This window comes from Engraulis encrasicolus, chromosome 22 (genome assembly GCF_034702125.1).
Source record: "Engraulis encrasicolus isolate BLACKSEA-1 chromosome 22, IST_EnEncr_1.0, whole genome shotgun sequence".
In the NCBI taxonomy this organism is placed as follows: domain Eukaryota; kingdom Metazoa; phylum Chordata; class Actinopteri; order Clupeiformes; family Engraulidae; genus Engraulis; species Engraulis encrasicolus.
The window spans coordinates 21800735-21926447 of record NC_085878.1 but is presented as its reverse complement, the minus strand read 5'-3'; the positions used below and the strand labels follow the sequence as shown (position 1 = coordinate 21926447).

General features: G+C 42.8%; 6 protein-coding genes across 8 annotated transcripts; 5 read left to right on the top strand and 1 right to left on the bottom strand.

The window, feature by feature from the left end:
* The first annotated feature begins 7457 nt into the window (after positions 1-7457).
* muc5.1 (mucin 5.1, oligomeric mucus/gel-forming) lies at positions 7458-41372 on the top strand. Its single transcript, XM_063188945.1, has 48 exons — positions 7458-7560; positions 7837-7890; positions 8238-8499; positions 9093-9207; positions 10639-10729; positions 10838-10950; positions 11301-11517; positions 11939-12064; positions 12921-13038; positions 13989-14127; positions 15543-15650; positions 16068-16137; positions 16352-16489; positions 16800-16964; positions 17623-17717; positions 18118-18244; positions 18656-18911; positions 19234-19286; positions 19427-19527; positions 20856-21007; positions 21469-21607; positions 22105-22215; positions 22938-23114; positions 23439-23678; positions 24351-24507; positions 24718-24846; positions 25333-25483; positions 25619-25662; positions 25766-26848; positions 27182-33937; positions 34333-34538; positions 34640-34826; positions 34992-35239; positions 35351-35540; positions 36466-36643; positions 36768-36937; positions 37484-37553; positions 37671-37801; positions 37946-37977; positions 38220-38400; positions 38601-38699; positions 38905-38945; positions 39085-39207; positions 39571-39669; positions 39814-39942; positions 40399-40441; positions 40575-40686; positions 41029-41372. The coding sequence occupies exons 1-48, from the start codon at positions 7482-7484 to the stop codon at positions 41231-41233; spliced, it is 14010 nt and encodes a 4669-aa protein (XP_063045015.1). The 5' UTR covers positions 7458-7481; the 3' UTR covers positions 41234-41372.
* A 4256-nt stretch (positions 41373-45628) lies between these two features.
* muc5.2 (mucin 5.2) lies at positions 45629-80278 on the top strand. The gene is made up of 47 exons (XM_063188239.1): positions 45629-45734; positions 46549-46602; positions 46756-47014; positions 47800-47914; positions 48099-48189; positions 49031-49137; positions 50619-50829; positions 51128-51253; positions 51374-51491; positions 51878-52016; positions 52259-52369; positions 52599-52668; positions 52793-52930; positions 53221-53385; positions 53601-53695; positions 53899-54025; positions 54524-54779; positions 55068-55114; positions 55397-55506; positions 55853-56004; positions 56170-56308; positions 56438-56548; positions 56877-57056; positions 57163-57402; positions 57596-57752; positions 58192-58320; positions 59473-59620; positions 59960-60003; positions 60114-60332; positions 60438-72935; positions 73040-73353; positions 73514-73685; positions 74280-74533; positions 74663-74846; positions 75143-75350; positions 75691-75863; positions 76202-76271; positions 76441-76559; positions 76711-76742; positions 76863-77031; positions 77202-77242; positions 77500-77625; positions 78321-78416; positions 78536-78664; positions 79062-79101; positions 79339-79459; positions 79870-80278. Exons 1-47 carry the CDS (start codon positions 45653-45655, stop codon positions 80069-80071), a joined length of 18888 nt encoding a protein of 6295 aa, XP_063044309.1. The 5' UTR covers positions 45629-45652; the 3' UTR covers positions 80072-80278.
* Positions 80279-81152: 874 nt separating this feature from the next.
* Positions 81153-84900, top strand: LOC134438359 (PHD and RING finger domain-containing protein 1-like). Of its 2 annotated transcripts, none has more exons than XM_063187912.1 (6): positions 81153-81574; positions 81690-81773; positions 82791-82912; positions 83673-83976; positions 84067-84162; positions 84288-84900. In XM_063187912.1, the coding sequence occupies exons 1-6, from the start codon at positions 81452-81454 to the stop codon at positions 84309-84311; spliced, it is 753 nt and encodes a 250-aa protein (XP_063043982.1). In that variant the 5' UTR covers positions 81153-81451; the 3' UTR covers positions 84312-84900. The 2 variants fall into 2 exon arrangements, with proteins under 2 accessions (XP_063043982.1, XP_063043981.1); XM_063187911.1 differs by having other exon boundaries at positions 84067-84180.
* Positions 84901-84979: 79 nt separating this feature from the next.
* si:ch211-210p4.6 (malignant fibrous histiocytoma-amplified sequence 1 homolog) lies at positions 84980-90963 on the top strand. 2 transcript variants are annotated; one of them, XM_063187909.1, is made up of 10 exons: positions 85059-85186; positions 85524-86382; positions 86721-87015; positions 87279-87465; positions 87570-87751; positions 87943-88442; positions 88885-89033; positions 89329-89509; positions 90085-90152; positions 90696-90963. In XM_063187909.1, the coding sequence occupies exons 1-10, from the start codon at positions 85108-85110 to the stop codon at positions 90719-90721; spliced, it is 2526 nt and encodes an 841-aa protein (XP_063043979.1). In that variant the 5' UTR covers positions 85059-85107; the 3' UTR covers positions 90722-90963. The 2 variants fall into 2 exon arrangements, with proteins under 2 accessions (XP_063043980.1, XP_063043979.1); XM_063187910.1 differs by lacking the exons at positions 90085-90152; positions 90696-90963 and having other exon boundaries at positions 84980-85186; positions 88917-89033; positions 89329-89424.
* An 867-nt stretch (positions 90964-91830) lies between these two features.
* LOC134438702 (achaete-scute homolog 1b-like) lies at positions 91831-93159 on the top strand. Its single transcript, XM_063188321.1, has 2 exons — positions 91831-92593; positions 92707-93159. The coding sequence occupies exon 1, from the start codon at positions 91964-91966 to the stop codon at positions 92591-92593; it is 630 nt and encodes a 209-aa protein (XP_063044391.1). The 5' UTR covers positions 91831-91963; the 3' UTR covers positions 92707-93159.
* A 28602-nt stretch (positions 93160-121761) lies between these two features.
* Positions 121762-123424, bottom strand: LOC134438626 (actin-3-like). Its single transcript, XM_063188238.1, has 2 exons — positions 122554-123424; positions 121762-122058 (listed from the first exon to the last, which is right to left on the bottom strand). The coding sequence occupies exons 1-2, from the start codon at positions 123376-123378 to the stop codon at positions 121762-121764; spliced, it is 1122 nt and encodes a 373-aa protein (XP_063044308.1). The 5' UTR covers positions 123379-123424.
* Positions 123425-125713: the final 2289 nt, after the last annotated feature.

The following is a 125713-nucleotide window of genomic DNA, read 5'->3' as shown; positions in this document are numbered from 1 at the left end:
GTCGCTGTTCGCCCGAGGGGTCCGGGTACGCTTTGAAGTGTTCAGCAAAAATGCTGAGTCACTACTTTGAGTTGGCTTAAGCCGGGCATACACTGTGCGATATTTTCACTCGTGGGTCTTAAGCTTCTGCTCACACTGCACGATGGAATTTCACTGTTTAAAAGTTCACAACTCACGACTCACGTCCTCACACTACACGAGCCGACAGTCGGATGCGAGCAAAATGCTTCCACCAAAAATACTGAATCAGACCAAGATATCGCAAAACACGCCCACTCAATGCAAAAGCGTGTGCTCAAGTTGGGTCTCCTAAGCGGGCGTTGTCCCCTACTTCTTCTCTTTTTGAGGTGTTTGCACAAGATGTGCGCTACCGCCATCTACAGCGCTAAGGGGACTTCATTGATTCTGAACCTCAGCACTCCGAAGGTCTCCTAACCGAAGGTCACGTAAAGGGGCGTTCACCCGACATAAAGCGGATACCGGAAAAGAAATAAAATAACGCTTCTTGTTAGATCCACTTTCTTTGCTTCCACCGTACGACGCGACAGGCATGTTTCCCCGGTCTGCAGAGGAGGGAACATGCGCACCTGAGGTGGAGATGAGGTCGCGCTCAACAGCGAATCGCACGGCCCTATTAATTTGTGCATGTCAAGTGTCAAATCGGGTCACAGCACTGCTTTAACTGTGCGATTTACGCACGAGCCACGACCAGAATTTCAAACCGTTTTGATTTTCTTGCGACCCTGCGATTGCACGATCGTGAGGCAAAATCGCTTGTCGTTACCCCATGTACACTGCACGATTGACCTGCGATTGAGCAATAAATCGGCCCGACTCTCAAAAAGTCGTGCGAGTGCCAAATCGGGGCAAAAGTTGCGCAGTGTAAGCCCAGCTTTAGGCAGCTGAAAGGGACCAGGTGTGAAAACACTTATTGAGTCTGGTTCACTGAAAGTGGGCTGGTTGTGAAAATACCATGACTGAGGTCATTACAATTTTGGTGGCAGCAAGGTTGTAACAGGCCAACATGATCTGCGCAAAGGGGTTAAAATGGTGAGGACTGTCGATATGACAGTTTAAGTTAAGCAGATATCAAGATGTCAGGATGGCACTACCTTGTGCCTACACTGAATTTCATTTCACTCCATTATTTTCTGAGAAGTGAAATGAAACCGGCTGATGCATCAGTATCACCAAATCCACCTGTTGAATTTAATGTTAGAATGAATATTTACATTTTCATTCCATAATTTTCTCATGTCCATGTACAAAATGTTTAGGCCTATGTGTGGTACAATACGTATAGTATATGTAAATAATAATCCGTAGCATCGACAGGAATATAAGCTGGTGTTTGGTGGGGGTTCTGAAACGATTTGCTTCTATTCTTTCAGAGGCATGACTTTCTCCATCCAGATTGTGACATAAGACGCGGACTTGTTTGAGTTGTTGATCAGATTCAATTACAATAGACGATAGGCTTTGTTGGCTGTGTTTTGCTTTTGTTTAACGTGGTGGTTACAAGTGTGCCTTTCAAATATTTGCATTACAAAGGGTTGGACAAACAGTCAATTGCTTACACCCAAAGGCGTTGGTATTTGCTCAGAAAGCATCATGGAAACGTACAAGGCAATAATCGGTCATTTCCGGTGCTCTCCTGGGCTATCTGTCTTTAGATACCCTATGATGGCTCTTGGGCTGGTCATACTACAAACCAAATACATTAAATCAGAGATGTCTAACTCAGGCCCGGGGGCTAAATTTGGCCCATGGAGTCATATTTATTTTTTCTTGTGAGATCATTTCAAATATGTATTACAGTTGGCCAACATACACCATAAATACGTATATAGCATAAGACTTGAACATGAAATTTGGTGTGTCTCAGGGATATGAGTGGGCCCAGGCCAGTGAAACAGCTTAAACTCATATACAGCAGAAAGTGTAAATATCAATATTACGTAAGTGTGTGTATGCACAATTTTAGTCCGCTTTTTAAAATGAATATTGAATTTGACCCGCGACTTCGTTCCAGATGTTGATTTTGGCCCTCGGTCAATTTGAGTTTGTGACCCCTGCATGAAATGATTTCATCCATGACATCAAATAATAAGATGGATCACTCAAAAGCCGTCTTTGCCATACTGACTTAAGGGTTAAATTATGAGCCGTGCCCGTGACACCATAAGTATGGATCGCTCCATACTAGTTACAGCGAGTAAGAAAGGGGGAAAGTCACTTTCGCTCGTCTTACCATGTGCACATTTCCCTAATATGTCAATTGTAGTACATTGAACTTCAGTACCTTTGAAAAGTAGCTGATTTTAAAAAATCTTAGACTGGATGGAATGCAATGAATGTTGCTGTTTTGGGAAATGCAAATCAGAAGTAGGCTACTCTTATAATCACATTATAAATTTCAAGTAGGGGCCTATGTCTGTAAATACTGTTAATCCTCCAGGTCGTGTTGTCCTAGCTTCCCAGAAACATCACATGAAGCACTTTAGGTTTTTAAAAAAATATTATTTTATTTCACCTTTTTTTTAACCAGGTGCGGAAAGTGAGCCCTGACCAAGGCAGCAGCACAGTTGAGGACCAACACATATCTCAGTCTCCAAATAGATGCCCGCAGATGCTTACAATTCTTTGGATTCTCTTTGGAAAAGCATTGTGACTAAAACAGTGTTTCAGTTGTTGCTGATGTTTGCACGATGCAATTCACTCATCCAAAATGATAGACTAAATGTGCAATTTTGGATAGGATTATTGGAAACAATTCGATATGTGGACCCCAAAGCCGCACTCATCAGCTCTCAACTATTTCATCAGTTTCTACTGACTTGCCCCCATATTGTCCTGGATCTCAGAAAGAGGTCAACATAAAGATGCCACGTTGTCGGCTACTGAAAAGGGAAGGCCAGCATGAGCAATTCTACTGTACTTGTTGAAATTGGCAGGAATTTTCCTTTAGACGAGGCTCTTGTTATAAATTTGTTGTTACCAGAATGGCAATGACCAAGTTTTAACGTAGAGACTCTGTGTAAGGTCTTACAGTAGCAGTGTAGTGTAGTACAGTCTTTTCGATGGGTGGTACAGCATTCCACCAGGGGAACGGTATAGTGCATCATCCGGTTACATTGTTCATGGCTCTCATGGTCTGTCTGAGCAGCACACAAAACCTGACAGTTCACTTGTTTTCTGAGGGCCATTGTTTTCATATCATGAATGATTCTCCTCTTCATCAAGTATGTTCTCCTGGTACCATTCAAAAGATAAATATTGTGATAATAGCTGGTGGGCCAGTGACGTTTCAGCAGTATCACACATCCAGTGCCACTATTGTATGGATTTGTTAGTGAACTATCTATGTAAGAAGCGTATTCATTGCAGCATACCAACCACCAATATTGATTAATTTATGGGCATTAGATGTCGTTGCGCCACCTGATGTCACCTGATGCCCCCCAAAAAGTATTTGACCCAGGTATACATACCGTAGTTCATTAGTCTTTCCACTTTATTGTGTCCCCACAGCATGGGTGGAGATGCCCAAACAATATAGAAGTACACCTATGTAGAAGGGTATAGAAATGTCAAAGTGATGTATTATGTTTCATTGATTGATCTGAATCAGATCAGACCTCTCAAAAATCAATTTTCTGCTGCTGATTACTTTGTCTGTGTCCTTAAGTGACACGTTGTATTGTTAGATGTCATTTATCTTCATATACAGTACATTTGTCAGTGTTAATTTAACACTTCAACAGCCGGACCAATGCTGTAAGTGTTAAATTTGACTCTCAGCATGTTGAATTAACACCTGTGTTATTGTATATACCTTCATTGTGCGCAGTTGAGACTTTTTACAATACCGTTTATCCTCCATCCACTTATGCGGTCTGCAGGGTTATACACTGAAGGCTTTGTATTGATGATATGACTGTACAGCAGGCCTACTTGTATCAGGGAGGGCGTCGGAGAGGGGACTACAGAAATAGCAGAGGGGAGTAGTAACAGTAGTGTAGTACCTGCATCATAGACATTTCCTCCCACCCATAACACCAAACAATACATGAAAGGGGAGCTATAGAAATGCCTTTAGGAAAGCTTGAATATAATCTTATATAGATAAGCTAACACGTTTTACATGACCAATGCTATCTATCAGTCGTGTTTTCAACAATATGAGAATGCTGTTATCTTTCAGGCTACAGAACCTACGTATAGGCAAGGCAATACCATTTTTTGTGTGGCGTAACAAAAAGGAGTTCAGCATCAAATGAAGAAACTGAAGAAGATGTAAATCTTCACTTGAGAGACAACACCGGAGCAGCACAGATGAAATTCTCATGTTGTGCACTTGAATAATAAAGACAAAAAGATTTTCATCAGTGCTGCTCCGGTGTGGTCTCTCAAGTGAAGATTTCCTGCCTCTCTTCCGTCGATGCACCAGATGATGAAGCAGAAGCGCGAGGAATTACTCCTTTGTTTGAAAAAGATGGAACTTGGGCTTGCATGGCCATCCAGAGATGAGACCCAAGTTTGAATCTGGCCCGGGTCGTTTTCCAAACCTACCTCATCTCTCTTTGCTCCCTATGCTCCCACATTCTTTATTGCATCTACCATATAAAAAGGTAAACATATATAAATAGATATAAATAAAATAAAATAAGAATATTGATCTGACCTGATTTGCACTCTGTTGAATGTTACATTCATTTTAAAGTACTTAATAAGAACATTTGATGATGTTTTGTTTGCCACCATAGACTTGCATTGCTGCGCTTAATTTGGCTATACTGTTAAACGAGGCAATGGAAACACATAGACGAAAATGATATGCACATTCATGAATAATGCTGGGAAATACTGCAAATATGTGAAAATCAAAAAAGAGTGGACTGTTCCTTTAAAGGATAGGCCTACACAGTAGGCCATATAGTGGTTAATACAATAGAGATACAGTACATACACTATAATACACTATTGCAATTAATTACCGCTACACCATTCTCCCTTGATTATTCATTTGTCACTGAGGTTACATGTGACCAAAAATAACAAGTTCAATAAAAAATCTCTTAGTGATTTGTCATTTATTATTTCCATTGAGAAAAATATGCATGCAGTAAGCTTATAAAACGAAGTACATTAAATCATACATGTATAAAGAGGTACATTCTCTGTGTGCCATTTGGCTTGCTTTCCGTTACTGTGGAATCTAAATCATTATGATTCAGGATACTGAATCTTGGTGGAGATCTTATTGTGCTATCACCCTGTCTAACTTTCTGATGGATTGAATATTGATTCCTACATCAACACACCTACATTAATAGGAGATAAAACAAAGCAACAGGATAAACAAATATGAAAAGCTTGTGCTAAATATAGGATGTTGTAACTGTATTTATCCTCATATAAATCAAACTGATGGCACGTTCATCAAAGGCAAAGCCATACATTGTAGTATGCAATAGGCAATTTAACCAAATAAACCAAATATAAATCATATTAATTAATTCTGAAACACTTATATGTCATTGACAATGGAATTTTAAAAAGTATGTCCATGTTTAAAAAACTTTCAACAAAGCTGATGAAATGTACAGTCACTTTTCATAATTACCGTATGTCAAAACCTCTCTTTAATAAGCAATAATTGCCTTTGCGATGGCCATTACTAGGGTTATGGGTGTGTTTTACTGTCAGTGGCTCTTTGGTTTAGTGGTCAGAGCACCCTAGTTTGGTACCCCACGACAGGAGGCCAGGGGTTGAAAGCCAGGTAGGTCATCTCTAGGCCTGCATGTGGTGTCAGTAGTGGGATAGCTTGCTGTGAGGCCATTGGAGGTGCTGCATGAGCCGTACGTGGGGGAACCCCAGGATACATGGAGGAACCATAGTGATACATCAATGGGTGGGGCATCCTGGATGGGAGAAGTAATGGATATTACTTGAGGGTCACCCTGAGTGTGAAGTGTAAGGGTTTTTTTTCTTCCTGAGGGTGAGGGCAGTGTGATGGCATGACCATCAGTTGTACAGATGTGTGTTTCTGATTGTTACCCCAACAAGCCTGACTGTTTGGTGTAACGTTCACCAGAGCCCCAGTTTGGTACCCTAGCAGGCCCAGGTTTGCATTCAGGTGGGGAATCTCTGCTCCGCTTGGGTAAAGCCGTATTATAACATGTAGGATTTTACCCTGGCTCTTTGACTTAGCGGTTGAAAAAGTGCATGATGGGTCCCTCACAGACCTGGGTTGAACAAAATGGTGTCAGCAGTGAGATGCTGTAAGATCCTCTCAGGTACAAGCACTGTGAGCCATATTAATGAGCTGTGGAACCACAGAGGGCTTTTGATGTTCCCGCCAGGTTATTCTTTTGCAATACTGTATGTCTTTCTGCAGTGTCCAATTAGCGGGATTATATATAAAATGTATTACAGGCTCCAGGCCCAATATTAGATATACTGTACAGCATAGACAAAAGAAAAGAAAGAGAAGTAAAAGAAAACAATGCATTTTCAGAAATATGTGTAAATGGCTTTTTAGAGGTTCCAGTCTTTTTTTAGAAAGTGTGCTCAACTCCCAACAGTTTCTTACAAGGACTTAGGGTGCGAGCAAACAGCAAAGATCATGTTTAGTAAAAAAGCCGCACTCTCGGGTGTAATTCTTGCAGTTTTAATCTACTGGGTTAGCATGACAGACAGACGTTTCGGCCTAAACCTAAAAGACGTTGAAGAAGGCTGAGGCCGAAACGTCTGTCTGTCATGCTAACCCAGTAGATTAAAACTGCAAGAATTACACCCTAGAGTGCAGCTTTTTTACTAAACATTTTTAGAGGTTCCCCCACAGCGGAAACCTCCAAAGATTCCCGGAGGTACCACGCCGTGCACCACCCAGTTAGAATGATGTAGGTACTGAAACAATGAGCAGGTCTTCTTTCACAATACGCCAACGCAGTGAGGTATTCATCCCTCATGAGTCAAAGATTTGGCCTATTATAAGGCAGTAATTATTGAGATAAGAAAACAATACAGCACGGCACATTAGTGCCTGGCAAATGAAGTTAATAAGTGATTAATCAAATGGAAAAAGTAACACCCCAATGCAGCTGTGTGAGCGCAAGGCATGAGTCAAAACAAGACAAACAAAATGACACAGTATCACATTCCATAACGGGAAACGGAATATTATGCATAAATATCTATTTTATAAAACGTCTATAGTCTAAATTCACCCATTAAATAATGTTAAGGTCTTAATTCCAAATATCAAAACAGCAAAACACAGACGAACCAAGCCAGCTGCTTGAGTGCCCTTGACTGGGTTTCAATGGCTGCCACACTAGTTTGGGATGGTTCAGCCCTATCTGCCACACCTTCCCCAGCAGTAACTCCACAAAGGCTGCTAGTATAAAGTCCAGAGCCCGACCGTGTGCTCCTTCACAAAGACAACTGTGGTGTAGCGCTCTAGCCACAGGACCACAATGGGGACCTCTAAGGTGACACCCGTATGGGTGCTGGTATGGATGGCGGTAATCATTGGACAAACTACCTCAGAAACAGGTACAGTGGCTGTGACGGTGATCCTTGCGTGACTGGCTTGACAAGGAAAAGGGGTGGGTGGGTTGGTTGTACAGAGTATTTCTTCCTGTAGCAGTTACCATGGGGAGTTAAGGATGCCTTTTTTCTCCTGGCCTGCTCTGCCCTCTTTTATTGTGCTCACGCGGCGGTGTTTGAGAATATGATTAATGCTATGGTAATCTTTCATGTACGGCCATGGGATTTTCTCTCAAAAGAATCATGATTGCACAACTCATGAAGTCTATTTGACTCTTGCAGGTCCAACAAAGGTTAATGTGATTCCAACAATGGCAAAGATACAAATGCTTGCAGGTACAGTCAATATGTCTTACGTCAGAGAGGATGTTAAAACTTTGAGCATACCTGGTTGACACATGACATGTGCATCCTAAAATCTATTAGCCAAAGCTGTCATCCAGGTTTGTTTATAAATGTATGTGTAATCTGTCTGTCTGTGCGTGTGGCAAAGCAAAATAGAATATTTTACCAAAATAATGCACATGTTTAATGATTAATGTCTGGCATTGCTTTGTGAATAGGTGAAACATTCTGCCATTGCACTGTGAATACCTAAAATATGAATAACAATGGTTTCTAACAAAGTTTGCAGTACTTCATAGACTTGCTTTCCACACTCACAATATATCCTCTCCCATTAGGAGCGAGTCCTGTGCACAACGATCAGGTCTGCAGCACATGGGGCAACTACCACTTCAAGACCTTTGACGGAGACATCTTCCAGCTGCCGTCCGACTGCAACTACATCCTGACGTCTCAGTGTAAGAGCAGCTACGAAGACTTCAACATCCAGCTGAGGCGCGAGGATGTGGACGGAGAGCCCACCATCAGCACAATCACCATGAAGCTCGAGGGCAATGCGGTGGTGCTGGCCAAGGGATCCGTCTCCGTCAATGGGAAGATGTACGTGATACAGTGTCTCAGTGCTTCAGTTCTTCTTCAATCAATCTGACCATATGAATCTTTTACATGATCTGTTAAATCATTTCTGATTTCTGTAATATTAAAGCAAAGAAAGCTCCCGCACACTGTTCACATTTGCATGGTTTCCTGCGACCATGCAAATGTGAACAGTGTGCGGGAGCTTCCTTTGCTTTAAAGTTGTAGAGTGACCCAAGGGTTCCACTCCTACACACCTGACCAAGGAGGTGTGCAAGAATCCTTCACTTACTGATTACTGTAATATGTCAGACAGTATATGTAATGGGTAACATTGAATGCATTTAGCAAAGCTAGTTAGTAATTGAGTTTCCATTCTATCCGTTGGTGTTAATGGAGAGGTTTGTGTATTCCCAGAACAGTGATTAATGTAGTATTAAATTGTACACTGTATATACTGTAATATGGTTGGGTGTAAGTTCATAGGATTAGGAACTCAGGAGTTCCAAACTAAAATGTACAATGAGAAGTCTGGTGGACAGGAGATTTCTATGAATGGATGAAATCATCACACAGCGTTCGTTGATCCTTTTCGTGCATTTCTTTTTTTTTTGCAGTGTGACACTGCCATTCGGTGAAGGTGGGGTTTTCATTGAGAAGACAGCATCCTACATTGCCATCAAGGCAAAGCTGGGGCTCTTGGCCGCCTGGGATGAGAATGACGCCTTCATGGTATGGGACCACAGTCACCACCTCATATAAAACCTCCACTAGGATGTCTGTCATACAACATACTGTAGTATAAGCAAATAACCTTCACCAGGCTTATAATACTTCTTAACTTTTCACCATCATTGACTGTTATTATATCCCCGAAACGCGGAGCGTCGGGGATGTAATGGTTTTGCGTGCGCCGCCGCCGCGTCCGCGTCCGCCGCGTCCGCCGCCGCGTCCGCCGCGTAAGGTCTTTCGTGTTAACGCGATAACTTTTGAACGGATGTTTGGATTTGTCCCAGATTTTTTGGGTGAATGCTCCAGGACAGGTTCATGAACTGATTCGAGTTTGGAGGTCAACACTTTCAAAATGGCTGAATTCAAGATGGCCGAATTTTTGTTTGGTCCATAACTTCTGACCGGGTGGATGGATTTGTCCCAGATTTGGTGTGTGAATGCTCTAGGGTAGGTTCATGAACTGAGTCGAGTTGGGAGGTCAACACTTTCAAGATGGCTGAATTCAAGATGGCCGAATTTTTGTTTGGTCCATAACTTCTGACCTGGTGGATGGATTTGTCCCAGATTTGGTGTGTGAATGCTCTAGGGTAGGTTCATGAACTGATTCGAGTTTGGAGGTCAACACTTTCAAGATGGCTGAATTCAAGATGGCCGAATTATTGTTTGGCCCATAACTACTGACCGGTTGGATGGATTTGTCCCAGATTTTGTGTGTGAATGCTCTAGGGTAGGTTCATGAACTGATTCGAGTTTGGAAGACAACACTTTCAAAATGGCGGAATTTTCATTTGGCACATAACTTCTGACTGGGTGGATTGATTTGCCCGGTAACACATTATTTTAATGGTTCACCATTTCAGTGAATCTACCATATTAGGTACAGTGTAATAACCAATGTAACAATATTTAATACCATTTAATACTAGTGTAATACCAGTGTAACAATATGCAATATCAGGTACAGTGTAGTAACGAGTGTAACAGTATGCAATACCATGTAATATAGTGTAATACCAGTGTAACAATATGCAATACCATGTAATACCACTTACGCACAAACATATGATGTAAGTAAAAAAATTACATTGTATTAAATATTGTTACACTGGTTATTACACTGTACCTAATGTGGTATATCCACTGAACCATTAAAACAGTATTACCATTTGCCCCATTTTTTGCTTCATTTTCACAATAGTCGTTTGGTTTTAAGCCTATGCGCGTCATGTCACGTCTGTATATACGTTTACGAAATGGTGGACGGGAGTGGTAGGAATGATGGGGGACTGGAAGCGTCGCGTTTCGGGGATATACCTTAAGCAGTCGAAGGCGACTGCACAGGCAGTCTAGTTATTTTCAGTTTATACAGTAACATTATTTTTCATGTACAACCCAACTTACTGAACTCACTTGGATGCATGGTCTTTGCAGGTGGAGCTGGACAAAAAGTATGCAAACCAAACTTGTGGCTTGTGTGGAGACTTCAATGGTGTCAAGACATACAACGAATTTGTCACAAGTGGTAAGAATTGTTTATTATTATGATTATTAAAAGAATAGTAATTGAAATTAGGACATGATGCAGTTTGTAGTGTGCATTGCGTAATTTTATATATTTACCCCCATGCAGCTGGTGCAAAAATTTCAAATGTTGACTATGGAGACATCTGGAAGATGGATGGCCCAACTGAAAGCTGTAATGAAAAACCTCAACCAGAACCTGCGCAGAAATGCTCTGATTTTGTAAGGCAATCACTACTAGCGATGTATTATTTAATAATACAGGCCAATATTGATGAATTAATTAAATCATTAATGCATAAAATAATAAACAGTAACATGTCAACAACTGTCTTTATGCCCAATAATGGATACAAAAAAACAGTGACTAATAACATTATATACAGTACACAGGCGAAAATCTGTTAAATATGTTGCATAAAACAGACACGGTATATGACCTTTTAGGCATACATATCGAAGTTAAATATGTCGTATAAAACGAACATAGGTGTATTATGTTTTTTTTGTTCCGCCTGCTCTGTTTGTAATTGTTTCGTTGTGTTGTTTTGTATTTCCTGTTCGGCCATTAGACGGTGGCATGTGAACAGCTGCTTTCCAGCCCGGCCTTGAAGGCCTGTGGTGATGTGGTGGACATTGAGCCATACGTCCAGGCCTGTGTGGAGGACATGTGCCAGTGCCAGAACGCCTCAGACTTCTTCTGCCTGTGCAGCACCCTGGCTGAGTTCTCACGCCAGTGCATCCACGCTGGGGGAAAGCCCGGGGAGTGGAGATCTCCGCAGTTCTGCCGTAAGTGTCCCCCACTTATAGACTCTCTCTCTCTCTCTCTCTCTCTCTCTCTCTCTCTCTCTCTCTCTCTCACTAACTTACTCATACACAGTGTCTCTCTCACACAAACATACGGACGCACATTCTCTCTCTCTCTCTCTCTCTCTCTCTCTCTCTCTCTCTCTCTCTCTCTCTCTCACACACACACACACACACACACACACTCAGCACTCTCTCTCTCTCTCTCTCTCTCTCTCTCTCTCTCTCTCTCTCTCTCTCTCTCTCTCTCTCTCTCTCTCTCTCTCTCTCTCTCTCTCTCTGTCTCTTAAAAGATACCACAAAATACAACACATCAACAAGATTTACAGGAGACAAAATAAAATGCATACGCATACGCAAACGCAGACGCATAAAAATGCATCCCCATGTTTTCTCTCTCCAGCTAAGACCTGCCCCGACAACATGGTTTACCAGGAGTGTGGAAGTCCATGCATGGACACCTGTTCAAACCCTGACAGGGGACAGGTGTGTGAGGAGCACTGTCTGGATGGATGCTTCTGCCCACAAGGTAAACACACACACATATACAAAAATACATATACATGGATACATGTATACACACACACACACACACACACACACACACACACACACACACACACACACACACACACACACACACACACACACACACACACACACACACACACACACACACACAATTTACAGACAGTCAGGTTGTGAATATCTGATATGTTTCTGATGCACAGAAACATGTGATTTATGTACATGTGCTGAAGCTCTGCATCTATGTGGTCCTATTGATTGATGCATACTGTACATAGAGTTGCTCAATAACTTAAAGGGACACTGTGCAGGAACTGGTCGAGAAAGGTACTGCAACTATGCTGCTCATTGAAACTGGGTTGGCTATCACCAAATTTGATATTTACATGAAAGTTTACTAAGTAATAAACAAATATGTTTTAGTATGGTCCAAGTAGAGTCATTTTTGCAGCTAAAAATGGCTATTTTTGGAAATTCAAAATGGCGGACCATGGAGAAGACCCCCCTTTTCATGTAGGAAAAGTGCAATTCTTTTGCAATTATTTTTAGCTGCAAAAATGACTGTACTTGGACCATACTAGAAAATGTTTGTTTATTACTTAGTAAACTTTCATGTAAAGATCAAATTTGGCAATAGGAAGCCTAGTTTCAATGAGCAGCGTAGTTACATGTACCTTTTTTGACCATTTCCTGCACAGTGTCCCTTTAAGTAAATTAAGTATGTGGTGTGGTTTGTATAGAACTTTGTCATGTATTTATTTTAATACAAGAACTGAGAATGTAAAAAAAATGTTTCATTCATTCATTCATTCATTCATTCATTCATTCATTCATTCATTCATTCACTCACTCACCAGGTACCGTGATTGATGATGTCACTGGGAAGGGATGCATCAGTTTGGCTGAGTGCTCTTGCGTCATGAATGGAAAGATCTATCAACCAGGAGAGTCTTATTCCAGCAGCTGTGAAAACTGGTGAGACAAGACCACATGTTTTACTCACTGTTTGTGTGTTTTTCTTCTGTTTTGTTTTGTTTCCATAAAACAAAAGGAGGGTTATGCATATAACCACGGTTCTATAAAATTTTGGAGGATCGCTGTGGAGAAATGAAATAGAATAATTTCTTGAGCTTAGAGTGAGAACCCCAGCTGTAAAACCAACTTTAAAATAATGATAATTGGAAAATTTTCTTCACATAGCGTGCCACTGTGTCTCTGCATATTGCACTATTGACTGATCAACAATAATTTGGCCTGTGTTGTGCTGTATCTGGGGCAGCCGTGGCATAATGGTTAAGGAGATGGACTTAAGTCTGAGTGCTCTGTTCAACAAACAGGCAGTCCAAAAGGCTAAAAGTATCGCTAGTCAACCTGACCATGTTTTAAGTGGTGAATTTTCATTAATGCCCTCTGGGAGGCGCTATTATTCTGTCAGGACAAAAACAAAGCGTTACTCTGGATCTTTCATCCCTACAACCATTAGATTATTAAACAAGGTTGTAGGGGTAGAGTTCATTACTGACCATTTAATTTACTGAGGGCTGCTCATCACTGACAGGACAGGGTGTTTGAATGTATGTGTTAAAATGTGTATGTTTTTTGTGTCCTATTTATTATTTATTGTTTTTTGTTTCCTTTAGGTTTTGTATTTCATTTTCTACTCTTTTTATTTATACTATCTATTCATTGACTGATGGAGACTGGGACCGCAAACTGAATTGCCCTTCATGGGACTAATAAAGTAATATGAACCTGAATCTGAATCTGAATTAAGATCAGAGTGTTGCAAGTTCGAATCCCACCCTTCCACTCCCTACCTCAGGGAGGCACCTAACCTAAAATCCTGTAAATGACTGTAAGTCACTTTGTCTAAAAAGCGTCAGCTCAGTGTAATGTAATGTAATGTAATGTAATCTCTCCACCAGCACGTGTGGTTCAGGAGTGTGGACTTGCAAAGCAGGGGACTGCCCAGCAACCTGCTCGGTGGAGGGGGGCTCTCACATCATCACCTATGATGGCATGGACTACACCTTCCATGGTGACTGCTCATACCTGCTCACTAAGGTCAGATTCCTGTCACATCTCACCACAGTCCTTTTTCTTTTATACTCGTTCATATATGTTTCAGCAATGCCAATTGAAACATACAAGAAGAATGAGGCTATATTTTGTTGTTTTACTGTGTGTATGCAGTAATGTAAGTTACCCCACAGCACTTAGCTGCTCAGTATCAGTCAAGATACAGTAAGTATCCATATTTGTTGCTTTCCCAGCATTTTATTCAGGTCTTTCAAAATGAAAATAGAAGTGAATTCTGTTCACATTTCTGTACACACTAGACAATACTAGGCAAACACACTTACACGTACATCCTTTACTTGCTTACGTACGTACTTAGTTATTTACTTACTTGCTTATTACTTACTGATGTCGTAAGTACTCCCTTACTTATTCTTATGTTAATTTAGTTCATTACTTGAACATCATTCTACATATAGCCTGTGTTCACAGGTTTCATCTTTCTTGCATCTTTCTTGAGTGACAGCGGGCAATCTCTAATCTTTCCCTGTCATAAGTTACAGTTATTTTCGCCTGACTTCCTCTCTTCATAATCTTCTTACATTTGCATATCCATGTGAGGTTCACTTCCCTCTTCTGCCCTTCATCTTCTTCATAAATAACCACCTTGGCCAGTCCTTGTGGTGATTCTGTGACCTCATTTGTCATACACGTATGTTGTCATTTCCATGCCTTATACAGCATCCACTTTCCTCCATGCTTTGATTATCACAAAACATCTGTTCAGCTTTCGTCAGTCTTGTTCATTAGAAGTCCATAGAGGACTTCATCTTTTTTTGTCATCACAGTGTTGTTCTTAAACCAACCTCCTCCCACACATGCACACCACGCACACACGCACACGCGCACACGCGCACACGCACACACACACACACACACACACACACACACACACACACACACACACACACACACACACACACACACACACACACACACACACACAGCTGTCTGTCAGTGTACCTCTTTGCATGAAGGAACTTCTCCCTTCTTCCATCTTATTTTTCATTTTCCTTCCATTACATAAAAAGACGCTTGTTCCCAACTTTCATCCATAACAACTTTTCAACCTTTATTATTCATCCGATGCTGTTGTTTCAGTTGTTCATTTAGGTTAAATTGTACAGCAGCTTATGGTACTTGGAGGTCAAATTTCTTCACGTCCTGTTCTTGGTTGACTTCTACATTTGTTCCGGAATGTGTTTAAAATGTTTCCGCTCTATCTTTTATTTCCTTTTTTTAACTTCTTTTACAGTTCCTTCTGAAATTATTTGTGTGTGTTTCAGATTTACCTTGTTGTTGTCTGAGTACTATTTGAAAGAACCGGGGTCATTTGATGTAGGCTAACATGTATAGAGGAGCTCTAATATTTTGTTATTTTTTAATACTTGTATTTACAGCCATGTGGTGGGACAGACTTCACAGTTCTTGGAGATATCGTTAAATGTGGCTTGACTGAAACAGAAACCTGTTTAAAGGCTGTGACACTGGCTGTGTCTGACAACACGGTGAGTTTGACCTACTCAGACATCTAACCTTTTGATGTATTAAGCACTTCTTTACTATTTCAATACAAGATTTAAGTGCTATTTTAGAGTAATGCTTCTGACCTTGTGGAACCCCCTCATCACCCAGTTTCAACTGATGACATTTTATTTTATTTCTCGGCTAATGTTATATATTACATATTAGACTAATATTGTATTATTGTATTGTATTTGTATTGTATTCGATATTAGACTTTTCAACTTTTTTATTTGAATTTTTTATTCACAAACCACTCAATACACTACTTAAAACGACATCTACAAATGGCTTGTTTTTTCCACAAGTCACAGTAATTATTTCCTGAATTATTAGAACCCTTAGATGTTCTTTGTTTATTAAAATGTATTAATTTAGATTTATTTGACTTTGTTATGCAGGTGATAAACATCCAGGCCAATGGGAAGGTGTTTGTTAACAGGATCTACTCCCAGTTGCCCCTCTCCACAGGTAACGTGGATGTTGCCATGCACTGCAATACCATGGCTTCAACAACTGAAACTTTTCATGATTTGTGTTATTATCATATGTTAAACTGTGATTGTTAACCTTTACTGAATATCGAATGATTTTATTATAGTTAATATTATTATTTGCTGGTGTTATTGCTCATGTTCTTTGGCAATGCATCCATAATCTGGTATTTCTTTGATCATCCTTACAGCCGGTGTTGAGATCGTCGAGGCCTCAACCTTTTTCATCGTGGTTCAGACCGTGTCCGGCATTCAGTTGGAGATCCAGCTCTCCCCCATCATGCAGGTGTTCATCACCGCAGGGCCCCAGTACAAGCAGAAGCTGTGCGGTATGTGCCCATGTTACACTATATACACATGAACGTTCAACTGTGACTTTTGAAAAAGAATACGTAGCTAAAGCTAATCCTGCACAGGTTACTCTCCTGACCTTGTATACTTTTGCACAGTTATTCCAAGAACCTGGCTCAGTTCTCAGGTTTAACACTCAACCATGTTCTTGGAATAGCCAAGCCCCCAAAAGTGACGGCAAGTAACTTTGTCTGCTTCTACTGTGTGTGTGTGTGTGTGTGTGTGTGTGTGTGTGTGTGTGTGTGTGTGTGTGTGTGTGTGTGCTTGTGTCCTGTGCTGCTCTTGCAGGTCTGTGTGGAAACTTCAATGATGTCCAGGCGGATGACTTCCTGACGATGAGTGGCATCATTTCGGGCACGGCCGCCCCCTTCGCCAACACCTGGAAGGCCCGCTCTAACTGCCCCGACGTCACCAGCAGCCTGAGCAACCCCTGCAGCCTCAGTGTCGACAACGGTAGAGAGACATATTACATCACAATGCATTACATTACTTTACATTACACTGCATTACATTATGTTACATTACATTTAGCTGAAGCGTTTATGCACACCAGCCCCTACAGCCTCAGTGTCGGTGGGGAAGTTGTGTACAAGCATTGTTATCACAATACATTATCTTACACTTTGGGAGATTCTTTTACTCAAACTTCCAACTGCTTTTTAGGTTCAGGGTACAGTACCTTGGAGCGGTGTGGGTTTAGACGCTACTCTCAGGGCACTGCAGCCATGGGAGGGTGCATAAGACCACCAATATCCTTCCTGTTTCTACCTCTGGTGACAAATCAGTGCACAAAACAGTGCATGTTCAATATGAACAGGGCTGGACTGGCCATCTGGCATATCGGGCATTTCCTGCTGGGCCCTGCACTCTCGTGGGCCCCTATTTTCAGAAATATATATTTTTTTACATTTCTGAAAATAGGGGCCCAGGAGGGTGCAGGGCCCACCGGTGAGTCAGTTCTGCGCTGCTACTGTATTTATGGAGGGGGGGCCTTTAAGCCAAAAGTGCCCCGGCCCTATTTCTCCCCCAGTGCAGCACTGACTATGGAGGCCAAGAGCGATGGCAAGAAGTCTACTGATGTTCTTGTTGTCTTTTTCTTTTTTCATTTCAGAGAAGTATGCCCAGAAGTGGTGTGGCCTGCTCACTGATCCCAATGAGGTTTTTGCCCCATGCCACAGCATAATCAACCCAGACGTCTACAAAGAGGTCAGTACACTGTGCCCCAATCCTCTTACACCCAGGGCTTGAGTTGTGGGGGGATGAGGGGGGATGCCATCCCCCCTACAATGAAAATGGTCAACTATCATCCCCCCTCAATGGAAATGGTCAAAAATAATCCCCCTCTAAAACCATTTATCTATATTCATTTGTAGGCTATACATTCACATATTGCATTAAAATTGTACTTTTAACAACTGTATTTTCAATTTGTTCTCAAGTGTACTTTATTGTCAAATACTTCTCTATAACCTGACATTGCATGGAGGATATGAAATTGTGTTACACTAGGCTCCAGAAGTTGCTAACTAGCTAGCATCTGTGGTCTTGGGAAATGCATTTGATAAATGTATGCATTTTCATTTCAATATGTTGCCCATTTCTGTAGAACTGCATGTATGACAGCTGTAACTGTGAGAAGAGTGAGGACTGCATGTGTGCTGCCCTCTCCTCCTACGTGCATGCGTGTGCAGCCAAAGGCGTCCAGCTGAACGGATGGAGAGACACCGCCTGCAGTGAGTGGCAACACAACCTGTAAACCGTAGATGAAACACACACACACACACACACACACACACACACACACACACACACACACACACACACACACACACACACACACACACACATACACACACAGAGGCCGGCACTAGGGGCAGGCCGACTGCAATTGAGGAGGTGTTGCTTGGGGCACCCATCATTGTAGGATCTCAGCTGTACACACACACACACACACACACACACACACACACACACACACACACACACACACACACACACACACACACACACACACACACACACACAATGGATGCCTCCAGTGAGAGCAAATGCAACTCCCTTCAATCTTTTCAGGATACACAAATCTGCCGGTATATCACAAGTTATAATCATACCAAAATAACAAAAATCGGTCTTCTCTATAGGGAAATATGCCGATAGCTGCCCCAGCAACATGGTCTACGCCTACAACATTCAAAGCAACGACCGCACTTGCCGCTGCTACAGCGAGCCCGACTTCACCTGCTCCATGGCCTACGCCCCCGTGGACGGCTGCATCTGCCCCAAGGGAACCTACCTGGACGAGGGAGGCAAGTGCGTCACGCCAGCCAGCTGCCCCTGCTACTACCAGGGCCAAGTCATCCCTCCGGGAGAGGTCATCAGCAAGGACGACACCACCTGGTAGGACACTGTTACTGTTACTGTTGGACTACTTACTGTTGTTGTCATTGGCCGCTGTCTCCGTGATAGTGGTGGTGCCACACACCCTGTTTTTTTTCTGGGATAGACCCCTTTTTTCAACATTAATGCATTCATTCATTAATGCATTCATTCATTCATTCATTCATTCATTCATTCATTCATTCATTCATTCATTTATGTATACGCTCTAAATATAACATTGTGGAAAGTGAAGCATAGACCCAAGCAAAATCTGCCTCTTACTAAGATTGACTTTTCAAATGCTATACAGTAACGATATTGCATTTTCTCTCTTTTTAAGCACATGCAAAGCTGGCAAACTCAGTTGCATGGGAGAACATACCCACCTTACAAGTAAGTCGTGGCCGTGCAAATGGGATCAAAACATGTGAATGCATTAAATAATAATGCAAAAACATATGTATACATGTAACCAAGGTCTAAGATAAGAGCTGTAAGATATTAGGATGATCACACTTCTTTATTGTCACCAGCTTGCAAGGCCCCCATGGTCTACTTCAACTGCTCCAGCGTTGATAGTGCATCCAAAGGCGCAGAGTGCCAGAGGAGTTGCCAGACCCTTCACATGCCCTGTGTGAGTGCTAGAAACATCTTTTTTTCCTTTCGTTATTCATGAGCTTTTCTTACATTGAAGTACTGTGACTTATATTGAAAAGTGGGACAGGAAAAGAGTGGGATGTGTGCACAATGAGAGGTAGGGTAGGGTTCGGAAATTACCCAAGCTGGACTCGAACCTGGGTCCCCGTACGGAACTGCCCATGTAGATACAGTACGTATGATATGGATGGCCTTCTCAGTGTGTAACCCCTCACATTATTTCACTTGGAACAGTTTGTCGTCCACTCTTAACACCAGACACACCACGTGTTGAACGATGCACTTTCTTGATCCTTGCTGTTTGCTTATACACACATGTTCCAGCAGCAGAATAGAAATCCATTAACAGTTCAATAGTGTTATCATTTCTTCCCAGCATCATGTTTTATCAGTCATGGGAAAGTGGTTCAGTCATGGGTAAGCGGCAGAGGTGGAACGTAACTAAGTATTTGTACTTCGTTACTGTACTTAAGTATTTTTTTCTGGAATTTGTACTTACTTGAGTAAAAATAAAAATGCAGACTTTTACTTTTACTCAATACATTTTTTTGACAATTACTTGTACTTTCTACTCCTTACATTTCTAGAAGAAGACTTTGTTACTAGTTACATTTAGGTTTTCCTGTTGTGTTTCATGGATATTTGAGTACCCTCAGCTGCAGGCAGGGAGGTGGGACCAAGCCCCTCTTTCTAACTGACACCCAGACAGAAAAGATACTTTAAAAAACATTAACAGGACTCCATAGTCATGTTCAAATAGAACCGAAAACCGTTGCAGAAACTTTTTCCTATTGGATCAAGTAGGCAGACATACTTGTACTTTTGTACTCAGAAAGTACATTTAAAAGTTAGCACTTATGACTTTTACTTAAGTACATTTTTGGTGTACAACTTTTACTTTCAATTGAGTATTTTTTTCGCAGGGTACTTCTACTTTTACTTAAGTACACAACCTCTGTACTTCTTCCACCTCTGGTAAGCGGTTAGAGCGTCAGCACAAAGGCTGGTGGTTCGACATATGTATCTGCCAGGTCGGTAGAGTAATTAACCAGTGCTTTCCCCCACTCTCCTCCATGACTGAGGTACTCTGAGCATGGTGCTGTCCCGCTGTGTACTGTGTCCTGCCATCTTGTGGTGCTGATAGGGGCTGCCCAATTGCACGGGTGACGGATAAATGCAATTTCGTTGTGTGTAGTGAGAACTGTGTGCTGTGGAGTGCTGTGTCACAATGACAACGGGAGTTTCCCAGGTGGACTTTCACTTCACACTTGTGATTTCCGTAATGTGTTTGATGCCCTATAACAGATCAGCTCTGAGTGCACCTCTGGCTGCGTGTGTCCTGCTGGTCTGGTCTCCGATGGAAAAGGGGGATGTATCAAGGAGGACGAGTGCCCCTGTTACCACAATGGGGATCAGTACAAACCTGGAGCAAGCATCAAGATGGACTGTAATAAATGGTATTATAATATGTTTCTTTTGCAGTTCATTACCCATGTGTGTTGTTAACACATATTATCTACATGTACACATTGCATATCTATTGCTACAAATCTTGTGCAAATTTCAGTTTGGTTCTGATACCGTACATTTTGATTACCTTTGAGTATCTGTTTTAACCCATTTCAGCCTAAGCCCTTTTTGGGAAAAGGTGTCCTCACCCTATTAAAACCTAAATATCTCAGCATCTGAAGCACATAAAACATGACATAACTTGCATTTAAAAGCTAGAACCTTCAATTGTTCACTTTAAAGTGTTCATTCAGCTCTAACATACCCATATTTTAAGAAAACAGCTCAAATCTCAAGAACCTGAATGCTGCGTATATGTCACTCAAGGACACAATGGGTTAAAATGTGCTTTATGGAAATTAAAATGACTCACTACAGTACTAAAGTACTTCTCCTATTTTTGAAACAGCACCTGCAAGGACAGGAGATGGGAGTGCACAACAGACCTGTGCCACGGCACCTGTGCCATCTATGGGGATGGCCACTACATCACCTTTGATGGGAAGAGATTCAACTTTGATGGTAGCTGTGAATACATCCTGACTGAGGTGTGTAGCTGAAGGGAGGCCGCAGCCAAAACATTTGGTCGTGCATGACACACCCAGGTCTAAAACTAAAATAGCTTATTTACATTTGAGTTCATTAATGGTAAATGTAATTTAAACCATACTGTGTGTGTGTGTGTGTATGTGTGTGTGTGCGTGCGTGTGCGTGTGTGTGTGTGCGTGTGTGTCATGCTTAGCCTGGGACTTTCTATTGTGTAACTCGCTACAATCATCATGTGCATTTTGGACAGAACAGTAGCACAGACAATTAGAGGGCTGTGGAAGTCAATTCTCTAAAATTACCAAAATATAATATAGGTGATTGAAATTGAAGACCTGATTTAGCTTATCAGTAGTTAATAGCCAATAACCCTAGAGACAGAGTCTTCCCACGTAGCGCTCTATTGACTTGACTTGACTTGACTTGACTTGATTTGCGTTGTTTTTGTTGTTTTTTACTCAGCAAATCAGATGATTAAGTCTATTTTCTTTTTCTGCAGAACTACTGTGCACATGGAAGTACCAATGGGACCTTTAGAGTGATCACTGAGAATGTACCTTGTGGGAACACCGGGACCACCTGTTCCAAAGCCATCAAAATGTTTTTGGGGGTGAGTATGGTAGAACAAAGTAGAGTTACTTTATTGATCCCCTAAGGGGAAATTAAGGTGCCAAGTAGGCTACCTTACATATAATACACATGATAATGGACATTGGCAAAACACATTGCATACATAACATTAAGACAAACAGTAAGGCAAATTCTGAGAAAAGAAGACAGAGAAAAAAGTCCAAATACTATGGTGAAGACACATCCTGACAGGTGGACAAGATTTAAGTATGCAATGTAATATTACAAGTGAGAAGAAAAAAAGACTTTAAAAGTAGTCTGAAAAGTACACATGGTGCAAAACAATATCTTGATAAGAGACCCACCCATAACCTGACTCTCGCCAGCTGGTATGTTTCACCTTCGTCTTCACGATACCATGTAATGTGGATATCCCCCATAACAACACGTTTTCAAATGATGCTCCTTATAAAAAAATCTTGCTTGTAATTGGATAAACAATCTGTCCGTCGTCTTTACTTACGTGCCACTTCAGCCACTAACATTGAACTCGACCCATGAGGCACCTGAGAATGGCAGGTAAAAGAAGAGCCATAATGCCGCCCATCTGTAGAAAATCACACAATGAGATTCTGATTGGCTGATTCATTCAGAAATGGTTCTTTCACAAGCCGCAAATGGTTGCGTGAGAGAACCCAGAACGCCCTCCCGTGTAGTTTGGTGAAACACACATTAAAAAAAACATTGCAACATTGTTTTCAGGGCACAGAGTTGATACTGACCGATGGAGGTTACCAAGTGGTCAAGAGACAAGGCCCAGAGGTTCCCTACCAGATCCGCACCATGGGCATCTACCTTGTGGTCGAAGCAAACAATGGGCTGATCCTCATGTGGGACAGGAGAACCAGTCTGTTCATCAAGCTCAGTCCATCATATAAGGTAAGGATCTTAACAAAACATATGGAGTCTCTCTCTCTCTCTCTCTCTCTCTCTCTCTCTCTCTCTCTCTCTCTCTCTCTCTCTCTCTCTCTCTCTCTCTCTCTCTCTCTCTCTCTCTCACACACACACACACACACACACACACACACACACACACACACACACACACACACACACACACACACACACACACACACACACACAGACACACACACACACACACGTATGTATGTATGTACAGTATAGTTGATACTTATTGGAGCTTTTGGGTTTTTTTTCCTCCTACTTCCTTCATTCTTCATCTTCCATCCCTCATTCTAACAGGGTCATGTTTGTGGCTTGTGTGGAAACTATGATGGAAATGCCAACAACGATTTTGGCACAAGAAACCTTGGACAGGCTATAAAGGCCCTGGACTTTGGGAACAGCTGGAAGGTCTCCCCCAGTTGCCCCGACGTGAAAAAGATCCCAACGCCCTGCACAGCCAACCCTTACAGGAAGTCCTGGGCTCAGAAAAAGTGCAGCCTTATCATAAGTCAAGTTTTTGCTAAATGCCACGCACAGGTAAGCTGAATGCAGCCATCACTCTACCCTATAAACAAAAAATTACATAAACTACTTGATAGGAAACTGGCCAGTCCAACATGTTATAATGGGGGTGATGCTTTTATGTACTTCCATAGTAGCAAGAAAAAATACTTAAAGGTTAAAAGAGCTGTTAGAAAAGACTTACTAACTTGTGGTCATGTGGGGCAGCACTTGAGGTCAATTCTCCAGAGGCGGTTTAAAGGAACTCATTCGGTTTTGTTGCATTGGTGAAGCCTTGAACGCTTCATCCTGGCTACTACATTATCTTTGTTTTTACCTATCACCCGAAAGTCATTAGCTCTTTGCTGCTGTTTTCCATAACATCAGAACAGTGCTGAAAAGTCTAAGCCTTTTGGATAAGTGGAAACATTGGCATGCTCCAAAAGAGGTCCAGTTGCTTACAAAGTGCTGACGCCTTTTGGTGCAGATAGGATGATCGCCCATGATCTGACTCTTATTTTCAAAATACCTCAGTTGCATGTACATCATGACAACATTGCTATGACATGAGTCTTAAGTAATAGATTAAAACATGGTCATTATCATGTGGGTGACAACCTTACAATGGAGGCTCTGTATGAAAGGGTGAACTCCATGACGAGTACCTGTTCAAATGTATTTTCTGTTTTAATGTATTATCTCAACTAGGTGGACCCATCTCCATTTTACGATGCTTGCGTGAGTGACTCGTGCGCCTGTGATAGCGGTGGAGACTGTGAGTGCTTCTGCACAGCAGTGGCAGCTTACGCGGCTGCCTGCAATGAAGCTGGAGTCTGTGTTGCTTGGAGAAGTCCGGACATTTGTCGTAAGTCCCGGTTCCCTTGCGAAATCTTCTTAGATATGAATTTTGGGAAATTGGAACAAGAATTGATTTAGAGAACTTTTGTAATTGTATTTTTTTGAAAAACATTCCGATTTTGGGGGATTTCGGACAGGATGATGTTCAGAGATGAAGCAGGTCATATCTCAGCAAAAACCGAAAGGTGATGTCTCATGCAATGTGCTCTCATTGTAGCTCTCTTCTGTGACTACTACAACCCACCGGGCGAGTGTGAGTGGCACTACAAACCCTGTGGAGCTCCATGCCAGAAGACCTGCAGGAACCCCACCGGCCAATGCTCCCAGCAGATACCGGCCCTGGAAGGTACATTTTTATATCGTTTTCTTTTCATATTTTTGGTTTATTTATTTGTTTAGGAAGTAAGCAAATAAAAGAGATGATAAATTATATCTGGGGATTTCAAACAGTGGCGCTCTGACTTGCATTGCAGTTCAACTGCTAAAAATAGGAGACTATGCAATTCACTTATTTTTTTAGAAGTGGTGTTCATGTTTTCACGTCCTATTGGGTGATTTTATTTGAATGGTGAGAAGAAATATAGTATTGCAGATGTACTGTAGTTTTTTCATTTCACGTCATGGACCCTGTTTAGAAAATTCATTGACTCTTCACTGTTTAATCACATCAATCTAGTGGCATTTCACAATCTTGTATTCCCTTAAATTTCTACAAAGTTAGTGCAATCCTAACCCTACAGCGTATATTTTATAGAATACAATATGTGAAGTGTTATATAACTTTATGTATGGCATTTAAACATATCAAATACATATTTTTCAATACCCTTAGGCTGCTACCCACAGTGCCCTGCTGATGAGCCGTTCTTTGACGAAAACACCATGAAGTGTGTACGAAAGGACACATGTCCATGTTATGATGATGAGGGCAGAATCTACATCTCCGGACAGAAGGTCCCTACCACTGCCAACTGTACTACATGGTATGATCCATTCCATTCCTATAAAATGATGAAAATGAATGAAAAACAAACAAACAAGCAAAAGGGCATACGATTACAGTTACGATTACAATTACAGTAATAGATACTAAAATGCTACTATTTTACTTTCTGTAGTGAATGCACTCCAAATGGCATCAACTGCGTTCGCGATTCAAAGGGTGAGAATTCTCATTGAAAACACATTTATTAATTAATACTGAATCTTAATTCTGCCAACATTAAAATAAACCCATGTAAAATATCATTTTGTTGTACCTACAGCTTGCACCTGTACATACGACCATAAGGAGTACTACTACGGTCAGACCATTTATAACACAACGGATGGACTGGGAAGCTGCATTACAGCCATTTGTGGAGAAAATGGGGTTGTTATTAGGTCAATCTATCCATGTCCAACTCCTTCCCCATCCACCACAACTTTTACCTTCACCAGCTCCTTAACGCCGACACCATCTACAACAACACCAACTCCAACAACTAAGCCACACAATTGTGGATGTGCATGGTCAGAATGGATAAATGTTGATTATCCACAATTTGGTCCGGACGGAGGTGACAATGAATCTATCAGTAACATCATTAAGAAAGGCTACAAAATCTGTAAAAAACCAACAAACATCAGTTGCCAAGCAGTCCGCTATCCAGGAGTTCCTCTGTCAAAATTGGATCAAAAGGTGACCTGCAACACAGAAGTAGGGCTAATTTGTGAAAACAAAAATCAGTGGCCAGTCCCAGTCTGTTTCGACTATGAGATTAAAGTAGAGTGTTGTGATGAGCCATGTCCAATAACACCGACAACTACACCAACGACTACTCCTACAACAACTACAACGACTACACCTACAACCACTACAACCACTACACCTACAACTACAACCACTACCACAGGAACTCCCTCAACAACGCCAACAACTACACCAGGTACAAGTACTACTACTCCCGGCTGTGTTTGTGAGTGGTCTGACTGGATAAATGCTGGACAACCAACACCTGGCCCTGATGGTGGAGACTCTGAATCCATTTCCCAGCTCATCAGCTCAGGACGTATTTCATGCAGTCATCCAGTGAAGGTAGAGTGCAGGTCCAAGATGTATCCAAATTTACCAATCTCTGAATTGGGCCAAGACGTCACTTGCAACCCGTTTGTTGGACTTGTTTGCTTGAACAAAAACCAAGGCCTGAAAAAGTTGTGCTTTGATTATGAAATCAGAGTACAGTGTTGTCACGGACAAATGTGCCCTACACCTTCACCACTTCCTATAACAACGACTACACCTACAACCACTACGCCTACTACAACTACATCAACTACTACTCCAACAACTACGCCAACAACTACACCAGGTACAAGTACTACTACTCCCGGCTGTGTTTGTGAGTGGTCTGACTGGATAAATGCTGGACAACCAACACCTGGCCCTGATGGTGGAGACTCTGAATCCATTTCCCAGCTCATCAGCTCAGGACGTATTTCATGCAGTCATCCAGTGAAGGTAGAGTGCAGGTCCAAGATGTATCCAAATTTACCAATCTCTGAATTGGGCCAAGACGTCACTTGCAACCCGTTTGTTGGACTTGTTTGCTTGAACAAAAACCAAGGCCTGAAAAAGTTGTGCTTTGATTATGAAATCAGAGTACAGTGTTGTCACGGACAAATGTGCCCTACACCACTTACACCTACAACAACAACTACACCTACAACCACTACAACTACTACAACTACAACCACTACCCCAGAAACTCCCACAACGCCAACAACTACACCAAGTACAACAAGTCCCACTACTCCCAGCTGTGTTTGTGAGTGGTCTGACTGGATAAATGCTGGACAACCAACACCTGGCCCTGATGGTGGAGACTCTGAATCCATTTCCCAGCTCATCAGCTCAGGACGTATTTCATGCAGTCATCCAGTGAAGGTAGAGTGCAGGTCCAAGATGTATCCAAATTTACCAATCTCTGAATTGGGCCAAGACGTCACTTGTAACCCATTTGTTGGACTTGTTTGCTTGAACAAAAACCAAGGCCTGAAAAAGTTGTGCTTTGATTATGAAATCAGAGTACAGTGTTGTCATGGACAAACGTGCCCTACACCACTTACACCTACAACAACAACGACTACACCCACAACCACTACAACTACTACAACTACAACCACTACCCCAGAAACTCCCACAACGCCAACAACTACACCAAGTACAACAAGTACTACTACTCCCAGCTGTGTTTGTGAGTGGTCTGACTGGATAAATGCTGGACAACCAACACCTGGCCCTGATGGTGGAGACTCTGAATCCATTTCCCAGCTCATCAGCTCAGGACGTATTTCATGCAGTCATCCAGTGAAGGTAGAGTGCAGGTCCAAGATGTATCCAAATTTACCAATCTCTGAATTGGGCCAAGACGTCACTTGCAACCCGTTTGTTGGACTTGTTTGCTTGAACAAAAACCAAGGCCTGAAAAAGTTGTGCTTTGATTATGAAATCAGAGTACAGTGTTGTCACGGACAAATGTGCCCTACACCACTTCCACCTACAACAACAACGACTACACCTACAACCACTACGCCTACTACAACTACAATCCCTACCCCAGAAACTCCCACAACAACGCCAACAACTACACCAAGTACAACAAGTGCTACTACTCCCGGCTGTGTTTGTGAGTGGTCTGACTGGATAAATGCTGGACAACCAACACCTGGCCCTGATGGTGGAGACTCTGAATCCATTTCCCAGCTCATCAGCTCAGGACGTATTTCATGCAGTCATCCAGTGAAGGTAGAGTGCAGGTCCAAGATGTATCCAAATTTACCAATCTCTGAATTGGGCCAAGACGTCACTTGCAACCCGTTTGTTGGACTTGTTTGCTTGAACAAAAACCAAGGCCTGAAAAAGTTGTGCTTTGATTATGAAATCAGAGTACAGTGTTGTCACGGACAAATGTGCCCTACACCACTTCCACCAACAACAACAACGACTACACCCACAACCACTACAACTACTACAACTACAACCACTACCCCAGAAACTCCCACAACAACGCCAACAACTACACCAAGTACAACAAGTCCCACTACTCCCAGCTGTGTTTGTGAGTGGTCTGACTGGATAAATGCTGGACAACCAACACCTGGCCCTGATGGTGGAGACTCTGAATCCATTTCCCAGCTCATCAGCTCAGGACGTATTTCATGCAGTCATCCAGTGAAGGTAGAGTGCAGGTCCAAGATGTATCCAAATTTACCAATCTCTGAATTGGGCCAAGACGTCACTTGCAACCCGTTTGTTGGACTTGTTTGCTTGAACAAAAACCAAGGCCTGAAAAAGTTGTGCTTTGATTATGAAATCAGAGTACAGTGTTGTCACGGACAAATGTGCCCTACACCACTTCCACCTACAACAACAACGACTACACCCACAACCACTACAACTACTACAACTACAACCACTACCCCAGAAACTCCCACAACAACGCCAACAACTACACCAAGTACAACAAGTCCCACTACTCCCAGCTGTGTTTGTGAGTGGTCTGACTGGATAAATGCTGGACAACCAACACCTGGCCCTGATGGTGGAGACTCTGAATCCATTTCCCAGCTCATCAGCTCAGGACGTATTTCATGCAGTCATCCAGTGAAGGTAGAGTGCAGGTCCAAGATGTATCCAAATTTACCAATCTCTGAATTGGGCCAAGACGTCACTTGCAACCCGTTTGTTGGACTTGTTTGCTTGAACAAAAACCAAGGCCTGAAAAAGTTGTGCTTTGATTATGAAATCAGAGTACAGTGTTGTCACGGACAAATGTGCCCTACACCACTTCCACCTACAACAACAACGACTACACCCACAACCACTACAACTACTACAACTACAACCACTACCCCAGAAACTCCCACAACAACGCCAACAACTACACCAGGTACAACAAGTCCCACTACTCCCAGCTGTGTTTGTGAGTGGTCTGACTGGATAAATGCTGGACAACCAACACCTGGCCCTGATGGTGGAGACTCTGAATCCATTTCCCAGCTCATCAGCTCAGGACGTATTTCATGCAGTCATCCAGTGAAGGTAGAGTGCAGGTCCAAGATGTATCCAAATTTACCAATCTCTGAATTGGGCCAAGACGTCACTTGCAACCCGTTTGTTGGACTTGTTTGCTTGAACAAAAACCAAGGCCTGAAAAAGTTGTGCTTTGATTATGAAATCAGAGTACAGTGTTGTCATGGACAAACGTGCCCTACACCACTTACACCTACAACAACAACGACTACACCCACAACCACTACAACTACTACAACTACAACCACTACCCCAGAAACTCCCACAACAACGCCAACAACTACACCAAGTACAACAAGTACTACTACTCCCAGCTGTGTTTGTGAGTGGTCTGACTGGATAAATGCTGGACAACCAACACCTGGCCCTGATGGTGGAGACTCTGAATCCATTTCCCAGCTCATCAGCTCAGGACGTATTTCATGCAGTCATCCAGTGAAGGTAGAGTGCAGGTCCAAGATGTATCCAAATTTACCAATCTCTGAATTGGGCCAAGACGTCACTTGCAACCCGTTTGTTGGACTTGTTTGCTTGAACAAAAACCAAGGCCTGAAAAAGTTGTGCTTTGATTATGAAATCAGAGTACAGTGTTGTCATGGACAAATGTGCCCTACACCATCACCACTTCCACCTACAACAACAACGACTACACCTACAACCACTACGCCTACTCCAACTACATCAACTACTACTCCAACAACTACGCCAACAACTACACCAGGTACAAGTACTACTACTCCCGGCTGTGTTTGTGAGTGGTCTGACTGGATAAATGCTGGACAACCAACACCTGGCCCTGATGGTGGAGACTCTGAATCCATTTCCCAGCTCATCAGCTCAGGACGTATTTCATGCAGTCATCCAGTGAAGGTAGAGTGCAGGTCCAAGATGTATCCAAATTTACCAATCTCTGAATTGGGCCAAGACGTCACTTGTAACCCATTTGTTGGACTTGTTTGCTTGAACAAAAACCAAGGCCTGAAAAAGTTGTGCTTTGATTATGAAATCAGAGTACAGTGTTGTCATGGACAAACGTGCCCTACACCTTCACCACTTCCACCTACAACAACAACGACTACACCTACAACCACTACAACTACTACAACTACAACCACTACCCCAGAAACTCCCACAACGCCAACAACTACACCAAGTACAACAAGTACTACTACTCCCGGCTGTGTTTGTGAGTGGTCTGACTGGATAAATGCTGGACAACCAACACCTGGCCCTGATGGTGGAGACTCTGAATCCATTTCCCAGCTTATCAGCTCAGGAAGTATTTCATGCAGTCATCCAGTGAAGGTAGAGTGCAGGTCCAAGATGTATCCAAATTTACCAATCTCTGAATTGGGCCAAGACGTCACTTGCAACCCGTTTGTTGGACTTGTTTGCTTGAACAAAAACCAAGGCCTGAAAAAGTTGTGCTTTGATTATGAAATCAGAGTACAGTGTTGTCATGGAAAAACGTGCCCTACACCTTCACCACTTCCACCTACAACAACAACGACTACACCCACAACCACTACAACTACTACAACTACAACCACTACCCCAGAAACTCCCACAACAACGCCAACAACTACACCAAGTACAACAAGTACTACTACTCCCAGCTGTGTTTGTGAGTGGTCTGACTGGATAAATGCTGGACAACCAACACCTGGCCCTGATGGTGGAGACTCTGAATCCATTTCCCAGCTCATCAGCTCAGGACGTATTTCATGCAGTCATCCAGTGAAGGTAGAGTGCAGGTCCAAGATGTATCCAAATTTACCAATCTCTGAATTGGGCCAAGACGTCACTTGCAACCCGTTTGTTGGACTTGTTTGCTTGAACAAAAACCAAGGCCTGAAAAAGTTGTGCTTTGATTATGAAATCAGAGTACAGTGTTGTCATGGACAAACGTGCCCTACACCACTTCCACCTACAACAACAACGACTACACCCACAACCACTACAACTACTACAACTACAACCACTACCCCAGAAACTCCCACAACAACGCCAACAACTACACCAAGTACAACAAGTACTACTACTCCCAGCTGTGTTTGTGAGTGGTCTGACTGGATAAATGCTGGACAACCAACACCTGGCCCTGATGGTGGAGACTCTGAATCCATTTCCCAGCTCATCAGCTCAGGACGTATTTCATGCAGTCATCCAGTGAAGGTAGAGTGCAGGTCCAAGATGTATCCAAATTTACCAATCTCTGAATTGGGCCAAGACGTCACTTGCAACCCGTTTGTTGGACTTGTTTGCTTGAACAAAAACCAAGGCCTGAAAAAGTTGTGTTTTGATTATGAAATCAGAGTACAGTGTTGTCATGGACAAATGTGCCCTACACCATCACCACATCCACCTATAACAACAACCACTACACCTACAACCACTATGCCTACTCCAACTACATCAACTACCCCAGAAACTCCCACAACAACGCCAACAACTACACCAAGTACAACAAGTACTACTACTCCCAGCTGTGTTTGTGAGTGGTCTGACTGGATAAATGCTGGACAACCAACACCTGGCCCTGATGGTGGAGACTCTGAATCCATTTCCCAGCTCATCAGCTCAGGACGTATTTCATGCAGTCATCCAGTGAAGGTAGAGTGCAGGTCCAAGATGTATCCAAATTTACCAATCTCTGAATTGGGCCAAGACGTCACTTGCAACCCGTTTGTTGGACTTGTTTGCTTGAACAAAAACCAAGGCCTGAAAAAGTTGTGCTTTGATTATGAAATCAGAGTACAGTGTTGTCATGGACAAACGTGCCCTACACCATCACCACTTCCACCTACAACAACAACGACTACACCTACAACCACTACGCCTACTCCAACTACATCAACTACTCCAACAACTACGCCAACAACTACACCAGGTACAAGTACTACTACTCCCAGCTGTGTTTGTGAGTGGTCTGACTGGATAAATGCTGGACAACCAACACCTGGCCCTGATGGTGGAGACTCTGAATCCATTTCCCAGCTCATCAGCTCAGGAAGTATTTCATGCAGTCATCCAGTGAAGGTAGAGTGCAGGTCCAAGATGTATCCAAATTTACCAATCTCTGAATTGGGCCAAGACGTCACTTGCAACCCGTTTGTTGGACTTGTTTGCTTGAACAAAAACCAAGGCCTGAAAAAGTTGTGCTTTGATTATGAAATCAGAGTACAGTGTTGTCATGGACAAATGTGCCCTACACCACTTCCACCTACAACAACAACGACTACACCCACAACCACTACAACTACTACAACTACAACCACTACCCCAGAAACTCCCACAACAACGCCAACAACTACACCAAGTACAACAAGTACTACTACTCCCAGCTGTGTTTGTGAGTGGTCTGACTGGATAAATGCTGGACAACCAACACCTGGCCCTGATGGTGGAGACTCTGAATCCATTTCCCAGCTCATCAGCTCAGGACGTATTTCATGCAGTCATCCAGTGAAGGTAGAGTGCAGGTCCAAGATGTATCCAAATTTACCAATCTCTGAATTGGGCCAAGACGTCACTTGCAACCCGTTTGTTGGACTTGTTTGCTTGAACAAAAACCAAGGCCTGCAAAAGTTGTGCTTTGATTATGAAATCAGAGTACAGTGTTGTCATGGACAAATGTGCCCTACACCTTCACCACTTCCACTTACAACAACAACGACTACACCTACAACCACTACAACTACTACAACTACAACCACTACCCCAGAAACTCCCACAACGCCAACAACTACACCAAGTACAACAAGTACTACTACTCCCAGCTGTGTTTGTGAGTGGTCTGACTGGATAAATGCTGGACAACCAACACCTGGCCCTGATGGTGGAGACTCTGAATCCATTTCCCAGCTCATCAGCTCAGGACGTATTTCATGCAGTCATCCAGTGAAGGTAGAGTGCAGGTCCAAGATGTATCCAAATTTACCAATCTCTGAATTGGGCCAAGACGTCACTTGCAACCCGTTTGTTGGACTTGTTTGCTTGAACAAAAACCAAGGCCTGAAAAAGTTGTGCTTTGATTACGAAATCAGAGTACAGTGTTGTCATGGACTAATGTGCCCTACACCATCACCACTTCCACCTACAACAACAACAACTACACCTACAACCACTACAACTACTACACCTACAACTACTACTACAACTACAACCACTACCACAGAATCTCCTTCTACAACAGCATCATCCACATCACACAGTACAGTTACTGTGACTCCTACCTCCAGCACAACTGTCACATCAACCACACCCTTCATTCCTATTACGGGAACAACAACAACAACAACTCCACCAATTACATCACACCAGATAATTGGTTGTCTCTATGATGGCAAATTTTATTCCGCAAGTAAGTTCATTTTTTCATTCTGTATATCTGATGTACCAACATCTACTATAACACTTAACATTGCAATAACTTCAATCAAATAAGTCTTAATTAAAATTCACATTTGTGTCTAAATGCAATAGAATTGACAGATTTCACTTGACTGTTTTGTCACAGCCTATTCTCAAACTGATGTCTAAAGTCTGCTCTATAAGGCTTGCGACAGTCACTGAAAAGTGAACACAGCCCTGAAAATAGAATACATAAAAACACCAAGAGATTTCTGTGTGATTTGTGTTGTCAGCAGTACCGTATACAGGAGGTATGGGTTTAGACAGAGAGAGGGATTGTGTTTGAAAATTGAATTTTTTTAAAACTTGTTGTGTGTGTATGTGTGTGTGTTTTTCCCCCCACAGATTCTGTCATTTATAATAAAACGGATGCGCATGGATGTTCTTATTTCGCCATTTGCCTGAAAAACCAGACAATAATTAAGGGCATTACATGTCCACCCACACCTGCTCCTACAACTCCTTCAACTCCTCCACCCACAACACTTACAACAACTTCTATGTCTACAACCAAATCACCCTTCATATTTTGTGAACCATACCATGTACCGGTAAGAAAATTATATAAATAAGAAAATTATTCGGCCAATTTATTTGCATATCCTTGGTTTGGAAGAATAATGAATTTGTGCTTCTTTCTTTTGTTGTCCAGAATGGAACAATATGGATTGATGCTAAGAATGACTGCAAAAATCTTACATGCGTCAATGGTAACGTCCACCAGTTTGATAGGTTCATCTGTACGCATGAACAAGATCCTATATGTCAAAATGGATTTAAACCAGTAACAGTGTACGATGAGACAACAAAAAATTGCTGCTTCAAAAAGGAGTGCCAATGTGAGTGTTGATACGATCATACGATACAATTTCAACTACGACACAAATACTGTTTGTTTATCCTACTTTTTTACAAACAGTTTCGGAAAATTGTTCATTTGTGTCATGGAAAATGAACCAAACGACATTAAGACACTAACAGCGATTTCTAATATATCTTCCTAGGTCACTGTTATGGCTGGGGCGATCCACATTATGTGACATTTGATGGAACATACTATGACTTTCAAGGAAACTGCTCTTACGTCTTGGTTAAAGAGATCATTCCAAGATACAACTTCAGCATCATCATTGATAACGTTTACTGTGGTTCAGTAGATGGCGTCTCATGTCCTAAATCGTTGACTATTTACTACAAGTCTTATGAAATCTACTTGGGTCAAGACCGTTCTTATGAAAATGTTACAAACCTGGTAAAGGAAACTTTTCTGTAATCCTTTTTGACACACACTGACTGACCACTGCAAAATTCTACACTAGGCAACACTAAGGTCTTGGTAACAACTGTCTTCTTCCACTGGCAGATATATGTCAATCACAAACGCATCCATCCAGCCTACAAATCGCCTGACGGCAGTTTTGAGATCACAGACAATGGTATTGAAGCATTGCTGGTCATTCCTGCCATTGGGGCCCAGGTGATGTTCTCGGGTCTGCAGTTCAGTGTTGACCTGCCATGGAGTAAATTCTTCAACAACACAGAGGGACAATGTGGTAAGTAATAATAACAATAATGGCTGTTGATATTGCTTGGAAAACTAGCAAAGGTATTTGGCTATCACTGGAAGAATAAAGACTTTTTTTCAGTATTTCTTTTAACATTTCATGACAAATAACTGATTTAGATATTTGTTAAATAAGCTTGGGTCTGCCAATTTTGTGAAATTCAAATACCCCTCGGAGATTAAGCTAATTACATTCAAGCATTTCCAGTGGCTTGATGGGGCGAGTTCTATCACTGGTAGCTCGTTCAAGAATGAGTTCAGCCAATTTCAACATGCAGTTGTAATGCTCACACTACCCTGGACTTGTCAGAACCTGAGGGTTTTTTTTCAGCCTTTTCAGAGATCCTGGTCATTCTTATGGGGGCAGGTGTTTGCTTACATTTCAAAAACATCTTAATTTATTCCCAAAGACATTCATAAGGTTATGCAACATCATCAGACAACTAGCAAACAGCGATACCTTTTGGGAAAATATTTGGGAGTAGGCCTATGTTAAGAAAGGTTTTAATGTAAACAAAATCTGCCCCCATTAAAATAGCTCAGATCTCGGAAAGGGCTTAGCTGAAAAATGCAGCGTCACCGGTACTGACAAGTCAAGGGTAGCGTGAGCAATACAACAGCATATTGAAATTGGCAGAACTGCTCCTTTAAGTTATGGGACAGAGCGATCTGGCTGATTGTAGCATCGGCAAGTAGCATACAGAGGAAATGTAACCATTGAGAACTCTGCAAATAGCAAGTCAAGAAGCTCAGATGAACTCTGTAGTTGTGAGCACCATGCTAATGGTGATTTACAGTTCATGAGAAATTCGATTTTTAAATACTGTAGCAATTTTGTAATAATAGTTGATTTAAAAAAATATATATATGCATTATTATTGACTCATCCAAATCTTGTTTCTTACATGTTACAGGAACATGTGACAACAATCGCACAGATGACTGCCGTTTACCAAATGGAACGATTGACTCCTCTTGCCAGGACATGGCCCACTATTGGAGAACTGACAACTGTACAGCCCCGAAGCCTCATCCCACACCTACACCTTGTTCACCCGAAGTCAAAGCTATCTGTAAAGTCATCGCTAGCAAGTACGGAATTTTTTATGTAGTACCAACTGAACGGATGCTTCTGAATCATTATGTCACTCTTCTTAACAATGTGATGCTTCTCCACAAAAATGATGTGCCTTTCTTTTTTCTTTTCCCCATCAAGGATATTTGAGTCCTGTCATAACCTTATCGCCTACGAGCGATTTTTGCTGGGTTGTGAGTTTGATGTATGCCATGGCCTACCTGCTTGTGCCAGCATTCAGACCTATGCCCAGCAATGTGCATTAGCTGGTATATGTGTTGACTGGAGACCAGCGACAGGAAAAGTGTGCGGTGAGTATCCATTAGCACACTGAGCTACAAATTACAGGGGCATATAAAAGTAAAGTATCCTCCGTGCTCCATTGCGTCACAGAGCAACAAGTTCAGATTAAGAACAGGAGTCATTGGCGTAGCTCAGATGTGAGAAATCAATTCCTTTATTTTTGAAGAGTGCCAGTTTAGAACAGTGCCCGTGGACTAACAGTTTGACATCAGTATGTCTTCACCAGAGTCAAAATGACAAGCCTAGGTAAATTGGTGGTGCCTAAATAAACTTCACAAGGACAGGTGCACAGGGGGCGATAACCTTAAGACAATTAGGATGCCATTGACATAGGCCATACTCCTTCTGACCCTACACCTTCATCCATGGCTAGTGCCATTGTACAAGGCATCTAACCCCACATTGCTCCAGGCACTGTAACCAAAGCCCGGAGTCACTTTGGGATAGAAGTTTCAACCAAGTGTAATGCAATGTAGTATAAATTACAGAGGACAGAGGAGCTTTTACTCTGGCAGTGTCATAATGTCATCTGTTTTGTTTTTGTGTCTGTGCAGAGTTCAAGTGTACACCACCCCTTGAGTATGGAGCCTGTGGTAAACAAATCCCACCCACATGCGATCTCAGGTATTCCGAATTTATGTCACTATTCTACTGAGATTGAGATTATTTTCAGATACAAAGTCATTTAATACATTTTGCTTGAACATAGTAACATGTTTTCGGTTGTTTATGTCTCAACAGCTATAATTATAACTTCATTTACCTGAAGAATGATTTCATGGCTTACACACAAATGGAATGGGAGGGATGCTACTGCCCTAATGGAACAATTCTCCTTCATCCAGAGTCTAATATATGTGTCCCTCACTGTGGTACGAAAGCATATTTTCATACTCAATAAAAGCAGTTGCAATGTGATCATTTAAACTACTGCATATATTTTACAGATCAAATTAACATATTTTTAACAAAAAATTGCATGAATATGTTTCTAATATTTCCATTTTATTCATCAGATATCTGCCTGAGGGGTGACGAAATCGTAAAGGTAAAGGCATTCTCATTACAGTACATCAGACTATTTAATAATAGTTTGTAGTTGACTGCACTTATCTTTTGATGTTATGTTTACTGATTCACAATGCTTATACATCAAACACAAACAACATCAAAAATGAAATAGCTATGCAGTGCTACATCGATGGTCATAAATCATCACCAGTAATGTGCTTGATTTCAGTCATGGTGTGTGTGTCCTGACATATTGTATGCTTTTTTATATAAATTCAGGTTAATGACAGTTGGACTGATGGTTGCAAGCAGTGCCAATGTGTGAAGCCAAATGATTATACCTCGCCTCTAGTCATATGTCAGCCTCGGCCTTGTCCCACTAAACCCCCAGTCATATGTACTGAGCTGGGCCAGGTTACTGTGATAGAAGAGGTGAACTGCTGCCAAGAGCACAAATGTGGTACGTACTACTGACTAATCAGTGGGATGTGATTGCACTCTGTGTTTGCGGACGTGTACTCTGAATTTGGTTTGCCGAAAACACGTCTCTGCTAAACTAGTGACATGTTGTTTTTGGAATGAATAACATTTAACTAATGGTGACAATACCAGAGGAAACGGGCACAATTAAATCATTCATTTGCCTTTTTTTCTCTTCAGTGTGCAATGTCAGCACTTGTCCCAGCCGGCCGGACCAGTGTCCAGTAGGCTACAAGCTGGAGGTCAACATGGGAGTGTGTTGTCCCAGTTACAAGTGTGGTAAGTATTTGGCTGCACCGGATGAGGATCTAGACCAGGCGTTCCCAAAAGGAACCATCACGAGGCCCCCCATTTACCCATACTTGACAAATTCCCCCCTTACATGGGTGGTGCCACACTATTTTGTCGTAGTTTCACGCCATTAGAACGCCATGTTATCAGACACATGACTTAACCGAATTGATGTTTCTGGTGTTCTTTGCAGTGCCTAAACCTGTTTGTGTATTCAACAACACCGAGTACCCGGTAAGAATGAACACACAATCTCATGCTTAACATATTTGGAGAGTTGCGCTTGTGTTTGTGTCATCATGTCACTCTGCCAATCAAATAATGTGTGGTTTATACAAATATTTATGTATTTAATTTCGCATACTTTTTGTAGGTTGGCAGCAGTGTGCCGAAGAGAGATTGTGAAAAGTGTGTGTGCAGTGATAAAATGGAGGAGGATGGCAAACTGCACGAGATTACATGTGAGCCTATCAAATGCAACACTGTCTGCCCAGTGGTAAGCATGCTTCCAAAAAAATGGCAAAAAAAAATCTGTTGCCGTTCAAAAGTAGAAAGGCAAAAAGTAATGCAAGGTATACACTTATGATTAGGGTTGACACCTCTGTCTGACAACAAAACCTGGACATTTCAATGATAATCAATCATTTTTCTTGCTAAGCAATGTCTACCTTCGTTCAGTGTTCAGGGAAACTGTGTGTTTTTGAATCTGGACAGACCATTAAAAAAACAAGACTATCAGGCAAAACTTAGACAGGTGGCAACTGTACTTATAAGACTTGGTCATCTGTTTTAGGTATCCATGTTTTCTTTGTTTACATGTTAACGGCATTCTATATGTTTTTTTTTTATTTTTCTGCAGGGTTTCGAGCTTCAGAGTAAACCTGGAGAATGTTGTAAGTCATGTGTCCAGGTCGAATGCGTGGTCCAGTATTCAGGAAACCTCACCCATACTATTCCAGTGAGTTTATAAGCCACACCACTTTTATTATGACCACTATATCCTGATGAATAAAATATGCTTGTTACACAGTATGCTGTCGAGAACATCAAACATAGGTTCTTGGCTAATACTACTGTCATAAACTATGACTGCTATTAACAGGTTGGCGGTATCTGGATTCCATCTGACAACAAGTGTGAAAAGTATGAGTGTGTGGAGCTTGTTGGCCACTTCGTTGTAATCAAGGCTGAGATCGAGTGTCCTCTCTTCAACCCTCACAACTGCATTTCTGTAAGTATGGCAATAATACTAGCTGATGTAAATGCTATCATCACTTGGCCACTGTATCAGATCTTACATCACAGTGTATTACACACATTAAACACACAGCTTGCTTTTATCCAAACCAACTTACATGAGGAGGGAGAATAAACAAGCTAACAGAAGTGCAGCATAGTCTAGCCTTGGATAGGCTGTAAGATGGACAAATGTGAACACTAATAGCTGATGAAGATGTAGAGGAAGCACATACTGTACTGCATGTCTAGCAGTAGCCTGGTTTTGCCATCCCTTGCACTAACTTCATTGGTACAGAGGGTCTGTCACCAGAGTTCTGGGTTTGGTCTTGTTACCTGATAACTGGTAAAAAAATCAGCAAAGGGGGGGGGGGGGTGTAATTCTTCACACACGTGTTGATAGGACATTTCCTCGGATTGTGTGTTAATCATGCTTTTCTACTCTGAACAGGGAACTGAAGTGCTGGCACCTGATGGTTGTTGCCGTACCTGCAGTAAGTTTTTTTTTCATACTTAGAATTTCCCTTGACGGCCTGATATCGTTTTATCTCAATCGCAAATGTTGAGAACCATCCATAACCATCTTCACTCCCGTGTAATGCCTATTTTTCTTGTGCTCCCCTGCAGTTCGTAAGTGTAACGTGACAACAGAGTCCACCTACCTGCAGCACAATGGTTGCACGTCATCCACGAAGGTCGCTATCAACAGCTGCCAAGGTCTTTGTCAGTCAATGTACCGGTAAGTAACAACTTGTTCAAACAAAAGCAGTATTTCTCTGAACACCCTTTCTTCTTTTCGGACTATTGCGAAGGGGGCCATTCAAGAAAGATTTAGATAGAATTATCAATGGACTTTTCAGTCATTGAATTTAAGGATGTGTTGCCATACTAACGAAGTTGTTATTACTGGCATTTGAATACAAGTATATAAACATTATCAGGGCCCCTCCGCTCAGATGGGGGTCTTAGGCAACTGCCTAGTTTGCTTGTCAGGTAGTGACAGTGCTGACCATGTCAAATAGCCATAGGCAGTCTGTGGTCACCTGAACTTGTATCTTACTTTCCCTTTCTCAACTTTCAGGTATTCTTATACGTCTGGCATGGCTGAGCACTCCTGCTCTTGTTGCCAGGCGATATCCTCCACCAAGAAAGAAGCTGAAATGCTATGCCCCGACGGGACAAAGTCCAGCTACTCATATGATTACATTGAACTATGCGGCTGTCTGCAGTCCAACTGTGTCACCATGAAGAACGCGATCCCCAAAACCCTTAAGGGGAAAGTTTAAAAGGCTTTAAGACATCCGTGCTGGATGCAATTTTATAACAAATTACTTCATCTATTTATGTCACCCATTGACTGTAGTTTTTAGGACCTGCTTTTGTATCCTTTCTAATCCAATATGAATAAAATAGCTTGGATGCATACTCCTGTCTTGTCATTCTTAATCCTCAATCAATAGCCTACAGATGTGCAGAGGTTTGAGAAGTTTGTATAATGAATATCAGTGCTTAATTGAAACACTCCTCTTCATCTGAACTATGTTTGTTTCCATTTATCTATAATGTTATCATTGATTCACCATAAGTATGCACTATACAACAACTTGTGCTTCCCCATTACAAAATGAATCAAAAATGGAATGGGAAGGCCTTCTGCAAAAAAAGGTGAAAACAAAATAGTCTTCCATGTTTCAAAATAAGTTTCAAAAATGTAACGGCATGCTGAATATATCATAAATACACAGTCATTTCTTGATGATGTATGCATAAAATACATACTGTTTTAATAAATGCATCACAAATGCACTGAAAGGTTTTGCAATCAGTATAGTCATTAGGGTGTACTGTAGGCCTAACTGGACTCCTTTGTGAAATAAGAGCACTGGTAGAAGAAACAAGGTAGGAAGTTAGGATGGGTAGGATGGGGAAAGGTAGTGGGAATTTTGGGCGACTCTAAGGCTCGGTTTGCAAACACATGCATTTGGGCCTTGTGTTTACATGCAAACAGAGGTTGAGCTCCCTAACACAATGGTGATTTTTTTCTTCATCCACATGCTGTGAAAACAGGATCAAACAAAAATTTAAAAAAGATTGAAAAAAAAAGAAAAAAAAAAACGTATCAAAATATGTAATGGGCTCAGAAAAAAAATCCTCTGATGTAATTAAGGCCTAAGCAGAGGCGTTTCTTGCCACTAGGCTTGGCGGGCAGCTGCTTGCACCCCCCCCCCAAGCTCCTACGGTAGATGGTGGATAACAGCTCACATTTTACTATAGTAGTGACCATTTCGTTTGAAATGTTCATTCCTTTGAATTTTTGCTTGGAGCCCCAGCTGACCCTAGAGTCGCCTCTGCGCCTAAGGGCCGTCTGCCACTGATTGAAGGCCCTTTGAGAGCTAATAGTTTTAGTAAGGTTTCTGGATCCAAGGTTTCTGGATGCGTCCCTGAGAATGATTACATGACAGGGCATCTAAATAAATTAATTGATAAATACATACATAGTGTTCCACAGACTTAGTACAGTAAATAGCAGAACATGCTATTTGCTCTAAAAATGTCTTTTAGGGAACAATCACGAGCATACATATCATTCAGCCATGTGCCTATTGTCAGTCTTCAAACAACATCCAAAATAATTAGGCAGGTATCTGTATGGTATCTGCATAATAAGTAGGCAGGTATCTGCATGTTATCTGCATCTGTAATGCATTCGAAGCACAAAAAAAAAAGCCCACTGAGTTGCTGGATGTTTACCTGTAGGATACTGGATATTTTACCCAAGCATCAATGATAAGTGTCCAGAGCCTTTGTATTTCACACACACAGACACATGCATATGCAGCACGGGTGGGTGCACGTGACGCACACACACACACACACACACACACACACACACACACACTAGTGATAGTCTTCCCAGGTGGACCTAGTAGGCCGACTGAAAGAGAGATGTCGGGAATGATATCAAGGGAAGACAAAAAAGGCAGGATGAGCAACAAATGACCAGCTAACATGGCATATTTTCTTTATCAGCATTTTTTTGAACAACAACAAAACAAAATAAAAAAGACAAGGTAGGCCATAGTTTAACCACATGCATCATAATCGGGAAATGGTAGAGAGAAAAAAATTCATCCAATGTAAACATTATGAAGCTGGCCTTTAAATCCCCTGCTTTGAGTGAGGTCCACTTCAACTAATACATCACACCAGCCATCACAGCTTGTTTGATTAGCTACACTAAGCCCTGTTGATTGCCCTGCTGGATCCTGGATCCTGTATTATGTGCCATGGAAACACCTTGAGCTTCTTGACTTATTTACTGAGAACCTTTTGATATAATGGACGCACACATGAAACGGGCCAGCCCCACATAACAAGGCTGACGGATGAGAACACAGCCCTGGCTGTATGGCGCATTGATGAACTCAGTGGTCAAAGCAAGGTGTGTACAGTGCACACAGCCTCTGATCAACCCTGTGTGCATTGTGGGGGGTTAGGAGGAAGCCCTGCTACAACTAGAGACATGTTCATTTCTCACAAGAAACAGCAAAACCAAAGATGCTATTATTAAAAATACAGTGCATACCACTAATTAAGTTGATTAAAAGAAGAAAGTAGTAAGTTTTTTTGTCAGTGCATTCACAATGTGCTTTACAATTTAATTAGATAATGGGGAAGAGAAAAAAATTATAAGACAAGGAAAATAAAAATAGAGTACAATAAAATAAAATGGGCCCTGCCATGGCCAACCGGTAGGGCACTCACCTGCCATGCCTGCCATAAAATAATAAAAAAAAGGTAGGTAAAGAAAAAGGACATATAATAACCACTGTAAAAAAAAAGAAAAAGAAAGAAACTGTATGAGCTACTCATATTGTGAGCTACTGCCCACAGTATTGTCTTTCTCTATCCACTATTCCAGCCACCAATGTAGCCTACTGAATCAACAGACTTTTCATGTAGGCCTAACAGTATTTTCTGAATTGCGTAACAGACATGGAGACCATCATTCCCACCATTCTACACACCCTCACAACCTTTATGCTTAAACCTCAGATTGTGTATGAAAGACACGGTCAAATCCTCTGACGTCACGCGTACAGACTGTGACTGAGAGGATGAAGTCTAAATTTAGGAATGAAGATCCCCATCCTCGGCAATTTATTCTCTGAATCTCAATTTTTACTTTACAACCAATTCTACATTCTAGATTCAATTTTTTAAAAAATCTACATATACCAGCCACACAGTTCCTACTGATGCTACAACTACCAAATATAAATATGTTGTGTCCTATCCAGGCCGTAGATACACGTACACATATGTTGACTTATACAATGAACTGAACTGTACTTTTTGGTGTTTTTGTGCTGTCTGTCAGTGTCTGAGCTGGTATGTATCTAGTGTGTGACTGTCATCAATGTTTTGCCTGTATATGTATACATGTATCATGTCTAGTATGTAAATGTGCAATGGTGTTTAATGCCTTGATGTCTGTTATGAATGCCTTATGTATGCCTGATGTACGCCTGCTATTGTGGTGAGAACAAATTTCCCCTTGGGGACAATAAAAAGTCCATCTATCTATGTATCTATCTATCATTATTGTTTTCCATCAACTTTGCAATAGCTTACTTCAATCAATTAAATGGTTGAGAAGGTCTCAGGTTTCAATTCCCTTAAAAGTCCACAATTCTGTGGGGCATGTGGGGTTTCATAAGCACATGATTGAATGACTATTTCTGAAATACTACGGCTTGTTATGACATTTCTCTTCATGTATAGGCTTCTCTGGAATTCGATGTAAATAGTGCTGACACTTAGTTTTGCCTTCCTCAGCCCTTAGTTACATGAATTCTTATGCTTTTACCTTTTTGTGGATATTGGGCAGGATACAGATCCTGGACAAGGCAATGACTCAACCAGAGGGCCTATTCCTTAGAACTGAATAAGACAAAAAAAAGTATGAGGGCTTGTCTCTGTGTGCTCAAGATACTATGTCATTCCAGGACAATGCATTAAGGGTTCATTAGTCATTGTCAAAATCAAGGATTGGTTTTCACTGGGTATTGATCAATTGAAATATATATAAAAAAATCTTTGCCATTGTTTGTGGATCCATTACAGTAATAGATGAGAAGCAATGGGCAGCTCGATGAGGGGAAATGTTAATGTCATGTTTTTTTATTGATTTTACAATAATCCATTACACCCGCCAGAAATAAACATTACACAAACAATGTCATCAAATCATTCCTAAACACACGCACATCATTTATGATATTAGCTTGGCGCCTACGAAAATATGGAAAGCATGAATGTTACATTTTCTTTTAAATGTTTTCTCATGCCCAAGTCTAAATTCTGCATGTGAGTCTATGAAGGCTATCTCTCTCCCTGTGTGTGTGTGTGTGTGTGTGTGTGTGTGTGTGTGTGTGTGTGTGTGTGTGTGTGTGTGTGTGTGTGTGTGTGTGTGTGTGTGTGTGTGTGTGTACGTGTGCTTGCGTATGTGTGCTTGCGTATGTGTATGTGTTTGTGATTACCTGAATGGACGTCATGTTATGTGAAATGTCACACAGGTCCTGGACCCAACCCTCTGAGTGACTGGAGGACATCCTTGAAGGCAGGTGGTATAAAACAGGTTGACACAGGTAAGAGGCTCTTTATATTGATCTGTGGGCCAAGCACACCACAGAGGGGACAATATGGGGATTCAAAGGAACACACTCTTGGGGATACTAATATGCCTAGCCGTCACCAACACCCCAACGTCCTCACAAACAACAGGTAAGCCATACAAACTTACTATAGTGTAGGCCTATATATAGGATAGTTATATTTATAGGCCTATATATATATTTCGATTTCAGATGTTAACCCTCTAAGGGCTAAGATTACAAAAACAGGCTGTATTTCTATAGATTTAGAAAACTTCAAGAATCAGTCCATCTAATTTTGTTTGGGTTTGACTTGATGTACTTAATACATTTTAATTGGCTTTTTGATTGTGATTGCCTGTCGATAATGCTATTTAAAAATGAAAATGTTGTAATGGCTTTGACAGGGGTTTGCATCTGAACTATTAATGTCTTAATATATTGAAATGACACATGACATAGTGTATGTCATATGTTGATATGATATATGCACTATGCAAGTATTTACATTGACCTTAGGGCCCACCGTATGCAAGTGGAGAAACAATGTTGCTAAGGCTGCACTTCGGCTTTAAATCAGCATTTAATGGGTTAATTCAGAACTGTTGGATGAGCTCAGTTAAAACGAAACGCAAGAATTAAACTAAAAATAACTAAGTTGCATTTTATGATGTATGCTAATGTCTTTCAAAGTCAATCAATCAGCCTATAATATGTTAGGCTACATAAAACAAAATGCTGCTTGTAAAACAATATCTTAAGTTGTGCAGCATGAATTAACAGAGATTGCTTTAAAGGGAATTATACATTTTTGTACATAGCAAGTCAAGTATATATTTATAGGGATTACATAAAATGAACTAAAAAAAGTTTAAAAAGCCCTATGTTAATAGTAAATCAAGTCAACAATAATGATTTCATTCATCTTGCTATTGTCATTTCAGTTGGACCAACCACTGTTAATATCATCCCCACTATGACAACACAAGCGTTCTCTGGTAAGATCTTGTGACAGTTACTTTGTAAAGGTCATTAGTTAAAAGGGGAAAAAATGGAAATCCATTGATATGTCTCTTCTTTTCTTTTCTTTTCTTTTCTTTTCTTTTCTTTTCTTTTCTTTTCTTTTTTTTCTTTTCTTTTCTTTTTTACAGCTGCACAGGGACACAACAATCAGGTCTGCAGCACATGGGGCAACTACCACTTCAAGACCTTTGACGGAGACATCTTCCAGGTGAAGTCCAGCTGCAACTACATCCTGACGTCTCAGTGCAAGAGCAGCTACGAAGACTTCAACGTCCAGCTGAGGCGGGAAGAGGTGAACGGAGAGCCGACCATCAGCAAGATCACCATGCTGCTCGAGGGCATCAGGATTGAACTGAGCAAAGGCGCCATCACTGTCCTGGACCAAACGTGAGTAACGCAAAATAAGAAATATGAGATATCCCCAGGTATCCCCTTAATGCACGCCGTACCTCCAGTGGCACGCTGTAATAGTCATTGAAAAGTTAACTACCATAGTATTACACTACTATGACATAACACAGGGCCTTAAGTAATGCACTACAACTTGGTCATTGCAATTCTGGTAACACATTTATAATGCCGTGTCTTAATGGGTTAAGGACTTATGGAGAGAGAACATGACCCCTTTAATGACTTTAGGACTCTTTTACCATATCAACTGGAGAGCTGTGAGAAGCAATGAGCAGTCACCAAGTCTCTCATGATTGTTTCCCACCTATTTCCCAGGGCCAGACCAGGCCCGCCGACTGGGGAAGACAAACGGGAATCTTGTCCTGGTCCCAGGAATTAGGGGTCCCAGAACTGGGTCCTCATGAAGTTGCGATTAACTATTCCATTTTATTAAAAAAATATGTTGGTTTTAGGGAGAGATAAATGTGCTACATTTGCATTCAATAAATGATTTCTAGATCTTTTGCCTTTCTTGTTCTTAAAAGTGGATGGGAGGAGAGGGGATAGGAGGGAGGGCCCATTCAGAGATTTCTGTCCTGGGCCCAACCAAAGCTCAAAGCAACCCTGGAGCGGACATTCCAAGCTCAGAAAGTAAAAACCCTGCACCAATCTTACCCTGGTCCCTGGCTTAACAGTACAGTGCCTTAGTTGTTTGAGCCGCGAGCACATAACACCCAGTTATGACTTGCTTCAGTCAGCAATGGTGTTGTCATTTCTAACAGGGTGACGTTACCATACGGAAATGCCGGGATCTACATTGAGAAGACATCTTCTTACATCTTAGTGAAGGCCAAACTTGGACTGGTGCTCATGTGGAATGAAGAGGATGCTCTCTTGGTAAGATGCTGAAACCATGACAGAGAACATTGTCAAAAGACTTCTCTTCTCTTCTCTTCTCTTCTCTTCTCTTCTCTTCTCTTCTCTTCTCTTCTCTTCTCTTCTCTTCTCTTCTCTTCTCCTCTAAGTTGACCTCTACTGTAAGTTAGCCTACCTAACTAGCATCTTTCCTATCTCACAACAGCTTGAGGTGGATGCAAAGTACAAGAACCAAACGTGTGGTCTCTGTGGCGACTTCAATGGAGTGCAGATGTACGACGAGTTCTACTTAAACGGTAAGCAGAGCCGGTTTTACCAATAAGCAGACTAGGCAATAGCCTAGGGCTCCACCAAAACTGCCCAATATAGGGGCAACAGTCAGCCCTGCCATGGTAAACGCCAGCAAAAATAATTCAAGAGAGCCCTTTGTCTATATCGTTTTCCTAGGGCCCCTAAAAACATCCGCCACTGCCACGGGGTGTCTTTCGAGCTAAGGTGTAAGCAAGTCTTTTTGGAGGTTGAGGACATTTTACCTTTAATCCAAATTTCATATTCATTTCTTTTTTACAAGTAGGTCTACAGTCGGTAATTGCCTTCATTCAGATAGGATAGTAGAGACGAACAGGAAAGTACTGGGAGACCGAGATGGGAGAGTTTGGAATTTTCGAGGCCAGATTTAAATCTAGGTTCCCAAGGGTAGAGCTGCCCGTATTGTGGTACGTGTGTATTATTAGCATGCTGAAGCACAGCACTCCTTCTTGTTCACTCCGGCCTAATCTCCAAAATATGCCTATGGAGGCAGCCGTGGATAGGGAGGTGGTCTGAAGATAAGAGGGTTGCAGGTTCGAATCCCAACCTTAACTCTCCCTAGACCTCCATCCATGGCTGAAGAGCCCTTGGGCAAGGCCTCTAAACCCAGATTGTTGTAACCAACACCCTGAAAATATCTGTAAATCACTTTTGATAGAAGCATCAGTTATGTGTAATGTAATGTCACAACGTAGTTCATTGTGCCGCAACTGTAATGCGATTGAAAAACATCCCAATGAAGAAAATGTCAAATAAGTCCAAAAATGTGTGCCATATTTGTGGCTCTCTTTTTAACGCAACATGCCTGTACATGCCACTGTGTTTCAGGAGGTCTGCTGTCAGCATCTTCTTACGCAAACCAGTGGAGGCTGGATGGCCCCACTGAGACATGCGAGGAGCAGACACTGCCCACAAAGGAAAACTGTGGAGATGAGGTGAGAAAATCAGGAAAGCCACATACAACGAATACTATACAACAACATACACATCTGGGTATAGTACCTGAAGCCATGAATTATTATAAGTCACCTGGGTTCAGCAATGCTGAAGAGTTGTGAGGTTTTGATGTGACTTGAAATCCTTATATGCTCCTAAAAGATTAAAAAATAATAATAATAATAACAGGGCCAATACTGTACCATGCCTTTTATGAGGGACGCCATAGATTAGAAGAACTATTTTGAGAGCATAACACAATGTTCCTCTCTCTCCATGGAACCGTGCAGAGATTTGAAGAACCATTATGGTCAGGGCAGGGTGGTTCTCGACAGGGGCCAGATTGGACAAGGGCCACTGTAGAATTTCTCCTGGCTGCCGTTGTGGTACCTGTGCTGAACAGCCAATGACTTAAAATATCAATTTCTAATTACAACATGATACCGGTATACATTTTTGTATGATTTTTTTCTGGTCTAGGGTCTCTACTGGAAGTATTGATTTAAGCACCTTTGTTTTTTAAGAGTTAAGCAACGTATTTAGCCTTGTTTCGGTAATATACTGTTTATAGGCCCAACCCAAATAAGGCAATTTGGCCCACACTGTATCTAATATAACACAGGCTGTTTACATATGGATTACTCTACAGTCTACAGTGTAATCATTTATTTAAAATATTTTATATATATGTCCACCTAATGATCCTTTGATTTCTTTAAAGGACCGTATAGTCAGTTCTACTCATACTAAATACATTATCGACAAAACCAACAACCTTGTGTTTGAGATTGATAAAGTGAATAGGTGTTCAGCGTACTTTGTACAAACACACGTCAAATGACCCCACCTAATTCCATGTGAAGTCACTAAGCAACCCAATTTGGTTGCCAAACATTGGTGTATGTCCACATGCTTAAGAACAATGCACGTCAGACGAATGATGTAGGAATGTTGTTTTATTTTATTCGAGTTTGTCTTTATATTTAATTTATAGTACAATTTCTCTTCGAAATGACAACTGCATAAGTGGGCTTATAGGGATATAGGGATCAGACTTACGATGACAAAGCACAGACGAAATTGTGGTCCCCACTACTCCAGCTGGTCATGTTGTTGTTAGTGATCAGCTGGAAGTGGCAAAACACTGCATTACTTGTTCATGTTAGGCCTTTGTTTGGACTCAGGGCACTTAAGCATTATGATACGGGCTATTGACAGTATGTCATGGTCCCTGATAATCACCACAACGCTGTTGAGTATTGACAGAACTAAATAACACGGAGAGTGTTGCTTTTATTATTATTATTATTATTATTATTATTATGGATAATATGTTGTTATTATTTGGTTTTTATTATTTTAATTAGTATTAATATTCTTAGTAGTAGTAGTAATTGTAGTAGCAGGCTAGTAGTAGTAGTAGTAGTAAAAGTAGTAGGCCTAGTAAGCTAGAGGAAGTAATGTGTCTCCTCCTCCACAGAATTTTTGCAGAGACTTGTTCGCCAGCTCCTCTTTCGATGGCTGTCAGGCTGTGGTGTCAGCTGATGATTTCGTCAGCGTCTGCATGGCTGACCAGTGTCACTGCAGCACGCCTGGCTCCTTCTGCTTGTGTAGCACGCTAACAGAGTACTCGCGCCAGTGTGTCCACGCGGGAGGGACGCCTACTGAGTGGAGATCCAATTCACTTTGTCGTAAGTGTTTCTGCTCAAAGAAAAAAGAGTGAAAAGTATCATGAGGGGCGCTTACAAATGCAAAAACTACAGTGCATGATGAACATGTTGACATGTCTCACAAGAAATTCTAACGCCACAGTTTCGTTCAAAATCTATTTTATTTCATTCCACTGTCCTCACAATCCTGGGCTGGGATGTATAGGTTTGAATTAATGAGCAAATGCAATCCCATTTGGGGTTAAGCTAAATTTGACCATAGGGCCTACATATCTTTCCTCCTGTGGCAGCAATGTGGTGTTTTGTTCTGTCCTGACAGCTAAGACCTGCCCCGACAACATGGTTCACCAGGAGTGTGGAAGTCCATGCATGGACACCTGTTCAAACCCTGACAGGGGACAGGTGTGTGAGGAGCACTGTCTGGATGGATGCTACTGCCCACCAGGTAAACACACACACATATACAAATATACATGTACATGGATACATGTATACATACTGGACACACACACACACATGTGATATTAACAACTAATAATCTGTTTGTTTGATTCTTTTACGAAAGGAACTGTCTATGACGATGTAAACAAAACTGGATGTATTCCGCTAAGCGAGTGCTCATGTGTCCACAATGGAAAAGTCTACGCATCTGGAGACAAGTTCACCAGCAGCTGTAAGGAATGGTAAGAGGAAGGAACAACGGTGGTGTTTAAAAGCAATATTAGGGAACATTGTATTTCCGTCTACTTCAAATATCTTCCAAATACCTTTCCTCATGGCATTCACCTACACATAACGTCCTCATAACACCATGATATTAGCTACAAATATTTGCACAAAGGACGTAAGTGTTGTCATAACACTGTAAGCCACAAAAAAGACACATTTTTTGAAATCCTACCTGAGTCATTTCTGATAACCCTTTCATGCAGAGCCTCTACTATGGCTTGTTACCCAAATGGTAACGATCACGTGCATTTGCCAGCAGTTTTGGGAGTGTGCCATGACAAAAGTGTGACCAGTTGAAGCCACTGCCATCTTTGAGTGTCTGGTCTCTCTTTGCCTTTAGTTCTTGTGTTGGAGGACAGTGGAGCTGCCAGGAGGACGACTGCCCAGGGACATGCTCAGTGGAGGGGGGATCTCACATCACCACGCTCGACGGAAAGACCTACAACTTCCACGGAGACTGCACATACGTCCTTTCTAAGGTCAGCAACAATTCATTAAGGTGCCAATATGAAAAAAGGTCTATAAATAACCAACAAAATGATTCAGATTTGGACTATACTATTCTTTTGTGGCACCTACTAATATAATATAATATAATATAATATAATATAATATAATATAATATAATATAATATAATATAATATAATATACTTTTTCCACATGGGTGAGGAAGGCTTTTTGTGCCACATAACTCCCTCTACATTTTTATGTTTCCTTCAGGAATGCAATGGAAGTGCTTTCACAGTCCTTGGGGATCTGATGAAGTGTGGCCTGACAGACAGTGAGACCTGCCTGAAGGCTGTCACCCTGGCCCTCTTTGGGGGAACTACTGTAAGTTTTGTGTACACATTACACAATAATATATGTATAGTAGCCTACTTATTGTACCGTTATTAGTTAATCAAAGTATAATAGTATTGTAGTACTGTATAATACATATAAATCACCTGAACAGAATGAAAAATGATTTACTTTGTCCCACAAATGCATGATGTAATTTCCATTTAACTTCTGTGAAGTTCGCACTATTTGACGTTTCAATTCATCTGATCTCCCACAGGTGGTGAGAGTGGACCAAAGTGGAAGTGTTGATGTGAACAGAATATACTCTCAGTTGCCACTGTATACTGGTAAGAATACAAAGCATGCAGGCCATAGAATACACTTGATCGAAAGCAAATGACTTGGTGTAGTAAAAACCATGCCCAGGCTTATTGGAGAGTCTTTGATGATTGTTCCATTTCCTCTCTGCAGGGGACCTCAGCATCTTCAAGCCATCCTCCTTTTACATCGTCATCCACACCACCATGGGCCTGAGACTTGAGATCCAGCTTGTGCCAATCATGCAGGTTTACATCGTCGCCGACCCAACATTCAAGGGCCAGACATGCGGTAAGTTACTTCAAATGGCACACACATCAACTGACTAACCCGTTGAAATTAAGCACATTCATAATGCCTGTTCTAAATGAAGACTCTGGAATTTGAACACATTTCTGTTGATTTTGCTGACCATGACACAGGGATGACATGATTTAAAGATCCAATGGAAGGGTATAAAGGGTTAAATAGCCTAAATGTTTTTATGCGTATCAGAGAAACGACAGAATTCAAAGTACAAAATGATCACAGTTGAAGTCTGGTGACCTGTATGACCTGTACTAATCATCGAACTTTTGTAGGACTGTGCGGGAACTTCAATAACATCCAAGCTGATGACTTCACGACCATCAGTGGGTTGAGAGAGGCCACAGCTGTTGACTTTGCCAACACCTGGAAGACCAGGGCCAGCTGCGCCGACGTCAAGAGGACCTTTGAGAATCCCTGCAGTTTAAGCCTTGAAAACGGTAAGTTGTTCCTACAGCCTGCTGTGGTGGCCACTGCCTGTGATGCGAAAGCCATGCCATCAGGCTGTCAGCATCAGTGGTCTGACTATGCTTCCTCCTATCAAAAGTACTGGGTCAGAGACATACTCTTCTCAGCGTGTCCAGCCATGCCCAAATGCCATTTTGTGCAAGTGCTGTAAAACCTTCAACTGTGTTATCTTGCTTATTTTTTCCAGAGAAATATGCCACATACTGGTGCTCCATGCTGACAGATCCCTCAGGCATCTTCTCTTCATGTCACTCTGAGATCAGCCCAGACATCTACAAAACAGTGAGTGACAGTCCACCATTTTCTTTTGTGATTTATTTTGAAATGCAAGTCAAACTATTTATGCAGTGCCGTAATAAGTTTGCCAATAATCACATCCTAAGTGTCACTCCTAAAGTGAGCAAAACCATACAGCACTTTCTTCCTCCGCAACAGCAACATGCTTAGCTTATATTGAAAATCACTGTCTGTGCCCATTTCTGTAGAACTGCATGTATGACAGCTGTAACTGTGAGAAGAGCGAGGACTGCATGTGTGCTGCCCTCTCCTCCTACGTGCATGCGTGTGCAGCCAAAGGCATCCAGCTGAGCGGATGGAGAGACACCGCCTGCAGTGAGTGGCATGACATTGATTAAGAAATACCAGTTGTATTGAAGTGTATTGTTGAACATGAGTACCTATAGCACGTTAAATGGTGGATTATCAGAAAGCTGATGCACCCTGCATTTAGAAGCTTCAACACAGTAACGCCTGATTCTACCTGTGCAATTTTATTAACAATTCTCACTAATAACGAATGACTAATAACTAATCCTTAATAACAATCCACGATAACAACCCATCATACTTGTTGTGAATTAGTAGAATTGGTAGAATAATTTATGTTGGTACATATGTTATACAAATACAAATGTACACGGTAATGCACTGTACAGTACTCTTGGTACTATATCCTGTTCTGAAGGAAATGATAATCGTCTGCAACACTGTTAATGCTGCCAGTCGTTTAATGGCACAACGATTCGGACCTTAGTCCTTCTTCAAGTGCAACCCTCATCCTGTTCTGCCCCTAACTGCTGCATCCACGCTCTCCCCCAATGTACTGTATAGGCAAGTACATGACGTCCTGCCCGAGCAACACGCAGTACTCCTACAACATGACCAGCTGTGGCCGCACCTGCCGCTCCCTCAGCCACAGCGACTACTCCTGCGCTATCGACTTTGTGCCCGTGGACGGCTGCGGCTGCAAGACAGGCATGTACATGAACGAGCAAGGGGAGTGCGTGGAAGCCGCCAGCTGCCCCTGCTATGACGGCAACACCCTCGTCCAAGCCGGAGAGGTCACAACCAAAGATGGAGCCACCTGGTAAGGGCTTGTTTTACGTATTACTGTAAAGTAAAAAAAAAAAAACACTAACTAACAATACCTTGTGTTTTCACCTGTACCTAACTATGCCCTCCACCTGCACCTAACCAAATCCTGTTCCTGTATCTAACCAAGCCCTGTGAGAAATGCTTTGAAACATGTTTCAACTGCAGTTTGTCTCTGTTTCAACCTGAAGTTGGGATGAGCAAGTGGGCTTACAGTACATTTTAAAAACATCTTTTTTTACCTTATTCATGTGTTAACGTGTAATTTCTGATGCTGTTTCAGCACATGCAAAGAAGGAAAGCTGAGTTGCATTGGAAAACTGCTGCTGGGTAAGTGGACCACTGTACCACTACAACCTTTTTGCTTAAAAAAAAAATCTTTATTGAGGTTTTGTCATTTTAAAAGACACACAATAACCCAAATACCTTTTTGCTTTTTCCAATTTTGTATGACAACAGTCTATATTTTTATAATGTTTCATAATGTCATCTAGGTATATTGTTATACTGTTATTGTCAGCTGCCCGCAATTGTTTACTGTCTAAATATACTTAGCCTACTATAAATGACTGTAAATACTGTAAATGTTATGGTGCCATGTTTTAAATTCAGAATCAACGGTGTGTCCTGAGCCTATGGTGTACTTCAACTGCTCCACCGCTGGCCCAGGTGCCAAGGGCTCTGAATGCCTCAAGAGCTGTAACACTCTGGACATGGCCTGCGTGAGTCACCTTTTTTTTTTTAGAGACACTACGCTTTTTTTCTAATGTTGTTTTTTTGTTTACAACTTTAAAATAATGCTGCCTTCTGAAATGGTTTCAGTGCGTTAACAGGGTAATGCTGATGTCTGCTTTTCTATAGACGACACCTTTTGTTTTCTTCATTTTCTTCTTATTTCAAGTATATTTTCTGGGCTTTTGCTTCTGTTAGAATAGGACAGAGAAGAGAGACAGGGAAGGGGTGGGAGAGAGTGAAACATGAAGGGCCAGATTCCAACCAGGGTCTCCACGGGCAATGTGCGGGTGTATTAACGTGCACACTTAACACTTGTCTTATCCACCCATACAGATCAGCACAGAGTGCGTGTCCGGATGCATGTGTCCCTCAGGCCTTGTGTCCGATGGCCAAGGTGGGTGCATTAGTGAGAGTGACTGCCCCTGCGTACACAACGGCATTCAGCATCAGCCAGGAGAAACTACCAAGGTTGACTGCAATACTTGGTAAGCGGTTCAATTTGCTCTGTAAGGGTAAGGTTATGCTAAAATGTACTGTAGTAGTAGTAGTAGAGTAGAGATGTGTATTAGTCCTGAAGATAACGAAAGATTTACTTATCAGTATGACACCACAATGACCTCAATGACCTTATCTACGTTTCACACAAATAGCGTCTGCCAGGAGAGAAAATGGCAGTGCACCACCAACCAGTGCCACGGCACCTGTGCAATCTATGGGGATGGCCACTACATGACCTTTGATGAAAAACAATACATGTTCAATGGAGACTGTGAATACATCCTTGCTCAGGTTAATATCTTCATTTGTTTTCTGAAAGTAAAATCTGAGGCTTAAAGTGAAACAAAAATGTTCAAAATATTATTATTATTATTGTTGTTGTTATTATTATCATCATGCAAACTTATAAATGTCTTGCAGGATTTCTGTTCCAACAACAATGAAAATGGCACCTTCAGAGTCATCACTGAGAATGTCCCGTGTGGAAGCACTGGCACGACCTGCTCCAAGGCCATCAAAGTCTTCCTGGGGGTAAGGACTATGGCCATAGCAATAGGCCTACATAATAACAAAAAAAAGAAAACAGCTGTAATTTAAGGACTATGGCCTTAACCTGTTAAGACAAAGTTCCTGTTGTAAATGTTCTGTTACAAGAATGGAAATCCCCAAGTTGTGATGACTCAGTGTAATGTTGTAGTACTATATTCAATTACATAGCATAGTAGAAGTAGTAGTCTTTTCAGTGACTATTATGGCATTGCATTGGTAAAACTCCATATTATGACGCTACTGATTTGTAACAAAAATGAAAGCATAAACTGATGTAAATTAATCTAGCAATTACTCTCATTTTTCTCAGAGCACAGAGCTGATACTCACCGACGGAAGTTATCAAGCGGTTCAGAGGGGATCAGGAGTGGACATACCTTACAAGACGCGAGTCATGGGTATCTACCTGGTGATTGAAGCCAGCAATGGTCTCATTCTGATATGGGACAAGAAAACTAGCATGTTCATCAAGCTCAGTCCAGAATTCAACGTAAGCCTATTTTTCAGTCCGTCTAAAACCTGGCTGCGATAATCATTTCTCATGAAGGTCGTTCTGTAGGTCAAACTGACGTATGCGCCACTATCAATCCTGACAGGGTCGCGTGTGTGGTCTTTGCGGAAACTACGACGGCAATGCGAACAACGACTTCACAACAAGGAGTCAGGAGGTAGTCATTGACCCCCTGGCATTTGGCAACAGCTGGAAGTTCTCCTCAAGCTGTGTGGACACAACGCTGGTCGCGAGTCCCTGCGCTAACAACCCGTACAGGCAGTCCTGGGCACAGAGGCAGTGTAGCATCATCACAGGCAATACTTTCTCCTCCTGCCACTCCCAGGTAAGACCTGGGGCCAAAGGGAGAACTTAAAGTTGACCTAAAATGTGTTTTGTTTAGTGAAAAAGCGGTTTTACATACCAACATGTACTACTAGCAGGCTTTAAATGCAACAATTTAATATATTAATATTTATTATTATTTCCAACATGAGAGAGGTGCAAATAGAACTCAAAATCATTTTTTCCTCCGAAAGGTGGATCCCTCCACTTACTATGATGCTTGCGTGAGTGACTCGTGTGCCTGTAACACTGGTGGAGACTGTGAGTGCTTCTGCACAGCAGTGGCAGCTTACGCAGCTGCCTGCAACGAAGCTGGAGCATGTGTTGCCTGGAGATCTCCGACCGTATGCCGTGAGTGTCCGCTCTCCTTGTTGTAGAATCTTTGTGCAGATGGGTCCTCCGGCGGGCTCTTTCGCTCTTTGCTGAGAAGACTTAACTACATCAGAACAACATTGCTATGACATTATCATTACCATGAGTAACAGATTAAGATGTGATCATTACAATTTTGGTGATAGTAAGGTTATACATAGGCTCTGGGCAAATGGGTAAGCCATGCTTTGTTAATACTGGAAATCATTAACTCATTTGTCAAACCATAAGCAGAAAAACAGTTGGCAAATGTTGGTTGCCAAAGTTTAGTTTACTTTTTTTCATGTGTACAGGTACAGAAACAGATTGCATGTACTGAATTGTATTCACCCATGTGTGCTTTATATGCCAATCTGTAGGAACTTGTGAGTTACCTTACCTGTCGATTTCTTCTGACTTGCTTGTGTTCTCATTGTAGCTCTCTTCTGTGACTACTACAACCCACCGGGCGAGTGTGAGTGGCACTACAAACCCTGTGGAGCTCCATGCCAGAAGACCTGCAGGAACCCCACCGGCCAATGCTCCCAGCAGATACCGGCCCTGGAAGGTATGCATGTAAAGACATGAGAGAGCATGAGAGCTCAGCCTTAGTACTAGTGTACTGGGTGGAACTGTGAGTAATGACCTAAGTGAAGTTCTTCACCTGCAACAACAACTGCTGTTTCACTTTTTTTCCCCTGTTAAACTTGTTGTTACGACCCAGATCGTTTAGGGGAGCAACATGAAATGGAGACAACAACAAAAGTCAAAATTAAGGTTATTTATGGAAAATTAAATAAACGAAACCAACAGTCAAAACAACAGTGTCTAGGGGAATAAAGGGTTTATGCAAGTGAATGAGTGAATGAAAGGTGCTGTGAGTGTGTCCGTATCAGTATGTGAGCTGTAAAGAAACAAATCAAGAGTCAGCGTAAAGAGTGTGGGGAAGGAGAAAGAAACAAAAGACAGTGGTGAGTTGAGGTCAGAGTGCCTACTGGGAGAGAGGGGAGGATGGCTTTTAAAGCCCAGTGCAGTTGCAACTAATCAAGAATCAGGCTATACCCCCATCACCAGACTCCAGCACTGCCCGTGCACTGGGGGACATCACACTGTTAAAAGCACTTATAGCTGCCTCTTGTATGAATTAAGCTACGTACACACACATCGCTGCTAGTTACTCGCTCTGCAAATGAAGTCAATAGAATGTCAATGCCTTCCAGCAAGACGAGCAGGCAAGTAGGCGAGTACTGTACAAGCCATGCGATGTGGGCGGATCCCGAGTTGAAAATATTTGAACTACGAATGAGGCGAGTAAGCAAGAGTTCAGTACTTCTCGCCTGTGCATTGGCAGTTAAAGCCGCGGGAACTTTCAGCGAACGTTCCATGAAAGAGAGGCGAGCAGGCGAGCAAGCGAGAAGCTAGTAAATAGCAGCGATGTGTGTGTACGTAGCTTTATGTGTAGCAAATACAGTTTATTATTATTATTATAATTATTGTTGTTATTATTGTTGTTGTTGTTGTTGTGATGATGACAACGACGACGACGATGACGATGATGATGATGATGATGATGAGGATTATTATCATGGCGAGGTAGTAGTAGTAGTAGTAGGTGTAGTAGCCGAATACATACTGTAGTCAAACTGTATGCCACACATGCCCACATGCAAATCCAAACTTGTGTTACATAATTCCATGTTTATGTTGTGTTTCCCTCCAGGTTGCTATCCTCAGTGCCCCGCTAATGAATCATACTTTGATGAAGACCACATGAAGTGTGTGGCGAGAGAGGCCTGTGGTTGCTACGTCGGAGAGACTAAATATAGCACTGGCCAGATCGTACCCAGCCATGAGACCTGCCAGTCATGGTATGCAGTGAACTTTATGTCTTCACTCTTAGCAACTGGCCTTTGTGGCGAGTCCCCCCATAACACTGTCTGCACAGTCAAGTCTATGAGTGTCTGATTGACTTTAAATCACATTATCCCTAGGAGATTATGAAGAGTGACTTCTTTTATTTTTAAAAGAGCCTGGCAAATGGCAATATTCAAAAAAGGTGTTTCCATCAGAATCTGAGAACTTCATGAATTAAAGCTAGTGTGCTACTATAAATAAGCCCAAAATAAGACTGTAAGTGTGTTGCTGTGTTGCAGCTAATGTGTATTTGTGTAAAATGTACTTATTGTCTTTTTTATCTTTATTTGCAGCTATTGTTCACCAACTGGAATTCAGTGCCATTATGACATTAATGGTAAATACAGACCAAGCAAATAATTAATATCTCTATGATCAATTTCTAAATTACATCATATTATCGGACATAATCGTAATCAATTGTTGACATTACTTGTTACTTTCCAGAATGCATCTGTATTCTAAATGGCACAGAATACAAGTATGGCTCAGTCGTCTACAGCACGACAGATGGCCTTGGTAGCTGTATAACTGCCACATGTGGAGCAAATGGAACAATTCACAGAGAAATCAGCCATTGTGAAATCACAACTGCAATGCCCACATCATCACCATTGACTTCAACGACTTCACATCCGACAACAATATTTGTCTTTACCACAACAGGTGAGAGCATGGTGTACTATATTTGTGAAAAATGTATTATAGATTAAAAAATAATTATTCACGGAAAAAAAACTTAATTTAAATATAATCCATTCACTGTTTCAGAACCCACAACAGAACCCACAACTGCGAAGTCAAGCTCAACCCCTATCATTGAGACAACAGCAGAAAGGGCCACATCTACAAAGCCACCAAAGGTTGAGACTACCCTGCCAACAACCGCTTCCACAACACAAACTCCCATAGAGACAACTTCCACTGAAAAACCTGTTCCAAGCACAGAGCCTTCAACCCCATTTGTTATTACATCAAGGCCAACTACTGCCACCACTACAACAAAGGCACCCACAACCACAGTAGAAAGCCAAACAACAGAGGAAGCAGCCACATCTACGAAACCACCAAAGGTTGAAACCACTGGGCCTACAACCGAATCCACAACTCCAGTTGTCACTGAGACCACCACAACACGTCAACCATCAACATCAACTGCTGGGCCAAGCACAGAAACATCAGGTGCTGTTGTAATAATAACATCTGAACCTACAACTGTCACCACAACACAAGAGGTTGCCACATCTTTTAATCCAGTGACAGGTAAACAAACAACTACACCATCAAAGCAATCTCAAGGTGTGTTGACATCAAAGCCTATCACTGACACAACCGAGATGACAACGATTAGAACGTCTCTTGAACCAGTCACAGAAACTTTACCTGTTATTACAATTACAACAGCTGCCACAAAAGAAGTGACGACAAGTAAGCCACCAAAGGTTGAAACCACTGGGCCTACAACTGAATCCACAACTCCAGTTGTCACTGAGACCACCACAACACGTCAACCCTCAACATCAACTGCTGGGCCAAGCACAGAAACATCAGGTGCTGTTGTAATAATAACATCTGAACCAACCACAGTGACCACAACGACAGTTAAGCCAACAACCACCTCAGTGTTTGAAACCACAACGGAAGGATTCACATCTACAAAGCCACCAAAGGTTGAGACAACCCTGCCAATAACCTCCTCCACAACTGTTAAACCTACAACTACAGTGGTTTTACAAAGTACCACCGGAAGCATAACTGAAGTAACACCTTTGAGGACATCTCTTGAACCAGTTACAGCTACTTTACCTGTAATAACACTGACAACTGAGGAGACATCAAGACAAACAAGAGAGTACACCACGTCAATTGGTCCAATTACTAAAACGCTTGCAAACATTACAGGCACAACACCACCAACTACAAACCCACTTATAGTAGTAACATCTGAACCCACCACAATTACCACAACAGTGAAGCCTACCACCACCACTGTCATCGAGACCACGACGGAAGGAGTCACATCTACAAAGCCACCAAAGGTTGAGACAACTCTGCCAACAACCGCTTCCACAACAAAAACTCCCATAGAGACAACTTCCACTGAAAAACCTGTTCCAAGCACAGAGCCTTCAACCCCATTTGTTATTACATCAAGGCCAACTACTGCCACCACTACAACAAAGGCACCCACAACCACAGTTGAAATGCACACAACAGCGGAAGCTTCCACAACATCTACTAAACCACCAAAGGTTGAAACCACTGGGCCTACAACTGAATCCACAACTCCAGTTGTCACTGAGACCACCACAACACGTCAACCATCAACATCAACTGCTGGGCCAAACACAGAAACATCAGGTGCTGTTGTAATAATAACATCTGAACCAACCACAGTTACCACAACGACAGTTAAGCCAACATCCACCTCAGTGTTTGAAACCACAACGGAAGGAGTCACATCTACAAAGCCACCAAAGGTTGAGACAACCCTGCCAACAACCTCCTCCACAACTGTTAAACCAACAACTACAGTGGTTTTACAAAGTACCACCGGAAGCATAACTGAAGTAACACCTTTGAGGACATCTCTTGAACCAGTTACAGCTACTTTACCTGTAATAACACTGACAACTGAGGAGACACCTGAACCTAGCACAGAGCCTTCAACCCCATTTGTTATTACATCAAGGCCAACTACTGCCACCACTACAACAAAGGCACCCACAACCACAGTAGAAAGCCAAACAACAGAGGAAGCTTCCACAACATCTACTAGACCACCAAAGGTTGAAACCACTGGGCCTACAACTGAATCCACAACTCCAGTTGTCACTGAGACTACCACAACACGTCAACCATCAACATCAACTGCTGGGCCAAGCACAGAAACATCAGGTGCTGTTGTAATAATAACATCTGAACCAACCACAGTGACCACAACGACAGTTAAGCCAACATCCACCTCAGTGTTTGAAACAACAACGGAAGGAGTCACATCTACAAAGCCACCAAAGGTTGAGACTACCCTGCCAACAACTGCTTCCACAACACAAACTCCCATAGAGACAACTTCCACTGAAAAACCTGTTCCAAGCACAGAGCCTTCAACCCCATTTGTTATTACATCAAGGCCAACTACTGCCACCACTACAACAAAGGCACCCACAACCACAGTAGAAAGCCAAACAACAGAGGAAGCTTCCACGACATCTACTAGACCACCAAAGGTTGAAACCACTAGGCCTACAACTGAATCCACAACTCCAGTTGTCACTGAGACCACCACAACACGTCAACCATCAACATCAACTGCTGGGCAAAGCACAGAAACATCAGGTGCTGTTGTAATAATAACATCTGAACCAACCACAGTTACCACAACGACAGTTAAGCCAACAACCACCTCAGTGTTTGAAACCACAACAGAAGGAGTAACATCTACAAAGCCACCAAAGGTTGAGACTACCCTGCCAACAACTGCTTCCACAACACAAACTCCCATAGAGACAACTTCCACTGAAAAACCTGTTCCAAGCACAGAGCCTTCAACCCCATTTGTTATTACATCAAGGCCAACTACTGCCACCACTACAACAAAGGCACCCACAACGACAGTAGAAAGCCAAACAACAGAGGAAGCTTCCACAACATCTACTAGACCACCAAAGGTTGAAACCACTGGGCCTACAACTGAATCCACAACTCCAGTTGTCACTGAGACCACCACAACACGTCAACCATCAACATCAACTGCTGGGCCAAGCACAGAAACATCAGGTGCTGTTGTAATAATAACATCTGAACCAACCACAGTGACCACAACGACAGTTAAGCCAACAACCACCTCAGTGTTTGAAACCACAACAGAAGGAGTAACATCTACAAAGCCACCAAAGGTTGAGACTACCCTGCCAACAACTGCTTCCACAACACAAACTCCTACAGAGACAACTTCCACTGAAAAACCTGTTCCAAGCACAGAGCCTTCAACCCCATTTGTTATTACATCAAGGCCAACTACTGCCACCACTACAACAAAGGCACCCACAACCACAGTAGAAAGCCAAACAACAGAGGAAGCTTCCACAACATCTACTAGACCACCAAAGGTTGAAACCACTGGGCCTACAACTGAATCCACAACTCCAGTTGTCACTGAGACAACCACAACACGTCAACCATCAACATCAACTGCTGGGCCAAGCACAGAAACATCAGGTGCTGTTGTAATAATAACATCTGAACCAACCACAGTTACCACAACGACAGTTAAGCCAACAACCACCTCAGTGTTTGAAACCACAACAGAAGGAGTAACATCTACAAAGCCACCAAAGGTTGAGACAAGCCTGCCAACAACCTCCTCCACAACTGTTAAACCAACAACTACAGTGGTTTTACAAAGTACCACCGGAAGCATAACTGAAGTAACACCTTTGAGGACATCTCTTGAACCAGTTACAGCTACTTTACCTGTAATAACACTGACAACTGAGGAGACACCTGTACCTAGCACAGAGCCTTCAACACCATTTGTGATTACATCGAGACCAAGTACTACCACCACTACAACAAAGGCACCCACAACCACAGTAGAAAGCCAAACAACAGAGGAAGCTTCCACAACATCTACAAGACCACCAAAGGTTGAAACCACTGGGCCTACAACTGAATCCACAACTCCAGTTGTCACTGAGACCACCACAACACGTCAACCATCAACATCAACTGCTGGGCCAAGCACAGAAACATCAGGTGCTGTTGTAATAATAACATCTGAACCAACCACAGTGACCACAACGACAGTTAAGCCAACAACCACCTCAGTGTTTGAAACCACAACAGAAGGAGTAACATCTACAAAGCCACCAAAGGTTGAGACTACCCTGCCAACAACTGCTTCCACAACACAAACTCCCATAGAGACATCATCAACTAGGAGGCCCTCAACTTCCACTGAAAAACCTGTTCCAAGCACAGAGCCTTCAACCCCATTTGTTATTACATCAAGGCCAACTACTGCCACCACTACAACAAAGGCACCCACAACGACAGTAGAAAGCCAAACAACAGAAGAAGCTTCCACAACATCTACTAGACCACCAAAGGTTGAAACCACTGGGCCTACAACTGAATTCACAACTCCAGTTGTCACTGAGACCACCACAACACGTCAACCATCAACATCAACTGCTGGGCCAAGCACAGAAACATCAGGTGCTGTTGTAATAATAACATCTGAACCAACCACAGTGACCACAACGACAGTTAAGCCAACAACCACCTCAGTGTTTGAAACCACAACAGAAGGAGTAACATCTACAAAGCCACCAAAGGTTGAGACTACCCTGCCAACAACTGCTTCCACAACACAAACTCCCATAGAGACAACTTCCACTGAAAAACCTGTTCCAAGCACAGAGCCTTCAACCCCATTTGTTATTACATCAAGGCCAACTACTGCCACCACTACAACAAAGGCACCCACAACCACAGTAGAAAGCCAAACAACAGAGGAAGCTTCCACAACATCTACTAGACCACCAAAGGTTGAAACCACTGGGCCTACAACTGAATCCACAACTCCAGTTGTCACTGAGACAACCACAACACGTCAACCATCAACATCAACTGCTGGGCCAAGCACAGAAACATCAGGCGCTGTTGTAATAATAACATCTGAACCAACCACAATGACCACAACGACAGTTAAGCCAACATCCACCTCAGTGTTTGAAACCACAACGGAAGGAGTCACATCTACAAAGCCACCAAAGGTTGAGACAACCCTGCCAACAACCTCCTCCACAACTGTTAAACCAACAACTACAGTGGTTTTACAAAGTACCACCGGAAGCATAACTGAAGTAACACCTTTGAGGACATCTCTTGAACCAGTTACAGCTACTTTACCTGTAATAACACTGACAACTGAGGAGACACCTGTACCTAGCACAGAGCCTTCAACACCATTTGTGATTACATCGAGACCAAGTACTGCCACCACTACAACAAAGGCACCCACAACCACAGTAGAAAGCCAAACAACAGAGGAAGCTTCCACAACATCTACAAGACCACCAAAGGTTGAAACCACTGGGCCTACAACTGAATCCACAACTCCAGTTGTCACTGAGACCACCACAACACGTCAACCATCAACATCAACTGCTGGGCCAAGCACAGAAACATCAGGTGCTGTTGTAATAATAACATCTGAACCAACCACAGTTACCACAACGACAGTTAAGCCAACAACCACCTCAGTGTTTGAAACCACAACAGAAGGAGTAACATCTACAAAGCCACCAAAGGTTGAGACTACCCTGCCAACATCTGCTTCCACAACACAAACTCCCATAGAGACAACTTCCACTGAAAAACCTGTTCCAAGCACAGAGCCTTCAACCCCATTTGTTATTACATCAAGGCCAACTACTGCCACCACTACAACAAAGGCACCCACAACCACAGTAGAAAGCCAAACAACAGAGGAAGCTTCCACAACATCTACTAGACCACCAAAGGTTGAAACCACTGGGCCTACAACTGAATCCACAACTCCAGTTGTCACTGAGACAACCACAACACGTCAACCATCAACATCAACTGCTGGGCCAAGCACAGAAACATCAGGTGCTGTTGTAATAATAACATCTGAACCAACCACAGTTACCACAACGACAGTTAAGCCAACAACCACCTCAGTGTTTGAAACCACAACAGAAGGAGTAACATCTACAAAGCCACCAAAGGTTGAGACTACCCTGCCAACAACTGCTTCCACAACACAAACTCCCATAGAGACAACTTCCACTGAAAAACCTGTTCCAAGCACAGAGCCTTCAACCCCATTTGTTATAACATCAAGGCCAACTACTGCCACCACTACAACAAAGGCACCCACAACCACAGTAGAAAGCCAAACAACAGAGGAAGCTTCCACAACATCTACTAGACCACCAAAGGTTGAAACCACTAGGCCTACAACTGAATCCACAACTCCAGTTGTCACTGAGACAACCACAACACGTCAACCATCAACATCAACTGCTGGGCCAAGCACAGAAACATCAGGTGCTGTTGTAATAATAACATCTGAACCAACCACAGTGACCACAACGACAGTTAAGCCAACAACCACCTCAGTGTTTGAAACCACAACAGAAGGAGTAACATCTACAAAGCCACCAAAGGTTGAGACTACCCTGCCAACAACTGCTTCCACAACACAAACTCCCATAGAGACAACTTCCACTGAAAAACCTGTTCCAAGCACAGAGCCTTCAACCCCATTTGTTATTACATCAAGGCCAACTACTGCCACCACTACAACAAAGGCACCCACAACGACAGTAGAAAGCCAAACAACAGAAGAAGCTTCCACAACATCTACTAGACCACCAAAGGTTGAAACCACTGGGCCTACAACTGAATCCACAACTCCAGTTGTCACTGAGACCACCACAACACGTCAACCATCAACATCAACTGCTGGGCCAAGCACAGAAACATCTGGTGCTGTTGTAATAATAACATCTGAACCAACCACAGTGACCACAACGACAGTTAAGCCAACAACCACCTCAGTGTTTGAAACCACAACAGAAGGAGTAACATCTACAAAGCCACCAAAGGTTGAGACTACCCTGCCAACAACTGCTTCCACAACACAAACTTCCATAGAGACAACTTCCACTGAAAAACCTGTTCCAAGCACAGAGCCTTCAACCCCATTTGTTATTACATCAAGGCCAACTACTGCCACCACTACAACAAAGGCACCCACAACCACAGTAGAAAGCCAAACAACAGAGGAAGCTTCCACAACATCTACTAGACCACCAAAGGTTGAAACCACTGGGCCTACAACTGAATCCACAACTCCAGTTGTCACTGAGACAACCACAACACGTCAACCATCAACATCAACTGCTGGGCCAAGCACAGAAACATCAGGTGCTGTTGTAATAATAACATCTGAACCAACCACAGTGACCACAACGACAGTTAAGCCAACATCCACCTCAGTGTTTGAAACCACAACGGAAGGAGTCACATCTACAAAGCCACCAAAGGTTGAGACAACCCTGCCAACAACCTCCTCCACAACTGTTAAACCAACAACTACAGTGGTTTTACAAAGTACCACCGGAAGCATAACTGAAGTAACACCTTTGAGGACATCTCTTGAACCAGTTACAGCTACTTTACCTGTAATAACACTGACAACTGAGGAGACACCTGTACCTAGCACAGAGCCTTCAACACCATTTGTGATTACATCGAGACCAAGTACTGCCACCACTACAACAAAGGCACCCACAACCACAGTAGAAAGCCAAACAACAGAGGAAGCTTCCACAACATCTACAAGACCACCAAAGGTTGAAACCACTGGGCCTACAACTGAATCCACAACTCCAGTTGTCACTGAGACCACCACAACACGTCAACCATCAGCATCAACTGCTGGGCCAAGCACAGAAACATCAGGTGCTGTTGTAATAATAACATCTGAACCAACCACAGTGACCACAACGACAGTTAAGCCAACAACCACCTCAGTGTTTGAAACCACAACAGAAGGAGTAACATCTACAAAGCCACCAAAGGTTGAGACTACCCTGCCAACAACTGCTTCCACAACACAAACTCCCATAGAGACAACTTCCACTGAAAAACCTGTTCCAAGCACAGAGCCTTCAACCCCATTTGTTATTACATCAAGGCCAACTACTGCCACCACTACAACAAAGGCACCCACAACCACAGTAGAAAGCCAAACAACACAGGAAGCTTCCACAACATCTACTAGACCACCAAAAGTTGAAACCACTGGGCCTACAACTGAATCCACAACTCCAGTTGTCACTGAGACCACCACAACACGTCAACCATCAACATCAACTGCTGGGCCAAGCACAGAAACATCAGGTGCTGTTGTAATAATAACATCTGAACCAACCACAGTTACCACAACGACAGTTAAGCCAACAACCACCTCAGTGTTTGAAACCACAACGGAAGGAGTCACATCTACAAAGCCACCAAAGGTTGAGACAACCCTGCCAACAACGACATCCACAACACAAACTCCCATAGAAACATCATCAACTAGGAGGCCCTCAACTTCCACTGACACACCTGTACCTAGCACAGAGCCTTCAACACCATTTGTGATTACATCGAGACCAAGTACTGCCACCAGTACAACAAAGGCACCCACAACCACAGTTGAAAGCCAAACAACAGAGGAAGCTTCCACAACATCTACTAGACCACCAAAGGTTGAAACCACTGGGCCTACAACTGAATCCACAACTCCAGTTGTCACTGAGACCACCACAACACGTCAACCATCAACATCAACTGCTGGGCCAAGCACAGAAACATCAGGTGCTGTTGTAATAATAACATCTGAACCAACCACAGTTACCACAACGACAGTTAAGCCAACATCCACCTCAGTGTTTGAAACCACAACAGAAGGAGTAACATCTACAAAGCCACCAAAGGTTGAGACTACCCTGCCAACAACTGCTTCCACAACACAAACTCCCATAGAGACAACTTCCACTGAAAAACCTGTTCCAAGCAAAGAGCCTTCAACCCCATTTGTTATTACATCAAGGCCAACTACTGCCACCACTACAACAAAGGCACCCACAACGACAGTAGAAAGCCAAACAACAGAGGAAGCTTCCACAACATCTACTAGACCACCAAAGGTTGAAACCACTGGGCCTACAACTGAATCCACAACTCTAGTTGTCACTGAGACCACCACAACACGTCAACCATCAACATCAACTGCTGGGCCAAGCACAGAAACATCAGGTGCTGTTGTAATAATAACATCTGAACCAACCACAGTTACCACAACGACAGTTAAGCCAACAACCACCTCAGTGTTTGAAACCACAACAGAAGGAGTAACATCTACAAAGCCACCAAAGGTTGAGACTACCCTGCCAACAACTGCTTCCACAACACAAATTCCCATAGAGACAACTTCCACTGAAAAACCTGTTCCAAGCACAGAGCCTTCAACCCCATTTGTTATTACATCAAGGCCAACTACTGCCACCACTACAACAAAGGCACCCACAACCACAGTAGAAAGCCAAACAACAGAAGAAGCTTCCACAACATCTACTAGACCACCAAAGGTTGAAACCACTGGGCCTACAACTGAATCCACAACTCCAGTTGTCACTGAGACCACCACAACACGTCAACCATCAACATCAACTGCTGGGCCAAGCACAGAAACATCAGGTGCTGTTGTAATAATAACATCTGAACCAACCACAGTTACCACAACGACAGTTAAGCCAACAACCACCTCAGTGTTTGAAACCACAACAGAAGGAGTAACATCTACAAAGCCACCAAAGGTTGAGACTACCCTGCCAACAACTGCTTCCACAACACAAACTCCCATAGAGACAACTTCCACTGAAAAACCTGTTCCAAGCACAGAGCCTTCAACCCCATTTGTTATTACATCAAGGCCAACTACTGCCACCACTACAACAAAGGCACCCACAACCACAGTAGAAAGCCAAACAACAGAGGAAGCTTCCACAACATCTACTAGACCACCAAAGGTTGAAACCACTGGGCCTACAACTGAATCCACAACTCCAGTTGTCACTGAGACTACCACAACACGTCAACCATCAACATCAACTGCTGGGCCAAGCACAGAAACATCAGGTGCTGTTGTAATAATAACATCTGAACCAACCACAGTTACCACAACGACAGTTAAGCCAACAACCACCTCAGTGTTTGAAACCACAACAGAAGGAGTAACATCTACAAAGCCACCAAAGGTTGAGACTACCCTGCCAACAACTGCTTCCACAACACAAACTCCCATAGAGACAACTTCCACTGAAAAACCTGTTCCAAGCACAGAGCCTTCAACCCCATTTGTTATTACATCAAGGCCAACTACTGCCACCACTACAACAAAGGCACCCACAACCACAGTAGAAAGCCAAACAACAGAGGAAGCTTCCACAACATCTACTAGACCACCAAAGGTTGAAACCACTGGGCCTACAACTGAATCCACAACTCCAGTTGTCACTGAGACAACCACAACACGTCAACCATCAACATCAACTGCTGGGCCAAGCACAGAAACATCAGGTGCTGTTGTAATAATAACATCTGAACCAACCACAGTGACCACAACAACAGTTAAGCCAACATCCACCTCAGTGTTTGAAACCACAACGGAAGGAGTCACGTCTACAAAGCCACCCAAGGTTGAGACAACCCTACCAACAACCGCTTCTACAACACAAACTCCCATAGAGACATCATCAACTAGGAGGCCCTCAACTTCCACTGAAACACCTGTACCTAGCACAGAGCCTTCAACCCAATTTGTGATCACATCAAGACCAACTACTGCCACCACTACAACAAAGGCACCCACAACCACAGCTGAAATCCAAACAACAGAGGAAGCTTCCACAACATCTACTAAACCACCAAAGGTTGAAACCACTGGGCCTACAACTGAATCCACAACTCCAGTTGTCACTGAGACAACCACAACACGTCAACCATCAACATCAACTGCTGGGCCAAGCACAGAAACATCAGGTGCTGTTGTAATAATAACATCTGAACCAACCACAGTTACCACAACGACAGTTAAGCCAACAACCACCTCAGTGTTTGAAACCACAACAGAAGGAGTAACATCTACAAAGCCACCAAAGGTTGAGACTACCCTGCCAACAACTGCTTCCACAACACAAACTCCCATAGAGACATCATCAACTAGGAGGCCCTCAACTTCCACTGAAAAACCTGTTCCAAGCACAGAGCCTTCAACCCCATTTGTTATTACATCAAGGCCAACTACTGCCACCACTACAACAAAGGCACCCACAACCACAGTAGAAAGCCAAACAACAGAGGAAGCTTCCACAACATCTACTAGACCACCAAAGGTTGAAACCACTGGGCCTACAACTGAATCCACAACTCCAGTTGTCACTGAGACTACCACAACACGTCAACCATCAACATCAACTGCTGGGCCAAGCACAGAAACATCAGGTGCTGTTGTAATAATAACATCTGAACCAACCACAGTTACCACAACGACAGTTAAGCCAACAACCACCTCAGTGTTTGAAACGACAACAGAAGGAGTAACATCTACAAAGCCACCAAAGGTTGAGACTACCCTGCCAACAACTGCTTCCACAACACAAACTCCCATAGAGACAACTTCCACTGAAAAACCTGTTCCAAGCACAGAGCCTTCAACCCCATTTGTTATTACATCAAGGCCAACTACTGCCACCACTACAACAAAGGCACCCACAACCACAGTAGAAAGCCAAACAACAGAGGAAGCTTCCACAACATCTACTAGACCACCAAAGGTTGAAACCACTGGGCCTACAACTGAATCCACAACTCCAGTTGTCAATGAGACCACCACAACACGTCAGCCATCAACATCAACTGCTGGGCAAAGCACAGAAACATCAGGTGCTGTTGTAATAATAACATCTGAACCAACCACAGTGACCACAACGACAGTTAAGCCAACATCCACCTCAGTGTTTGAAACCACAACGGAAGGAGTCACATCTACAAAGCCACCAAAGGTTGAGACAACCCTGCCAACAACCTCCTCCACAACTGTTAAACCAACAACTACAGTGGTTTTACAAAGTACCACCGGAAGCATAACTGAAGTAACACCTTTGAGGACATCTCTTGAACCAGTTACAGCTACTTTACCCGTGATAACACTGACAACTGAGGAGACACCTGTACCTAGCACAGAGCCTTCAACCCCATTTGTTATTACATCAAGGCCAACTACTGCCACCACTACAACAAAGGCACCTACAACCACAGTAGAAATCCATACAACAGAGGAAGCTTCCACATCTTCTAAACCACCAAGGGTTGAAACCACTGGGCCTACATCTCCATCTACTACTTCAGTTGTCACTGAGACCACCACAGTTACCACAACAACAGTAAAGCCAACCACCACCCCTATTATCGAAACCACAACAGAAGAATTCACGTCTACAAAGCCACCAAAGGTTGAGACTACCACTGTTGTGCAAAGCACCACTGGACAAATTACCACTACTGCAGAATCTGCGATTGCTCCAATCACGCAAACACTGCCGGACCGTACTGGAACTTTGCCACCATCGACAACAATTGGTCCATGCTATTGCGTACTTAATGGAAGCAGTTATCCCTCAGGTATTTCTTAACCCATTATAAAATTTATACTTTTTAAAATGTAACTTTTTTCGATTTAAAATTATTTGTCGTCTAACATAATTTTTGTTTTCACTTGAAAAAAGGTTCCAGTATTTACAATACAACAGACGGATTTGGATGGTGCTATTTAGCTTACTGCAATGAGTCATGTGTTGTGGTAAAGGAGGCAAAACCTTGTGGCTCTACTCCATCCCCAACTACTGTGTCTTCCACCAAGGTTGTGACCACAACCACCCAAGCAAGCTCAACCACAACTGTTTACACCACATGGTCCTCCACAACAACACAACCCACCACACAACCCACCACACAACCCACCACACAACCCACCACAACCACTCTTCCGCCAACCACCACCTCTAACCTCAATTGTAATTCGGTGGTCCCTCCTAGAAAGGTAAGAATTGCCTATTGAAAAATGTTGAAATGTACGGTACTTATTGTAATATTTAAGAAATATATTTATATATTTTAAAAAGAAATGGCACAAAATGTGTTTTTAATTCTGGAGTAATACAAATAAATATATATATATATATATATTAATCTCGTTGCAGAATGGTGAAACTTGGACTGTGAACAGCTGCCAGAATGCAACATGTAATAATGGCAAGGTTGTGTATATTCATGTTGCGTGCAAGCCAGTCGAAATACCAACTTGCGGAAGCGGCAGAATTCCAGTGAAGGTCTTTGATGAAAGTGGATGCTGCTTCTCATATGTGTGCGAGTGTAAGTTAAAATCTATTTTTACATATGTTCATTAAGTAATTAAGTGATAGGGGTTCTTTAGAAGATATATATAATAAAATAAATATATGCAATCAGGTTGTTCTTTACAATAGGGTCTGTGGTAGGCTATGATACAAGTGATAAATATAAGACTAAAATGGGTAATAAATAGGTGCAGGAATTAGAAGAGTCAAGAGTAAGATTTACCCACTGTCCAATCTACCATGTGAATGGGTGAATGTGAGGCATACAATGTAAAGCAAATTGCTCGAAGGGGTGGAAAAGCGCTATATGAATGCAGTCCATTTACCATACTACCAGAGTCGTCATTGTATAGTCCAGAAGCACAATGGTAGGGATTCAAGTATTCACTGACCTAGGAAGCAGAGTAGTATAGAACACAATATGGGACACACACACACACACACACACACACACACACACACACACACACACACACACACACACACACACACACACACACACACACACACACACACACACAGCTGTGATTAGTAACAAAAATAAGGTGGCTGAGTAATGCATAATCCATCATCTCCATAGTATAACCAATAATCTTTGTCTTTTACACAGGCTCTTGTAATGGATGGGGAGGATCTCACTACATCACGTTCGATGGCAAAAGCTACAACAATGACAATACACCATGCTCATATGTTTTGGTTCAAGAAATAACCCCTGAACACAATTTCAAGGCCGAAATAAATTATCATGACTGTGCCAGTGAGGACAGTTCGTTCTGTCCAGAAACCCTGACCATCTATTACAAAACTTACGTGGTGGTCCTTACACAGACGCAAACTTCAAGTGGCGAAGTTGCCAATGCGGTAATTTTTTAAAAAACGTTTTGTATGGATATCAAGAAAACATACCGTAGTGCTGGGCATTAATTGCATTATAACTGACAACTGAACACTTCATTTCCCATTTCCTTCCTATTTTAATATGAAACACAGGTAATAGTTGACCAAAAGCGTGTCTACCCTGCTTTCAAAAACGCGGATTTCATCATCACGACCACCGGAGCGGAGATAGCTGTGGAAATCCCTCAAATTCAGGCTCAGGTCAGCTACACTGGGTCCTCCTTTGGCATCGACCTGCCCTTCTCCCTCTTCCATAACAACACTGAGGGACAGTGCGGTGAGTGCTGAACCAGTGGCTCTTTTTTGGGGGAGGTTTTTTTTGCCTTTGTTAGGATAGTGCAGTGAAGAGTGGCGGCAGGAAATGGGTGGGAGAGAGAAATGGAGGAGGATAGGTAATGACAGATTCTCCGGCATAGCAGCCAGTGCCTCAGCCGTTTGAGCCATGGCTAAGGCCATGAAAATGGTTATTTAATGGTCACTTTCTTTGGTTATGTGAAGTGATGGTGTGTATGGGTTTAGGAGTAAATTAATCATGCTTTGATGGATATCTCTCCACGTTTTTTTTAAAATTAGGTTCTTGTGACAACTCGAAAGAGAACGACTGCCGTACACCTACCGGTCAGGTGAAGTCTTGCTCAATAACCGGCCCATCATGGCTGATTCCTAACGACCAGTGTAAGACACCCCCAACACCCACGCCAACCACCACCACGACACCTTCGAAAACCACCACCAAGGAAGTTCCTTGCACTCCCAAGATCTGTGGAATCATAAACAGCCCGTGAGTAACACTGACACAACTTAATCCTATACACAGGTGTCCCGTTTACAAACATTCGCGATGTGAGGAGGAGCAAGATGGTAAGCAGCCAACCACGTGAGCGCATTTTTTGAGTGACAGCAGTTCCCAACAATCAGAGTTTGAAGAGTGCACAGATAGGAGGAGGATTCATGTTTTTTTTGGCACTAAATAGTCACAATTATACTTAAGTAGTGTTTTTTTCTGTCACTAAATAAGTGTCTTGTCTTCTTCTATTGTCTTCGGTCAGTGATTTGTTGAGATGTCATGTCCGTTCAGTTGATGTTTAACATATACTGTATATCTTTATTTGCTCCGACAGTGTTTTCGAGGAGTGCCGGAAGGTGATTCCCCCTGAGCCTTACAAGGAAGCTTGTGACGTTGACGTGTGCACAAACAATCTACTTGCCTGCACCACTCTCCATGCCTATGCATCTGCATGTGGCAAAGCAGGTTTCTGTGTGGATTGGCGGGGCGAAACCAAGGGAGACTGCCGTAAGTCACGTGACGTCTTCCACACACCTACGTATAAACATCAAGTCTGCGTCATTTGATTGACCTTTTATCTAACTGGTAGTTCCAAAATACACCTGTAATGGACATCTATTGTGACCACTGCATATCAGTGTGTGTTGTTTTTCTGCATCATCTGGCTCCTTGAGCCAATGTCCTGTTGTATGCCATCTGAAGCTACCATGTAGGCCTACTGTAGTATATACTGTAGGAATACTGCAAGAGTAGGGCTGATACTGCACCAAGTAGTGCTACTTGAGGGAATGCCATATTCTAGACATTTTGCAAGGAATTGACCTGTCCTGTTTACTTTGTTTCAGCATCTTCATGCCCGGCAACAAAGGTCTACAAGGCATGCGGCCCTATTGTCCAACCAACCTGCAACTCCAAGTAATTAAACCTTTTATAGATGATTTGCACCCTTACAAATGAACTTTGCAACACATTTCAAACTGCATCCTCATGCTACATGCTATGGATTTACCTTGGCTTTTACACAGTAAGTGAATGCATGTGTGCTGTTGTATTGGTTATCATTTTGTGCTGTTGTATCCCGCAGCTACAACGACAAATACCTGACCCTCCAGAGTAACAGCTCGGGAATAAAGGAGGGATGCTTCTGTGAGGAAGGAACCATACTGTTCAGCAGCTACAGCGACGTCTGTGTCACCTCTTGCGGTAAGTGTCACATGTGAATACAGTACGGCTTTTAGCAGAATCACAGCAAGCAGCAGAAACAATATAATACTATATTCATGAGTTGCAAGTCACTGTTAAAAAATATAATTAAAACAAATAATTCAAATGCATTTGTGTTTTCCTTATTTAGACTGCACTGGTCCAGATGGCAACCCTAAAAAGGTATGTACTGTATATACTGTATAATGACAACGTATACAACTCAGACATAACAAGTCTTTATATAGATTTTACAATAATTCTATCCAATACATGAATGGTGTTATTGTGCTTGCATTGTAGGTGAACGAGACATGGCAGGCTGGATGTGAGGAATGTACATGTGATGGAGACTCACTCACCGTCCAGTGTGAGCCAATAAAATGTCCTGCAGTAACCCCTGTCATCTGTGATAAACCTGGCTTCGAACTTGTCAATAAAACCGAAGGCTGCTGTTATACTCAATCCTGCGGTGAGTGTCTATAGGGATAAATAGTCTGATGACCATGGTGTCAGTCAGTCATACATTTATTTCTTTTTTTTTCCTTTTTCTTTTTTTTGGCAAAACTTAACAAACTCAGTGAGGTGGCTAGTGGATAGTTTCTAAAGAGCTGTTGGTTGTTTTTTTGTTGCTGTTTGCAGAGCCCAAAGCAGTGTGTGTCTACGATAACAAGGAGTACCAGGTAATAATCAAGCAGTTACTTGCAGAACTCTGTCCTTTAAAATTGGATTATTCGGTGACTTCAGTTTGTTGAAAGAAAAAATGCTGCTATGCAGTATCTGTGTATGCACTGCAAAGGTTACCTTTGACCTACGCATTTTACGTACTACCACATCTAGCTTCACTGTATTTTTATATTCAACTCTGTGTCTGTGACACCACCAAGGTAGGTTTGTCTTGTCTTGACTTGTTCTCTCTCCTGTTCTCGTCTCCTCACAGGCCGGGGAAAGTGTTCCATCCAAAAACTCCTGTGAGACATGTGTCTGTAGCTCCACTATCGACCCCACTACAGAGCTGCACTCCGTTCAGTGTACTCACGTTGACTGCGTCAAAACCTGCCCAGAGGTTTGTTTTACATCTGCTGAAACTTTGTATGTTGTAATTACCGCAGACATGAGGATTAGTGACTGAATAATTTTTCAGCTATTATATGTTATTGTATAATAATAATAATAATAATAATAGTCATCATTATCATCATCATCATCATCATCATCATCATCATCATCATCATCATAAAATAATGTTGGTAACACTTTATTTTAGGGATACATCTATAAGCACTAATACATACAATTTTAATGCCTGCATAAGCAACTTGTAAGGCATATACTAAGCAAACACTAAGGCCTATTAGGTCCTTACTAAGGTTAAATTGGTAATAAATCCCTTATTGTGCATGAACAAGACATTTGCTAATACATGCCTAACAAATGTTTGATTTTGCTCTGTACATGCCTTACAAGTTACTTATACAGGCACATTGTATGTATAAGTGCTAATAGATGTATCCCTAAAATAAAGTGTTACCATAATGTTATATTAGACTTACCTTACATTTCAATCTGCATCTACTTGAAGACACAAGATGTGTCTCCTGATGTTAACTTACTTTTTAATATTAAATATTAATTTTAATATTAAAACCGCCAAAATAGAACAACTTCATAACTACACCCCAACTTCATGTAAACATGCCATGTATTTTAATATCTTAAATGACAAATTTGATAACCACTGAATCCTTTCCCTGCCCTCAGAACCAGGAGTATGTACCTGTGCCTGACCAGTGCTGTGGCAGTTGTGTGCCTAAGAGCTGCAGAGTTACATTCTCAAACACAACATTCTACATTCCGGTATGTATGGACGTATAAGTCTTGACATTTATTGCTTTATCTAACACCTGAAAGACAAACTCCTCCATAGAAACTGTCCTTTGCTGAAGGGTAACCTTATGCTGTTCTATATGTCACAGGTCAACGAAACGTGGTCACCGGCTGATGACAACTGTGTGACATACACCTGTGAAAATCAAGCTGGATCACTTGTGGCTGTGGAATCCAAGAAGGTCTGCCCTGCTTTTGACCCCAACAACTGCATCCCAGTAAGTTGCTCTATTATGATCCTGCAGTTTTTTTATGGACTCTGATGGTCAGCTGACACACCTCAATCTACTTGGAAAAGTGGTGGTCTGGCTTTAGTTGGTGTTGTTAATGTTGGTGTTGCTGATGTTTTTAGATGCATATCATTGTATGTATTAAAGGGGGGCCCTATCTGATGATTTTGTCCCGGGCCTGGTCAAAGCTGTCAGCAGCCCTGGGGGCAGGTATTGCAGTGACCCTGTCTGTTTGTTTCTTGTTTGTGTGTGTGTTTGCCCGCAGTGTTTTGGGTCACCTGCGGGTGGCAGCCAAACACACAACATCACGCGCATCTAGCATTCTCGTGGTAGCCAGGTTGCTATCTCTGATTGCTCTTGTTAATCTGTATAATCTTTCCTACAGGGAACCGAAGTGACAGATGCAGAGGGCTGCTGTAAGAGCTGTAAGTGCAGACTTTTATTGGCATTGCACACTTCTCTGCAGGAATAAACTAAATATGTATAAATTACAACTAGAGGTACAAACAAAAGAAAACTGCTGGTGCTCTTTCAAATGTACCAATATAGTATTTAAAATACATTTCAGATTTTTACTTTACTGAGACGGTGATAATGTGTGGAAATCCAATTGAAAACATGTATCTGCTTGTCCAGTAATTTACCTTTGACTGTTTGCTCAGGTACCCCGCGAAGCAGCTGCAATGTGGAGACCAACACCACCAAACTCACCTACAATGGATGTGTGAGCAAGGAAGCCGTAGAGATCTCCTACTGCGCTGGCTCCTGTGGAACAACGTCCAAGTAAGCATTGAAAAACATTGCATATGACATTACATTCATTTCAGACATCAAGTAACAACATTCAATTTGCAAAAATCTAATGGCATAATCATGTGCATCTTACAGAGGTATATGGTTGTCTACAACTCACACTCTTTCAAGGCACCTGCACAGCCCATTATGTATATACCTCTGAAGATTCATATTTTGCATACTGTATGGTAGAAGAATTATAATTGCAATAAGTATTATATTATAAGTATTATAAGTGTAATTCGATAGCCACCTGGAACTCAAATTCAAATGGAATTCAAAAGTAATAAGATAACAAGGCACGCATCTTCTGTTAACTTAAAATGCCTTTTTACGGGCAAATCACGATTTTGAAGTAGTTCTGCATTTCTAATAGTAATTGCCATGTCTCTTAACAGGTACTCCGCCGAGGCAAATGCCCTGGTGCACTCGTGCGCCTGTTGTCAGGAGGCCGCCACCCAGGAGAGGAAGGTGACCATGATCTGTTCTGACGGCTCCACAATCACCCACTCGTACATCTACATCGAGATGTGCGCCTGCCGCACTTCAGACTGTGGGGGCTCCTCCTCTTCACAACAGCGCAGGAGGAGAAGGAGATGAACTGCCCTCTCTGAACTGTCCTCTTCTTGAGTATTAAAGCCATGACTGTAATGTGCCAGTCGTCTTTGACAATGAAAATGTTTTAGATGCTTACTAGATGGTAATATATTGTGTTTATTTTGTTTTCCCCTTTTCTTTGTCTTAACCAGTTCAGTTGACTGGTATTTGGCTTTTCTTTATCAATAAAATATTTGCAGCTCAAAAGAATCATGTTGCCTTTCACTTTGTTATAAATGTGTTATACAGCCTAAATAATACAGTAGGCTTGTATGCAGTTTAGACAGGATAGTAATGGATTAGTGGTCAAAATCTAGGCTAATCTAGGCAGCAGAAACACAGGAAATTCTAACCTCTGGTTCACATCAAGCAGTGTAACACAAATAAACAATATGGGTCCCTCTGTCTGTCCCCATAATAGGCCTATCATAATATTGTGAATGTTTAATGACAAATCAGATGTATCGCTGGTCTTCCCTGCCAAGTTTCTGTACCATCAACCCATAACTCAACATCCTTCTCAATCTCCACATAATAGGCCTATAGGCTATCATAATTAAATTCAAGTTCACAATATAATAATAATAACAGGTCCTGTGTTCTCCTGCATTGGTATGTTGTCCAGCTGCAGCACTTTAAAGATATTGCAGATTTGAAAAGGGACTCTCTGAACTGTGACCTCTTTGTTATTATTTTATAATATGAACATTGTCTTGAATCAAGCAAATAAATAAATTGAAAGTGACTTGAAATGGTAACTTACCTCAGCCATGGTGGAGAATGGGGACAGCACTGGTTATCAGCCTATCCTCCCACCAATCACCTGATCTGACCTGGCAGATTGACAAGAATCAACCCTTGGGCTACAAGCTTGGCACCCTAACAGTTTACCCATGGAGGAGTATTTCCAGTTGGTCATAATATTAATGACTAGACTTGAACTATTGCTATTGTGCTGCTATGACTCGATTTGAGACACTCCTACAGGTCTAATTATAGATCCACTCCAAATCGATAGGTGGCGATAAACACTTGGCTGATACTCTGTACTTTTTCGCAGTAGTGGAGAGAATAATTGTTTGTGTTTTGTGTTTTTAAGTCCCTGTTGATGTTACAGATTTAATTTCATCACTCTCTAGCCATGGTCCGTCTATAATTCGAATTGTGTGCAAAGTAGTAGCACGAAGCAAGCAAATGGCTTTGTGTAGGGACATTTGTGCTAGCCCTGCAGTGTGATATCGCGTGAGACATTAGGCGCGAGGAGCGGGGTTTTCTTTGCAGTTTGTTAAACAATTCCAACACTGCCTTTTGTCGCTATCTTGGCTGGAGGCTATGCGCGGGACCGTGAGTGATTGATTCTCGGTAAATGAGAGAGAAAGAGGAATGTCTACATCACACCCCGCCAACTGCCCAGTCTGTCTCAGTGATTTAGCTGGACAGCAAGTGGCCACACCAGCCAACTGTGATCACTATTTTTGTTTGGAATGCATTATGCAGTGGTCACGGGTGAGACTCATATTCTTCTACTAGAGATGTAGCCTCATTTATCTTGTATAAGCCCACTTTGATATGAAATAGACACTGCTTTAGTAACATCAAAAGTATTTTCCGCTCTCTACAGAACACTAACACCTGTCCAGTGGATCGCATTGCATTTGATGTTCTTTACCAGAAAGAGTCCCCTGGAGGTGAAATTAAACACGTGGTAAGCTTAGATTTGGGCTCTAGACTTTGGCCTAGCCTACATCAATTTGATTTTTCAGACCTTCATCGTCCAGGGCCGGTTCTAGGCAATTTGGTGCCCTAGGCGAGCACCAATCTTTCATTTTTGTGGAATTTGACATTGGCATAATACATCTGATTGAGCACAGCTGATGTAGCTACCATGTATGTGTATTATGAGTGGCCCTTAAATAGAAAGTTGAATGCTTTATTTAACTTAATATTGCAATTCTGTGGACCTTGGTGCCCCCCAGGACATTTGGCGCCCTAGCCCTAGGCGACCGTCTAGTCTGCCTATGCCGAGCGCTGGCCCTGTCATCATCAATTGGTTAGGTCTAGATTGCTATTCAGGGCTGCTGACAGCCTGTTTGAATCATGTCCAGTCTCCCTGGGGCAGTAAAGTGGTTGGGCGGTCGTCTCCAATGTCTGATATAACATGTTCATGAGCAAATATGCATATCCCACATTACTTCAACTCTTATACTATACTTCAAAAGTTAACACTTTACTTGACGCCGGTGTCATTACAGTGTCATGGCACAGTTATGCACGTGTCATAAACATTATGTCCATGTCATCCATGACATTTTATGACTGTTGGCCTTAAGTGACATTCGGTTATGGCAAAGACAACCTGTCTGTGCCATAACCGAATGTCACTTAAGGCCAACAGTCATCAAATGTTTATGACCTGGACATAATGTTTATGACTTATATATGACTATGTCATGACACTATTTTGACACTGTAATGACACACATATGACACTAGCGTCAAGTAAAGTGTTACCCTTCAAAAATACCAATGACGTTGGTAGTGTCCTCCTGACATTGATGGGCCCATAGAGTAAAGCTCACCAAAACAATTAATTTCCACTTTGTGTTTTGTATTGTATTTTTAAAATGAAGTTTCTGTGTGAGAAATGTCCATGGCATATTGAAAGTTCCCAAATATCCATCTGTGTACTTAAATTGAACTTTGGTCATGTGTGTGTGCATAGATAAAAGTTGAGAACCCACGAAACAGCAGTGAAGATGTGACAGAGGAGCAGATCACCTGTGAAAACTGTGGCCGGTCTGACCTGTCCCATCTGATAATATTGTGCTCAAGATGTGATACAGGGTAAGGAGTTATCTGGGCTTATTTATTGTAGGCCTACTGTATGTATTAGTAATAGGGCGGTCTATGTGTGTGGTTACGGTTTGTACCGGTGGTGTTTTTATACTGTACTGCATGCATGCATGCAAGCAAGAGATTCAAATCGTTTCTGTGTATTTTTGTAGATTTTTCCGAAGTTGAATTTCAGTATACAGGTATAGCTATGAAAAAAACTTACTACAAGGTTGTAACATTGTATGATAAAGCATAATGCTTTCATCCCAGGTGAAGCACTCTCACCTGCGTCTGTGCATGACATGTGCTATGTAAATTGCAATGGCTATAAAGCCAATAAGCTTGCCTTGCCTTGCCAGATAACTTTCTGAATTATTAATTCAGAATAAAAAACATCGGTAACACTTTATTTTAGGGATAGATCTATTAGCACTAATACATACAATGTTAAGGCCTCCATAAGTAACTTGTAAGGCACGTACTAAGCAAATGCTAAGGCCTACTAGGTCCTTACTAAGGTTCAATTGATAATAAATCCCTTATTGTGCATGAACAAAACATTTGCGAATACATGCCTAACAAGTGTTTGATTTTGCACTGTACATGCCTTACAAGTTACTTATACAGGCACATTGTATGTATTAGTGCTAATAGATGTATCCCTAAAATAAAGTGTTACCAAAACATCATGTAAACGTAGCCATTGTCAACATTTTCATTGTCTTGTCTAAATGTGACAAACACATTGTTTTTGGCTCTGATCCTTAAGGTACCACCCCAGGTGCCTCACTATTCCCCTTGACGGTGTTCCAGTATCTGGCTGGCTCTGCCCTGAGTGTGCTGATGGCCCCGAGGGAGGCGAGGGGGCCCCAGAGGAGGATTATGGTGTGAGTGAGGAGGAGGTAGCTGCTTTATTGGCTGAGGCAGCATTGGCCCCACTGCCTAGCAGACTCCGCCTGAGCACGTTGACCAGCCCTCCTGAACTGCTCGGCAAGAGACGCAGCAAGAGGCTCTGCTCACAAGCAAATAAATCCTCCCATGATCATCGCCATACCCACAGTGCACAGGTTCAGGTAGGCACTGTTTACTTTGTTCATGAGTTTTTATCATTTGTCAAAAATGAAATCTGTTTTGTTCACATGGCTTCTTGGATGTTGATGCAGGTTCCCAAATATCTGCTGAAGTCGAAGTCCACAGTACTGTCAGACACAGGTGACGAAGGCAGCAGCAAAGACATCCAGAAATCTCCCACAACAAACGTAAGACACAACGGCAAGGTGAGCTTGTGGTTTCAATGTAAAAATATAGTTTTATGTAACATTCACATGCAACTTTCCCGTTCATATTGTTAAGATATTCTACTCTTCTTGTTTTGTGCCAACAGAGAAGAAGAGCTGACCAGCAATGAGCAAGCTTTCCTTTTTTAATATCAAAAAGCATAATATTAAATGTCCTGTCCGGGAAATGTTTATGTAATTATAATTTTAATGGTTTTTTTTTTAATGTTTGTTTGTTTTGTTTTGTTTTTGTATTGTTCGTGGTGGTATACAGGCTAATGTTGCATTGTACTGGTGTGTAGGTTGCTGTTTGATGTAATGCACAGCAGAGGGCAGCAGGCATCCATTTGAAGCACAGAATGGACCTCTTCAGGAGTCACATGATGCGAAGATAAGAGACTCTGTGGGTAATGACTTCTGGGGAAATGAAAGTACGATGCATAGACCTAGATTCAACTAAAACAATAAACTAGTTTAATCTAGGTATGTGGTAAGAAGCTTACAATTTGTTTGCAAACAGAATTAGTTGATTGAATTGTATTTGTATTTAGGCTTTAAGTAAAGATTTTTAAAATAAAGATGTTTTGTTACATTTTCTTCTTATTTTCTTCTTCCAATGGGATTATAGTGAAAACAAGTGTACTGAGTGAAAGCAAAGAGAATCTTTGCAAAGACAAAAAAGAACATTTTATGTTTAATTAAAAAAAAACACATCCTCCACCTCACCCATCTTGAGTATTTCATTCAATAAGTGTGTATAAAAAGAAGATGCCTGGATCAAAAGTAAATACCTGGGAGGACAAAATGTTATAATCATCAGCATTTGAGTGCTTGTAAACATAACGTTTGATGCGTAGTATTATAATTCAGATGACCAGGAAAGGGTTACAGCTCCTCCTCTTGAGGAAGGAAGCAGGAAGAACAGAAATGAAACCAGCGCTCAGTCAAGTCCCATTACAGGAAGTAACACATACCGGCACTGGTGTTTTTGTCAAAATGTCGAATGGTAAGTGCTATTCTTGTGTGATACTCTGTCTCAAAACATTACTGTAAAGGAATTGATTGTGCAGGGTACTACAGGTATCTTTGTGACAGTTTTGAATGGTATGAGGTACAGGGTTATGTCAGTAGATGAGTGTAAAGTGCAGGCAAAATACATTCATTCAGTTCTGTACTGTATTTACTCAAGTGAGTCACTGTAGACCTACGATGGAAAAACAGGAAGAAACCTGTTTTGTAGCAGCACACCATAAGTTGATGGTAAACTCAACATAATTATTACAGTATGTAACACTAAACACAGTGTGGGTGTTAAGGGAATTAATTATGACATTTTTGTTCAGGTCCCAATGAGCCGGGGAAAAGAGACTATGCAGGGAGAAAACTCAAGACACTTCCAAAGTCAATTTATGATGAAAATAAAAACATCACAAAAATTGACCTACAGAGGAACAGACTGAAACAAGTGTGTGGGATTTCGCAGCTCACCAACCTGACAGAACTGATTCTGTCAAGAAACGAATTGGTGGACTTTCCTGAAGACATCCGCGACCTCCATCAGCTAAAGACACTGTACATTAATCAAAACAACATCAAGTGCATACCACTAGATGTGTTCCCCAGACTGAAGCATCTCCAGTCTCTGAAGCTGAGCACAAACCGCTTAGCCGAGCTCCCAGCTGACATGATCCAGTGTCAGAGCTTGGTGTACCTGAATGTGTCAAACAACTGTCTGAGGGATCTGCAAGCTCTGGTTGGCCTTCAGAAACTCAAAGAGTTATATGTGGAACAAAACAGGCTGACTGATCTCCCTGAGGAATTGTTCGATAATCTGAAAATGTTCAAAGCCACTGGAAACCCACTACGCAAGCCTCCAGAGGAGGTGTGCGTTGGCAGCTTAAAAGACATCCGTTCCTATTTCACAATGTTGAGGGAAAGCTCGTCCACCATCAAGTCAGTGAAGACAATGTTCCTCGGATCATCTATGGCAGGGAAGTCCACACTCTGTCGCAGCTTTGACAAATGCCACCCGGTGGAGGTGGACGAGGATGACAGGACTGTAGGCATTGAAATCAAAGAGGTGGAGAAAGGAGGGGTGCGATTCCTCTGCTGGGATTTCGCCGGACAAGAAGAGTACTACATCACCCATCATGTCTTCATAACTCCACAGGCCTTTGTCATCCTTGCCATCAATCTGTCCAGGTACTTGAATTCCACTTTAAACACTTGACTTTTCTTTTAAAATGGGATATTGTATAAGTATAGCTGAATGGGGTGTAAAATATCTGGTTCTTCAGACAAGCGCAAGCCATTGAATATCACACAATCACAACACACATCCCACATGAAGGAGATCTGATGAGATCTATTTGGAGTTTTCTTCCTTCCAAAATGGCTCATCTGTTGTTTTTTTATCTCTGAAACCCCATGAGGGAAAATGTTACTTTTCTCTCTCTCAATTTTTCAACATGCATTTTGTATTACTGGTATGTTGTACTGTATACTGTATATATTATTGTATATTGTATATTATATTTCAGATATGACCTCACAGACAAGTCTTTTAAAGAACATGTGAGCTTCTGGATCAGTAACATTCAGCTGAGGGTTCCTGACTCTGTTGTGCTACCGGTGGGAACACATATTGACCTGTGTCCCAACGAAGAGGACATCAGCCGCAAGAAAAGGGACATTGACAGCAAGCTGCGGGACATGTTAACAGAGAGGGGAGAAACTTTACAGCAGCTGAAAAACAAACTCCAAGATTCCGATGACCCCTCCCTGTACTCCGATCAGATGAATGATCTTAGGAGGCTTACAGACTACAACCTGAAGGTGAAATTAACCCTTTCAAGTAGCCTCTGTTATAACATTATCACCACACTTGTAATGACCAGGACTTAATCTGTTTCTTGGGACTCTCGGTTATGTCATATATATGTTATTACGTTGAAGTTGTGAGTTTTCAGAGAAGTGAATAGGCCAGTCAGTAGGCCCATCTGCATGAAGATGTTTAAAGTTTACCACCAATGCTTTGTAATGTATACATTTTATAATGGATCATTTACTGTGATTATTTCTGTTGTTGTTCACTGTAGGTACTTGATCTTCTACTTGTTGACTGCACCAAGCCTAGAGACATCCAGATGTTCCAAGACCACATTGTGAGAGAAGCTACCAACAAGGAAAACCTTCCAAGCATTGAGAGGACTCTGCCAGGAATCTACCAAGAGGTTGAGAGAGAGATTCAAGATCTCTTGCAAAATAATGAAATACCTCTGCATGGTTTGTTTCTCTTTGTTTTAGTATTTCACATGCTTTTGTAAGGTGATGCAAGGGGAGTACCAGGTGCTTATTCTAAATGTGTATTGTTAATACTCTCTCAACAGGAAGAGTAACTCTTTCTGACCTGCTAGATATTCATATCAGTCGAAGGGGTATGAATCCAGAAAACCTCAAATGCATTCTTCGGTATCTCCATCGGATTGGAGTTATTGTTTGGTATGAGGACATACCCTCTCTGAAGGATGATGTGTTTGTTAAACCGTCTGTCCTGATTTCACTGTTCAAGGTCAGTAGGGACTTTACAATACCGTAATCCATCTAGCAGAAAAAAATGCATTGTTTACTGCAACGTGTCTATACAACATGTATGCACGTGCATATTTCAACAACTTGTATGTACGTTCCTCTGTCATGTTTTTCCCTGTAAATATTTTTTAACTGAATTCTCATCCACCATAAATCTGGCTTTGCTCATAGGCCATCATAAGGCACGACTTGGTGAAGCAAATCAAAGACATCCCAACACAGGAGCTGCGTCGCAGGAGGATTCTCAACACGTACAGAGAAACCTGGGTGGCAGACTACGAGGAGAAGGCCACTCTGCACAACGAGGCCATATCCATCCTTGTGCAGAAAGAGCTCAAGAAGTTGGATCTTGATGACGAAGAGATCGTTGAGGAGATCGTAGGCAAAGGGAGCAGGCCAGGGAGTCTTATGTGTCTCCTGCAGCACTTTGAGGTGTGTCTCCCGGCTAAGATGGCGAACGAGCTCAACCCAGAAGCCCCAGAATTCCACCCTGGGGCTAAGAAATGGGACCACCCTAACCCCAAAGTGTATGACCCTGACAGTGCCTGCATGTTCCCCAGCTACCTTAAGAACAACAACAATGTTGTGAAGACTTGGGGGGAAGACAAGCTGAGCGACCTCAACGTCCAAATGTACTTCATGCCTGAGATTCCCTGTGGGTTCTTTCATAGGTGAGGGGACTGAATGAATCACTTTGACTTATGACTTAAGACTTTAACCCCTTAGTGCAGCACTATGGCTCTCTGTAATGTCATGGCAATGTTGTTATGATGTAGTTACCGTAAGCATTTTCAGCAAGTGAATAGGGTCGCCGGCGACCCCTGCTGCAGTAAGAGGCTACCTTTCCCAAACTGAACCATACCAGCATCACTGGCTGCAGAGCACTCTCATAGCTGGACATTTACTTGCGTGTGTTACAGTGGGAGCCACCAATTTTGTATCATGTTTTCTTGACAGCTCCCATGCAAGGCCCATGCAAGGTCCCAACGCGAAACATGTTGGAAGTGGCATGGCATGGCATGTGCATGAAATGGGAATAAATAAGTGGTCATACGTGTGTATGTTTAATAGCGTTTTGCACTTATGTGACATCATCATGCCTTGTCATTACAGACTCATCATCAAGATTTGTTCATTTTATCCAGTTCACTGGGTGGGAAAGGACCAGTGCTGTTTCGGATCCATCCATTCACTGACCCTCGTCAAGACCAAAACTGTCAATGAGGACCAGTGCATCGAGATACGCTGCAGGGAACAAGATGGTAATACAGTGTATAGCCTCTTACATTCAAGGAGATTATTTCACTGTTTACATGAGGCAAAGGCATAATTATTGGCTTATACATTTACCGGTATTTGAATTCAAAGTGCCCATGTACATATGGCCACTGTATTGGTTACCTTACTACCCCTGTATTTGTTATATTTATTCACCTATTACTAAGACAATTCGAGCCATAGTGTGAATCCTGGGGTGGAGGGTGGTGCTGGTGGTGCTGCTGCTGCTCCTGCTGTAAGGTGCTTTTAATTCTTAATTGCATATGTACCTTGTTGCAGAAGTGCAGAGGTCATGGCAGATGATCCGGGAGATCATGAGGAGGATGGACGAGCTGGCCCAGGAGTGGCCCGGTCTTGGCCAGTATGTCCACACCCCCTGCAAGGAGCACGGCTGCTCTGACTACTTCCCATGGAGGGATTGGAAAGACTGGATAAGTGCGGCATCTGGCAAGAACAGCAGGTACGGCACATGTTCAATTAAATCTGAAAGTCATCTTTAATGTGAAAACCATACGTGCAAGTCAGCCAGGATATCAGATCGCAGGCTCACCATGTACAATAAACAAATTAAAATGATGCCAGTAAACATAACAATCCAATTACAGCACAACAATGTAAACATCACTTCTTCTCACAAAGTCCTTGTATGTGTCAGGTTATCTTTATCTGTGAACTCTCTTGTAATTGGTCTAGGTTTCTTTTCTGTTTTTTTCTTTTTTTTCTTTTTTGTTTAGTTCGTTTTGGCATGAAAAACCCAACAGGAAATCACTCATTTGAATACTTTTGATAAATCAGACAATTATGCAATTCACTCCATTTTCTGACTGTAAATGTGCAAGTACGTTTTGGTTTTCCTAAACGTAATGTATTAAACACATGTAGGTGCTCCTGTGTGCAATTCAGAGATACAAAATTCAAAGGAAGATAATGCATGAACAGGCAATGGCTGTAGGATCATTTTTGGCAGGAGCAGTTTGACAGAACGTGTGGTGTGACTGTGGTGTCTAATGTAGCTATTATGCATGTAATCCAAAGTGTTCAAGAGAAGAAAGTGACCTGCAAGTATGGACATACTCGCCGGACTGAGCTGATATATCCTACAGGTACACTACAGAACTTTACATTAGGGCTGCATGATATTAGAAAAATATGCAAATCACGATAACATGACTGTGTACCGCAATATCGATATTACCTGCGATATTTAATATATACATATATTTTCCCCTCTACTTGCCATTCTACACTTTATCATGTATAAAACAACTGAGAGCAATGTTTTATTTCCAACATTATTTTTTATCAGGAAAAAACATGGCATACAGCATCAACTTAAAATGTCAATATTTTTAGTACATTTTTTAACCTTTTCACCAAATTTGTTGTTAAAGATTAAAAATTAAAAGCTTCCTGCGATTCATGCGCAACTTTTTTTGCGATACGTGTATTACATAGTCCTCATCTACAGTGCTAGGCTGAACACCTAAAAGAGTGTCACAGGTTTTATAGAGGATTTAGATCTTGTGTAGATAAAATGTTGCGTAGATTTTACACATTGATCAAATAAGCCCTTAGGCTGCATGAAGAAATGGATTAGCAGACTCTACCAATGTCCACCACCCTAAATGTTATCCATGTCTTTGCAGGGCTGTTCAACTCTGAATCTTCATGATGGAAGTTCAAACTTTACACATTCTATATCACATACCATTCTAGCCATGCTCCATTTGGGCAGATTAAAAAAAAATCTGAATTCCAAGTTTAAGGCTAAATGTAACTCTCTATCACATACATGGTGACTGGTGTAAACTCTGTGACACACCTGTAATATGTTGTAAATAGTATGACCTAGTAGTTTGCATGGCAAGTTAAATATTGGTCAAATAAAATAAAATAAAGGTCTTCTCCATGCAACCTTGTGATTGATTATTGTGTGCAGTGTTGTCCATGCTACCCCTGGAGGGCGCTGTACACTCCTGACTGCGCAAAATTGACATTGATAAAGATGAAGTTTGGTGAAAAGCCTATGTTTAGTCTATGGTGAAGTTTGGTTGACTGCTTACCTTTTCATAACCTAATTGAAGAAAGTTGTGAACTGATTAGTCTGTGCTTTGCACAGGAACATGTTGCTGAAGTTGAGCTTTAGAGTTTGTGTTGATCTTCTTTACAAATCTATTAACATTGGGAATAAGAAAAAGAGATGTGGAAAAGTGGCGTACATGTACAGGGTTCTGTAGGAACATCGTGAATATTAATTTTGCTGATGTTCAGACTTGACAACACCATCCTCTTTTTCCCCACAATAGCCTGTTTTTTGGGCTACTTTGTTACTGATGCGCAACACCCCTAAATTGTATAGCCTATGTGATCATAGCAGTGTGTCATATTAACAATAAAGTTTGGTCCTTTGGTGGCAATAACGTCTCGTCTAGTCTTTCAGACCGATGTAGGCTCTGACTCCACTGTGACATTGTGTGCCGCGCTGTATGCCTAGTTAAAGCAGCCAGTGGTTTTTGGAAGAGGGAACCTCAGAATGTAAATGAGCACAGCTCGTGCCCGGTGTGGGTGAAAGAGCCGAATTGTTTATTGAGATCCCAGAGCCACGCGCCTGGCTCGCGAGGCTGGTGTGCCGTTGAATCACACAGCAGGGCGGGATCTCCCCCCTTGGGGAGCGTGCAACACCAATAGGGGTGGGGTGTCAGGCGCGTGTTGAAAAAAGGGACTGCGCGCGACATCCCGTTTAAATTTTGACGGAGATCAGGTACTTGCCAGTCTAGAAAAGACATTCCTGCAGACACGCGAGAGACACGAGCTCAACGGACTTGCTAGTACGCCTACCAGACTATTCATCTGACTTGGACTGGAAATTGATGAACCAACACACTTCGCCTTCTTTGCGCCCAGCTGATTTTTTATGTTTTTACCTGCCATGGAGAGTGCTATCATCACCACCACCACCACCACCACCAAGCACCAAGCGGCCACTTACAGACTGGCTCTATCGGACAAGTATGCCTTCGCTACTTTGGCAAGTACTGCAAAAAGCTTGAGCACAAGTGTCCACGAGTCGAAAGAGTGTACATCCGTAGTGCTGAAAAGACAGCGCTCCGACAGCCCCGAGCTCCTGCGCTGCAAGCGAAGGCTCGCCTTCAACGGTTTCGGTTACGCTATTCCTCAGCAGCCACCGGTTGCAGTGGCCAGGCGCAACGAGCGCGAGCGAAACCGGGTCAAGCAGGTCAACATGGGCTTCCAGACTTTAAGACAGCATGTCCCCAACGGAGCAGCGAACAAGAAGATGAGCAAAGTGGAGACCTTACGATCTGCAGTGGAATACATCCGTGCGCTACAGCAGCTGTTGGATGAGCACGATGCCGTCTCCGCAGCTTTCCAGTGTGGGTTGCAGTCGCCTCCCTTGTCCAATGCCTATTCTGCGGATCCAGAGTCTCCCCATTCAACGTACTCCTCCGATGACGGAACAAATGAACACCTTAGCTCCGAAGAGCAGGAACTGCTTGATTTTACAACTTGGTTTGATAGATACTAGGTAAGTCTAAACATTATAGATATCTTATAAAGCTGTAATTCAACGGCGTGACTGCATGCTATACCTATTGGTTTATATCGTGACAAGAACTAATGTCCTGTTCCATTTTACAGATGAAAGAAGACCCAAAGAAGATTCCCTACGTTTAGTCACCTTTACCACAAGATACATCCGTCCCAGGGGAGAGAAGAAACAGTCCTTACGCCAAAAAGTTCAACTGCCAGGACGCGCATCATTAGAGCTCAGCGTTGTTGATGTTCTTTCACATGGAAAAACAGGAACTGATGTTTCAAGCCCCATTGTACAATGACCTCACAAGGTAAAGGTGATCTGGCTGATACCAGGCCATCAAACACGAAAACTGAACTGGAAGTTAAAGCTGGTCGAAACTTCTGCTTTCCTCTCTTGGATGATTTTTTTGCCACTGAGCCTTACCTCTTGAGTTCGATGTGGATGTTTTCTAACTGAACTTTTTTTAAATTCCCAACCCCCAGCTGTCCATGTCTTCCTGTGATTGTAAATACCTCCACTTTTTTACATTATGTGTATATGCAATGTTTATATAGAGAAATGTTATTTTACATACAATAAAGAATATTTTATTTATTAAAAGTCATGAAAAGGCCTTGTCATTTTACCTTATACAGAGGGAGAGGAGAAATACCCTACCTGAAAGATGGCCTGTATCTCTCTCAGGGCAGTGTGTACAAAGCAGCATCATACCAATGATGTTATGAACTGAAGGACTGCTCAGCAACTTATGGCCAGGTCAGGTTTGACATCATCAGACACAGCTACTTGATGTAATAGCACCACTTACACAGTCAGGTTTGCAGTGTAAATGTAACGGGAGTGTGACAAACACGCAGAGTTAAAAATGACTCTAAGTTTTGAAATGACACTTACTGTAACTTCCCCATGCAGGTGTATCGACCAGGAGGCACCCATATGAGTTTAATATTTGCTAAAATATCGTAATTAAACTCATGAGTTAGCCTATTTGGAAATAAAAGAACATTTGCTTTTCATGCACACTCTGGTGACTGTCAATGACTACAAAGAAAAGTGTAGTTAGACACAGGGCAAAGGGAATGCAACAAGTGTGTAAATCTGCAATAAATAGTGTATACACTTCAATAATACAGCTGAGTCAGGGAGAAAGGTATAGAGACTGACTGTAGAATCTAAATTATACATGATGTTTTTAAATCATAGTGACTGACTTCTTGATGGAAAATTGATGTCACAGTGGAAAACTTAATTAATTTAAAGACATTTTACTTACTTTATTGTCAGATTTTTTTATTGGCCTTTTCAAAGACTTGGTTTGAAATATTTGATGTAGTCTATTTCTCATTTCAGATATCACCAGTCTGTATGGAGGTATTGTTGCATGCTCGCCTTTTCAACAAGTTCAATAATTCCACCACAGCAGGAGGCTGAAAGTAAACATTGTTAAAAATTTCACCGGCAGCTGAACGTGCATAATTGGCCATTTAATATCATCCAATTATGAAGAGCATGCGTATTATCCAAACATTTGATTAAAAACGATCCCCTGCGTGTCCGCACTCCGCTCCCCCTAAGATGACACTTCACCTCCTTGTTCAGCAGGTTTTAAACTGGGGGGCCCCCGGCGCTCTTGCTTTAGTTCACTGGGGTACAGTCATTTGCATGGCCTATTGTGCCAGACAAATCTGGGAGCAGCGTTGGGCCCTGGGCCATTTACCTCCATTGGGGCTGTCCGCGGAGCGAACGTGAATGGTCCCCGCAAACTCCACAAAGGCGTCATTGTGCAGCAAGCCACACCATATTCATCATGTAATGCCTTTAAGACACATCTGATTGGACATCTCGGCTACTTTGATGTGGCTGCGGAGTGCGAGTGCTCCACTGATGGCTAACTTCAGTCTTTATTGCCTATTCTTGCCATAGAAATAATAGGAAAGGGTGAGGGGATTGTGGGTGTACCCGCGCCGTGAAAGACTAAATTCATAATAAATTCTCCTGTTGTACAAAAACAAGCTCGATGATTGACACCACTTTACAGCAGGTCACACAAAGCGCTGATTTGTGCAGAATAATAAATGAATGGAGCGAGCGTGGACCTCATTCAGACTAGTTTAATCTCCCCCTTCTCTCTCTCTCTCTCCCTCCCTCCCTCCCTCCTTCTATACTACCCTTCCTCGCCTCACTCCCATCCACCACCCATTCCTCTAGATCTTTCTTTGGATCAGTAGCAATTTACAGGAGAATCAGAATCAGTAATTGGGATGTGTTAAATAAAGTAGTAATGTTTTTTTGCCTGCAATCTCCACCTAATTAATGGTCGCTGTTCATTAATTAATTTGAGCCATAATTGGTAACTGATTAGAGTAGAGGAGTAAAGAGTCCGACACTGGCATACTAATTGGAATGTGTTGGACAAAAAAAGAGGTAGTTTATTCAGAGCTAATTGAGCACTGCTGGCTGTTTGTTAAGGAATCAAGCAAACAAAGCATCATACGATGCAGTAAGAGATCCGCACTACCAAGAGTTCCAAACTACAGTATTTGATGGAGCAGGATAGCAATAACCATGGTTGACTTGTGTGGCTGGAGTATATAAAACATAGGGAAGTCCATACTGTTCACACTGTGTCATTAATGACAATAGGCTGTGGAGGCTCTTGGGAAAGAAATGGGTTTTGAGTACTGCATTTATAACACACATTTCATTTGCATTGCATACTGTATGTGGAGGCATTATGCTTCAGTAGAAGGACATTCAAGGACTTGAAGCAAGGTATGAATGCAGCTGAAAACTTAAACGCATGCCTTGCCGAATCAAATGAGCCATTGGAAAGTAAAGCTTGACCAGCTTCAGATAATGCAATAATAGAAAAAACAAAGCACCTCATCGAGCGGTGCTGTGACGTTCCCTCTCTCCGTAGCCACGTTATTTAATTGACTTATGACCTCTTGAGTTGATTATATTAATGAAGAAAGAAGGCATGGTAGGCATTTCATCATGATGATCCTGAGTGACGTGTTAGTCAGCGGTGGTGGTCAAACAATTGTTAACACAGCCATTCAAGTCAAACAGGGAAATAAAGGACACAGCCTGAAAGATGAAGACTGAAAGTAGCATTTACCCATCCCACCAGCAGCCCCTCTCCCTAGCCTTTGTGCATGACTCTGTACAATGGGCCTTATCCAAAAACTCTCTACACACACACACACACACACACACACACACACACACACACACACACACACACACACACACACACACACACACACACACACACACACACACACACACACACACACACACACACACACACACACACACGTCTAAATCTAAAAAGATAAGGGCCTGTAGACATTCAGTCTTGGGTGTTTTATCCCAGTTGCAAAGCTAACTTTTATTTTTATTTTTATTTTTTTATTATTGATTTTGGTATTTGGACTAAACACAAAAAGATGGCCCATGTTCCATTACGATGATTAGCTCTATTTCAAACATAAAATAATATGAAATGTGTAGTCTGGCCCCACACTGCTGTCGAAGCTGTAGTGAAGTGAAAGCCCACCTCATAGTTATTGTGACACAGCACTCCACAGTGCACAGTACTCACTGCGCACAACAACCCCCCGACCAAAATTATAATGCTAAAACGATTGTATACTGACAGAAAATGCTTTTCATGACGGTTAGGGTTAGGAATTGTTTGGTTTGGTCATAGTTTTTACATGTGGGGTCGTTTTTTTAATGGACTGTCGGACAAATGACATGGAACCCAGAGTGGATGACATGCCCTTGACCAACCAACCCATAGTCTGTTTGTCTGATATTTTTCTTGCACGTTTGAAAAGTCAATCTAGCTTCTATTGTTATTTAAAAAAAAAGGCAGATCTCATGTGATGTGGAAGTAGCCAAAAGAAGGTTTTGTGACTGTCATAGTGTAGTTGGAAGAAATTGAGTTTAGGTGTTTAGATTTATTGCTGTTTGACTACTAACTAATTGTCAACTAACACAAACTACTTTTTCTTTATTATATGAACTCTAATACCTTACAGTGTGTGAATTTATATTTTTTTTAAAAAGGAAAGGACATTTCCGTAATATTTTGTCATTCTTAAAAAAGAAAAACAAGTTTCTGTCTGTTCTTCCATGTCCAACATGGAGAAATGGCACGCGTCTTCTCCTTATCAGTTTGATCAAAGTGAGTTATCCCAAACGCGTTTCAGCAATTTGTTCCTGCCCTCACTTTGTTTTGAGTCAACACTGGCATGCGCCATGATAACTGCCATTCCTTTGATTTCTCTTCTGCATTGTTCTGCATTGCTTTGTGGGACCATGAAGCTGCATACATACAGGGCAAACATCATATCCCAATTGTGTTTATTTGTACAAAATAACATTTTCTATTTTTGCATGAATATGCCTTCTCATTGCTTCAACAGTCCATCCAGCAAAGATAATGGCACTTAATAGGCATTATGTTCTAAACTGGAATATTCCCTCCATCCCCTTGGAAACCCAGTGGTGTAAGGCTTGGGGTTCTAATGGTGCAAGGCTTGAGATTCGGATGCTCAACCATTTGGTATTCTAATGGTGTATGTAGGCATGGGATCCTGGTGTTGTGGGTTTAGAATTGTAATAGTGTAAACATTACATACGTATTATTTACTCTCTATGGGTGTAAGGCTTGGGTTTCTAAGACCTGGGGCTCTAATGTGTAAGGCATGGGGTTCTAGAAGCTACGAGTCTAGGGGTGTATGGCCTGGTTAGGGCACAGGGCTAATAACACAGTATACTGGTTTTATGGTGGTTGTTCTCTGAGGGTTGAGAGGTTGGTGCTAGAGTTTCTAGGGGGTGGAAGGAATCTCTTCCCCCTGCAGTGAGAGACACACAAGGCCAAGAGGGTATTCTTCCACCCCAGCCCCCACTGGCTTGGGGACACAGACCCAGCATGTAGTGTTTGTCAGCACGTTCTACACGGGCCACGCTCTCCACGTGGGGCTCCCTCCGCCTCATGACCAGAGCCAAGACAGGGAAGGCTGGACATGCACAGAAGGACACTGGCATTGGGCCTTGGGGTTGAAACACCAAGTGCAATTTGGTGATCTACCTAAATAGTGTCTTGCTTCAATGCAACAGTGAATTGATTATTCAGCCTTGTAGCCTTAACTCACAATGTTTTTAACCTAACTCTCGCCAGCCGGTATGTTTCACCTTTGTCTTCACGATACCATCTGGGTACCACCAAAATTGGGTCCTCAATACATTGTATGTAGGCCTACTGGATTTGGGGCCCAGCAAAGTAGTCAGCGGATTTTTGTGCTTACAGGCATATAGCCTACTGAAATGCCAAGTGCTCAGCACTTTACCTCAGCTAAGCGCTGTGAGGAAAGAGCAGTGGCTCTGAGGAAAGCACATGGATGTTGCAATGTCAGTGGGCTTAATGCAACAAAATAAAAGAAAACTTCTAAAAATATGCTGAGTGCTCCAGTCATATAGCCCAGCTTGCATTGATGCAGCAGTAGCTCTGTGTTGTGAGAGTAGAGCAATGGCTTTTTGTCTGTCTGGGGAATGCGTGTTGAGACGTATGCCCCTGGCTTTGTTTACACTAGTGACAAGCACTAAACCGTCTTTTATAACTGCCCCTCTTGAAGATGTTGTGGTTTGTACATGGGCCACCAGATAGGCATAGGCATGAGATTGTCAACAAAGGTCAGACAACTAGCCATAGTGGGTTTTTCCATTACTTTCCTTGTGTCAAAACAGTAACGACAGTGACTTCAAATACCTTCACTGGCAATTTGTGTGTCATATGTATACAGTAGAATAGCTGTTCTTAGTAACTGCATCTCAACGCCTTTTTTTTTTTTTTAAATCTTATGTTTACATTAATTATTTAGATCCAAAGATTCTAAATATGATAGCATGACTTGACTCTCTGAGAAGGCGGTATGTTTAATTGTTCCAGTTTGGTATTCTCAACCCCCCCTGTCCATTTTGTGGGAAGATGATTGTCTCAATTAAAAGCTATTGGTTACATACTGATTACAGGTATTAATAACTTTTCTGGATACACCATATTACACCATCTACATCATTATTCTAAACACAATTCAGAACAGTGTATTATGAAATAAGGACGTAAATGGTGTAATACAGCACACCTATTTAACCCTTTGTGTTCCATAGCCACATCAAAATAATACGTTTGTTGTTTTGTTGTTTTTTTCTTTGTATATATTTTAAGTGAGAGTGGATTATGTTGGAGCTACGTCTTCTCCTAAGGCTGGGTCCTTATACAGTTCGTTGCTTCCCTTTGTGATTCTATGATTCATTTGGGCAGTCTACTCCACTTCAACAAGTCCTAACATGCAGCATTATAACCTTACACATAGATGTTTAACCAACAACAGAAATATTATATCAGATTCACATCTAAATGTGGTGTTCACAGCACAGACACAACATGTGCAAGTGTGTGTGTGTGTGTGTGTGTGTGTGTGTGTGTGTGTGTGTGTGTGTGTGTGTGTGTGTGTGTGTGTGTGTGTGTGTGTGTGTGTGTGTGTGTGTGTGTGTGTGTGCGTGCACGCGTGCGGGTGTGCGGGCGGACGTGTGTGCGTCTGTGTGCGTGAGTGTGCGTGTGTGTATGTGTGTGTGTGTGTGTGTTACTCTTGAGTTGTAGCTGCACCTACACATGTGAAATGCAGCGTGCAGCCATACAAGACAGTACTCCACTGTATGATTCATAGGCCTACGTAACGTATCTACTGTTGTTCCCTATTTCAATGTGTATGCTGTCATGTGCAAAGACTTACATTAAAAAAGTATTTTTTAACAATAGCAATCTGGCCATAAAATAGGCCTATACATGGTGTATATGAGGAACCCAATTAAATGAGATTGAATTACATTCAGTTCAAGGCATTTTAAATTAGTAGCCTATAAGTGTCTGAGCTGAAAACAGTCAAGTCACAGATCACAGATTTTAGATTTATATTTTTTTTATTTCAGACCGTGACAAACAGGCTATTTTGGTCTTGTTTATTTTTTTGGTCTAGCCCAAGGCTGGCTGTGTTTTGGGGGTGTTGTTAGACGTTGTGAGAGTGCTGACTTATCCACTCTGTGCCTTGTAAGCTGCTGGGTCTTGGCTGGCGCTCCACAGAGTTGGACTTGGCAGATGGTGGCGTGTGGGGCGCTGCAGGGGAATGGCCAGGCCACCCATGACTGCTGTTAGCTCTTAGTGTCTCTCTCTCTCTCTCTCTTTCTCTCTCTCTCTCTCTCTCTCTCTCTCTCTCTCTCTCTCTCTCTCTCTCTCTCTCTCTCTCTCATTCATCTGGGGAGCTACAACAGTGGAAGGCACACACACACACACACACACACACACACACACACACACACACACACACACACACACACACACACACACACATACACACACACGTGCGTGTGCATGTATGCACGTATGCACGCAACACAGGAGCCCTCATGAGCACATTCACATGAGGTGAAGAAGTGCAAAACTTTTCTCCAAATTTTAATTTGCATGATTGTTTTATATGTCATTCAGGCTGAAGTGAGTTATCATGTCATTCGTTACATATACTGTGTACATACAGTATATGCAACATACATTTTAACATACTAGCCTTTGAGAGCTAGTAGCTAATGGACAGATGGACCGACTTTACAGTCAGTATTCCAGCCGTCAGACTTCATAAATAAACTTAAAAACTTAAATGTACACTGTGCAGGAAATGGTCAAAAAAGGTACTGTAACTATGCTGCTCATTAAAACGGGGGTGCCTATTGCCAAATATGATATTTTCATGAAAGTTTACTAAGTAATAAGCTTTTGTTTTCTAGTATGGCCCAAGTACTTAAGTTTTGCTTAAGTTTACTTAAGTTTTGCAGCTAAAAATGTCTATTTCTGGAAAATAAAAATGGCAGACCATGGAGAAGATCCCCCTTTTCATTTATGAAAAGTTGCAAGTTTTCCAGTCATAATCAATACTTAGAATTTGATGGTGGTGGTAAGTATTCATGAAAAAGGTAACATTAGTGAATGGGTAGCATGAATTTTGGAAATAAACAACTACAAATCTTGCACAGTGTACCTTTAATTAATGTGCATTTTCCTTTAAAGGCTACTTTATACTGCCTTTTGCTATCCACAAAATCATAAACACCCGTACAACACCCAGCCAGTGCAGTCCTCCACTCTCCATCTCTGCAGTCAGACTGCTTTCAGGGCTGGAGTGGTAATCTGCCCTACAGGGCATTTTCCCAGTGGGACAACACTCATCAGTGGCTGATGCTATTGTTTGTGAGTTGTTTCATTTTTTCCTTTACAGACTAGCCCACAATTGATAAGGGAGTGGCCTAGTGGTGCATCCTTAATATAGGCCTACTGTACTGTATACAGTGGACTGAAACCATCATAACTATAGTTACATATATAGTTATCATAACTATATATAGTATACCGTGTGGTAGGTCTTTGCCAAAAATGCGTTTTTTGGATCCTAGGCCATCCCTGACTGCTTGCTGCACTGCTTTAAGTCCTCCTCCTCAGTGGCAGGCAGCTAGGGCTGCTTGCTTTCTTGCCCCCCTCTCCTCTCTCCCCATTCATGGTCTAATCACCCAGACAAAAGACTCGGGCCCTGGGCCCCTCACACCCTTTGGCAGCGCAGGGAAAATCACATCCTGTCAAAGGGAGAGCGAGAGAGGGGAATCTCTGCATGATAATATTTTGGCGCAAAAGAACCATCTGTCGGTTGTTAAAAACTGCGAGCCTACGCACAAGAAGTGTGTGTGTCTGAGGAGTGTGGAGGAATGGAAGTGAAAGCCTTCCCCACTTTTTTTTTTCAAATTTAATCTGAGGACAGATGGATGTATAAAAGAATCTGCAGGGCTAACAAAGCAGCTTCACTGTGGGTGCAGTGGCGAGGGAGTCACAGACTATTCTACTCTATGATTACACATAGTTTGAGCATGAAGTTCATGCTCCAAGAACAGTGGTCCTTCAAGCATTCTCTTTTGATCAACCGTGTTCCATTGAGGCATTTCTCTCTTAGCCCCCATTTCACATTGCAGTTTTTTCTTCCTCCTCTCATCCTCCTCACATCCACTGTGGCTCAGACACCATGCTGTAGTCTAAAAGCTGTCTACATGGCCTCTGTTCAATCTCCTCTCCTCTCCTCTTGATCTCCTCTCTCTCCTTTTCACTTTTCTCCTCTCCTCTCCACTCCACAACTCTCCATCCTTCCTCTCCTCTCCTCTCCTCTCCTCTCCTCTCCTCTCCTCTCCTCTCCTCTCCTCTCCTCTCCTCAGGCCATCGTGGGCCCGTGAGTAATGGCTATTGTGTGGCCCCCATTGATCCCTCAGCAGCCATATTGTGGCCCCAGTGGGATGTCAAAGGGGACAAAGGCAGTGTGCTGCTTGTGTTCCGCACTCCAAATGAAGAAGTCCGTCCATCCGTCCATAGAGGAGGGAGAGGAGGAGGAGGAGGAGGAGGAGGAGGAGGGGGAGGAGGAGGAGGAGGAGGAGGAGCAGGGGGCTGTACTGGATGGAGAAGTCAGCAGTGAACATTGAGGAAAGGGGGCACTGAGGGTATAGTCGTGGGGGAGCTGGAGATGCTGGTTAATTATTAATTCCTTTCTTTCATCTCCCACCTCAGATATCACAAAGGAAATAAAGCTCTGTGGTGGAGGTACAGATGTCACAACCACTTGTGTGTCAACAGAACTAAAACAACTTGCTAGTGGCCCGTTACATTTTGATGACCAAATGAAAGAGCCAATTGTTCACCCTGTGTTTTTATGGAAGGAGGACGATGCCAAAGCTGATTGAAAGGGAAGAAGAAAATGCATTGGTTTCTCCTCAATACAGTTAATCCATATTAAGTGGGGGGACAATTTGTATTACATTACATTACACTTAGCTGATGCTTTTTTTAAATTCACAGCGTCTTACAATTACTTTTTCAAGAAAAGGGTATTGGTTACAGTCCCTGGAGCAGTGTGGGGTTAGGTGCCTTGCTCAAGGGCACCTCAGTCATGGCTTCAGGGAGTGGAAGGCCCTCTCCTTAACCTCTAGGCCACGTCTGCCCCACCAGTAGTCATTTAGCGAAAGCAGTTTGCATATTTGCTGACATGAAAATTATATCTCGGACCAGATAAAACGTCCTCAAGGGCCGCAAATGGCCCTCGAGACATGGGTTCCCCACTCCTGCTGTACCCTAAAGCCCCTAAAGCACCAGCAGCAGTGGTCCACCACTTGATGTCCAGTTGTCATAGCATGGGCTAAAGTCTGCAGGCCCTTTACAGCCCAGTGTTGTATTATGGGCTGGCTAACCACGCCCAATAAAATACTTTACAAGCACTCAAGACTGGATGCCAACCTGTTTGCCATCTGCCTGGTAATTGCAGTGCACAGCCTCCCATTATGGTTATTCATTGACCTTGAATATTTTATAGCACGCCACCAGTGGTGCCAAGCATAATTTACAGACCATAAACATCATCATGATTTGCCCCCAATTTGACAAGTTGAATCTGAGTGGTAGAGTGGTGTACTAGTGTTACTGCAGCCCACACAGAGAAGACATCATCAAAACTCCTGATTATTATCTCTCCGCCAAGGAGCAGGTTATGGTCTAGGTTGCGTTGGTTTGTTTGTCTGTCTGTTTGTCCCTTGCAGCGGGATAACTCAAAAAGTGATGAATAGATTTTGAGTTGTTGGAATTGACAAAAGGAACAAGTTATTACATTTTGATCCGGATCCAGGAATTTTGAAAAGATTCTTCATTATAGGTTGAATTTTGACATTCCAGTTTCGCCACAATAACAAAGCAGAAATACTTGAAAAATATTTGGGTGTAACATAGTCAAATGTTCTATCGAACAGCTTTTCTAATTACCTCTGCCAAGGAGGTTATGTTTTTGTTCACACTGGTTTGTCTGTCTGTTTGTCTGTCTTGTTTGTCTGGATGTCTGTCTGTTTGTCAGCAGGATAACTCAAAAAGCTATGCACGGATTTGGATGAAACTTTGTGGAGTTGTTGGAAATGACAAAAGGAACAAGTGATGAAATGTTGGTGGTGATCAGATCTCGATCCGGAACCAGGATTTTAAAAAAGGTTCTTCACCATTGCTAGAAATCTAGACGCCCCTACCGCAAATTGAATTGAGGAACAGGACGAATTTTGACATTCCAGTTTCTAACTCCACAAAAAGTATGCAGAAAGACTTAAAAATACTTATAAAAATTGGGTGTAATATAGTATATAATATAGTAATTGGGTGTCTCTGTCTCTCTCTCTCTCTCTCTCTCTCTCTCTCTCTCTCTCTCTCTCTCTCTCTCTCTCTCTCTCTCTCTCTCTCTCTCCCTCTCTCTCTCGTGCTCTCTTTCACTCTTTCATTCTCTCCCCCTTTCTGTCTCCTCCTCCTTCACACACGACTCTGTCTGTAACCCCCCCCCCCCCCCCCCATCTCTCTAATGAACCTGTTCTTGCCACAAGCCTAATCCCTCTATTCAGCTGGAGGGTCATTTAGTGCAGATGCACCTTGAGTCCTTTCCAAAGTTTAATTAACCCACCCCCCTCCAAAGCATGGTACCATTCTGTGGCGCCTGAGGCACAATTAAAGCAAGACTCGCATTCAAGCCTATTGTGACGTCTAATGGCTTCCCTGTTTACTTAGAGTCCGAGTCCTGCTTATTGTAGCGGCGTCGAGGAGAGGAAGGCAGGGGGCCTCAATGTCACACAGTATGTTGGTGTTTTATTATCAAGCTAGCTGGCGACGATTCACTCTGAAACAACGACAAACTAGAGTTTATGACATGGACCACATGAAACACACAGATGGTCTTTTATGTATTGGAGATGTATTTCTTCCACTTTTGTTCCAGTGTTCAAACACTTGTGGTATATGTACTACACAGATGAACTCAAGTTTCATTAGATGTCAGTGATTTGTGGTTAGTGGTTTGAAACCTTAAAGGTGCACTGTGTAAGATGGTGGCCAGAGTGGGTATTGCAACTTTGCTGCTAATTGAAACAAATTTGATCTTTTCATGAACATTTACTGAATAATACATTAATATTTACTGGTATATGACCACAGTACAGTACGTTTTACAGCTAAAAATGTCAATTCAAATTCAAAATGTCACACATGGAGAGCCTCCTCTCCTCTCCTTTCCTCTCCTCTCCTCTCCTCTCCTCTCCTCTCCTCTCCTCTCCTCTCCTCTCCTCTCCTCTCCTCTCCTCTCCTCTCCTCTCCTCTCCTCTCCTCTCCTCTCCTCTCCTCTGTATGAAAAGTGCAGTTTTCCCAGTTTTAATGAATACTTAGAATTTGGTGGTAGTGGTAAGTATTTGTGAAAAGTGTAACATTTATGAATGGACATCATGAATTCTGGAGAGAAACGGCAAAATATATTACACAGTGCCCCTTTAAGGCTTTTAAGGCGTTTAAGAAACAATATATTTGGGCTCAGAAATGTGTGAAGAAAATAAATCAAGGCAGCATTACTCAAAGACATCCTTGTACCGTAGATGATGCCAAGCCATGTGCTTGAATAATACAATTCTGGTCCACATGACACCTGTGTGCAGATCATGGTATTTTGTAAGGGAAATGGAGAAATTCATGACTTCACGTCACTTGTAACCGATTTAAAATAATTAAAATACATTTCGGTCCCATAAGGGCATAACATGACAATGCCACATTCAGGCAAAGCTGCATGGGAAAACTTTCACCTTGTGGTCATCCAACTTACACCCCCAAAAAGCGACAATAACCGCCTTGTGGCTGCAATAAATTCAAACCCCACTAATCCCTGTTATCAGTTAAACGCTAGCACCAAGCGCTGAATGACAAAGCCTGGAGAAGAAACATAAAGTGCAGCTGGAAAATACTAACCCTGATCTTGCACAATAATGGTAATCGAGTCTTGTATCCATTGAGCCTTATCTCAACCAGGCAGCAGTGCTGCACACACAAAAAAAGACACACAGACACTTTTAGCGTGACCCAAAAAAGAGCTGGTGCCATTTGATGGTGTTTTCCGTGGGTCACTAGATTTCCCCCCTTATTGTTTACCTTCACTATTATTCCCCCTAACTAGATTCTGGCTGTTTGTTTTTGTCTGTTCCGTCTTCTTTTTTGTCCTCTCTTGCTCACTCACACACACACAGTCTCTCTCTCTCTCTTTTTTTCCTTCTTTCCAAGAAACGCTTGCAATTGTGAGAGGAAAAATAGCCCCTTGGTTGCCGAGATCCCCTGAATGCCTGAAGCTCGGTACCATATGGACCGGTGGTGTGACAATCGAATTACTTTTGCCTCGCTCCTATTCTCCTCTTAAGGAAATTAGAGTGGTCTTGGTGACTCTGGCCTCTCTTGGGGGGTCAGGAAGGGCAGACGCGGAGGCGAATTCCTTCGCTGCTAATTAGTAAATAAGATAACTGGATCATCTTTAAGTCATCTATCAAAAGTTGCCATGGTTAAACAAAAAATAAGTTAAAGCGGTTTGGGCAAAGGTGACCACCACAATTGGGTCATAGAAAGGTTTGTGCACACAGAAGTTTCAAAGGAAAGGTAATGAAATAAGTCCTTTCATACGGTCTCAAAAGGGTTAAAAAATGGCCTGGCTTTGCCATTGTGCTCAAGACAGTTTCTGTTTGTAGAATATCAGTTCACAGGGAAATTCTAGATACGTTCTTTTTCCACAATGGAAGGCTTTACTTCTTTGCACAACAACAACAACAACAACAACAGAAAAATCCTGAAGAAATCACATTCTTCATTCTTCTCCAACACACTACTTAGTCAATCTCATTCCAGTTATAACAAACAATCCTACCAACACTAAAAATGTCTAGAAAGGCGGAAAGCCACAGCTTCTATTGTGGAGATGTGACTTTGGTTGGCCCAGCGAACAGAGCGAGGGAGGTGAATGACTGAGAGCCCTGGGAGGCCAATTAGGCGAGTGGGCGATGGTTGGGGGGTGGGAGTGGGGGTCCAAGCGCACTCCACACTTCGCCTCGTCTCGCCTCGCCTCAGCATGCATTGCCTCGCGCCACTCTCATGGCCCTCAGTTGGGCCTCTGAAGTCAAACTTACTCAGTGTTATTGTCCACTTATTGTCCTCACATGCACTGGAAATACATGTTTTTGTTTTGTTTATAAACACAGTGTTGTGAGGAGGGGCATGACACTGGCAGCCAACCACATGAGCTAATTTTTTGACCGACAGCGATTTCCATCAATCAGAGGTTGAGTTGTGCGCAACCAGGGTCGCGCAGCCAGGGGAAAACAACATTTTAGAACCCATCTATACAAAGGAAAATAAATTAGTTTCTCTCCATCCTATGCATAGATAGACGGAAACAGGACAGCCATTTAAGTGCAAGAACAACAGCAGTAAGAGGAGGTTAGTGTAGCAGTGGGGGTTCCAAACGCTCCCTCTGTGCAGCCTTCCCTTTGCTGTGTCTGATGCCTCACTCATGTAATCTTTTGTAACTTTACATGTTTAGTTACATGGGAGTTCCAATCGCTCTGCTCTGTACTCCGCAGTCCAGTCTTGTGATCCGTTTTAGTTCCGTCCATTCCCTTTTCTGCCCACATTCTGACTGTAGAGGACACTTTTAAGTGATCACAACCTGTAAAAAAAGCCAATTGAACTTAAGCGAAATACTTGATACATTATTATTACATGTGTTTTTTCCCACACATTTCTTCTCATAAAAAATGCTTTGTCTGCTCTCCTTGCTCACTCTTGTGGCCTGCTTTAGATTCATCCTACTTTTTTGAAAACTTTTTTGGTCCCCATCATACATCTGCTGCGACGTGTTTTCATAGACTGTAAAATGAATGTTCTTTTTTTACAACTGAGAGGTCAAACAGATTGAACTGGGAAAATCAGGTATACAATACTCCAATATTCCACACTACAATATGGTTTTAAACTTTCTGTGTTCAAAATCAACACCAGAAATGTTTCTTGCACTCAGCAAGCACAAATCTCACAAACACATTCATATTTCAAACATATTTCCTTTCTATCCTTTTAGTCACTTCGCATATTCCTGACAACTGTGGCTAATGTGGGTGAAAAATGATGATGGCCAATTGAAAGCTGCACCAGTGAACTTACTATTGGGGGAAGGGAGGCACAGAGCTTTGTCCCAGAGCCCTAAGTTTTGACTTTGAGGGACTGCCCTTTTCATAGAGAGACAATGCTGGCACTAGATGATCTCGGTCTGGCAAAAAAGCGTCTAATTAACATGAACAAAAAGCCTAATTACTCAGCACTCATGCCCTTTGATTCAGCCATGGGTACTGAAGAGCAGACCAGTGTGTGTGTGTGTGAGAGAGCGGTATCATGAATGGAGGACTAATTTTTCATTGCTTTGCACCTTACTCACCGTTTGCAGAAGTCTTAGTTATGCTAATATGACATCATAAATTACATTATCAGTCATTTTATAATTATATGGAAATTTCAGTTTGTCATAATTATTAAGTGGCGTGTCATTATTTTGTACTGCAGAGGAGGCTGGAAAACTGTATTTGGTTTCTAACATCTTTGAAGGTGGTGGCCTTTCAAGTGGGCCACCAAGACTGACAGAGATTTTTGTATCCAGTATTTACTAGGCCTGTCAAATGATTCCTTTTTTTTGATCGCTATTAATCATTTTAGTTAATCAATTACCACTAAGGGATAATGCTGTGGAAACCATGCACATCATCTACAGAAAATTAAATAATCACAACTTCGGTATTCCAAACAAAGACTCTAGACGCGTTTAAGTTAGATGTTCGCGTAGCGACGCGTCTATCTTGCTCACAAGATTCTACTGTTGCCATGGCTCCTACAACGTTACAGGCAGTAATAGATGAAAAAATTACCCTACCCTAATAGATAAGCGGCATAATGAGATCGGTTCCACAAAGTTAATGGCGAGGCCGAGGCGGCTGCAAACTCTGGTGCCTCGCCGCTGCTGCCTCACCATTAACTTTGTGGAACCGGTCACCTTGTTGCCCGTTGTCCCTTACATATAGAACTCATTCTTGTCAAAAAAGCCACTAAAGTCCCTCAGGCTCTAAATCCTCAAATTACATGGGCCTTTATGCTGGGAATGCTTGCAAACTCTTGTCACAATTTAAAAAAATAATCACGCTGAAAAACTGATTAATCGAATCGTGATTAATCGTATCAATTTTTACAGCCCTAATATTTACCCATAAAATCTAAAATATATGCCAAAGAACCCCAAACAGTGAATGATTTCAATGAGTTTGAGAGCAATGCCAGTGAAACACCACCACGCCCTCAGTCAGCCAAGACAGATCTTCATTAAAGTTAGGCCTATTGCTCGTCTGCAGGGCAGAGCTCAGCTTTAGACTGGAGACTGTGAACGCTCGAGAAGTATATTAGATAGCATTATCATCCTTTAGCCATGTTGATGACCAGGCCATGAGTAGGCACTTGAGGTAGAGGAGGCCCTGTGCTTTAGGTGCTGAGATGCGGATTTGTGGCCATTCCCAGTGACCTCCTCATCTGTTTGGAGGAGTGAGATTAGCTGGGATGAGATGGGATGAGATGAGATGAGTGGGTGACGAGAAGTGCTGCTTTACCTCCTGGCCTCCCCTGTTTCACGGAGAGAGAAGTAGAGTGTGTGTGTGTGTGTGTGTGTGTGTGTGTGTGTGTGTGTGTGCGCGCACACAGTGCGTGCGTGCGTGCGTGCGTGCGTGCGTGTGTGTGTGGGTTAATGTAGCTCTTAATGAGGCTGGAGGATTAAAGTATAAGAATACTTCAAACTGACCAGCACCCTTAAATCTACCCTGGCTCCATCAGCACCACAACCCAGCTCCACACTTCAGAGACTGGAGTGGAGAGATAATGACACCATCACTGGGTCCTGGCTGTCTAGTACCCCTGGCGTTTGTCAGGGCGGCAAGGGGGCAAAGAGAGCCTGGGGAGAGGAAGGAGGGGTGGCAGTCACAGGGACTGTGACCCCAGCATGTGCCCAGGCTGACCTCTGACAACGTGTTGACTTTACCACTGAGGAGAGGAGGGAGCCTGTGTCTTTTGGATAGGTTTTTGCAGAGCTGCCTAGTTTTATACCACACCCACAGGGCCTAAACCTCTGTCTCATGTTGCCATGGAAGACTGAGGGAGTCATAGTTCTTATTATCTGGGGCTGGTAAGTATTATAGCCTACTTTGGAAGAAGAACGCGTACTGGATGGATTTTTTTATGTTGGATTCTGCACCCAGGGAAAAAACTTTAAAAATGTTTACTTAAAAAAAAACTTAAGCAACTTTTGGAAAATGGTCAGGCAATAGTGTGAGCGTGTCTCTTCCACTTGTCAAAAATGATATGCAGTTAGCAACAAAGACAAAGTCTGCAGCATCACTAAGCATCTGGCATTAAATCATTATGCCAGACGAGAACGTCACTACGGAAAAACTTTTGATTTCAAGGACTTTCCAGCTTTTGTATTTTCTCCATTAGAATATTATACTAGACCGGAATGTCTTCTCTGATTCTCTCTTTCTATGTCTGTCTGTTTCTGACTCTCACTTGACACCCCTCACTTTCTCTCTCTCTTCTCTCTGTGTCTGCTTTGGGGAGACATGTTGACTTTGAAGATATTTCACACAAACATGGGACTAAGGAATTCAATGAAAACAAAGTGGTAGACAGCAATCCATGTGTGCAATGCGACCATTCAAAACGTGTGTAAAAGTTTAGTGCAGTTTGGAGTGAAGGAGGGGTGTGGGGTAAGGTTTGAGAGGCATACAGGCGAAATGAAAAGCAATTGTTTGAATTGAGAGCATGAAGAGGGGACTGTTGGGGGAGAGTCAGGGGGAGAGAGGAGACGTACAAAAAAAATCTCTCCCTGCAATAACATTAGTTAATGAGAGGCGTCATGCTCTTATAGGGTGTATAATGCAGCGCCCGGCTCCCCTAAGGACCAGGCCCTTCAGGAGGCCTGCCATTGGCTGAAAGACCAGCTGCATGATGACAAGACAACCATGGCAAATCCTGAAGAAAGCTCAATCAGCCCCGCCATGAAAGAGCCCAAATGAGGTTTCTCCACGCACCACAATCAGGCAATGCACCTCGCCACGGCACCAAAAAAAAAATGCTTGCAATTGTGCGCCAGGAACGTTTCATTCTTCTCGATCGTGCCTCGTCGCAACAGGGACTCTTTTTTCTTTCTTTTCTTTTTTATATCCAGAAGGGGGGTGAGGAGAGGAAGGGTGGGGTAGGGGGGCCGGTGGTTTGGGGAGGGAGGGGGGTTTGCTAAAAGGACTGTGGATGGTTTTGGGGTACAATCAGAGCATAATTCGAGGTCATGTCCCCCTTGTGTATGTGGCGCATGGCCTACGCCATAGAGGGCACGACGGAGGTGGCGGAGGCTCTGGTGGTGGACAAACGCAGAACATGGACACCCCTGCGCATGACACACACCAGACCAGTGTATTACAATGCCCTGTTCAGTCGCAGAGTAGAGAAATGGCATTTCAATTTTCTCAAATGTCCTATACACTCAGTGGTGTAGTCTATACGCAGTATACCCACTTCAAAATGTCAGGAATTTCCGTATACCCACATAAAATTGATTGACCCATTATTTAGAACAGCACAAATATATACAGTATACTCACCTCAAAAAATTCTAAAATATACATTATACCCACCACAAAAAAGTAGACTACACCACTGTATATACGCCTACTGTAAGAGTGACAATAATAAAAATTAAGACCTTGAATGCGAACAAGTGACTACAACAACACAGGGTCGCAGAACAAGTTGTGTGCCCAGTGCTCAATGACAATATCATACAAAAATACAAAGTCACAATTGTTGTTTTTTTTCAACCATTAACTAAATTCTGCATTCACCCACATCTGCTATGAAAAGATTTAACTCAAAAGCATTTCAGACTCTTAGACTGTATGCTGTGTGTGTGTTTGCAGCGGGCGCGCGCGTGTGTGTGTTTGCGTGCGTGCGTGTGTGTGTGTGTGTGTGTGTGTGTGTGTGTGTGTGTGTGTGTGTGTGTGTGTGTGTGTGTGTGTGTGTGTGTGTGTGTGTGTGTGTGTGTGTGTGTGTGTGTGTGTGTGTGTGTGTGTGTGTGTGCGTGTGTGCGTGCGTGTCTTTTTTCTTTTGCTAAACCGAGGCACACGCTATAGTGCATTTCACTCCTACCGACATTAACATCCACGTCAGTCTATCAAAAAGGCCCGGCCACAAAGAAAAGGTTTCCAAAACCCACTTTTTCTTCTTCTTCAGCTCTTTCAGGTCTAAGAGAGAGGCCCTGAAATAATTGTCATGCTCCAGCGACGAATTGCGCTGAAGTCCATCCATTTTACCCCCTTATATTCTTGTGCTGGTGAATGCTAAGACACTTTCAAAGGCCCAGGAACTAAGACCATTCAATATCAGTGCGTTACCTTTGTGGGACGCTAAAATGCAGCAATGTGTAGCCACTCCAGGCGTGAATGGACACCAGTTTATTGTTGCGGGGCCGGTGCAATGGGGGGCTGGACCGGCCCCTCCCCTTCCAGAGGGGCAACACAGAGGGGCTACTGGTGCCCAGAGTGGAGGGGGAGGGACAGGGCTGGGCCCCAGCCTCCAACCCGACCCGACACTCCCTCGACCTCTGTCTAGCTCTCTCTCTCGCTCTCTCTCTCTCTCCCTCACTCTCTCTCTCTCTCTCTCTCTCTCTCTCTCTCTCTCTCTCTCTCTCTCTCTCTCTCTCTCTCTCCCTCACTCTCTCTCTCTCCCTCTCTCTCCCTCACTCTCTCTCCCTCACTCTCCCTCTCCTCTCCCACTCTTTGCCTCTCCATCTCTGTCCTGCTCCCCCTCTTTTCCCTCTCTCCACTATTTCCATCTTTTTTGCAGTTTCTTTTTTCTTTCTGTATTTCTCTCTCTCTCTCTCTCTCTCTCTCTCTCTCTCTCTCTCTCTCTCTCTCTCTCTCTCTCTCTCTCTCTCCTGTTTTGTTGTCATTCCCCCATCTCTCTCTCTCTCTCTCTCTCTCTCTCTCTCTCTCTCTCTCTCTCTCTCTCTCTCTCTCTCTCTCTCTCTCTCTCTCTCTCTCTCTCTCTCTCTCTCCTTATCCCCCTCTGTGTGCCTGGCTGCATCCAGGCTGTATTATCTGGAGACCCAGGCCGCGTATGAAAAAAAAAAGCAGGCGAGACAAAAGTCCCCATTGCTTGCAAAGAATTGGGGGGCTCCTTGGGCCTGGTGCATTTTGGGGGTCCTCCCTTGCTCTCTTGTTTTCTGGGGGTGGGGGTGAGGTTGGGGTGTTGGTGGAGGCAGGGGGTGGATGGATATGGGGAGCACGACTGATTATTGTGGACGGGTGGGGGTGGCGGGGAGTTTGACAGTGTGACGGATGGGCTATAGTTTGGTCTGAGCTTTTGTGGCTGGTGGTGTGGCCCTGGATTGGGACGTGCTGCCTGTCATTGTGCCCCACCTCCCCACCCAAAGATAGAGGCACAAGGGCCGCAACAGGGTGGCGAAGTGGGGCTCGATTAAAAAACCCAGTGAAGTTTCGGGGGCCCACGGAACAATGCAGGCAAAAGGCTGCAGACACATTTGTCCCGTGTGCTGATGTGGGGAGCTCTACAAATAGACAGCATTCAAATCCCAATGCCACACCAACAGCAGCATTACTTGCATCAAAAAAGACTATGTGTGACATGTACGTATGTGTGTATGTCGATAAATGAATAATATATAATAATAGATTAAACATATATATAATCTATAGAGTTAAGTATATGAAAATATTACTATTGCTACATGTGGTGATGACTGTATAAAACTGCCATGAGTTTGGGTCACATAAATGCAAGTGAATCGCCTGAAGATATATTGGTGACATGAATGTGAAAACTCCAGCTAATATATACAAGGGTGCTTTGGCATCGTATTATTAATTTAGCAATTAAAGGCCATCCATCCTATCAATTCATCTTATCTCTAACACTCAAATCACCCAAAGTACTTAAAGCAACTCCAATACTAGTAGGCTAATCAAATAACAATGAAGTAAACAAATCAAGCAATGAGAAGTAGAGTTGAAGTAGTTTTCAAAAGTGCAAGCTAAAGCAATAACAACAACATATTTCCTCTTTTGCAGTACAGCTGAGCCAACCTCAGGTGACTGTAGTCTGTTGTTGATGTCCCAGGAGAGAATAGAAGGAGAGGGCACACAGAGACACACAGGCAGAGGTAGACTATCTCTCTCTCTCTCTCTCTCTCTCTCTCTCTCTCTCTCTCTCTCTCTCTCACACACACACACACACACACCCTTTGTTTACTTGCTAAGTATGTGGATGTACTCTATTCCTGTGTCCGCACCTGCCCCCTTACACACTGCGCACCATGCTGTAGCAAAGCGGTGTGTTTGCATTCCAGTGTTCCTGTTGCCCCATTCCACCTTACTCTAGGGAGCATCCCCAAGGGGTGTGGTGTGTGTGTGTGTGTGCGTGTGTGTGTGTGTGTGTGTGTGTGTGTGTGTGTGTGTGTGTGTGTGTGTGTGTGTGTGTGTGTGTGTGTGTGTGTGTGTGTGTGTGTGTGTGTGTGTGTGTGTGTGTGGTGGGGGGTCAGAATACAGTGGTGGTGCTGATTATCATTCATCCTTTTTTGTCTAATGTCCACCTTGCACAGAAGAATGTCCTCAACACCAGCCAAACAAAGACACCCCACCCCACTTACCCCCCAACACATATACATATAAACACAGAGAAACACACACACACAGAAGCACACACAGAGAAACTTGCACACACACACACACACACACACACACACACACACACACACACACACACACACACACACACACACACACACACACACACACACACACACACACACACACACACACACACACACACACACACACACACACACTTGCTCCTCACAAAAGCATGAACAGTATGTTTGCTTCTCTCTCTTTACACTGTAAACAATGGGGCTACATCTTGGCTAAAGCGCAGCCTCCCCGCATGTGCGGGGTAGATAACTCATCTCTGCTTTTCATTACGTCCATTCAATTACGTAATCGCATAATATTAGCCGATGCGAGGGACGGATAACGAACGGAGGGAACGTTTATCAAAATCGAATGCGTATAATGGGGCGAGTGGTGGTGCGATTGAAAGAGATAATCCTCCTCATTGACTAATAAAAGAGTCGGGCCCTGCGGGGCTTGTCCTCAGTACACAAGTCAATGACAAAAAAAGAGAAAGAAAAAAGAAAAACATGCAGGCATGCATACTAATGAGCTCTGCCTTTCTGCCCCTCCTTTCATTTACTTTGCCCCCTTCTCCTATGCTTTATGCCCCCCCCCCTACATCTCCTTTAATTTCTGCCCCCTCTTCTTTACTTTGCCCCCTTCTCCTATGCTTTATGCCCCCCCTACATCTCCTTTAATTTCTGCCCCCTCTTCTTTACTTTGCCCCCTTCTCCTATGCTTTATGCCCCCCCCCCTACATCTCCTTTAATTTCTGCCCCCTCTATCCTGTACTTTCTGCCCCCTCTTCTTTACTTTTACCCCTCCTCCTATACTTTATGCCCCTCTCTCCTTCACTGCCCCCCCACTCCCACCCCTCTAACGGGACCACTCAATACATGTAATTATCCTCTGTAAAGATATTGAATACAAACGTATCGTATGGTATGGTATCGCGTGATATCGTGCTGTGCCGTGTCGTATTGTATCGTATCGTATCGTATCGTATCGTATCGTATCGTATCGTATCGCGTAGCGTATCGTATCGTATCGTATCGTATCATACCATATTCTATCACATTGTATCATATCGCATCGTATTGTATCGAATCTATTCCAGCGTGGGCCATGTAGGATGCTGCCTCTCTCTACTGGAGAATGCAGACCTTGCCAAATGCAGTCACACACACACTGACTAATATATTGGAGACAGACAGACAGACAGACAGACAGACAGACAGACAGACAGACAGACAGGCAGGCAGAGAGAGAGAGGGGGGGGGGAAGGAATGAGTGTGGGTACTACAGGCAGAGAGAGGGGCAGAGAGAAAGAGTGAGAAAGGCATAAAGACAGAGATGTAAAGAAAGAAAGAAAGACAGAAAGAAAGAAAGAAAGACAGAAAGAACCAATGAGTGGCCGCCACTGTCCCATCCTGTCCCGTCATGTCCAGCCGCCAAGCAAAAGTTTGACAGGTGATTAGCGACAGTCCTCCCACACACACTACACACTCTCTCCTCCCTGTGTGTGTGCCGCCTGGGCAGAAAGGTATGTTTGCTGTTTAGTGGAGGGGGACAGTGAAGACACACACCGTCTGTTCCCTCGGTGGGGGACAAGGCGCTCCACAATGACACCCGGCTGATTTGATGGACTCCACTGGCTTTGTCTCTCGGCCAGGAACAGGAAAGCCTAGTGATTGGTGTCAAATGGCATTCCGGGGTTTTAATTGGGAGGTGTGTGTGTGTGTGTGTGTGTGTGTGTGTGTGTGTGTGTGTGTGTGTGTGTGTGTGTGTGTGTGTGTGTGTGTGTGTGTGTGTGTGTGTGTGTGTGTGTGTGTGTGTGTGTGTGTGTGTGTCAGTGTGTAAGTGTTTGTGTGTGTGTGTGTGTGTGTGGGGGGGGGATGTCATGTCATTTCGGTGAGGGAAGGTACAGGAAATGGGGGAGGAATTAACATTTGAGTAGCAAAAAAAGATTTTTGCAGGACAAATGTTGACTTTTAATGATAATATAAGTGGGTGTTAGGCGTGGGAGTGAGAAAAAACAGAATACCATAGACTGAGATGAGAATGGTAGCAGGGGGTTTGGAGATGGATCTGAATCACTGGAGGATACCATATAGACTGTCTAAGGAGAATACTGGCAGGGGTGTGGGCGCTGAAATACTGGAGAAACGCTGAGAAAAGAGGAGTGCTGTCAACTATGGGAGGCATATACTCTGGCAAACTTGCTCCTTGTACTACAGCAGTTGATATTTTGCATAGGATGATATTAAAAATAAGCAAGGTCAAATGTGCTGTGGCACACCAGGCATCTGGCAGTTGTTCATGGGAACCCAGGTTCAAGTCCAGTTCTGACTCTGTCCCACTCTTCTCTGCCCTTAAGCCCTAAAATATTAAATACCAGGTAGGTATTACTCTCAGATCAGACGCTCTCTCTCTCTCTCTCTCTCTCTCTCTCTCTCTCTCTCTCTCTCTCTCTCTCTCTCTCTCTCTCTCTCTCTCTCTCTCTCTCTCTCTCTCTCTCTCTGGGCATGCTCTGTATATTCCTGTGCATGTAATGGCCATGCCTCTGTGCCTGCTGGCCCATTCTCTAAACACAAACACACGTTCACACAAATCAACATCTTGCAAAGTTCTATTTTAGGCCTATACAAGTCTGGCAGCATAAATCTGACAGATCAGTATATGAGAACCTGTTAAGTATTACCGATACAATATATATGTGAAAAGCCTGTATGATATTTGGAAGGTATTATTTTTGGAAAGGCCATATTTGACACAGAAATGCATTCTCTGAGTAGCTAGAAGTAACTAGAAGCACTCAGAGAGCGCAGACCTCTGCCAAGGAAGCTGCTTGATAGAACATTTGACTGTGTCAATGGTTAACATTCCAGTTTCTAACTCCACAAAAAGAAGGCAGAAAGACAGGGTGAATGTTTTGCCCTGTCCCGCAATTCAATTTGTGGTCACTAGGGTTGTCTAGATTTATAGGCCAGCAATGGTGAAGAATCTTTAAAAAGGTCCTGGTTCCGGTTCATGATCCGGATCGCCACCAGAATTTAATCACTTGTTCCTTGAGAAATTACCAACAACTCCAGAGTTTCATCCAAATCTGTTCATAACTTTTTGAGTTATGCTGCTGACAGACAGACAAACAGACAGACAAACAAACAAACAAACAAACACGACCGAAAACATAACCTCCTTGGTTGAGGTAACTACTTATTATGAAGTCTCATATTTAAAATCACAATGCTGGAGTCAATGGTGAGGAGGGTGACCACAAAGTCATTCTTTAAAAAAAATGAAGAGGAATAACAACATTATTGTGAAATGCAAGAGGCGCCACCTTGTGGACTGTATGTGTTAACATAATAATAATGTTGTCAACTATCACATGTGCATCACTAGAATAGACATTCTTCATCATTCCTCATAAATAATTAATATATTTTCATAGAAAACAGACTTTGAAAATGCAACTTTGCATCAGTCATGTACATAAGTGTTTCACAAAAACCTCCTGAACAGATTGTCCAAATATTGTAACACAGTTGCCAATAACAGAGTGCACTCTAAGATGCAGTATAAGCACATTGAAGAGCAAATGTATATGGCAATTTTTTCTCATTTTCAGAACAATCACATTTAACCTTTATTTGGTGTTGTTCACTGTCATTGTCTCTTATTGCATTGGTGGGGACAGTGAAGTGATGATGAGAACATGGCTTTCAATATAACGCCATCATCTTCCATATTACAAATGAGTGCATCCTCTTAATTTGAAGGGAAAATCTGTGATGTTTTAAAGGTAGACATGTTGGAGCAGACTTGTTCTTAATGGTGTGTGTAAAAGACACAGGTGGTACTGTTGTAGTGCCCAGGGCTGCAGACAGCTTAGGCTGGGCCCGGGACAAAGCCCTCAGAAGGGCCCCCCACACAATACATTCAATGCAATGAAGACTTAATTCTGGGCCCCATGTCTCCCTGGGCCCGGGACAATTGACCCCTTTGTCCACCCCTGTCACCTTCCTTGGTAGTACCATTATTATTGGCAGCGTGAGATCCACTGACAGCTGACTCTTTTTTTTGTATGTTCTGCAGTGCTACAGTGGCCTAATGATCATGGAACTTCTTTTGAGATGAAAGTCCGACTCTCCAGTCGAACCAGACATCTAATCTTGCACACAGTAGCTCCATTGACTGTAAACTGTACCTAAATAAATTGTACAAGTACAAGTCTTTTTCCACAAAATCACCTGCTGAGTGTAATGTAATATAGTAAAATGTACAACAAGTATGTAACATATAGCGCAAGTTCCCAATGAAGTGCTAATCTGAGGTTGTGGTGGCCTGACTGGCGATACTGGGAGCTGGGTCTCCATGGTGGGGGAAGTGGTGAAGAGGAGGTGTCTGTGGGCTCCTGGCATCGCAGATCTGGGCCAGTGTGGGGCTGGGGCTGGGGGGCCCAGACAGGGTAGACAGCAGACCAAAGAGGGCAGACAGCAGACAAATCAAGAGGGCACAGCACGTCAGTAGGCCCAGCGTCATGCCAGCGAAGTCCATCGGGGACAGGTCGCAGTGAGGGAAACCTGCAGAGGATGAGATGGGGGAGAGAAGAATTAGAATTATACAGCATTTATAAGTAGAGTAGTATTAGATTCATATTAGGAGCAGAGCGGGTGGAAAGTAGAGAATTATATCTGTAGTGGAAGCAAAGATTTTTCAGGTACTCTTTCGGTAGAACTGGCAGAGTAAGTTATAGACTTTATAAAATATCATTTACAGTGACAGTCATCTTTACACGTGCATTTCATGGTGGAAAATCAGTGATTCTTGATTAATCAGGTAGGCCTATGTACATTTACAAACCCCAACTCCGGTGAAGTTGGGACGTTTGGTAAACAGTGAATAAAATCAAAATGCTATCATTTTCAAAACATTCAATCTATTCATTAGAAGGAGAATAGTGAAAAGACAACATATTAAGTGTTAAAACCGAGAAAAAATATTGTTTTGGGGGACATATGTACTCATTTCTAATTTGATAAATCCAACACGTCTCAAAAGAGTTGGGACGGGGACAATAAATGGCAGCAAATGTCGAGGAAGACTAAAAACAAAACAAAAGACAACACTTAACAGTTAAATACATTAACCGATGAGATGATTTTATATAAAAAACAGTGTTAATTCCTATCTTGGACATGATTTCACCAGCTTAAATGGTGGGTGTATTCCTTGTCATGTTTTGCAATGTTTTCCTTTCTGTAGTGCTTACAGTGTGACAGGTCTTGACCAAAAGCCCACCATTTTATCAACTGCTGGTCCTTATGATGGAGCCAAACTGTTAAAACATAGTAGAGAATGCAATTTGACCTTACTATGTGGCAGTAATCGAAGATCTCCCTTCAAAATATAATGCATGAGTGGCTTTTCATGCTGTTTAAAACCCATTTATACCATTCAGCACTGTATTTAACTCTACAGATGAGTGAGAACATCTTAACCAATGCACTACTGCACCCGCATGCCATCATGGAGGCTGACTTTTGAAGCTAGCACTAACACAAGTTGGATGGTCCATTTTCACTGTAGCACAGGATGTGAAATGCTCTATTATTGTCAAAAAGAATGGACTTCTACAACTTCTGCTGACTTCTGTAAGCAAAGGACAGTTGCCCATGTCTTCTGGGTTTATTTCAAGTGAGCTCAGGTGCTTAGGAGAATGTTACACCCCTGTATCATTTGCACGCATTAAGCATTCTTAATATGGTCAATTTTCAATAGCTCTAGCACTCCAGGAATTAGAGTGAGGCTACAGCCAATATATATTTCATGATGTCATGAACCTATACAATGATTTTAGTAACAAAAATATGTCTTATATACACTCAATCGTGGTAAATCAAAGGGAATTCAAAAATGTATGTAATAACTATGGTAATTATTCCCTTTGCATCTTTAATTCTGTGTGACTCAGCCTCTCTGTGATGATCTTATACCTGGACGCCTAGTATATTGTCCGTCAGTACAATTCATTTTCAAATGTTCTTCTTTGTTGTTTTATCTTATTTGGATGTTTACTAAATTTCACTGATCCCCGTCCCAACTTATTTGAGACGTGTTGGATTTATCAAATTAGAAATTAGTACATATGTCCCCCAAAACAATATTTTTTCTCGGTTTTAACACTTAATATGTTGTCTTTTCACTATTCTCCATCTAATGAATAGATTGAATATTTTGAAAATGATAGCATTTTGATTTTATTCACTGTTTACCAAACGTCCCAACTTCACCGGAGTTGGGGTTGGTACGTATACTTTTTACAAACCACTGACAAATAAATGATGTAACCCATCTGTTACTCAAAATTAAGTTCTTATTTTCCTAACACAAAAAATGGCCAGACGTGTGTGGATGATGTCACTGTTTAGTACATAGACTCTTGACTGTCTGACTGACTCACTGACTGTCTTAAGTGTCTGTCTGTCTGCCTGTCTGTCTGTATAGCAGGGTATGAAACTGAATTAACACATTCACTTCACTAGGTATTTGTGTTGCCAACTGCAACTGCAGACTTGGAGGGCACACAGGTTCTTATTGTGTGGTGGTGACACAGGACAGAGGATACAGGAGGGAGGATGTTGCTCACGTTCAGGAAATCCAAAACCAGAATAGAGGGTTTTCTTCTTTTTCTTAGTTCCACCATGGGCCGGACGCAGTAAGATGGAAGAACTAAAGGATGATTTCATCTGCTTTGGACAGATCAGGAAGTAGCGTCTGGCCCCTGGCGGTGCCGCCTGAAAGGGTTGCTTCTGTCTCTCTTCTCTCACTGTCTGTCTGTCTGTCTATCTTTCTACAACGCACGCTATTCCGAGGGCTAGGGAGGTGTGTGTGTGTGTGTGTGTGTGTGTGTGTCGGGGGGTCTGTGAGGGAAGGCCTCTCTGTGTGTGTGTGTGTGTGTGTGTGTGTGTGTGTGTGTGTGTGTGTGTGTGTGTGTGTGTGTGTGTGTGTGTGTGTGTGTGTGTATGAGTTGGGAAGGGGGGGGGTGCTTCATACCAAGAGAAGACTTCTTTCTGTGTGGGTTCCTGTTGTTTACTTTTATGCCTCCTCCTTTGTGCACTTTGTGTGGAGTGCAAATAGCATCCTCAGGGGGGTGGAGAGAAGAGGGGCATTGGGGCTTCGCATTCCTCAGCCTGGGCATCCTGCCTCCATGGCAACCCCTACTTGCCTGAGGTGGCAGGGAGTGGTGGCTACTCTCTCCGTCCTCATCCACATCTGGAAGGGTCTCAATGTGTGTGTGTGTGTGTGTGTGTGTGTGTGTGTGTGTGTGTGTGTGTGTGTGTGTGTGTGTGTGTGTGTGTGTGTGTGTGTGTGTGTGTGTGTGTGTGTGTGTTTCATCATATGAAGGCTCGGAACACAGCCTGAGCTCCTTTCTCCTGGTACTCCTCTCTCCTCATCCACTTGCTTTGGAAGGAGTTGAGGGAGGCAAGTATTGACCCCCCGATCCACACGGCGTTCCTCCTCTCCTCCGTAGCCACCACCCGTAACCCCCCTCTTCCTCCTCCTCCCCCTCCCCCTCCTCCACCTCCTCCTACGTATGTCAGTTCACTCTGCAGCCTCTCCGGTAGTCCCTGAAACAGTGTGGAGCCTCCACACAGCAACACATGGCCCCGGACAGCCTGTTTCACGTCCACCTGCAGGAGGAAATAATAACATGAAATGATTATTATATACATAATACATTAAATTATACTATTATTATTATTATTATTATTATTATTAAATCAGTAATGAAAACTTGTATTGGCCCCCGAGGGGAAATCTTGGACACTAAGACATGCATATGACATTGAAATACAAACTATCTTGTATTTACATTACATTACACTTAACTGACACTTTTATCCCAAGCGATTTACAGATATTACAGGGTATTGGTTACAGTCCCTGGAGCAGTAGATAGCTCAATGGCACCTCAGCCATAGAGGGAGGAAGGGAGTGATGGGGGCTTGGTTTGAACCTGCTGCAGCCCTGACCTAATAGTCTGTTTACTTTGTAACATTATTCCTCGGCTGGTGGGGCAACTAGGCCTAGTCTGTTTATTGGTAACTCTGGGGTTGTGAATCCACCATGTCAAGTACACACATTAGGATCAGTTATTGGAATATTTAGCAGCTGAATGCTTCTACCTCGCACATATTCAGGCAGTTCATCACCAGCGTGGCGAGTCCCGGCTCCCGCGAGCCCATGCCACTGGGTTGGAACAGAGCCTCGGGGACCAGGAACCGCTCGTGCCCTAACTTGATTTTACGGCCGTCTGGGAGCACGTAATCCATCGGATGGTGTATTTTGAGGTTCTCTGTATGGATGTCGGCACTGACATAACATTTCTTCTTGATGTCCGTGACCACGGGCCTGTCCTCGGGTATCTCTCTCCCGGACTCCTGCAGTAGCGTGCGCAAATGGAGATCCAGGCTGTTTCCCGCGTAGTCCGCGCAACAGGTGGCGCTGGGCAGATAGACGCCCTCGTGAACCGGTGTGGCGTATGTGCAGCCCGTGCCGCTCCCAACGACAAGTCCGGAAGTTCTGCCGCTCGAGTACACCGACAGCACAGACTGGTTCTCCACGTGCAGCCCCGGAACACAGAACGTCTCGAACATGACCTCCGCGAGCTTCTCCCGCTGTGTGCGTGGTCCCATTGGCGGGTCTGACAGCAACACTGCGTGCTTCTCCGAAGGAACGTTAAGCTGGCAGAAAGCGCGTTCCCACAGCCTCTCCATGGCCTCCCAGTGCGTAATGACACCGTTACGCACGGGGCTGACTGTCGGTGCATCATCAGCTGATGCGTCCGAGCCCACGAAACCAGATGCCGGGTGGTGCGTGGTGGTGGTGGAGTTGTGTTGGGTCATGTTCACGAGTGTCGGCGTGGTGTATGTCGGGCCGGCCTCTCCCGCGTGGCCCGCACGGATAGAGTCGCTCCCCACATCGAACACAACAGCCCTCGTGTTCTCCATGGTCAGCTGCCTGCTGTCCGGTAACTCCGGTTGGTCTGCCCGGTAAGATAACACGTGACGCTCAGACCTAATGGCAGGTACATTGTGACGCAATACTGTATTTTCCATTCTCGCAGACAATGCTAAAAGTGGGCTTGCCTTGATCACCCAAGGGCCCAGTGCCGTTTTACAGTATACTGGAGGCCTATATACACTGCATATATATGGGTGCATATATGGGAGCATAGCCCTAGCCTATAGAATGTATGTTTGCATCCAACAGTTTCAACAATTCAAATGATGTGCATCAGCCTATTAAGAACCCACATACATTCTGGGGGACACTCCCATTTCAATGTTCTGATTTGACTATAAACAGATCAAGAGAAACAGAAAGGCAGGGATTTGTCACTATGTTACTTCGTTCAGTCTAATAAGCATTCGCCCTCCATTTGACCATGGTAAGCAAGGTGTTCATGTTTTTTTTATATAGAAGGAATTCCGGTCCGCTGGACCTGGGCCTAAACATTTAAAAAAAACAGAGTCCCGTGCAACCTCATGTTTCCTTCATCCTGTTTGTGAAGTTCTGTGTATGTATGTTTTTGAAGGTGAGAGATACAGAGAGGGGATGATAAGGTCACTTACTTTTTTCCATGATTATGAGACCTGATATGAGCCCAGATACAAGCCCTGACCAGTGAATCTCAATGTGGGAAAAACAATCATTACAATTTTCCAAGCAGAAACTGGACAGACCTAAACACGGACTTGGAATATTTGACAATTAATTGTCGGCCCATCTACCTCCCCAGAGACCGTTGTCCTGATAACAACAGTTTATATACCACCATACCATTACCACATCTAGCCCAGTCTGATTACCTGTCACTGCTTGCGGTTCCATCTTATATTCCACTAAGGAGGAGAAATTTCATCACCGCAAGAACTGTGAAAACATGGCCTGAGGGAGTCACTTAGCTACTGCAGGACTGTTAACAGCCCACAGCTGACCACACCATCGTCTTTGCAGTGGAGGAGCATGAGGTGAGGAATATACTGCGGGCCATCAACACAAGAAAGGCACCCAGGCCCGATGGCATCTGTGGGCGTGTGCTTAAAGACTGTGCAGACCAGCTGGCGGGGGTCTTTACAAAGATCTTCAACCAGTTCCTCTCCCAGTGCACTGTACCATCCTGTCTTAAGTCCTCCACCATAGTCCCCTTGCAGAAAAAGACCAACATCACCTGCCTCAATGGCTGTAGGCCAGTAGCACTCACTCCTGTGGTCATGAAGTGCTTTGAGAAACTGGTACGAAAGCACATCCTGTGCGTCATCCCCCCCACTTTTGACCCACACCAGTTTGCGTACAGGGAAAATAGGGCCACTGAGGATGCAGTAGCCACAGCTCTCCATGCTGCATTGTACCATCTGGAGCAGCAGGGGAGTTATGCTCGGCTGCTTTTCATCGACTTCAGCTCTGCCTTTAATACCAACCTCCCTAGGTGGACAAACTAGCAAGCATTGGCATACGACACTCCACCTGCCTTTGGATTAAGGACTTTTTAACAGGCCGCACCGAGCGAGTGTGCATAGGTCATCACACCTCCATGGACCTCAACCTCAGCACTGGCTCGCCGCAGGGATGTGCGTTAAGTCCTCTGCTGTACACACTGTACACACACGACTGCTCCGCTGCCTACACTAATAACACCATAGTGAAATTTGCTGATGACACCACAGTAGTTGGACTTATTTCTAATGGGGATGAGTCTTGGTGGGGTGGCGCAGAGAAAACAACTTGCTCCTGAACACAGCCAAGACCAAGGAGCTGGTGGTGGATTTCAGGAGGAAGAGGACTGCCATCCAGCCACTTGTGATTGAGGGTGTGTGCGTGGAGAGGGTGTCAGACTTCCGTTTCCTGGGAGTTAACATCAGGGAGGACCTGACCTGGGGTTTGAACACCACTGGGCTAGTGAAGAAGACACAACAAAGACTATATTTCCTAAGAATACTTAGGAAAAACAACATCTGTCAGAAGCTGCTTGTGTCCTTCTACCGCTGCTCAGTGGAGCATATTGACATATTGTCTTTGTGTGTGGTTCCCAGGCTGCACTGTGGCACAGAGGAAAGAGCTCCAGGGTGTCATAAAGGCAGCAGAGAACATCATTGGCTGCCCTCTTCCGTCTTTGGAGGGCCTTTACAGCACCAGCAGCCTAAAAAAGGCCAAGTGCATTCTGGGAGACAATTCACACCCAGGTCAAAATCTGTTTGAACTGCTACCATCTGGCAAGAAATAGGTCCATGAAAACCAGGAAAAACCGACTGAAAAACAGTTTCTACCCAGCGGCCATTACAG

Excerpts from the sequence above, each read along its gene's own strand:
- LOC134438702 (XM_063188321.1), top strand. The coding sequence starts at position 91,964 with ATGTTTTTACCTGCCATGGAGAGTGCTATCATCACCACCACCACCACC.
- muc5.1 (XM_063188945.1), top strand. The coding sequence starts at position 7,482 with ATGGGGACCTCTAAGGTGACACCCGTATGGGTGCTGGTATGGATGGCG. Across the intron at positions 35,541-36,465 it reads CAACACAGAGGGACAATGTG|GAACATGTGACAACAATCGC; the intron begins GTAAGTAATAAT and ends TACATGTTACAG. Across the intron at positions 36,644-36,767 it reads TGTAAAGTCATCGCTAGCAA|GATATTTGAGTCCTGTCATA; the intron begins GTACGGAATTTT and ends TTCCCCATCAAG.
- LOC134438626 (XM_063188238.1), bottom strand. The coding sequence starts at position 123,378 with ATGGAGAACACGAGGGCTGTTGTGTTCGATGTGGGGAGCGACTCTATC. Across the intron at positions 122,059-122,553 it reads ACTGCCTGAATATGTGCGAG|GTGGACGTGAAACAGGCTGT; the intron begins GTAGAAGCATTC and ends TTCCTCCTGCAG.
- LOC134438359 (XM_063187911.1), top strand. The coding sequence starts at position 81,452 with ATGTCTACATCACACCCCGCCAACTGCCCAGTCTGTCTCAGTGATTTA. Across the intron at positions 81,774-82,790 it reads GAGGTGAAATTAAACACGTG|ATAAAAGTTGAGAACCCACG; the intron begins GTAAGCTTAGAT and ends GTGTGTGCATAG. Across the intron at positions 84,181-84,287 it reads ACGTAAGACACAACGGCAAG|AGAAGAAGAGCTGACCAGCA; the intron begins GTGAGCTTGTGG and ends TTGTGCCAACAG.
- muc5.2 (XM_063188239.1), top strand. The coding sequence starts at position 45,653 with ATGGGGATTCAAAGGAACACACTCTTGGGGATACTAATATGCCTAGCC. Across the intron at positions 46,603-46,755 it reads GACAACACAAGCGTTCTCTG|CTGCACAGGGACACAACAAT; the intron begins GTAAGATCTTGT and ends TCTTTTTTACAG. Across the intron at positions 48,190-49,030 it reads CGACGAGTTCTACTTAAACG|GAGGTCTGCTGTCAGCATCT; the intron begins GTAAGCAGAGCC and ends ACTGTGTTTCAG.
- si:ch211-210p4.6 (XM_063187909.1), top strand. The coding sequence starts at position 85,108 with ATGAAACCAGCGCTCAGTCAAGTCCCATTACAGGAAGTAACACATACC. Across the intron at positions 87,016-87,278 it reads TTACAGACTACAACCTGAAG|GTACTTGATCTTCTACTTGT; the intron begins GTGAAATTAACC and ends TGTTCACTGTAG. Across the intron at positions 87,752-87,942 it reads TCCTGATTTCACTGTTCAAG|GCCATCATAAGGCACGACTT; the intron begins GTCAGTAGGGAC and ends CTTTGCTCATAG.